The 144,179-nt window shown below is 43.8% G+C and overlaps 1 protein-coding gene and 1 long non-coding RNA gene across 4 annotated transcripts; one reads left to right on the plus strand and one right to left on the minus strand.

The window, feature by feature from the left end:
* Nucleotides 1-8,061: 8,061 nt before the first annotated feature.
* Nucleotides 8,062-102,318, minus strand: MKLN1 (muskelin 1). Of its 3 annotated transcripts, none has more exons than XM_085082032.1 (18): nucleotides 102,178-102,318; nucleotides 88,011-88,080; nucleotides 80,398-80,540; nucleotides 78,868-78,956; nucleotides 72,871-72,980; nucleotides 68,852-69,044; nucleotides 61,656-61,733; nucleotides 60,391-60,456; nucleotides 52,263-52,375; nucleotides 36,842-37,054; nucleotides 34,771-34,992; nucleotides 33,103-33,232; nucleotides 24,971-25,118; nucleotides 23,869-23,983; nucleotides 22,108-22,247; nucleotides 19,767-19,869; nucleotides 11,492-11,546; nucleotides 8,062-9,589 (listed from the first exon to the last, which is right to left on the minus strand). In XM_085082032.1, the coding sequence occupies exons 1-18, from the start codon at nucleotides 102,270-102,272 to the stop codon at nucleotides 9,468-9,470; spliced, it is 2,205 nt and encodes a 734-aa protein (XP_084938158.1). In that variant the 5' UTR covers nucleotides 102,273-102,318; the 3' UTR covers nucleotides 8,062-9,467. The 3 variants fall into 3 exon arrangements, with proteins under 3 accessions (XP_084938158.1, XP_084938177.1, XP_084938168.1); XM_085082051.1 differs by lacking the exon at nucleotides 102,178-102,318 and adding an exon at nucleotides 101,999-102,017; XM_085082042.1 differs by lacking the exon at nucleotides 102,178-102,318 and adding an exon at nucleotides 101,153-101,300.
* Nucleotides 59,567-60,397, plus strand: LOC146443067 (uncharacterized). Its single transcript, XR_014856448.1, has 3 exons — nucleotides 59,567-59,751; nucleotides 59,872-60,056; nucleotides 60,159-60,397. It is a non-coding gene; the product is annotated as an uncharacterized LOC146443067 (long non-coding RNA).
* Nucleotides 102,319-144,179: the final 41,861 nt, after the last annotated feature.

The raw sequence follows: 144,179 nt of genomic DNA on the forward strand, positions 1-144,179 counted from the left end.
CTCACCCTATTTCTGCATTTCACCCTGATTTCTGCATTCCACCCTGATTTCTGCATTTCACCCTAACTCACTTCTGGCCTGCAGTCCCTCCTCACACTCAGGTCAGGCTGTGGAGGAGGGAATCAAACCTCACACCCATAAAGCAGGAGAAGCATCACCCAAGGGCAGCAGAGGGTCAACAGCAGCGTGGGCAGTTCAGCAGCTCCGTTTGCCTTCAGAGTGCCCAAAATAAAACATTTTGTTCCAGGTTAAGTTTCTGCTTATGTAAAGAGAGAGAAAAAAAAAGGAATTTGGTTGAAGTGAAATATTAAAAAATCAGCAGTTTGCAGCAGCCTATGTTGTAACTCTGTGTTCCTCCCCAGTAGAAGTTCCTGTGAATGTTGGGAACATGCTGGATTTATGGGATACTGACTGAGCTCATCAGTGATGTCAGGAAACAGGGCCAGACATAATGCACCACTGGTTTCACAATTTCTCCGCCACTAAAAGACCTTCACAGGCATTTATCTACTCTCCGAAACAATGTGAGAACAAACAGACCTTAAATCAACACCCTTGCTAGCATATACATTTTTATTAAGAAAAAAATGAACAAAATACATTCTCTCCTTATGTACATTACATACAACATAACTACATTTGTAGATATTCCTCGTATCACTCATTCATTTATGTACAGCATGGGGCTCACACACCAACCCAGAAATCATCAAAGATGATTTATGCCAAGGAAGAAAATTAACACTCCAGGCTGAACAAAGATCATCCATAAAGAAAAGGGTGGGATGGGGAATCACCAGAGTCCAGGGAAGACGCCTGTAACCACCAAGGGATTAACACAGGAGCAGTCAATATTCAACTTGCCCATTAAAACACTTGAGCAGTTCACAGCTTTCATCACCCCACGGATGCTCCTCTGCAGCCCAGGGCTGTCCACACCCCTCAGCTCAGCTCTCCCATGCTCAGGTGTCCCAGACAACAACTGCAGGACAGACACCAAAGGGAACCCAGAGGGACACCAGAGCCTGCACGATTGCTGTGGAGATGCAAACACTTCAAGCTGGGTGCCAACACAGAACAAAGAGGCCAAATTGTGAACAGGGAGTTGACACTCACACTTCCAGCACTACGGAGGGAGAACCAGCTTTTGGGGGCCACACTGGGGTGCAGAGGACAAGATAATGAACACTGAAGGTCCAGACAAACAAACCATCACACACTACAGTGATACCATCAGAGCAGAGGCAACAGCTCAACAAACAGCTCAAAAACCCACCCCAAACAGGTGATGGCATCCACTGATGTTTGATCCCAACCTACCCAGGTCCTGTCTACGCCACCAACACCCTTAAGAGGGGCAACTGCAGCAATTTCAAAGGGCAAACATTTAACAAGGCTCAATACTCCCAAAATGAGACACACTGCATCTCAGCATCTGAATGCACAACATGTGCAACACCAGCAGCCCACAAGGACGGGAATGTCACCTCCAATTAACTGCAAATGAGCCCACAGACTTTAAATTTCTGTCCCTCAGCAAAGTGGTCTGCATGGTTCGGGGCCTCCAAGACTCAAGACTCCCATGAGCACATTTGTTTTTATAATTAAGGTCTTTTCTCTGGCTCACAGTCTCCCCAGCACCCCCTCATTTCCTGCTGTGGAGGAGGGAGTGCTGGAAGACACAGCAGAAAATACAGCTTTAGTAAGTGGTAACAGCTAATAACGAGGGGTTTGTTTTCCTTTCCACTACCCCACACAGCAGCTTCTGAAGTGAAAAGTGTTTTGCACATCAAAACATCAACAGGAGGGATAGGAATGGGGAGGGAGGGATGAAGGCAATATTCACCCTGCACTGCTAGTTGGAATTCCTGATGACCACAGCAGACAGGAGGGGAAAACAAGTCAGCAGCACAATAGTTCTCAATTTTCCCCATTTAAGGGCTGAGTTTTTGTGAAAACCTCAAAAAAAAAAAAATCACTTTATAGCCTTAATGTGGCTTTTTAATGAACAGACCCTGTTCACACACCGCAGCACTTCTCTATTTAGTGAAACACTGAGTACTTGATTGAATCCCTTGGTTACTAAGTCAGGATATTTAAAGCATATTTTCCCATCACTGGGGAGAAAAACCTCTCCATTGCTATTTGGGATGTGGAGATGACTGCAACCACTGGAGCCACGGCTGTGGTCTAGCTTCCCCACCATCATATTAATTAAAAAGCACCTAATCTCCTTTAATCAAAATGGCAGCTTTCATCAGGAAGCTCAAAACATTTTTAACAATCCCTTAAGGCAGCCAGACCTGATCCAAAAGCCAGTGGTGCTGCACCACCTCCAGTCTGTTTGAGAAGGGCTAAGCCCAAATGGCTTCCTTGACATTGCTATGGAGATACTGAAATTTGTATTATTCCCTCTGGTGTCTTTGGGGTGGAGAGGGGCCAAAGCTCGAGGTGAAGATCCAGGACTAGAAGACCCTGATATTGCCTAAGTTCTCTCTAAAAGAGCCAGAGAATCCAGCTCACACTGTAAAATCAGCTCTGAACAGCAAAACTACTTGTTAGAAGAGCTCTTCAAAGCCCTTCCACAAAGACAGACCACATCTTACACACCTACTCACATCAGCCATCCCTGTATTACCCCAAGACTATTTCTCTTCTAATTCCCTCTGCCCTGGTACACTGCAGAAACAAACACTCCAATACCAGTGAAAGTTTTGGGATGATGAAAGCAGGTGCAAGAAGCAACAACAACTTAAGGGTTGGTACCATCATCTTTTTCTTCTGTTGAGCAACTTCCACACTCTTGGGGCCACACAGAATAAACCCTGAGATGGGAGGGAAGGAGTATCACAGCGCTGAATGTGTGGCCATGGAAGAGCACAAGTAAATAAGTGTGTGCTGCAGTGGGAAATCATCTCCCACGCTTCCCTGTCCTTACCCGGGATGAGAAACAGCCCTGGAAAGAACAATTTAAATCAAAAGGATCCTTCCTGACGCTTTCAGAGGCAGCAGGAAGAGTTTTGCAAAGGAAGCAACTGGAGTATGATGTGGAGAAACTGATGCCTCAATAATCACTACGCAGCTCTACCCTTTAACTCTTCTGGAGGTATCCGTTTAACTCAGGGAAGTCCAAAGGCATTTTAATAGCAGTGAACAGCCACACAGGAAAAGAAAATCAGAATAAATGGGGGAATAAACAAGGGGTGCTTTGACCATCACACCTGCTAGTGGTAAGACTTTCCTTTCAAATTAGTAGCAAACCCAAAAATCTAACCTGATAGAGCCAGTTCTGAGCTGTTCACTCACATCCCTGCTCCCAGGAATGAACTGCGATGCCACGCTGGAGCTGAACAGTCGACTGAGCTCTGACAGTACTCACACTCTCCAGGTCATCAGTAAAAGCTGTGCTGACTTACAGCAAACAGCTGGAAGCCAAGGAACCGTGGAGCTGTGTCTGCACCAAGTATAAATTAAGATTTCAGGGTACCAAGGTGATGCACTGACAGCAGCTCTGTTGGAAGCAGAGCACTGAATTTGGGTCACAGCAATATCTGGAGTTCATCCCTATCAAACTGAGTCCACGAAAACAAAGCAGACAGCAGCACTGTGTTATCCATTAGGAGCTGTGTTTGGGGAAGATGCTGCCCTGCAGAGCTCCACACCTAAGCCCTACAGCTGGAATGATACACAACTCACGCAGTAATCAGCATCCTCCTCAGAGGTTTATGGGTATAACCAAAGCACACGTGGATAATCCCAAACTCCAGCCAGCTCTGTAACCTCTGCCAGGAATGCCAAAGGGATACCTGCTGGCATCCCCCGTGAGGCTCTCCTGTGGGACTCTCCAGCAGCAATAAGCAGGTCATTAACTGGATTCCTCTCCAAAACCACGTTTGGATCCATTGCCTACAGACAAAAGCATCTGGAGTCAATTTATCCAAGCGCTGAGCCATGGACTCTTATCCTGGTTCCAGTACAGTAAACCTACTTTTTCCACTCCAACTTTTCATTATAATAGAAGCTTTCAGTGGAAGAGGGATTTTGCCTATAAGCCATTACCACAACTTGAATAATCTCCAGTATAACCTTTTCCATTATAGGATATAAGGTCTCCCATTCCCACAGGCATTTAGATACACTAACAAGCTTCTGACAGCACATTTACATTTCAACAGTATTTACAGCTTATATACTACTAGCAATCTATATCAAGAACAAGTCATATAGTTGTTCTTAAACTCTCCTTTCACAAAATAAGACCCATCTCCAAATTAACACATGTACTTATTAAAATAGGCCAAGCTCAGCGTTTCTATAATCTTCCCCTAAATCAAAACACCAATAATTTTAATTTTTTAACTGGGTCCACCTCTGTTTCTGTAATAAGTACAGCTATAAAACAACACAAGCACTTCCAGAGACATACATGAACTGCTTTTACTGTCAGGACTTCACTTGACAATAGCCAAACATTCCTTAACTCTGAGCCAACTAATAAGCTAAAATTCAAAGCATACACGGGGACTCAAGGTTTCACAAGACATTTTTCCACTTTTAAAAACAAAGGGACCGAATGGAAACATTATCTAATAATTTTTGCCATGTTACCCAGAAGTGGCACAGCATTACATCAGCAGAATTACTGTCTGTACAGAGATGGAGGTTGTACAGAGGTTATTCAAACCAAAAGTTCACTCAACAATCTCTGCAAAAGTATTTATTTCTCGATTCTGAAATGCAGGAGGCAGCAAGAGAGCTAACAGTATTTGTGTTACAGGTACCTAGCACCCTCCTGCATTTGAAACAAGCAGCATTAATGTTCATCTTTCTCACAGTAAGAGCAGCAAACAAGTCTGAAGTGTTCCTCAGGACCCTGCTCTGAATCCATCCCTCACCAGGGCAGGCTGGCACAGCAGGGCCACATCAGCACACCACTTTGGGACAAAGAAAACTCCCTTCGAAAAATCTGCACACATCAGGAAAATGGCTCAGCAAACAGCTGTTCCACAAAGCCCTATGGAAAACACTCTTCCAGAGTCATTACTCAGCTTTGGAAGGAGTTTCTTCTGGAAGAAGAAATAGCTAATGGAGCCCTGGATACTCGTGGCTGCCAATTGAAGACACACATGGATGAGCTGTGGCAATCCCTGGCCGCCAGCCCCACACCTCTGCCACCCTCCTGCAAATAGGTGGGTCCAGTTCATTTGCTTACTGACCCCTCAATCTTTAAACTGTAATCACTCAATCATTAATTTTTCAGGCTGGGTAATTATAATCAATGACCAAAAAGTTTCAGCAATTTCATTTAACTGTATCGCTCCAGGACAATTCACAAAGGGAAGCTTTTCTTTGCTCTTTAGGAAAATTTCTAATTTCACTCTCATTGCCACTGCCCCAGGCAATGACTTAGAAAAGCTTTTCCAGTTGGGTGTTCCCAGACTGATTTTCCAAAATAAGAGTAAGATTTGGCTAACTGAAGTTCTGGTAGGAAGCTCCAGCTTGATCCCTGAGCCAGCCCTGTAGCTGTGTACACCCAGAGCTATCCCAGGCAAACCAAAACCAAATTCCAGAGGTTTATTTACACAACTGGGTATGACTACCTTAACTACCCATGCAAGATGCCATCCAGGGAAAGGGCAAATCCAACTTTTCCAAGACACAATTCTCCTTCCTCATTATACTCAAAGGAAGAGATTATAAGAATAAACACATCACAAATACCTTTAAAACAGCCAGAAGATAAAAACTGCAATTAATTTCAATGAACATTTTGTATCATCCTTCAGGCCTTCCCAGGATCAATACTAACTAATGGGATCTTCAAAATAAAAAGGCAGAAAGGTGGCTAAAGGTGGCTGTAATCTCATTTAACAACATGTAACAAAGTCCTTCTGCCACATGACAACATTTTGGGTCACACTGCAAGAGCAGAATGTGCTTGGAGAAGTCATTCTGGGAGAACTCTAAACAAGTTCTGTCTTGTGACTACTATGAAGGGTTGTGTAAGACAAACATTTAAAAACTCGCTTAATTCTACCTAATCCCAGTGACCAAAAAACCTAATTCTGAAGGGCTTTATTTCTCTAAGAGAATGTGTCACTTGACAGAAACAATATGAAGAATAATTTCTTTTTTTCCAAGGAGATGATCTACTGAAAGATATTGTAAGGGTCAGTGTCAATGAAGAACCAAACACAGAGATTTCAAGGGATATTTTTAAAAAAGCTAAACCAAGACTGAAGTCTGGATGTCTGTATCAAATCTACCCCACCCTGACCTTCTCTAGCTTTAAAAGACATACCAGAACCTTGTAACTTTGGCTTTGAAGACCCCAATCATGATGAATGAGTCCCTCTCTGACAAGGAACAATGCTTTCCTTCGCAATACCTTATTTACAAGTTAACACAGAATTTACAGATAAAACTACTCACTGTAGTGCAAAGATTATGTGGTGTCAAGTTCACACACAAAGTCACCTTATAATCTAAAGTAAAGGCAAATAGAGTAAGTTTGTCTTGTCTAAGCTAAAGAGCAGCCTCAGACACAGCCTGCAAGCAACAATGGTGAGGTTCAAAGACTTCTCACGCACAGCTTGGATATTTATAACCTCGCATGCACTGGGCTGTGAAACATTTTCAGGTGGCTGTTTTCAGATCCAGTGGGTTTCTTTTCTGTTTGTATTTCGGGCTTTCTGTAATGAGCACATTAATGCTTTCCTGGAATATCACCAGTGTCTTTAAAGATCAGCATGCAATGAAATTCAAACTGCCTGTGTCACTGCCTGACAACTGGCTGACTTTGAAAGGAAATTTATACTTCAGTGCTCCGAATTTTGGATTAGATTTTAAAGCAGGTAGCATAGCATACACCAATGCAAAGAAATCATTTGACTCCTAGCCTTAAGGACACAGATGAAGGAAAGACCCTTGGCAAAGCCACAAGAAACCTTCCCTTTGGATTAACCTCTCTGGCCACATGGTGCCTCTGCTGCTCAACAAATACTGCCGAGCTGAGCAAAGTTTCTGCTGGTTAATCAGCAGCTGTAATCCATGAACTGTGCTGGTGCGAGAGGCATCGATCTGCTCGGGACAAAGGCAGGTCAATATTTGATCATCCTCAAGTGCTCTCGTTAGCTGGGACTGTCAGTCCTGCAGAAGCAACGTTCCCCTCGCTCAGACAAATCATTGATTTGCACAATGCTACAAAACACAGAGCTGAGGTTGCCGGGCTCTGTGTGCACCCCCGGCGCAGAGGACAATGAGTTTGGATCGAATTCCTGTCAGACAAATCAGACCTGACATGATGCACTGCTCACCAGCAACACCACTCACAGCTCTGGGTGTTCCTAAACTTCTGTCTGGAAGCCAGGGCTCTTCCACCAAGGTGTATCTTTTGGGTTTTTTAGTTATCCAACGTGGACACACAACAGTTTATGAAGAGCTTAGTTAATAAGAGAACTGTCACAAAGAGCTTTTAATCATCTGACTGAAGCTGAGGATACACAAGCAACGAGATCAAGTGATAAAGGAGCACAGCAGCACTAAATTTAAGTACTAGATGGTTGCAGAATTTTGGCTGGTTGCATTAAAAGTGCTCAGTTCAATCTCAATGGAAGCAGTACCTGGAAAATTCCCCTTGTATCTATAATTGAACTGTATAAACTCAGTGTTAGTGAACAAAGCCTCAGCACAGGTAGCACACCACAAAGCCCAGCAGTGATATAAAACTTTCCATGTCAATGGGAAAAAACCTGCCATGTTCCAAAGAAACGATTTCATCAGATTTCATTTCCCACACCGAATGGATTCTTCCCCAGACAACTGATTTGCCATCCACTGAAGTGTACAATGTCTGAACAGTCTCAAGTGACAGGTTAAAAACACTTCATTTGTAGAGTCCTCCCCGAAGACAAGCCTGGCCTCTGACATACTGTTCCCTTTTAAGTGATTAAACACTAGTATGAGGGTATTTTAATTTATTTCTAATGTACCAGGACTACAAAAGTCGCACAAAGAACATGATAAAGAGGCAATACAATCAAAGCAAGCAGACACTCAAGCTCTGAAAAAGACACTTGACTAACTCTTTATTTCAAGAGTCCAAATCATCTTTGCACACACAGGACTTCCACCAAGTTCAACAGGAGCCACAGTGGGTGCAGCAACAATACCCAACTGGCATGAACACTGCTGGACAGAAAGTTTTGCAGTTTCATATAAATATTTACATCTGCCAGTGTGTACTGAATGCTCACGGACACCAAATGCAGAGTTTCTGATGTTGGGTATGCGTGTCCTTCATTCCACTTCACAGTGCAGCACCAAGCCCTTACGTTATTTATAAAGAAGGCTTTCAGCAAGAGGAAGAATGTATTTTCTATACATATGCATCAGCTCATTTTCAAAGAGATTGAAGCTAAGAAGGCCTCCCTCACATTCAGATCTAGGTCTAAAATGCATTGACAAGGGAGCTGCACTACACGGGAAGGAGACAAGCTGTTGGGAGCACTGCCCTGTATTCATACACACGGACAAACGCACATAGAAGCACATGGAAACGAAGACAATCTGCTTCAGAAATCCTACACCCAACCCAGGGTCAGGTTGCAGAGGTTGCGGGTGTGTGTGGTGGAAGACCCAGTTCTGCCTGGCTCGCCGAGGACCCGCAGGGTTTCTCAGTGGAAGAGCACAGCAGCAAAGAGATCAGTCCCTGAAAAGGGGTTTGTGCGGACAGCACGCTCCCGTTTTCCAGCAGTAACTCTGAGTTTCCCTCTTGCCTGCCAGCTTTAAGTGGAAAGCTCCAGAGAACAGGAGATAGGGATGTAGGCAGTCAGTTTAGATGGAGCCTCAGATGCAATTAGACATGACTGTCAGCACGAGTCTGGGACGAGGAGACAGACGGTTCGGAATGCGCGCTCGCCTTGCCGCGACACGCCGCGAGTACAGACTCAGGACACAAATTACATCACCTCAACACGTGCCAGTGTCCTGCCACCAAGCTACTCAGCTGCTGAGGACAGAGGTGTAGGATAAAGCTATACATCATGACTAGCTACAAATGAGGAAAGAAAAACCTCTTCCCCCTCTTCCTCAGGAAACCCAAAATAAAACCCATCACCTTTAATCCCAGACAACTCTCAAATTTTCCCCCATAGGCAAAAAGATCACTGTATGACTGGGTTTTATTTCTTTTTCTTTTCCCCCCACCTCTTCATCTTACATTTGCTAACTCAAAATCCAAAGTCAGAAAAAATATATATATTTAGTCAGAAGTATGTCAGTTACATTTTATTAACCTACTCCAAGGGAAAAGCTCCAGGGATTCACCATACAAGTATAAAACCCCTTTCAAACACCTAGGGGTTACTATATTAACTTCATCCCAGCAGTCAATCAATGCAGTAAAAAAATTAAAATACTGAAAATGGATGCTTTTCCCCTCTTCCATGTGTCCAGTGATTGCTCCATTACAGCGTGATGAGGTCCACCAGGTTGCCTTTGGGAGGGGTCATGTTGTCTGGGAAGAAGTTGACTAATGTGTCAAAGAGCTGAGTTCTCTGGGCATACGTGTGGTCAACGTCTGAAAATCCTGGGGGAGGAAGGAAAGGGGAAAGCAAGTCAGTCCTCACAATCCCAAACACTCAGTTTAGCTGTGGAATTGTCCATTTGGGATAAATGTTAACAGTTTGCCACTAACAAGGCTGCCAGCTTTCCGTCCCACTACTGTGAGCACATATACAGAGATCATGTCACCCCAAGTCAGCACTGCCATCAAAATGCCATAAAAAGTAATAAACAAACGCCTGTCAAGCTCATTGACAGCCCTGAAGAAACAGGGGAAGCAGGAGTTCTCAGGGGATGGGTCTGATGTCCCAGAAAACAAAATCCGTGTAGCTATTTTTATTTGGTGCCTCATTTCTTCTGTCCTCGGGCTTTCTTCGTTATCTTCACTGCCATAACTAGAACTGCTCCTTGGACTGCTTGGAGTTTTCCTTGAGACAAGCTCTGCTGATAGCAGGAGTGCCAACTCAGCGTTGGTATTTACTCACTGGACTTGCACCTGGCTGCATCTTGGCACAAGAGAGCTTTGCAGATCGCTTTCTGAAGTGCTGCCTCCCAACACAGCACAGTTTGGTTTGCATTGTTTATCCAAATCCTACACTAAAACCATCAGCAAGAACAATAGGGCAGGCACACGACGATTTCCTCCACTTTGGATTACTTTAATTGCTGCTATCTCAAAGGAATGCTTTTTAATTCCGTGAACTCACTCTTCAGTTAATCAAAGTCAACCAAGTTAATAAAATCAGGGAGGATTGGGGTTTTTGTTTTATTTTCAAAGCACCTCTATCCTCCTATCTGTAAGCCCAAAATCTGGATAAAGTACTGTACTGAGTCAAAAACTAATTCATCTTTTAAAATGCTTAAAACTAGGGAGAAGTTTTGAGGGCGGTGAAGCACTGGCACAGATTGCCCAGAGAAGTTGTAGATGTCCCATGCCTGAAAGTGTTCAAGTTCAGGTTGGATGGGGCTTGGAGCAACCTGGGATAGTGGAAGGTGTCCCTGGCCATGGCTGAGGGAGTGGGAATGAGATGATTTTTGAAGGTCCTTTCCAGTCCAAATCATTCTGTGAGTCTATGAAAAATCCAATTTTTTTGGAACTTGGGTTTTCTTTCTTAAAAAAAAAAAGAGATCTTATAGGGTCAACTAGATGTCTTCCAAACCACAGGAACTCAGCAGAGCTTCCTCATCCAGCAGGGCAGAAGTGCAGTGGGCTTTCTCTTTCCCTCAATTCCTTGGAATAAGAATTATAACTCCATCAAAAACTGAAGTCATCCATTCTCTTAACAAGATCTCAGTGACTTGAGGACACCCCAGCACTACAAGGATGTAATTTATGCCTGTAGCCCTCTTACAGCTCACCCAGGATGACTCTCTGAGATCTCTAAAAGGGATCTAAAAGAGTTAACTGGACAGAGCAGTGAAACAAATCATGGCTTTGGCTCAGCCCTCCTGTTTCCAGCCCTTCACGCCACTGTTTTCTTCGCTCTTGACACTCTGCCCAAAGAACTCTTTCTGCAGAGAACAGGGCGAACCAAACTACTCCAGGAATTGCAGTTATCACAGCAAACAGAGCCGTAGCCATGCTGTGAGATTCCAAAGTGACATGACAGGAGGTGCTTTATTCTGACCAAGGCTTCTGTTTACTTGGGTAACAGCGAATGATCAGATGTAATAAGAGACACAAAATGATCCCGGGAGGCATTGGTTTAAAACCACTGATGTTGACAGATGTTTTACATATGGGCTTGAGGCATTGGACACTGGTCATTATAAATAACTTCTCAAATGTCTGGGTAGTGGCACTTTGCATATTGAAAAGAGCCTGCAATGTTGATAGGAACTATAACATTTGATATAAAAACCAGTAGAAACTAAGAGTAATTATCAGAGGGAACATCATGTAATTCCTCTGACACACAATACTCACCAAGAGTCGTGAAATCCGAGCCAGACTTAAATAATGCTGAGGCAAGAAGCTGAAACTGCAGCAGAGGAGGTAAAGGGACAAAGAAAGAAAAAAAGTGTTATTAACCACACAGGCAAAACCCCCAAAGGATTCATAGAAGTCCAAGTAGCTTTAGAGTTGCTGTGTTGTCTCTACACAATCCTCAGAACTCCCGTGCCATACACATGAATAACAGCAGCAGGCACTTTTACATGAGCACTACAATTTGTCACCTTGGCACAAGTTGGATGGTTTTTCCTAGAATTAGAGCAGTGTTGATGCAATGAAAGGTAACCATCTGAGAGCTCTAAAAATCTCATTTTTTAACATATAATTTTTTGCCTCTTTGGCAGAAGGTAGAGTGCCTTCCACACAATAACATTCCCAAGGATTAACATGGTACAGCTCAGCAGCCAGGGATTAGATGGCACAAAAACAGGGGAACTGCTGGAAAGAGCATGAACTTCTTCAACACAGAGAAAGCTCTGCTCAGAGAAGCTGTGTCTGCCCCATTCCTGGAGGTGTTCAAGGCCAGGTTGGATGGGGCCCTGAGAAACCTGATCTAGTTGGTCAATCCCTGCCCATGGCAGGGGGTTTGGAACTCAACAATCCTTAAGGTCCCTTCCAACCCAAACCATTCTGTGATTCTAAGGGCAACAACCTTTCTGAGCTGCCAGAGATCTCATATCACAAACACAAGGCAATATCTTTTAAACTAAAAATAAAAATTCTTTGTTTGGGAACATCAAGACCATGAATAAAAATGTTTTAATTAACACATTCATGGTTTTATTCTCCCTTAATGTCTCAGTGACAGACAGTGACCACAGTGTCTTCCTCTGCCCCTGGCTACTGTTTTCAGTCACCCAAGGAGCACCAAAGCTTAGTGCTTTGTCATGTTCCTGTAAAGAAAGAGCTGATTCCTTAAAGCCTTGGAAACTTGTCTCCTGCCTGTGTGTCTTTTCAGCACACAGCCTGAAGGGAAGAAGGGAGGAAAAAAACAGAAGAGAAGCAAATATGTTCAGGGAAGGAGTGGGAAGAACAGCCAGGCATTACATATCCATCCATTTAATTTCAATTTCAAGAGAAAATGGGAACACAGACAATTTGTAGGCATGTAGGAGTGGAGAAGGTGATGAGTAGCAGCCAACGTGAATTTGGCAACAACAAGTTGTAGCACATCAATCTGATTTTTCCAATGAGGCAGAAGGATGGGACTTGGCAATAGACCTTGTCCATTCTGACTTTCATAGGAATTCTAACACTTTTATATGATATTTAAGGCACATTGTCAAGGCATCACTTAGATTAAGCCAACAGGGAAAGGCAAACAGGTCAAATAACTTTTCTGTGGGTGGCCATCAATGGTTTGACATCAAAATGGAGCCTTGAATCAGGAGTGATTCATCTGTGCCCCAGGGTCAGCATCACTCTGGGCTTTCAGTGATAACCTGCTTGGCAGAACAGGGCAGGATCACCAGACCTTACACCACACTCAGACTGACTGCCAGCATGGAACAGACAGCCTTCCAACTGTTTTTCCACTTAATCCAAATTATAATGATGGATTGAGGTGCTTTCACCAGGGCCAAGTGCAAATCAACACAAACAGGAAAAATCAGCAATACAAAACAGGTGCAGAGGCTCTGTGGAAATGCACTTAGGAGCTACAATAGATCAGTATCACCCTTTTATAAAACTGACAAATGCATGAAAAAGAGCAGAATCTTCAAATAAAATACTCTTGCTGTTATCAAGGTTCTAAAGTCTGCTCTACAATAAGGCACCCATTTTGGGATGTGCTGTATCGATTAGCAACATATGAGGAAAGCACTAGAAAAAAAAATTAAGTGGTCTGAAAACCAAGTTCTATGAAGAAAGCTCAAAGGAGTCAGGGCTGCAGAGCCTACACAGAACAATGGCCAAGGACAAAATTGCCAGAAGTCACAGATGAAGAAGGCTGTGACAAAAAGTAGATCTACAACTAAGAGCAAGAAGCTCGAGAAACACTTCAGCAAGATGAGTTTCAATGTGACATCAAGGGAGAAAACAGTTTAAAATAAGGACTGAAGTGTGCTGGGGTAAGCTTGCATCTTTTGGAGAGGATATGGTGGGAAGATTTAGGAATAAGTTAGACAGATACAGGATTGAGAAACTGCAGAAAAGAGGGAATGGGGTGTGAAGTGCCCCCCTGAGTGTGAGGCCTGGCTACATGAAATCACCGCAATGCCACACGTGGATTCCACCCTGAGCTTCGTTTGTGAGAGCAGCTTGGCTTCCCCTCAGCACCGTACTTAAACAGCTGCCCAGCAGAAATAGCTCCAAAAGTTCCAATAAAACCCTTGGCTAAATCCGTGAAGCTTCTGAGAGCAAATGCCACGGCCTGGCCATCCTTGCCTCCCACACAATTGCCCTGTGGCCTCCTGCCAGCTGCCTGGTGGCACATGAAGCTGGGATAAAGCAGATGCCACGTGCTTGCAGGGCTTCCCATGCTCCAGCAGCAACACCCTGCCGCGAGCACAAAGCCACACTGGGGCTCAGGTGCACGACTAAGAGGCCACATGAGCAGGGTTCAGCCAGTAACTCGCTGAACTGAGACCAAAAACCTGCTGAAAACAGCCTCTGCCAAGTGTTGCAGCCTCATCTGCACCAGGCATGATGGATTTTCACGGCTATGAGTTTCTTTGCAGCTTTGTGGGGAAGGAGGATCTTGTTTCCCTCTCCACTGATGGCACCACACTTGAGTTAACCTTGAGGGCTGTTGTTTGTTTGGTTTGAAATTAAATTTGTGTATCAGCTCGCACTTGAAAAGCACTTTCTGATGGAAAAGTCAAGCATGTGAGTTAAGAACATCAGTTAAGGACAGTGCTGAGCCTAAGCTGGTTCACTCTGCATTTGTATTACAATCCCAAACCCTACAATATTCTCCCAAAAGATCTCTACTTTTTTCCCAGAGAACAGGACAGTTATTGCTCACTCAACACTAGGTCTCCCACATACCATTCCCAGCAGATACCCAATGTACTATTTTCTTCACAAAGTTCAAGCTCTACTCTAAAGAAGGAATTAATTTCTTCATCGATTTTCTTATCATATTAATTGTTATTGTAACAGATGGCACTTCAAATTCTGATTAATTTTGGGTCTATCTGAAACTAACAGAATCTGATTTTTCAAAATATGCAGTGTTATGCAACAGCTTCTGAATTCACAGAAAAGCAAAGTCCTCAAGCAAATCACACCTCAGATCTCTCCCATCAGGCACCAGAATGAAACACCCAATTAATGACCATCTAGGAAAAACAATTTGCTTAATATCACACAGCAACTCTGTTATGGAGGCAAGACCAGAATTCAATTATCCAGCAGAAGCATCCAACTGCTTTAATCACAACACCACCCATTTTCTTCTGGCAATCCCTCTGGCTCACTGGCTTCATCCATTCCAAATTAAGCCTCCACTCAAAAGACAGCAGTTCCCTTTGTTATACAATTAACTTCTCTCTCAGAGATCCAACCAACCTTCTGAACAGAGGCAGGGGTTCCTTGGAGACAAACAGATCTGGTTAACTAATAAAAGGTTATATTATGTCTATTTTTATATATTTGCTGCACACCTCTGCCTTTGCACAAATGAAATGGTTAAGGAGGAATGAGTAACTCCTGTTTGGGATACCTGGCAGGGTGTATGAATCAGACAATTCCTCCTCCTCCTCTGTAACGTCTGCCTGTGAGTGCTCAGATCACAGCATAAACCAGTTCCTCAGCTTTGACCAGTTCTCTGGGGCTGGTGACTCCCAGCACAGGCTCAAAGAAGCAAAGAGAGGCTCAAACCCTTTGAGGACAGAGCCGTGGCTCAAATTGGGAAGGCTGAATGCTGTTTTTGTAAAGGTTCCTTGGCTCCAAAGCCTCTGCTCCTGCGGCACTCAGGCTCTGAGGCTTTACAAAGAATCACAGCAGGACACGAAGAAGAGAAACAGGCTTTTCTTAGCTCCTTCCTAGAACTATTTTTCCCATTTGAGCTTAAATTTTCCCAGAAATATCAGTCTAATGCAGATTCAAACAATACTTTCGGGCCCTGCTGGCTTTATCTGTTAAATTTATTAAAGACAAGGTCTTAAGAATGGAAAGTATGAAGCAGCCTTGAACAGGGGCCTCCAGCCTCGGTCTACAAGCAAGTCAGGGCTCAGATTGGCCTCCAGGTCCTTGCTCTTTCTCCTACTACACTCCAAGAAAAACACACTGCGAGTTTTCCTTGCGCTTTTGTATCTGTTTTACAACAATCATGGGATTGAGCTTCATCAGTTGTTGAATCTCCATGTAAAAAAAATCATCCCACTCTCCCATACTTGGAAAGCACTGGACATTTTTTTGTGTCATCTTGATTTCTACTGCAGCCCATTTAACAGCAGCAAAGTTCTCGGCGTGATTACTGCAGTGTTCATGGAGCATCTTTAGCTTTGTACATGAACTACTGATGTTTCTTTAACAGCACCCGTTTTCCTGTAAGTACAAAATGTGGAATTCAATTTGATATTTATTTTGACCATACTTTTATCTTTAGAAGCCTAAAGTTGTAAGCTACCACCAAATTCACATCTGTGTGTGAAAGACAAGAACAGCCATGCCAGCAGAAAATTTTACACCAACAAATGACACTTTTATGCATCTTTAATCTGTTAAATCACGGGCAAAATTCCCAATTCTCTAGGGATCTACCCTCCTTTTCATACAGTGTCAGGGTTATTAACCCACAGCCAGTAAGAAAGATCCATTGCTTGGAAAACATTGAACTGACTGAGGAGGTTTAAGTGATTTCAAGCAGAATCACAGTTAAAGAGAACTGGCTCTGCATTTGTGGGTAGAGAAATTGCTGGCACACAGCCTGTGGCTACTAAACCAAGCACCCATGCAATACCTGTTATTTGCAGGCATTTACTTCATTTTACAGTAATAAAAAAAGGAAATAAAAATATAGTCCTCTTATCATCCCTAAAATTCACAGCAACAGAATGAAAATCGTGGGGTATGTTCCTACTATCAATCATTCATGCTACTTTAAACAAAATTGGTTACTAACGCCAAAGTAAGTTTCAAGAACAGTCTGTTTGTTTTCCTTGGCATCCAACTCCAAACAGCTGAACAGACTTGCCTAACTAAGTTAGAAGGAATTACTTCTATTACAAAGCAAGCAAGCCTCACCACAAGGGGAAATTCTGCTTGTAATGGTATATAACACCACCCAGATCTCAATCCATAAAACATGAAGCCATACAGGCCGATCTCCAGAACTATTGCATGAAGTTGGGGATAAAACTATTCAGCTTGGTCCTTCCAAAATTTAAAAGCTGCCCTGGAAAGAGGGAGAACAGGCAGGAACTGATTCCCTAAAGTTCTGCCACACTAAGAAGCCTTACAGCATTCGATGGCTGCAGCCAATCGCATCTATTGCCTTTGATATTAATCAGGATACAAATCAAATAAAGGCAGGGTATGGAGGTGTCTGGGCTGAGAGACACAATCAAAGTGGTGCTTGAAATTCGATATGGAATCCAAACCGCCTGCGTCAGTCCTTTGGAAAGCACAGGAGCTATTTGAAGATGCAATGCCAGAGCAAAAAGCCAACTCGATGTGATAACCGGAAGGTAAATTGACGTCAACTGGAAATACACCCAGTCAGTACCAGCCCAGCAGCTGGCTCTGTGCCACAGCCCTGCCAGATCTGGCCCTGTGTAAAAAGCTGTGGAAGTTAAAGCTTTATGACCAGCACAATGAATAATAATGAAAAAAACCCAAAACAACAAAACCCAAACAAAAAAAGCATCCCAGAAACTGTTAAATGATTTTTGGAGATGGCTGGAATGGAAGCTTTAATTTTGCTGAGTGGTGTGTGTTGATCTGATGGCCCAGCACGACAGACAGAAGCTATTGGATTTTGTTTGGATCAGACATTAGGCCTGCAGAGGAAGAATCCACAATATATTCACTCAGCTAGATTGAGCTGTCTAAGCTCATTCGCTGGATCATTAATGTTCACAACATCAGTGTGCTCTTTGAAAAGGGGTAATTTTTTTTTCAAACATTTTATTCTATTTCTGTGTGGTATAATAAAGCTACTACATTCTCCCCAAAATCTCAGAGGAGCTCATGCACTCATGTAAATTCTTCACTCCTACAAGGTGGACAAGTTGAACACTACACACTGAACTGGAAAAAGAAAATGCAGGATATTAAAGGCTTTCCTGTGCCAGATGTGCCCAACGTGCAGCTTCTGCAGCAGTTCCTTCAGTCTGTGGGCAACAGGAGGCAGCAGGAGCTAGGAGAAGAGCTTGCTCATCACACCACAGATGTTTTCTGCCCAGGGAATAATAAAAATGCCCAGCCAGCCATGAGATGCAAGATCTCTTCAGGAGTAACTGGCTGAGGAGAGACAGGCTACCAGCACACAGGTGTGACATGAAGAAAAAAGGAGATTGGAGAACACAGGACACATCTGACAGGAGTGGGAGGGAGCAGAAGGGGAAAAGAGAGCATCAGAATTGGGGTTGTATGGTGTGGGTTAGTAGAGGCTCAGACAGGAAGAAGAAACCTTGGATTCTGTTTTCAGTTTTGGGCCACTCACAAGAAAGATATTGAGGCGATGGAGTGTGTCCAGAGAATGGAGCTGGGGAAGGGGCTGGAGCACCAGGAGCAGCTGAGGGAGCTGGAGGGGCTCAGCCTGGAGAAAAGGGGGATCAGGGGGAACCTTGTGGCTCTGCACAACTCGTGACAGGAGGGGACAGCCAGGTGGGCATCATTCCCAAGTAATAAAACATAGGACAAGAGGAAATGGCCTCAATTTAAGACTGGATATCAGGAAAAAATTCACCAGAAGGCTTGTCCAGCTCTGGCACAGGTTGCCTGAAGTAGTGTAGTCTTCATCCCTGTGGGTATTTAAAGGACATGGTTTACTGGTGGCCTTGGCAGTGCTGGGGGAATAGTTGGACTCCACGATCTGAAAAGTCTTTTCCAACCTAAATGACTCTATGGAAGTGTTACCACACTGGGAAGATGGCTCATATTGGATAAAAAATTAAAAATCTCCTTTCCTATCTTAAGGAAAGCAGAATCATCTGTTGTCTTTCCTATGCTAGAAATTACTAGGAAGGATGAGAAACTACTTGAGATGGGACAACTTGAAACCATTTACAGAGAACATAGAGACACAGCACTTGAATGTTTTGTTGAATCAGATGTTTATAAAGGCTGACCAGAATTCATGACAAATGTGATCAGTTCCAAGATCTTGAGTGAATTTTTTTCACAGTTCTAATCCTACAATTCTATCCTGTGCACACGCAAGAAGCATATTCTCCACCAAGACCTTTCAGTGTCTGTATAATCTTTTCTTTAGCTAAAGTAGCAAGTTAAAGCCACCAGATTAAATGATTTAAGCCAGGAACTCAGCATGGAATAGAACTGCCCCTCCTCCTATCATGATTTTATAAAAGGAGCTGTGGAATCACTTCCCAAATCATTAAGGAAAGAAGACAGCAAGAATCACAGATTTTTCCTTATCTACCCATCAGGAGCCAAACCCTGGCACATCTCAGCTGGCTGCCCCAAATTCCATGTGGAAATTAATGCCAGAGTCAAATCAACCACCTTATCTGACACTTCTCACTATTTCTTAAATCCGTTTTGTAAAGTGACACGCACTGCCATACTGGAATCAAAACAGGAAATGGGAACAAATTCCTGGAATAAATAAAGAACATGCCTACTGGATAATATTCAAAAGGCAGAGGAAATAAGATTTTAAGGGTAACATGCAATGTATATATATAAACTACTTCCAGAAATACTGATCATCTTTGGAAAAACTTTCCCTCCCCAGGGAGATGTTGAATATTGAGAAGCCAGAAGGCAGCATGAGTAAGTTTCTACTCCCTTTCTACTGCACAACCAACTACAGACTGGTGACATTTCAGAGAGTTTACATTTCAATTAAAGCTCCCAAAATATACACCAGCACACTGGAATTAAAACAAAGGCTTAGTCTTCACTCCTAGGAGCACAAAAGCTATTTTATCTGGACCTGTTAAATGACTGTTTCCAAAACAGTGTGAACTTAAGTGCAGAGAAATACATGATACAGTGAAGTGTCTAGCACCTGCAGAGCTTTTACAAACTGAATAAAACCCAGGTTTAAGAAGCTCAAAACCTTCAATGAGAACACAGTTTAAATTTCTTTAGAACAAGGATCATTGATCCTCACCTCCTTTGTCTCCTCAGGGTCCGAGTGATCCACAGTTACATACAAATCATTCTGCAGGTACTTCAGTGCACTAAGAGGGTCAGTCTGAGCTTTCTCTTCAAACCTGCAGAGAAGAGACAGAAAACTTAAGCACAGCTACTTCCTTCAGGACTAAGTACTACTAGTTCAACAAAGAAAAAAAAACCCATCTCACAAAACCAGAATTTCCAAAGAAAATCACCTTAATAGCAGCTGAGCCTCAGATTTGCTGGAGTTTCAAGCCAGATTGAAACATTCAGGAGGGATTTTTGGGGTGTAAAGTAGTTAAAATGGCAAAGTATTACATTCTTACAAGAAGTATTCAACAGCATATGCACAGAAACTTAATATATAAATATATATATTGAGTACAGTTTGTTTTCCACAAACGAAGTAAGGCGTGAGTAGCACAGCTCAGACACAGGCAAGCCTTGAGCCCTTCAGTCTCTGGGAAATTAATATCCTACCTATGGAGAGAGCACAGCTCCATAAAAATCCTGTGCTCCAACACCATTATTTCCTGATTTTCTTTTAATGAACAGGAACTGTAACTTCTGTGAATTTCCTCAAGAAGTGAATAGAGCCCTCAGGAAACGATTCTGGGCTCAGCATCCTCAGTGAGCAGAGCTACTTCTCTGCAGCACTGAGCTGGTTTTGTAAGCCTAGAAAGGATGAGGTTTAAAATCATCTTTTTCCTCCTCTCACATATCCACCAAGTGCAGCATCACAGTTTGTCATGTTCTCATATTATTTTTTATTTGGGTCATCTACCTGGCTATTTATACCACAGTGGACATGTGTAGCCTGAATTTTGCAACTGCCTAAAGATGTCAGTGACTGAGCAGTGCAGGGAGCACAAAGACTTCATCTGTCACCTGGTGGACCTGACAGTTTGGTAACTAAGTAAGTTTCAGACCCTGACAGAGATTTTCTTAGATGACATCATCATGGTCCAGAGAGCTGAAGTGCTTTAATTAAGTGCAACCACTGCCACCTTGCTCTTTTCCACCTGCCCAGCTTGGCTGACTGGTACTGAACAAGTTCATAGGGAAAACAGGATCTCAGCTGATGCTGTGGGTTTGCAGAGGATGCAGGGCCAGTACCTGTTCTGGTACCCAGAGCTTGGGTGAGTGCAGATAAAGGGCAGCCAGTGACTCCACAGCAGCTCAGATCCAGCCAGGCATCCATCCCACCATCCCTGCCTGCTCAGGCTTGGCTCCCCCACATGGACCCCAAAAATGGGAGCACGGTGCATAAACCCCAAATTCTGCCTGATAACACACAGCAATATTTCCTCCAAGTCCAATTTAAGCAAGCAGAAACAAACAATCCAGAGCTGCCTCTGGAGGCTGCACAGCTGCATTTCCATACCACCACATCTGGGTTTAATAAGCCTCCCAGATAACTGGGCAAGGCCTTTATACATTCTTGTAGGTATTCACATCTACTGTGTGGCTAATCTTAGTCTCACCCCGCCACAGTGGCTGTGAATTGAGTACAGCAATTTGCTTGCTGCCTCAGAAGTAAAACACCATCAGGAAAACCTGACCTTCCAACTCTTGGCACAGCCTGATAACAAAGTATTCTCCCCCAGAATGCAGGGAGAGCTATTTACTGCCTTCAAATGATTTGCTGGGTCCTGAAAGGCTCTCTCACTACTGCAATTTCTTGACTAAGGCAACACCATAAGCTTGATTTTGAAAAGCTGCTGCCCTAAATAGCAAATATAAGGCAGCTCTGAAGCATCCGGAGTGCAAGAAGCACTGCAGTGTAGCTGAATTCTGCCTAAGTGAGCTCTTTCAGGAGTTTCTGAATGAGAAACTCTGATGACCTCACCACGGTTGAGTCTCAGATGTGCAAAGGCATCCAGCCCCCAGACTTCATTAGCATCCTTGCAGGCTGTTACTATCTCCAAGCACAGTGTTTCCAAAACATACTCCATTTCCTTGGGAGGTGACAGCACCAAAACACATGTTGATGAGCAGCAGAGTGAAAAGAGAATCTAAAAATTCCCCATGACTCCCCACACAATAACCAGATTTTGCTAGTTTTAGAGTAACACAGTCAAAATGAATCAAGTTAATTTTGTAGTTTAGTCCTGGCCCACTGCTTTTTATTAAAATAACATAAAAAAAAAAAATAAATCAAGAAACCTGCAGACCATCGTATAATAGAATGGTTTAGTCAAGAAGGGACCTTGAAGATCATCTAGTTCCAACAGAATGACATTTCACAAAATGGTTTATGAGATATTTGAGTCTGAGCAACTTAAAAAAAAAAGACACTTGGAAAAGAAAATTGCAAACCACCTTAGTTTCTATACCTGTGCTTTCTGATGAGGTATTTGCAGTGTCTTAGCAGGTATTCCTTTGAAGGTCGACAGAGCTTCAGAGACCAGAAATCATCTAATCTCATCTTTGGAGAGCAGGATTTACCAGGATTCCCTCCAAATAAGTAATGAACCTAAGGAAATGAGAGGCAGATCAAAAAATTGATTGTTTGTGTAAATCCATTGAACATAGACAATTTACTATGTCAGCAGCTTTGCAGAGGTTTATTCTGGTGAGAGAAACTCTGCCTTTTAGACAAGTTGCTCCATCTTATTATTAGCCTCACTCAGTCCCCTTGGAGATCAAGAAAGTTCTCTTAAACCATTTACATTTTAAGATAATAAAAGAGTTGTGCTGTTAGAACCTCTCTCTAGCAGATACCTGAGATACTTATAAATAAACCCCCAAAATTCATGCAAACTCTTTCTTTAGAAAAAAAACCTGTGAGCATGATAAATCCTTAAGCACTGAGAAAGTGAGTGGGAAGTCCTAAAGATGCTCAAAGTAAAGTCTAGATTATGCCAGTCCATTACAGAGAGAGGCAAATTTCCAGAAGAGTGGAAGTTTCACAAAAGGACTGTTTATTTCTTCACTATATTTTTCCTCCCATCATGTGGTAATTTCAGACTCTGAACTGTTGATATTAAACATGCTACAAAGGACCTTCAAATACTGAAGTTTAACAAGTCCAACAGGCTACCTTTCCCCACGGCTTTAAAAATAATCACTCAAAACAATGTCTTCTGCATCCCACTGCTGTAGGCTCTCCTTATTTATATCAGAAGAGTTTAGAAAGGTCATTGGAACAGAGGTTTCTAAAAATAAGACTCTTCAAAACAAGCACATCAAACAGCTCTTCAGATAAAGCTGGGCAACTGCGATGATTTAGCAACCTTCAGAGTAACTCATAAAATACTACTCTCAGTCTCATGGTACCTTACACTTAGAATTCTGTAAAGGCAGAACAATATTTACTGTATCATTACAGTGAAAGACAACAAGCAATGCAAATTCTCCTAACAGAATCTGCACTCATTCCTCCTTAAAATCCCCCTTATTGTCAAAGTTTTGGGCTAGGTGGGTTTCCTAAATTTGATTAACATCCCACAGAATGCAAGACTAAAATATGTTTTTCTTTAACTCAGACTGTTTCAGACTAGGGAGAATTTTTAGAAAAATCCAATAAGGGTTCACTAAGCGTGTCACAGTCATTTAAATTCATGAGTTAATGAATTTATGAACCTAATCTGTGGGTTTGTGCTTTACTGGTTAATATGCACAAAGCCCTAAGTTTACTGAGCTGTCACATACACTAAACCCAATTTTAAGTCTATTTAAGTCTGAATGTGTCCACTGGAGTCTGACAGTGCTAAAGAATGACAGTTGCTTCTGACATGTAGGGAAAATTCAGGCACCTCTGGTTCAGAGGATTCTTAACTGTGATTAGTTAATTCAAATACACTTTTTCCTAGAAATGCTGTAACTATCTGTTCTCATTTAGTCACCAACAGGTGAGATTAAATCCCTGAGGATAATGAATGAGGCTCCGTGTGTTCTGAAGTGTGAGAAAAGCTCTCGTGTTTACTTCATATTCACATAAAAAGCAATTTAGCACCTTATTCCAAAATATGGTCAGTTAAGTGAGTTACTCACCATATTAATCCAAACATCAACACTAAACTAAAAGCTATATTTATTGTACCATCTTTGGGGAAACAACTACATCTTAACAGCAAAAAACAATCACCTCTTACCTTGTGCAACTCATCGTACACCAGCTGATGGGCAAACCTTGGGCAAGGTTCCTCTTCCTGAAGGCTTTTACCTGGATTCTCTTTTGCTGCTTGGTCATTCTTATAGACACAAGACCTGAAATTCAAAGCAGTTAAGTAATTATCAATTGTACCTACAGGAAGTAGGAAAAGTTGTTGAAAGGCTGTAAGGTACAAATGATGTGAAACACCAAAGATTTTCTTACTTCTCTCTATGTTGTCTTATCCCATCCCATTCTTAGCTCTACAAAGAACCCAGACAGCAATCAGAGGTCACCTTGGCTGAAAAAAGTCCTCAAGAACAAGTCAAACAGGAAAAAATTCCAGAAAATTACTTGTCCTGAGCTTTGGGGGTGTCTTTAGGTATTACACTATCTGCCTACAGAACTGTCAGCATCAAGGTATTTTTTTATTATAGAAAAATCCATCTTGGACCCAGCAGAGCTTTAGGCCATGGATTACAGCAAAGGTGGTATTTCAGTCACTGATTTCCAAGCAGATTTCAGTTGTAACTGAGAAATCACTTCTAAAAAACAACATTCACACCTTCTGAAGTGATTAGCCCCACTTTAGAAGAGGCCTTGAACACAAAAATTCTGCCAGCTCTGGAAAGGCACATTCCCAACGAGCTACCAAGTACAACTCACTGAACAAAGCAGGAGATATTTTCTCAGAATATCAGATCTAGCACAGAGACTTCTCCATCACCATTCCTATGCACCAGTTTCCTCAGTTTCTAAGAACTAGAACCATGTACACTGCTATGAACAACTCACACTGGACTGAATTTGCTGCACTGGTGCTGAATCCTGGCCTTGAGCCCTTCCTACAGGAAAAGCATTTTATAACTGCTCATTTCCCCTCCACCTGGCTCCAATAAAGATGTTCACATGATTTCTCTCCCTTGTTTGGATTATTGCCACGGTACCTCCAAAGACAATGGGAAAAAGAGGTGTTTCAAGGGAACTCAACTGTCTTCAACAACTTTCAACAATTCCATGGTTAATAGAGGTTACAGAGCTCCCTGGCAGACAGGATTGCTTTCTAAAGAAAGTCAGTGTGGAAGTTAGAATGTAGGACTTACCAGCTGTTCCTCACAATGTCATAAATCCAGAAGGAATTCCTTACATTCTCTTCCCGCTTCTCCTTGTCTTTACTGAGCCCTGACAAGACATGGATTTCATTCAGCTCGGGATCAATGGTGGCCCTTTGAGTGAAACCTGTCATTGGAACTGAGAAAAGAAAATAAAGTTACATGCTGGAAACAACAGAGGATGCAGAAAGGGATCCAAACATCAGGCAAATGAGTCTCTTTCCCCTGCAATTCAGCAGATCATTATTCAGAGGCCAACTTATTCCCTGCTTAAAGCCAAGTCCAGTGCAAATTCTCTTCTTATCTTCCTATCTGTGACTCTTGGAAGCAAACAAAAAAAAAAAAAAAACCCACAAAAAACCCCAACATTCTGAGAGCTGCTGTTTCCAAGGGAAAGATATGGACAGAGCTATTTGGGAAACTACCAGCTCAGAAATGAGGATTAAGCTGCCTAACATAGAGCTAAATGACCAGATGACCCATACAAATATGAATGGAGTGATTTTGTTATTATCTCATCTGTAAAAGGCAGCATTGATTCCAAAAAGCTTAATTGCAAAAGCTGGGAAACTCCAAAAAATTCAAGATGACCTCACAATTATATAGCTCACAATCCTGCAGGACAAAGATGTCAAAGAAGCTTTTTGTATCTTCTGAATAGTCATGGTATAATTACCAAACTATTCTTTCATCCCACCTTCAGATTTAGAAATATGGTGCAATCCTGCAGATTCCAACAGTTTTCATCATAATTCCCCGAAAAAAAGGTCAGCAAATTTGTTTGGCAGTCCTTTTTTGTTTGTTGTATAATTCCCCATTTCCTGTTCCCCTAGGCAACCATCCTTCCAAAATGTATTTGTGAAGGGCACGTGATCTTTGTTTACAGATGCTGTTTGTCTCCTTTCTCTTTCTGGGTCAGTTTACAAAGGCTGGTAAAGGTTCCTGGCCTTCGGTCAAGATTTTGGCATGAAAAATTCTCAGAACTCTTGTATTTTGCAAATTCTTCCTCGCGATTAACTGAACTGCACCCATGGCCTAGAAAACGAGCTCTACGTTAATAAACCATTTAATACTGCTGTTGGGGAATACACAAAATGGTATTTTGGAAGCCCATTCTGTGACTTGTTTCACTCTCATACTTCACTCCTTTCATTAGTTAGGCCAGGAAAGCAATAAACGAATGAAAAAAATCTGAGTAGAACTTGGTTTTCCTACAACTTTAGCCCCTGATGAAGAATTTAGCAACACTACAAAACCTAAGCATTTCTTGAAAAAAAATTAAAAATGCTTTATTCTCATGTAAATTTAAATAGAAACTGGGATATATTTGGATAATTCATTCTCCGAGTCCATTTGACAAAATCCTTCCTTACGGTTTTAGAGGAGGAAGATGCTTTGGAGCCCTCATCAGCATAAACCTGTCTAGTTTGACCTCCAATTTTGCCACAAAGTTTTAAAAGAAAATTCATCTAGTTTATAAGCAAAAGGGTGGTGGAAAAGAGAAAAAACATCAGGCAATAACACTGGCACAACAATGACAATACACCTAGTTTTACCTGCAAACCACAAAGAACTTGATTTTTAAACGAGACAAATGAGGACTGTGAAAGTCATCCCATAAGGAAATTGAGAACAAAAACACAATTACAGATTAAAAACTGCTAATTTTTGAAAAGCATCATGTAATTTGTTTGCTTGTATAGTCAGGGACTAAGTTGCTGACCCAAAAGGATTAAATTCAAGGCCTGTTCGAGACATTTCTGGCAGGAGAGCCATCTAAATTTGATCAGCAATGTTAATGCACATGGAAAATGTCTTTGCAACCCTATCTGCTGCTTTGAACACTTGAGATCATGCTGGGAATATTACAGGAAAAAAAAAAAGCAAAAAAAAAAGCCCCGTGCAAATCTTCAGAGCACTAATACCTCATTGAAATGAAAATTATTATAATCATGAGGAAGATGGTTGCTCTATTACCACTGATACCCAAAGCATCTGAAACTTGTCTGTTGGAAGTCCCATCCTTCCTCCTGAAATGTTGTTAAATAAATGAATTTTGTATCTCGTTTATGCTCGATTTCCTGAAGCTGAAATTATTATTTAAATAATGAAGGAGGGAAAAGCTGCCAAAGTTCAGTGCTGGTGGTTTTTTCCTCTTGATATTAAGAATAGAATTCATCTGCAGCAAACTGCAATCAAACCCAGATTCAAGTCAAGTAATTTCAGGCTTCCCTCGGTTGTAAATCAATCTCTTCTTGAGACTGTTTGAAATGCAGAATGTCTAGAAAAGTATCAGAAATATAAATCCCTACATTTACTAAGGGCCTAAGACGAGGAGCAACTTACATAAACTCTGTGACCTATCTAAGCAACTGTGTAGAAACTGTATCTAAGTAGTGCCTCAGGCTAGAAAAAGTTGACATCTGGTCTTTTACAGAGGACGACAAAATGGGAAAGTTGGATGTAGTATCAATAAAAAACCCCGTAACACAAATTTGATAAACAAGTCCTTGAAAATAAATAGGCAGTAAGACAAGATACTACACAGAGAGCAGGAAAATCTGTGATGTTTTAAACCCAACAGAAACATCAAAAACATGTTTTCCAAAGAAGTCTGATCCTTGACAGAGCAAAAGGGCTCCATAAAAACCTCAGGACTGAAATACTTCCACTAGGGGGTAAGAGAGGTCCATCATCTGCAAGTGCAGCAGACTGGCAGGAAATGCTGGACAGAATTCAAACGAGAATGGTCTGAGTATTAGAGAGGGACATGGGCTGGAAACGTTGGAAAAATACTTGTGATGTTTAGGTAACAAAATGTACGCTGGGAAGGAAATTTAATTCTGCATGGGCAACAAAACTGAACCTATAAAAATGGGTCTATAGCAGTGACAGTAATTGATTGCTTAGGACGTATCTTTTTTAATTTTAGGACTTAGGAGGAAAAAGTCAAATAACAAGGGGTGAGAACCAGAGCACTTCCAGATCTGTTATTTGCAATGTACTAGATCCAAGGGGTGAATGAAGTGGTAAGAAGAGCTCCACAGAAGTTCCCTCACTCCTGCTTCTTCACAGAGGGATACAAGATCAGCTTTGGAGCAAATCTCCACCAATTCCACACCTTTCAGGGCACCTCTTGGGTCAGCTGTGGGCAGCCTGCTCCAAGGACAAAGCAGGCATTGAGGACTTAGCCCTGGGTGATTTGAACACTGGCCCATGGCTACGTGCTGTTAACTTGCTCCTATGACAATACATCACTTATTGAAGTTGTGGAGAGAAATCGCTAAACACAACACAACCCCAAAAAGTCTAGAAGATGGAAAATGCTCTTCCTGTGTCACTGCATGGTTTTTGCCCCTTAGTCTCATTAAGCAGCTCAGGGTAGAAGGGCAGTAACTAACTGAAAAGAAGAGGTCTGAATCCTTGCTCAGAAACTTACTATTTTCATTCATTTTTATATGGCAAAAATTAAAAGCTCACGGCCTCAATATTTGAAAACAATATTCAGCCACACAAGCCTGGAGTTTGCAGCCAGTTCTATAAACAAGCAGTAATTCCCAAGCAAGCTCTGAGGAGATGCTGCAGAGCTCTGTACAGTGTAATTTCCATTTAAATACAACACAGAGGAAAAGCTGAGCTCCAAAAGTGACACCTAATCATGAAACAGCCACATTCCCACTACCACAGTCCCTGCTTACAGGAGTTTATGGGATCACAGAGATCATTTCAGCCAGCTGAATATTTTCTGGCTCCCGTGTGCAAACAGCTACAGTCATTTCAAGCACAACCTTGGCTGCTGCCAGTATCAAAGCAAGAAATAGCTTTTACATAGATACAGAGCTTGCAAAGCAGGAAATTGAAGTTCAGAGAATCCTAGGATGGTTTGAGTAGGAAGGGACCTTAAAGACCATCTCATTAAAATCCTCTGCCATGGGCAGAGACACCTTCCATTATCCCAGGTTGCTCCAAGCCCTGTCCAACCTGGCCTTGGACACTTCCAGGGGTCCAGGGGCATCCATAGCTTCTCTGGGCAACCTAAAGTTACATTTATGGTTTCACAGATGTGGTTCCCACAGTACTAGACAGAATTTTGGAAATTAAATTTCATGTCTCACATTTGAGGGGATACCATAGCAAATTTTTTAACATGCTTTGAAGCGCAACAATGGCAAAACAACTACATAAATTTATAGTCTACAAACCACATCTGAAGGATTCATGAAGGATAATTAAGGGAAGCAAGCTCACTGACAGGGTTTTAGTGCCACCTGAGTTATGAAATCCTCAGAACATGTGACTGCCAATCCCACTGCAAGCGATTTGCAAGTTATCCTCCCTCCTTGTGATGTCTCGCCTTTACAAAATTGGGAGAAAACTGCATCACATGGATAGTGCTGCTCACCAGAACCTGGCACCTCCCAGTGGATTAATTTTTAAAAAGCAGTAGGTCTGCAAATTATTCCATGCCACTCCTTGTAGCTCCTATAAAGCGGAAGCAGCACCTCCCCCAGACTTTAATGGAGCAAGTCGTGGTGAGTGATAGCACCAGGCCAGCTGTTGACACAGCAAGATAATGATTATCCTCTTGGATTTTTCCTGATGAGACTGCATCTGGCAGTCTGCCAAGGAGCAGCTAAGGAGACCATCTGAACAGTTTGGTTGTCATGTTGACAAAGCAACAATCCAATGTCCAACGCTCAGCTCTCTCTGGGATATTGGAAAAAAATAGATCAGTCAGTAAATCTGAATGGAATTTTGGGCTGTGGCAGCTCTGCAAGGCATCTCTAGGATCAGGTGACTGCCTGCCCCCCTCCTTACCTTCACAGGTAGAGGAAAGGATTTTGGGATAGGTTCAGAGAAGCACCTCACATGATGAAAAGCACATAAGGTCCCTCACAAAACAAAATGCTTCCATGGCAAGGGACATGCTGGCCACTGGCAAGACTTAACCTGAGCACAGGCAAAACATGTCAGGTGTCACAAAGTGATGTTGAAAATGGGATATTCAGGCTGCCTGCCTGAGCTGGATCCCAGCCATGCTGAGCTAGCTGTACTGTATTTTGATTCATGTTTTTCTGCCTTTGCCTGGTTTCCTGGGCTGGGCTGTGTCGCCTCTGTCCGTGGTACTTATCCATGAAATTCTCCATCCATCAGGTGCACAGTTCTGTATGGGAAATGAGCACCTGCCCAACAAGAGACCTGGGATCTTCACTGGTAGCTTAAAATCTGTAAAAACGCCTTAAGAACCACTTCACCTTTACAAGGAGCCACAAAAATGTGTAAGGCTTACTCACATTTGGCTTTGGAAGTTACTCGGTGCCAAAGGATATAAGATGACCTGCATCCTCCTGCAGAAGGAAACTCTCTCACCAAGAGCTCTGACACACCACCCAAGTCAGGGCCAGAGGGGTTCATCACAGAAACCTTGACCACAAGTGTTCCCATGAGCTTCCCCAGCCCTGAAATGACTGCCTGTGATTAGTTATGGATTGTGCATTAAGAGAGTCAGGAAAGTTCCCAGTTCACCCCTTGGGGACACCAGGGACTGGTGGCATCTCTAGACCACCTGTATGCTTCAGATACATACTCTGGCATTTTTGTTGGGGTTTTTTGTTGCTTGTGTGTTGTTTATATGGTTTGTAAAGTAATTAAAAGTATAAAACTGCTCTAAAAGTGTGTCCATCAACATAAACATTTTTGCCTCTCCTCCAACCACAGACTCTATTCAACGTTTCTAAAATTCCTCCAATGTGCACCTCTGTTGTCTTCCTTCACATCCAAAACACCATCACAGTTGCATGTCTAAATTTGCTAGAACTATGTCCTTTACATAAAATTAAGAAAATATAAGTGATACTTATCACCCATTATTCTCAAACACACCAGCCATCCAACGAGCTGGTGACAGGATCAACATCAGAGACACAAACAAAAGCAAAGAAACACTGAACAGCACAAATATCTCATCCAGAAGATGAGAGCAGCAAAATCAACATATCATTACCATGGTTTTATAGCATTGCAACAACTCTGTGTTACTGATAATCCTTATTATCCATTTCACTACTTTTTAAAAAATCGCCCCATTCCACAAGATATTTAAGCAAATGCACAATTAAGTTCTTTTAGAAAGGGTAAAAATCAAAATAGCTCAACTAAGAATAGAACTGAATGCCACATGCGAGCCAGGAACAAAATGTAATCATGGGACTTTATAGGAACATTTAGGTCAGGCATCCTCAACTTGACTCATCACACTGAGCAGCTTAAAACTTCACAGTGATCAGGCAGGCAATCACTTTGTTCAGACAGATCAAAATGGTTTATCACTACCTAACAAGAGCACAATAAAGACTTGCTATTTTTTGGGTGAAAATAGTGCTGTCAACATTTGCTGTCTGAATGTAATAAGCATTTTGTTCTCTTCCTGTTAAAATGCAAATTATCCCAGTATTTTGTTTCAAAAGCAATGGAAACGTTCAAATCTGTTTGTTTACTTTCCACACACAGGAGAACAGTAAACCAAAGAATCTACTCGTGAATTATTTCCAGTGAGTCATTTTCTTATTAAAAAAAAATTCTTCTATTCACCACTTCAGGGCCTGTGGGAATGGGGAGAAGAGCTAAAAATTATAGTCTCATTTACTTCACTGAACCTTGCAGTTCATGTATGAAAAGCAGAGCTGTGTCTTCTCCAGCTGGAAGACAAACTCAGTATCTTTAAATCTGAAGTAGACAAAGGTGTCATCTTAAAACCACATGTTTTCAAGCTTCTGGCTATAAAGACATGTAGGTTGAAAAGATCAAAATGGCAGAATGTTACCAATTTCCTGGGAAAAAAATAAATCAATTCTTTAAAAGCTCTAAGGACAACAAAAGGAGTGTGGGTGTGTGCAGAGCAGAATCAGGCAATGTGCACCTGAATAAAGGAGACTCTCAACAATATGATCTGGTTCTTTCTTGGAAGCACTTGAGTAAATAAGTGACTCCAGAGAATTTGAGCTTGGGTACTTTTCTCCTTTATTGGCATAACTAAATTAATGAGCAAACAATAACTCGTCACCATCAATAATTCACTTGAAAAGTTCAGCAAAATTACTTGCTAAAAGTTAAGGCTGATCAAAAGGAGGAGGGCAGCCTAAATTCAAGATTAATTACTGTCCTGGGATTTTTAGTAACTGAAAGAAGAGAAAACAAAATCAGGACTGAATATACATAGTATGAGAAATACTTGTAACATCTGTCCCATAATGGTACACAGTGCAACTCAAATTTCAAATTCTGACATGTAGGATGAAAATCAGGGTATTTGTAACAGAGAAATGATGTGCTTGTACATGCAGAAATGCTCTTCGGGAAGAAAGGAACATTTTTCTCTGTCGTTTGAGGAGAAAAGGCATGAAATCAGTTCTCTATGGTAATGTTACAGGCCTTCTGGGTGTTTTTAAACAATCCTGTCACACAGAACTACACATGGGATATGTAGCTCTAGTGCTATGAACCACACAGAACTGAAGCCTTGCTCTCTCTTCCTTTTTTTTTTTTTTTTTTTAGCCCCTTTCTGCTATTTATTACAAATGTAACAGGGCAACTGACTGGTCTTATCTTTCTGGTCAAAATAACTTCTGTCCCTCTACTCCAATTCTGGTTCTCTGAGCACCCTACCTGCCTTTCTGTAGATTACCTTCATTTTATGGTATTTTTTACTTAGTGAAAACCAGAAAAATAAAATTTGCTTTCCCCTTTCCAAGTTTAAAGACATTTTTTTCCAAACTTTTTTTTTTGTCTTTGCTAGAATTTCAGAAGAGGTTATTTTTAGTTCTTATTTTCTTGGATTTTTTTTTCCTTTGAGGTGCTATGTGGTTTCATGCATCAATTATTTGTATTGTGCTCAAGAAGGGGAGTGTCAAATGACAGAAAGGACAGAAGAGCTGGCATAAGTTTAACCTATATAGTGTGGAGTTGACTTGGGTATGGAGGGTTAGTTAAGGATGCCAACCTGATCCCACAGGTTGAACCTGGCCTTTCACCTACATATTTCTCTTTTTACAGTATTTCATCTTTCACAGTATGTTTTTCGTTTGTACAAAGAGAAAGAAATGATTAAGCAGTTATCCTCTTACCCATCCCTGAATCCTTCTTCGTGCCATCTGAGATAATGTCCACGTGGTCACTGTCCACATCATAACTGAAGAAGTCATTCAAATACGTCTTCGATCTCTGGCCACCAAATACATATAAACAGCGATTTTTCTGGAATGGAGGGAGGAAAAGAAGTCTTTACAAAGCTCAAGGCAGTATGTTGGTCAACTGTGATCATTAACGGAAATATTGATCATAGAATCATAAATGGTTTGGGTTGGAAGGGACATTAAAGCCCATCCAGTTCCAATTCCTTTCTCCTATCCCAGGTTGCTCCAAGTCCGATCCAACCTGGCCTGGAACACTTCCAGGGATGGGACAGCCATTAATGAATCAAAGAGGAACAGAGATGTCTCTTCTAAGATTAAAGTTATTGTACACAGGTAACTGCTGCAGCCCTGCCTCACTCAGCTTTAACTTCAGAACGTTAAAGCAGCAGCTCATCTTTCAAGTTTATTATTAAGGAATTAACAGGCCCCAGCTCTAAAACCCATCATAAATTCACTGTTAAAAATACAACAGGAACAAAAGACAGACTGTAGGTGAAACCATCCAGGTACCAGCACATTACTAAATTCAGTACAGGCAAATGGCAAGGAGCAAGCCAAGAATAACAGGTTTATTACTTCTTTCAAGTCTGCCAAGTGGAAAGACTGTAAGAGGCAGATTATTTTTCTTTCGAATGGTTGAGAAAACAGAAAAGGACTTAAACTTCCATGACCTGTGCTTACAGAAACCAGTATTCCTACATTTACCACAGACACCTACTTGAAAGATCCTCAAGTCTCTGTGCAGAATATTTTGTGGCAGTATGTTTTTCCACCAATTTTTAAAGAACCATTCAAAACAGAAATAAAATTGAAAGCTCTGAAAGCCCAGTGTTCACTATAAAAATTCTGATCTTTCCCTTGAAAGGGCAAGAGAAATAAAATCAGAAATTTCTTCAAATTGGTGAATTTTGAGTTGGTGGTATTAGTATATACTTGAATGTCACAACATTCATTTTAATTCTCTTTAATTCTCTGCTCATAAATAGACATATGGTTAGTGAACACAATGGAAATGCAATGGAAGGTGCTTTTAATACCCAATGCTAAGTAAAATGCTATAGACACAGCCCTCTTTTCCTCCATGAGGCTCTGGATGAAGTGTCCCCAGTGCCATCTCTGCCCAGCTGTTTGCAGCTCCTCAGGACAACAAAAAGCAGCTGAATGCTCAGTACCAAGGGCTCTGAGGCCTGTGCCACTCAATGCACACCCAGAAAGTCCCATTCTAGTAACTGCACAGAGTAGCTACCAGATCAGAAGCTTCTAAATTGCTCTACTAACTTGAAAAGAACACATTTTTAGGTCACACTGAACTATGGCCTTTGGGTCTATTTACTATTGTTCCTCTAAAATCAACTCTTTTAAATTCATCTTGATTTTTACTTGAAATTTTATTCAGTTGGAGTCATGAAAGCTCCAAAAACTTGAATTAGCACCTCCTGCACTTACCAAGGCAGCATCAGAATGACAGCAAACATCGAATTAACCAAGACAACACATCACTCAAGAGATTAAAGAGCTCAAAATTTGCAAGGAAAACCAAAACCAGATGTTCTCCTTCAAGTCAGACATCATAAATCAAAGCAGGGTGTGGATACTTACAGAATGGAACAACATGCAGTGTCCTATCCGGGACTGGATATCCTCGGGTCCAGCATTGCAGGAATCCTCCCTCAGAAGTTTCCACGTCTGGCACTGGCAGTCGAAAGCAAACAAACCACTGAACTGGGGCTCACTGGCTCTGCTGTCGTCCACACTGCCATTGCAAGTCAGAATTCTGCCTCCAAAGGTGTAGATCATGTGTTTTTCAGAATCCATACACATCTGCAAGAACCAGGGAAGCAGTTTTAAGGTGGTACAGTCAGACTTGAAGACTCTGATATTTAAGATTAAACACCTCTCTCCTGCAAGCAATGCCTGCTAAGCTAAGACAGTGCTCTGCACATCTCCTGAGGCTCCAATAAACAGAAAAGGACACATATCTTCACGGTTGTCAGGTGTTAATCCCCTAAAAGAAATCTAAAGCACAAGTCTAATTTCTATATGCCATTTAATATGCAACAGAAAGGACTAAATGTACCCTTCATCACCTAAAAAGCCTGCTGATTTCAGGGAAAAGTACTTGAGAGTTTTTCACAAGGACTCATAGGGTTCTTTTCCATAGATCCATGGGGATCTTCTCAAGCTATGTCTTTACAGCCAGAGAGTTAACAAAATACCACCTTTGACAATGGTTATGCAAGAGAAGAATTCACAATCACTGCTAATTCACTGCCCACCACTCAGCTGATGCAAAAATCAGCCTGTGATTTGTTACTGAAATTTCATCCCCAGCACACATTTACTGTTATCCCATTACAGCAACACAAAGTAGGGGCACAATTTGGGCAAAGATTCCTCGTGGGAGTACAGCAGAAACGTTTAATCCCCAGACTGAGGTTATGGCACTCAAGAGAAGCACTGCAGCACAAATTAAACCAAACCAAACCAAACCAAACTCCCTGACTCCAGGTGATGTTTTCAGACAAAGCACAAAGCAGAGGGTTACAAAACACCAGAAAAGGGAAAAAAAAGCAAACCAACAAACAGACAAGATTACAGTAAGACAGAGAAGCTACTCAGCAAAGCCTACACAAAACACTTCTAGTGCAGCACATTTTTGAAGGTTAAATAAAAACTGCTATCGCAGTAGGTGCTGAGGGAGACAAGAGGAAGAGCTGCAGATTGACAGAATTCAGTAATGCCCTTCTTTCCTAAGACATAACACATGGAAAAAAGGAATAATTTCAAGAGGCAAACAAGATACCCAGAGTAGCCTTGCCAGCTGACAATTTCCTTGTGCCTCTTCCCCAACACCTGGGAGACTGGCATTGGTTATTAATAGAACAGAAAGACTGATTGGCTTTTGTTCTGCAGACATGGCGTATCTTTAATTTTCGGTGTCAGCAGAAAGGCACATTGTGCTGGCAAACAACAGCTTTGGTTACAAAACAGCCAGTACCAATAAAAACAGATCTTGAGCTGCTTTAAAAATGAGTCCTGATGTGCTGTTTCTTGGCGATGCTTCATAAAAAAGAAATCAATTGAGAACAAAATACCTTTTTCAAGTAGACAAAAGACATCAAACACAACGTAAGTAAAGAAGTTTTCAATTTGAACACGTGGACAGATGTGACTTTTTAAAGGATTAGCAGCCATTCCTCTAAGGAGTTTCAAGCTCTACAAAGCAAGCACATTCTACACTTCTTAAAGGTAACCAATTTGGAAAGAATCCTGCTCCTGTGTTGGCCTTATTCCAGCAGCTCTGCTTGGAGTATTCTTCCAAAGGTACCATATACAGCTTTGCAAGTTGCTCCCCAAGGCCCTCTGGGCAGGCAGATCTGCAAACCCAGCTCAAGGAAACTGATTAAAACCAGATGAACTGTGCTTTGAGCTTTAATAAAACGTGTCTTAATAAAATGCATTTGTTTGCAAAGGTTTTTACGATTCTTCTGACTCGGTTTGATTAGAACATCAGCAGCCAGTGGCGTTGAGCAGCAATGCCATTAGGATTTAATTGAGTGCTCACACCCTGCTCTGTTAGCTGCTACAACACCTCCAAATCACAGACACTACCATCAAAACTGACTTTTAAACACTGAAAACTTGTAGTAGGAAGATGAGTGTGGCTGACCTGATGATCAAACACCAGCTTGGGGCCTCCATCTGCTGCAGTGTCCTCGCTGAGCAACATCCAGGTGTTGGTGTCGATGTCGTAGCGATAGAAGTCACTTTTCAGGGATTTGCTGTTCCTCACGGAGGAATCCAGGTACCTCCCCAGGGTGTAGATCTGCCGTCGCTGGATGTCAATGCACATCTTGTGACAGGACCTGGCACTGGGACCACTCTGAGAAAGGGAAGAACAACAAAAATAACGAGAATTATGGATTTAATATTGCTCCAGGTAGGTCAATAACGGAAAATAAGTGTTAGCAGCAATTAGAAATCCATGGGGAATTCAGGAAAATCTGCTTGTAATCAGATACAGGATTAATATATAAGTAACTAGAAGAGCACATCCCATAACTTCTGTCCTTTAGAAAGACAGCAGCCAAAACCTTAATGCATTTGTCACAACAAACTTATGATTTGAACCCTTTTTGTCAGATTCCTTAGAAAACAGACAGTTTCTCCCAGAAGTGATTCTCAGAGGCGTGTGAAAACTACTTGATCTTTTAAAATAACAGAAGTCGATGCACATGAGAGGCAAATTAAGATGTCACAGCCTATAAATAACTACACAGGAAGAAGATTAAGAAGTGCTCTATTACAAGAGCCTCTGTTTTATTAATAGGCTGTTTTCTAACAGACCATAAGCAGACACTCCCCCAAGCAATCATATCCCGTAATGGCTCTGGGAAGGTAACAAAAGCACTCCCTGTCCTTCACAAATAGATATGGTCCTCCCAGCCTCCATCTAAAAGAAATTTTCCCACGGTAATCAAAACTGCCCTGAGTTATGATCTTCAAGAGAAACACACAGAGTGCCCCATGTCAAACTATTATGGGCTTAATCCATCCAGGAGTGCTCAAGTTAAATCATGGAGTAATTTATTCAATGACATTATGATATGATGATATCCAGCCCTGGGCAGTTTCCTTTCTGCTTCCCAAATCTCATTTTAAGGCCTCTCATACTCTTTTTCTTGAAGCATGAGAGTGATGTTCTGGTACTCCAAAACACCAGAAATCTAAGGTTTGCAAAGCCTTATGTGCCAAATATCAGACAAAAGGAAAACATGGCCCTGTGAGTGTAGTTCAGTTCTGTGGTTTGGTTTGACTCAGCTGGATGACAGGATACAGGGAGTGGCTTCCCACTGCCAGAGGGCAGGTTTAAATTAGATATTCTTCCCTTTGAGGGTGGGGAGGCCCTGGCAAATGTGCCCAGAGAAGCTGTGGCTGCCCCTGGATCCCTGGGAGTGTCCAAGGTCAGGCTGGACAGGGTTTGGAGCAACCTGGGAAGGTGTCCCTGCCATGGCAGAGGGCGGAACTGGATGATCTCTAAGGTCCCTCTGAACCCAAATCATTCTGGGATTCTATACCAAAAAATCTGTTAAACACTATTGAAAAATAAAGATTAAGCAAGTAGGCAAAGATGCAGCAAATCATTAAAATCATTATTGAAGACTGAAAGAGTAGCTATACCACACCAAATAATCAGCACAGTATTTGCTCCATGTGCTCCCAAGTACTGCCTTATGAAAACATTTTTATAATTGCACCATTTCACTTAAATTCTACTGAAATTTAAAATACACTAATGGAATGCACATCACTAAATTGGATAAAAGAAGAAAGGAAGCATTATATCTTTGTTGTCAGAAGCCTTTACTATTCACGTTACAGAATTCAATTTCTTGATTAAGCAATGGTTCCAGGAAACTGTTTACAGTAACTCAAAAGACCATGTGAAGAGGTGAACTGAATTGTTCATATTTTGTAAATATGAAGCATTATGTCGGCAATGATTATAGCTTTGAGGATTAGTTACTTCATGGTAATTAAGATAATTTTCTTTTCTGAAAAAAAAGAAAAAAGTACTGATAGCAGTGTAGTATTAGCATAAAATCCTGAAATGCAGCAAAAGCTCATTGATTGCCTTTGGTCACAGGGAAGAAGAGGACACAGAAAGCAACAACATAATTTAATTTGTTCCTAGAAAATACAAAAACAGTATCTTGCAGAGGACCCTATTCCAAACACACGGGAGAGTTCCTTTGCACGAGAAACACCACTCTGAGCATTCATAAAGACACACAAATAAATCACCCCCGTGTGCAAAGTCCATCCCAAGCCACAAAGCTGGGACACCTAAGGATATGGCACTTGTCCCCTGCCAATGAGCACATGTTTGCCTTGGCACAGCTGCCCTGTAGGTGAGATGTGAGGACCAACCTGTGCCTTCTGAGCCTCCACTCCGGCAGGTAACTGCAGTTTTTTAATTGGACTGGACAATTTAAGGATCATCCCCCACTTCCTCACCTCTATGTCGAATGAAGGAAATCCTCCCACACTTGTTCAAATAACATCTTTGGCACTTTCAAGATTCAAATCTCCAATTTGGCAATTTCCAGACCTGCCCTGCCATGAACTACATCATCAACCAAAATTTGTCTGAGCACAGACACAAGGCTGAAACACTTCACAATTCAATACCCATTTCAAGCCACTGGCATCAACAACACAGCTGCTACACTAAATATACAACATACAAATTTTCTAAAATTATTTTAAAATGAGGAAAAATTCAGGAAAAATATATTTTTTCCTTTAATTACATCCTGGCCACACCTTCTTTTTCAAAAAGCTCTTAAGGTATTAACATTTTATCTCTACAGACACAGAATCTTCATCACCTCAAGTTCACTCAAGAACTTCAGCTCCACCAAGTTGCACAGCCTGCCATAGCATGAACAATTTCTTGTAGTACAGGAAACTTCATCCAATTCGAAATCTGTTCTCAAAGAAAACTGGAGTTCTGCCTGCACACCACTCACAAGATCACATGGAACCTGCCAAAAGTTTCCTCCTTAGCAGATATGTTTACCAAGATGAGTAAATAACTCCATTAACAGTGATACATGCTGGTTTGACATTTGAGGCAGAAAAGAAGAAAGGTCTAAATCTGTGCTCACTTCTGAGTTCAGCTTGACCATGGCTGCTCTTGCAGTTCATATGTACTTCAAAGGGGGACACAAAGTCTGTTTACAAAGACACTACAAATGAGTAAAACGCTTCAAGGCACATGTGATGAATCAAGTGCCCGTGGGTGGCTGAGAATGTTCATCCAAAGCCGTGTGCTCCACGTGGCTACAACAGCAGCCTGTTGTTCACACAAAGAATACACTGCCACACGTGTCATGGGCACAGCAATCCAGTGAATTCAAACAGGAAAGTTTGTTGATTCCACAAGTGTTCAAAGAATTTGACCCTTTAAAAGCAACAAGTGAGAAAAACCAACCGTGATAGAGATGACTCTAACCCAAGGTTGAAGAGATCAAGCGTGGCTAGAGGGCAAAAGAACAACATTTTGTCCTCCTGCCAGGATGTGGGCTGGTCATGATCCATGAGTTACATCCTAAGCTGAGTGGATCTTACTAGAGATCTCTATATCCTTCTTCTGATTCAGGCCTTCTCACCAAGTCACAGTCTTGACCAGTTGCTTCTGTGGTCATCTGAACTCATAACAAACCTGTGCGAGACCCCTCAACCCTGGAAGCATTCAAGACCAGGTTGGATGGGGCCTTCAACAACCTAGCCTAGTGGAAAAAGTGTCCTTGTCCATGGCAGGGGGGTGAAACTAAAGCAGGGTCTTAAAAGTCTGTCCCAGCCCAATGACTCTATGATGAATTAAGAACTTTACAAGTGATTTCTTCTAAGTTGTTACAAATAGAATCCGCATTTTTGCAGAAGCAGCTTCATGATCTGAGTGACTGAAGCAGCAGAGGTGTTACTTCCCAGAGCACATCTTCCATAAAACAGACACTAAAAGTCACCTCCAGCAACAGCACCCAAACGACTCGAACAAACACCGACTCTGGGGACTCCTTCCAATTCTCATCAGGAGGCTCCTGGCACACACACTGCACAAACCACACGTGAAAGGGGCTCGTGACTGGGCTAAGTCCTTATTCAGATGGCAAGCAGTGTGTCAGGCTGCTTTGGCCAGCGCCTCAGCTGCTGCCAAGGCTGTGATGGCAAGAGGAAAGCATTAGCATATCACATTTCTAACCTACAGGACAGCAAACAATACCAAAAATTACTAAGCACGGGCACTGCTGGGTTTGTGTGGAACTCAGTAAGTTCCTGCACAGAGCCAGGATTGACCTGAACAAAGTGGCTCTGTGCCACCCAGCACCACCATAGAATCAGCACTGCACAATAACAGCTAAAACAGATTAAACAGCATGTGCAAGGTCTGTTTGGAAGTACTACAAAATACCAAGCTTTATGCCCAGCTCTATGACTCTTCCTCAAACAGGTTGGTGTTGATGCAACTCCTCCAGTCTCTACAACACAGATAAATGCCCTGGTGAGGGTGGGATGGTGGGGAAAGGAAGAGAGTCTGTATGGCCAGGAGCACTTAAGACAGGCTTTCAATCCTTTAAGCACCTAGGGCCAAATAGGATTTTTAAGTTTCGTCAGCGCTACACGAAATTCAATTGTGCAACGCCAAGTGAATACACAGTATACTTTATGAAAAGCCTTCTCAACATGCTAAGCCACTTTATAAAATCTAATTAGAGCTTTCTTCATTTAACTTGCAAATGCTGAAAGCAATTATCCCACTTAAGGACTAACTTACAAAACGTTTTCAAAAAGCAACACAACAGCACTGAGAGACAACACCGCCTCCTGAGAATAATTGATTTGTTCCTATACAGGGGAGAAAGGATTGGGACTCAACTCCCTAGGGTAGGGTCTGCTCAAATGACTATTTATGCCAGAATCAGCATGCATCATCTTAGCAACAGCATCCTGGCATGCTCCACTAAGGCACAAACATGATAGCTTTCATTTTTTGTTTTTAAATAAATGTCCTATGAACCTCCTTTAACGTGAACATGACCACAGGAAGCCGGCTCCACTGCCCATCCCAAACAAAAACTGGGGGGCTTGGCTTCTTATGGTTATCATAACCTTTTGCAAATAAAGGGGTTTCAGTTGCAAGAAAAATCTGTTTTATTGAGACCAATCCAGATGAAAAACCTCAGGAGCAAGCCTGGATCCTGTTCAAGAGTCAGGGAAATAAAAACAAAGAACAGCTGACTAATTCTCCGTTCCTGGTCCTGTAAAAGACTGAGTGGAATGTGAACACTGCCTCCAGTATGAAGTTCAAAAATAAGCGTCATGAGGTAAATGCTCTTGTCCTAAAGCAAACTAGGACGAGGACATAAAAAGACACAAACAACCTACTTTGTTTCCAGTCCTGAGAGCAGCCTGTCAGGCAACAAATAGACCCTCATGCCTACACACAACTGCAGAGATTAATTGCTCTCATTTCCCAGTTTCAGAGTATAATTCATTTTTTCCTCACCCCCACCCCCCAAAAAAGGGAAAGTTCTCCATAAACTTGAAAGGAAATTCGTATTATTCTTGGAATTAATTCAAGCCCATGTGTTGTAAGATTAGAGCTTGTTAGTGCTTTATCAATGCCAGTCTACAGCTAATGCGCTCCCAAAATGTTTCAACTGAGCTGTAGCACAGATTTGCTTTCCTCTACATGAGCACTAAATTCAGCAAGAGAAACAACTGCAGCCATACAACTAAATAAAACACTTTCATCCCATACAAGTTACTCACAGAAGGCATTTTAAGTTTCTCATAACCTAAAGGTGCCAGAAACATAAGAAAATAATTTAATCTATTGTTTTTTTTTTACAGTGGCATGGAGGATTTGTATGGCCCATCAGGCCAAGACACAAAACAGAAGGAGCTGGGAGTTGATGTATTGTTTCTATCACCCGTGAAATCACAGATCACATGCCAGGAGCACCAAATCACCTGAGGGAGGAGTGTCCTGCACATTTTGTCACACAACAGGAGCATCATAACTGTGTCCGTGGCCAGAGCAGCCCAGCACAGGCACATGGCAGGGCTCAGAGCCATCTGTAAGGGTTTCTTCAGAGTGAAAGACCCTCCCTTAAACAGGATGCCCCAATTTTCTACTCTGTATGCTGGCAGAAATCAGTGTCACCCATGTCATTTCACGTCCAAGATGTGACAGCTCCAGCATTAGATAAAAACCTTTGGATACCACATGGGGTAGATGCAGCAAAGGACTGAATATTTGTAGGAGCGTAAAATTGGAGTTTAACTCCAAAAAACATATTTTGGATGCTCAATATGCACTCCATTCATTAAATTAGTCTGCAAATAATCCCTGGAAGTGTTCAAGGCCGGGCTGGACAGGGCTTGGAAGAACCTGGGATACTGGAAGATGTGCCTACCCATGGCAGGGGTTTGGGATGGGACTGGATGATCTCTAAGGTCCCATCCAACCTTTAACATTCCATGATTCTTGCCACTAGTTATAAAAATAACTGATATTCCAACTTAATTTTAAGGCTTTTCTACCACTTATAAAGAATATTTTTTGAGAACATGCAAATTCATCAAACACAGAATGGTTTGGGTAGGAAGGGATCTTAAAGCTCATTCAGTCTCACCCCCTGCCGTGGGCAGGGACACCTTCTACTGTCCCAGGTTGCTCCAAGTCCTGTCCAGCCTGGCCTTGGACATTTCCAGGGATCCAGGAGCAGCCACTGCTTCTCTAGAAAACTGTTACATATAAATTAAATATGTTCTGCTAATAAATATTTTGGGAATCCTAATACGTAGACCAGAATCTGTCTAAGAGTCATAACGCTGAAAACTCCTCAGGACCAGCACTGGAAATCCATGAATTTACACAATTTTTCACACAAGAGAGATAAATATCTTATGACAAATATTAAGTTTGGATATTAAAAAGTTATAATTAACTATTAATAAGTCCAGGCACAGCCAAGACAGGGAAGGCACCCTCGGTCAGGCAGTTGACACAGAATTTGAGCTATGGCTAATCTGCTTAGTGGTGCCCTCCTGCAGCGATGCCACGGGATAGATTTACCAGCAAAGTCCTTTCTGGGCATCTGACTCAGACACGATGGAGCAGATTAAAGTCAGAGGCAGCTTTTAGCACACAGTTTTGTGTGCACATCTCTTCCACGTGGGAAAACAATAAAATTATTAAACGGGATGCTTTTTTTTTTGTTTTCCCTTTCCTAAAAGCACATTCACATTTGGGACAGTCCTAATTTCTCACTGTTGATGCTGCACAGCCCTGAGTTGAGCTTTCCACAGAGAGACTTTCCCTGCTTAAACTAGAATTAAAAAAATAAATGGCCTGATGTTCTATTTTTGAAAGACACTTCAATGAGCTTATAAGTCAAATGATCAGGCTCAGAGATCATACGACACTATCCTTATGACAGCAGTGGGTTGGATTTGATGACCCTTGACAGCCCAACCCTTCCAGTCTGACATGAACTTGACTCCAAGTGTTTGCTCCATCCTTCAGGATCAGCACAGGTTTACCACAGCACAGGCTCAGTGCAGCACACAAACACTGCTATGAAAACAAATAGATAATGTTCTATTCCCAAGAAATTATTATTTACTAGCCTCCCTGCCAGCCTGCTTGCAGGAATAATGAGAGTATTCCTATAAAGGAATGAATTAGTACTTGATCTTCTGGCTCCTGATGTGCCCTGATCAAGGCACCTTTAAAGACCCAGTGTGTCCTCCCAGATGAACTTTCCAAAGCACCAACACTTTGCTTTGACAGCTGTGCTGCCTGAGTTTACCTACAGTGCAGAAACAGCTTTGGCAGCCAATGCCAGAGGAACTGCCAATGCAGGAGCCACATTCCTGGCTCTTCTGAGCTCTCTGCTCTCACACCAAGGCATCATCAAGGCCTTTCAGCAATGCATAACAACATGGATCTCATGTTGCAGTAAACCAAGACATCTTACTAGCCAGCAGAGAGTGAGTGGAAAGGGGAAAAAGCTACCACATCTTCAAGCATGCAAACAGTGGGAAATACTTGGTGGCTGCTCAGTACTTAAAAAGAGGTCATAAAAAAGATGGAGGGGGGCTTTTCACACAGGCAGGTAGTGATAGGACAAGGTGGAACAGTTTTAAAATAAAATACATGGCATTAAGATTAGCTGTTAGGAGGAAATTCTCTACTTAGGAGGGTGGGGAGGCCCTGACACAAAGTGCCCAGAGAAGCTGTGGCTGCCCCTGGATCCCTGGAAGTGTCCAAAGCCAGGCTGGACAGGGCTTGGAGCAACTTGGGATGGTGGAAGGTGCACCCACCTGTGGCAAGGGCTGGAATGAGTTGATCTCTAAGGTCCCTTCCAACCCAAACCATTCTGTAATTCTTTTATTTATGTGAAGGAAGTTGCAGGAATGTGTATGAAGGTCTTGTGTAGGCTTTAGTTTACAGTCAAAAATAAAAGTCATCCAACCTTTGTGATTCAGCTTACAAATGCAAACAAGAGAAGCACTGAAGGAATATCCCAGCTCAAGGCGACCTTGCAACAAAAGGACATCAATTCTGTGCTATTTCTAACAAAAGGCACAATTCACCTGCAAACAAAGCGCTGCTCACATCGGTGAAATGTGAAAAAAATTATAACTTCTTAAATTTTACCAAGTAAATTATCAGTTTGTTCCACATGCACTGCTCAGCTTTGCTTTCAGCAACACTGATGAAATGTAACAGACAACCCAGCAGAGAACCAGAGCTTTCACCAGCTCCAAGATGGGCCCTCAGGACAACATCCCTCGTGTGCCGAATTTAACTAACCCCATTAACAATTGCAGGATGTTGAATGAGGTCATTTTTGCATGCATCACAAGTTCATGCTGTCCTCTCATTACTAGTAACAATGGCCAGCGAAGGTCCAGCCAAGAGAGATTTTTCCATAGACACAAACTACTCAGCTGAGCTACAGCCCCACTTGAAGACCAGAAGGCTGAAAAAATTCAACTGGTTGCTTATAAACTGTTTAGCCACAAAGGTGAGGATGCAGCAAGGTTAGACTTTTGGAAGTTGATTTTTTTTTTTTTTTTTTTTTTAGTTATTTGATCTTGAATGCTGGTAATAGACAAACATGAAGTTCTAAGTCTAAACCCCTTTGACAGCCGCAGGTTCTCAGATGTTTCTGAGAAAGTGAAGACAGTTTTGTTTAGGTGACAAAAGAGTTGTTTGCACCCAAAGGTATTATCAAGTTGTAAAAACGGCTGTTTAATTTCCTAAAGTCCAGTATCAGTAACATCTCCATCACCTGCATGCCCTGGAAAATTCATGGATTAAGTCCTATTAAACACACTAAGCTCTTTCAGGTAGGTCTGAACTCAACACATCGATGCACCACCCATTCTGCCAATAAACACTCTTGAGACAATTCAGAAAGCTCAATTCCTAATTACTTCCAAAACCTAGTGGCTGAAAAACCTTAGCAGCAAGGTCCACAAACACTTACTACATTTTCAAGCATGTAATTATCCAGACAATTTAGCTACAGATTTGTCTCTGATACTACTTGAGACTGCTTTCCCTAAGTTACCACCTTGGGATAACTGATATTTCTTTAGGGATTTCTGTATTTGTACAGATTGAGAAATGTTAATGTAACAAAAGTCTCTCAGTGTAGCTGAAATAAGACATTACTCTACTCCCAAGGCAAAGCTGACTGCTGTGTGAAGCTACTTTCACTCACTGACAAAAGAGTAAGTTTTCCTCCTGCCTTCTACCTGTACATATTCTCCTATTTCTTTAAAATCCTTTTTTAAAAATCCTTTCAGTGTGAAATGCTGGGGTCCTGGCATTGCAGCTGGCTCATCTCACAGATGCATATTTCTGTGTCTTTAAAAGCCAAAAGGATATAAATCACAATTCTTTGTACCAATATCAACCTCTTCACTAAACCTTTACCTGAAAATCCTGTAATGTCATTTTCCCTCAAGATGCATCCACAGCCACCCAAGAATGACTGGACACTGCCTCATCTACAATTTACAGGGAATTGCAAAATGCATTAGGATGATGCAATAATGTCCTAATAAAGCCATGTAAGTAAAATAAAGTTCCATTCCAAACCAGAGATCAGAGCATTAAACTCATCATAAGCTGCAGTTGAAGTGGTGATTTTTATTGGAACATAAATGCCACAAATCAACTCTGCCTGATGCATTACTTCAAGGACTAAAAGTAGTTTTGCTTTGCAACTGAGAGCTTTATGATGACTTGGAAATTCAGTATAACCTGAAGACTGGCACGCACAAGCTCCAGGACTGCCAGGGTTGTGCAGCCTCCAGAACACCAGGCACAAGGCATTTATTTAATGCTCCTTTCTCCACGAGACTGACTTGAACAGCAGCGTGTGGAGGAAAGGGACCTCCAAATATTCAAACATCTGCTGTGAGGAATAACTGAAGTTTGGCTGGTTTTCTGGGCTCTTTTTTTGATGCTCGAAGCAAGAAATACAGGCACCAAGTGAGGGAACTGAATAACTTAAGACCCGGAGCTGTTTTCAAATATGGATGATCTTTTCCTTAAATAAAATGTCAAAGTTAAAAAAAAAAAGACAAATAAACCAGGGTTAAGAGGACAGAACTCTTGAGGCATACAAGGTAGCATAAGCACATAAGTTAGCTTTAAAAGCTGAAAACCTTTTCCAAAAAGTTTATTTAAAAATAAATTATTTTTAAAAGCTGAGGTGCTACTCCCTCAACAGGGTCCTTTTGCTTTAGGCTGCCTAAGTGGAAATCACTGGGGATGTCAGTCAGGCATATGTGAAAGTCTCTCTCTAACATTCTGGTGAAAGAATACTGGCTTAGAACATTTTAAGCCATTATGCTACTGAACAGGGAGGGAAAATAAACCATTAGCCTGTGATATTTGGGATCAGCCTAGGATACTTTTCATGTGGTTCACTCCAGCATCTGCCGTCTTTGTCCCTACTTTTGTAGGCATTTGCACCATTTAGGAAGTTGGCTCCGAGGTACGTCTGCAGTATCCAAGTTTCTTTCAGGGACAGCTGCCTTCTCCCTATGTGCTTTTGTGGCACCAGGCATCTCGTACAACTGAGCATCTGTACAACTGGAACTGCTCAGCAGTAGGACATGGCACACTCAGTGTATTAGATCTCAAGTCCGTAAACATCACAATATTTGAAACAAAAAGCCCCTCAAGTTACTTGAAGTGTCTTCCAAACTGTATCACCATCTGTGGGGAGAAGTCAATATTTGAGACTAGTTCAATTCCTACACTTACAGCAGCACAGGGTAAAAGCTTTACATTGATAAGCTCATGTACTGCTGCATCACACCCCAAAAATCAGTCAGAGGTGTCACGAATGCTTACAAAAATGCTTCTGTGGCAATATGACACTGAAAACTTGGGGTAAATTCATCCATGTCAACAAAAGTAAAGAAATGCATGCAGAGACTGCAGAAAATTTAACTGGAAATACAATAGCAGCTGAAATCCCCCCTGGCTCTCACCATTAGGAGATCTTTCTACACTTGTCAGTTTTTACTTTCAGCATCCTGGAAAAGCACTTGGTGCTCACAGCAAACTGTCACCTCACAATACACCCATTTTCTACATCATTTTGAACCTACTGAACAGGAGGCACTTGTTGACCTACACTTTACTTCATTGTGAGGAAAGATTTATCCTCTCAAGCAGTTAAACCATGACAAGACCTTCACTTCTACCTTTGGCAAGAAAACACTTCAGAAATTTTTGAGAGAAACACAGTGTCACCTAAACCTAACCCATTTACACAATTTCTACGTCCTTCACAGAGCTGGTTTGTGAGCAGGGCTTCCCTCTGAAGATGCCAGAATGAGGATGAGTCAATTTGTTTTACAAGAAGCACCACAGAAGGTACCATCAGTGCAGTGACACTGTTTGAAGGGAGAATCCCCCCATCTCTTGTCTCTAGGAAATGCTAAAACAAGGTACAGGAATATCAGTGACACACAAAATATGCCAACTATCACACTACTTTAGTCTCATTTATCTCATCTCCAGAAGAATCAACATACCTCAGCATTTTGATCCTATCTCAAAATCCCCATGACTATCAATTTATATCGAAGTCTTTTCTACACTTAAAACTGTCCTCCTGCACTGAATTTCACTAAATTACCCTTCAAAAGAGAAAGCAGCTGCTTAGAAACTAGAAATATTAGACATCAAACACATTAAGTTTTTCTACTAACTGACATTGGCCTAGAATATAAATGTCCAAGGAATGACAAGGTTTGTTTTTTTAAAGCTATTTATTTCTAATGCCAAAGAGGTCTGTTGATCTACAGCCACTAACAAAGTCTGAAGACAACAACATTTGTCAGAACATTCCACTTGATTCAGGCTAAAAACTCTTAAAAGGCTTTTAAATGAAATATATTTTGGCTGTGCCTTGTGTCAGCTGATTCACAGAGCTGTAGCACACTGCAGAGACAGAAGCTGTGGGTAAGCTGAGAGGCGCTGAGCTGCTCCGTGGAGCATCTCCCTGGAAGGACAGAGGATCCAGGAAGAGGATATGACAAGGACAACAGGAACCCTGCTGGATCTATACTCTGAAAGGATGGTGGGGTCTGTTTGTCCATCAGCAGTGGGGGTGTGCTCACCAGCAGGGTCTCCAGACCCTCTTTTTCTGGCTGCAAGAATCAGCTACTCCAGCAGTGCCCTGAGCATTTTGTCCACACATACAAGATAGGCTTGAGGAGCTGGAGCACATCCCGGAAGAGAATGGAGCTGGGGAAGGGGCTGGAGCACCAGGAGCAGCTGAGGGAGCTGGGAAAGGAGCTCAGCCAGGAGAAAAGGGGATCAGGGGGACCTTGGGGCTGTGCACAACCCCTGACCGGAGGGGACAGCCAGGGGGTCAGGAGGGGACAGCCAGGGGGTCAGGCTGTGCTCCAGGGAACAGGGACAGGAGGAGAGGAACAGCCTCAGGCTGGGAAGGGGAGGGGCAGGGTGGATACTTGGAAAAATTTCTTCACTGAAAGTGTTGGCTATGTCTGGAACAGGCTGCCCAGGGCAAGGGTGCAGTCCTCATCCCTGGAGGGTTTAAAAGCCATGAAGATGTGACACTTAGGGACATGGGTCAGTTGTGGTTTGGCAGTGCTGGGGGAACGGCTGGAGTTGATGATCTTGAAGGGCTTTTCCAACCTGAACTATTCAATGACTCTATGAAGAAGGGCTATGGAAAATCAGCTTTGGTGGATTTATTATTAAAAAAGACAAATGAAACTTCAGTTGACAAAGAGACACCTCACTGGAAAACTCTGAAAAACAGCAGCAGAGAGTTCACTGAAAAGGTCTCACAACCTTTTCCTAAATCACTGCAACAGAAGCTCCCAGTACCTTCATCCCAAAAGCATTACTGTGCATTATCACTACAATAACACTGGACAGGATGCAACTTTCACCATATTTCACTCTTGTCTAAGTTTAATTATTGAGTGGCTAATTTAACCACTGTCACTGATTAATTAGAATAAAAAAGCCAGAAGCAGAACCAGCACAATACAACAAAACAAGATTAAGCTCTACTGGAATCTACTCTGAATATTTTTTAAAATTCCATGTCAACAGACATTTCCTTTTTGCGAATTGTTTGTGAACAGTTGATGTCCCTATTAGAGAAACATCTGGAGTCTTTGTTTTTTAATTTACTTCTCAACATTTGAGATTGACCTTTTCATTTCTAAATCAGGTTTCATCCAGATCTCTTTGGAAAAAAAAAAAAACAACAAACAACGCAATCTACTTCTGGTTTCCAAGTACAGCAGCTGCCAGTTCACTGTACCTCTAAAAGTCACCAAAACCTTGGACTACACTTCAGGAGACCTCCTGAACACTGCTGAATGTATCACAGAATCATGGAATGATTTGGGTTGGAAGGGACCTTAAAGATCTTCCTTCCTCTCCCCCTTGACCCTTCCCATATTCCATTCGAATTTCCTAAACTTCCATTACACTCTTTTACCTTTTTTCCCCTCCAAAATCCCTTTATAATCGTTGAATCACATCAACTCACAACTCTTCTACTGTGTTTCCTGCACAGCCCTCCTTTTGTGCATCCCTCCTTCCTCCCATCCCACTCTCACCCTGCTGGAGTCAGGCATGAGGAACCTGAAGAGAAAACATCCCAGTCAGGCCTCCTAAGCTTTACAGACACTGAACTGGATGTGGGGTGACCTCAGCAAGAAAGGAAATTAATCCCTTGAACACCAGACTGACACTGGTTTGTGCAGGAAGAAAACACAGTAGCCCCTTTTTGACTAAACGGTACATAAATGTAACAATTTTACCTCTCCACAGCTCTGTTATGACAGAAACCAGAGTATCACATTCAGTTTTGTTATTGCCCATTTTATAAAGGATGTTACAATCAGTAAGTCCATGACACAGAGATTTGAAGGCTACAGGAAATGCCTGTGAGATTTTTTTTTTTTTTTTTCACTCAGGCTATTTGTCCTACTTGATTACAACCTCTAAAAACCTTTGCCATAAAAAAAATGAGAATATTAAAGTGTTATTTAATCTGGTAGGGAAGCTCACAAAATTAGCCATGACAAGAAAATGAGAAAATACAAACGATAAACTATACATTTTTATACTGTTTTCAAATAGCTGAGAAAATCAACTCCTGAATTTGTCAAAAAGTGGTGGGATCTCAAACTTTTCATACCTTCAAGAAGAGGTTGCATGAATTTTCCTCTGACAAACAAGTAATGAACTCAATACCCAAGAACCACACGGAACTTGAAGATTTCACAGTGAAATGAATAACACAAGGCAAAGGTCTTGGACTTTTTTGTTTCCTCCTATAACCCAAGCTACATTAATTTCAGGTTTCATACGTCAAATTCTGAGCAAAACAGGCCAAGGAAAATGGTTGAGATGAATTCCACGAAAGCTCTCGGGGTTGTGTAGCCTTTGGCAGTAACCCCCTGTCCTCTCCATTTCCATCTGGTAGTTGTCCATTTCTACTCATTTTTGACAGAAGCTAAAACAATAAACAATTTGTTTCTGAAGCTCAAACACCAGGATCGAGTCTGAAATGTTCATTAGCAAATATCTTGGAACCTTCCAGTGGGAGGTGTCCCTGCCCATGGCAGCAGGGCTGGAACTGGATGATCTTTAAGGTCCCTTCCAACCCAAAACATTCTGTGATTCTGTGATAAGTCTGGTTGTTCAGTCACACAAAGTTATTTAACTCGTGCTCTACTCACTGAGCTGATTTTTGTTCCATCATTTCTGCTTTTGAGAAATAAACCTTCCCCCTCCAGGAATCTTAACATTTCAAAGCCACCTCCAGCTCACATTTTCCTCACGTAAGCATTACAAAAATCTTCAGAACTTGAAGGTCTGAACTCTGTGGCTCTCACCTCATGCTGCACTTCAACACAAGTACTTTAGAAGGGGCATTTTTGTGGGCAACAACTGATGTATATTTAAAAATATGGATGTTTGCAGAATTTACCTCTTTCTCGGTGTCCCTGGATATACAGGTCCACTGGTTTTCCTTCACACTGTATGCCCAGAAGTCAGCCAGATCCTGAGTTCCATCCCAGCCACCAAACAAATAAACAGTTTCTATTAAACAGAAAAAAAAAAAAAGGAAAAAGTTAATTTTATTTTTAAAAAGTATGTGTTTAAACAGGCTAATACCTCCAAAACATCTGTGACAAGCAAACTATCAGAAGAGAAATTCAAACTCTTTTTTACTTAAGACACCACTCCTGTTTGAATGGAACGAGTCATCAAGACAAAAATGTGGTTTGGTTTAGTAATGGAAGATTTTAGGATTGATAGACAGCCAATTCTCAAAGAGTCATTTTCTATTTCTACATTTACATAAGAGGCAATCAAACCCACAGCCTTCTGATTAAAATTCCAGACAGACAAATGAACAATATTTAACATTTTGGATCCTGTGCATGCAGTCTATCAATGACATCTCAGCCTGTGCCCTGTTTGGTGCAAGATTTATACATCAATGAGATTTCTAAGATAGGAGCAGCAAAGTTGTTTTGTTTAGTTCATCCTTTAGATAGAAAAAACTACTTCAACTACAAAATCCTCTTCAAGGGAAATGTCTTGCATAAAGTAACTTACCTGATGCCACAAAAGCCAGTGAGTAGAAGAGTTACAAATTTAAGTCAGTGTTTCAGGGCTGTCACCTCAAACCCACAGCTGCTCTGTGTACAGCAAGTTCTAAGGCTTCCCAGACTCACTGATAAAACCAGACGAAGCCTTTGAAGAGGGGAAGCATTTAAGAAAGGAGTTTCTGTTCTGCCATGGAGAGATAACCAAACTGCTCCCATTATAGAAACAGCACTATCTAGTCTCAAATGCTAAAAATACTTCATTTTTAGACTGCATTAAAACACAACACAAAGCCATGTCCAACAAGAACAAGCTCCTCAAGACTTGCAGAGCTTTGAAAAACTCCTTTAAAATCCACAAACCAATTCTATTATGGAGGTAATGGCCAATTTTTAATCCAACACCAATTAAAGAACGGAGTTAGAGCACGACTATAAAATGGGACTAGTTCCTGACCCTTACCTACCATCAGGATAGTGGTCATCACCATGGAAAGGTTACCCTGGTTCATTAACTTTAATTACCCTTCCTCCTGGACTCAGGGCTCCCAGTGTTCCCTGCAAAGAGCAGGTCCCTTTGTGCACATAAATTCTCACAGCTCACAAAACCCACATTACCACAACAGCTTCATTGATAGCCGAGAAAAATAAAAGATTTGGCACCAGCTAAAAATCCTACTGGGGCCTTGCCAAAATGTCAGGCCTGCCTGGAAAGGCTTTGTTGGCTCACATGAAATTTAATAGCAAACCTGAATGACTCCGATGAAAACTCAGATTTTGGAAGTTACCTAACCCAGGCTGACAGAATTAAATGGGAGCACTGAGAGGGGAGCATGAGCACCCAGCTGGTGCTGAGCATCCCCAGAGAGACAACAGGAACACAAGTGGACGTGGACTCTGTGCCAGACCCATTTTTCATCATGAAGTAAACTGTAGCTCACATGAAAATAACGCTCCATCACTATCTAGACCCAATGACTACCATTTTTCAGTTTCATGCCTTATTGCAGAACTATGTGCATGCTTTAGAGGAAGATTACGTGTTTTAAAGGGAGTATTTTGTAATGCATCTGTTGCTGGTAATGTCAAGTAAATAATTTTTTATAGTTCTCCTAAAATTTGTAATTGTTTTCCCATGGTATAAAGAAAAAAAAAGTTGTTTGGTGGTTTGGGGGATTGTTGTTTGGTTGGGTTTGAGTTTGATTATTTTTGTTTGGTTGGGTTTGAGTGTTTTTGGGATTTTTAAGGTTTTTTGATTCCAGCTTCACTCAATTTCCCAACCAGTATCCCTGCTTGTATTCTAGCTGTTAATTCAGATTTTATGGAAGAGTTATTTTTTTCACTCTGCATGCAGAGATCCAACCAGGACAGTTATCAAAGGACAATATTCCAAGAAGAGGACAGAGGCCACAAACCCCAGGCAGCAGAAGTGGGGCAGCTCAAGGGGGGCCCAGCAGTCTCACACCAATATAATTCTAGTAGCACTGGGGAACTCAAGGAAGAAAGGATCCTCCCCCTGCATCCAAGCAATACAGAACACAGCAAAATTGATGCTGCTTTATTAAAGCAAGTCTCTATTCTGCTTTAGGGACAGAGCAGGAGAATTTTCAAACCTACCTGCAAGGCACCAAGAAAAAAAACATGAAAGCAATTATATTTACCCAAAGCTTTTACCAGCTACGTTTAGGAAGTCAAATTTCTCCTCCAGCATCCTCAGCTTATTTCCTCTACATTTATTTCTGAATACAAATTCAACACTTTGAATTAAATATGTTCTGTGAGTATTTCTAAACTGCTTGCTCAGTCAAAAATTTTTCTGTAGTGTCTGAGTTCTTTTATTCCCTTACTCTCTGGCTGATTAAAAGGTGCCAGAGAAGTCCTCAAATTAGAGAATGTATGTTCCCAACAATCAACATATTTCCTGTCAAACTCTCCTTAATTTCTGTTTTTCAGAAAAGCAGCAAAGCAACCTTCTCCAAGCCATTAAATATCCGAATTCCTGGGGCGGTTTCAGTCCAGGTTCACACACATTCTCAAGGACAGTCTTCTAACTGCTGTTAACTCCATCTTCTCCACGTAGTGAAATCCTTGGTGGGTTTCCTCAATAAATACATTCCAATCCTGGTGACATATTGAACTACATTCTTTGGTCAAGTGGTATTTCCATGTCTCTGCTAGAACAGTCCTCATGGAATATAAAAGAATTATGGATTTACAGCACCTCTGCAAAGTCATCTGGTCCATCAATCATTCCACAAGCCCCTCACAGGAGGGCTGACTTCAGCCCAGGGAATCAGGGAATTAGTCAGTTACATTTTCAGTATCTCCAAGGATGGACATTTCAGACTGAATCCCTGCTGATTACCTTCGATACAATTTTTCCCCCCCAATATCTAACAGGATTTTCTCTTCCTGTCCTTAAATCCTCTGCTCCCCCAAAATGAGCCTGGCCATCTCCTTGCTCTCACCAGTAGCTGAAGACAACTCTAGGATCCTCCCATGAACCTTTTTCCTACCAGATGAACAGAAACAGCTCCCTAAGCATCTCCTCACACATCACATGCTCCAGCCCTGACCACCTTGGTCAGTTCAGTCTGACAATCCTTATTGTCCCAGAGAGCCCAAATAGGGCACAACACTCCAGATGTGGCCCCAAGAAGCAAAGAGAGGAAGACCACACCTCACCCTGCTGGCCATGCTTGTGCTCCAGCCCAGCAGGAGAGGTTGCCCTTCAATGCCACAACACGTTGCTGATGCACATTCTGCTTCCAGCACCTTGCAAATCCTTCCGTGCAGCCAGTCCCCAGCCTGTCCTCCTGCACAGCTGTCACATGCCAGGGTCAGGATCAGAACCTCTCAATGCTCTCCTGCAGCCCCTCGGGGTCCCCTGGACTCACAGCCTCATTCCCCAGTTCATCACCACTGCACTCCCAGCCAGCTGCCAGCCCAAACTTGCTGAGGCTGTACTGGAGCATCATTCTCCCAGAATTATGAAGGATCCCTCTCAGAAATAAAAAGCCAATCAAGGTGTAAGATCTCTCAAAAGCCTTCTATGAAAGGATTCACTTCCTCATGCAGCAGCCATACCTTTAGTTATGTGCCAGCAGCATTGTCCACTTTGTAAGGAGCATTTAAAAACACAAATATAAAACCAGCCTTGGTTTTATATAAAAATATAAAACAAATATAAATATAAAAATATTAATATATAAAATAAATATAAAACACCCCTTGGTTTCTGAGCCACAGTTCAGCTGGATAGAAGCTGGCTGGATACAAGAGTTTTTTTTCAGGATAGGCATACAGTCCTCCTCTCAAATGTGAAAGCACCATGAAGTTGAGTAACCTCCAGGATTCAGCAGCTGTTTGTGTTTCAGAGCTTAGAAGCCATCTGTGTTTTGTTTCTGAGATCCCTTCATCCTGTACACAAGTCCTGTCTTTAAATATCTTATGGATAGCAGTGTTTTCCTCAGGCAAAGCAGCATCCTTCATGTCTGCTGCTCTCTCTTCATCTTTTTCATCTTTCCATGCTGCTTTTGAACCTGCCTTGTCATTTCTGCTGTGCTGCCCACGTATACGATGGGCACGCTGGGCCCACTGCTCTGGATCTCCCTCTGTTCCCAACCTACAGATTCGTCCTCATTTATCTAATGGAAGGAAGCAAACAGAATTCCTTCTGACGAAAGGAAAAGCAAAATGATGTACAACCAAAATTACAGCGCAGTTGCACTTCAGTGAGAGAACAGAGGTACCACATCAATAAGGACCATTTCACTAATGCTTTCCCTAAAAAAAAACTGTTTCGCTTGCCAAAAAGAGGGGAAATGGAGACAGATAAAAAAATCATCCTGATTGCTTTGCTGTTATTGTTAAAACAGGCACACTGGAAAACTTCATAAGGTTTCAGCTTAATGAACTAAAAGATAAACATTTAAGAAAGCCTGATATAACATAAAATATCCTTTTTTTTAGTAGAATGATTTTTACTATGGTCTATATTTCTATTGTTACCAAAATTAATTACATGGCTTTATGCACTGCACTGTCATTCACTACGTCTGCCCTATAAGAGCAGAAGAGATCAATTCCACCTTTCCTATGGAATTATAAACCAAATCTCCAAAACACAACACGTCTTGTTCTTAAACACCAACATAACTCCTTAAAACTTGCTTTCCCAATTCACTTACCCATTCCCTCTTTCTTCCAGAACAAGCACTGAGATTTTGAAACATGTGCCATATCTGACCCATAAGGAGGCTTGGGATGGCAGACTCAAAGTGCCATTAATAAGGAAGCAGTGCCAGCTGCTGACATCCTCATCCCAAACTGCATGAGGGCTCAATTCCCTGGGAACACAGCTCTGCACATGAGCCTGTGTGTTAGTGCTCCAGTATTTCCCCAGGGCCTACATAAACAGCTTCTCATGTCTGACATTCAGCACACAACTCTGTGTTCTTGTGGAGTTTTGGGGTTGTTTGGGGGGTAATTTTGTTTTAATCTATGTACCTAGGTTGCAACTACTCAAACACTTCCCCTTCCTTGTATAAAAGCTGAGAGAACTCTCCAGCCTCCCACGTGGAGAGCTGCATGAGAAATGCATTTTTGCAGGGAAAAGCAGGAATAAGAGGAGCTTTCTGTTTTCATTTGCAGCCTAAAGCATTAAAGTACCTAACAGTGGTTTCAGCTCTAATTGTGAATTTCTCTTGGTTTATGTTTCTGCATATGTATTCCAAATCCAACTCCCCAGTTCTGCCATCCAGAGTCATTCCAGTCTGAGTGCTAACATAATTAAAAGCATGGAGGACATTGTGAGAACCACTCATTTTTAATTATTTAATTAACGCCCCATTTTAAATTTTTTTTCTTTTTTAATATAGGAAGACACCAGGCTGCATTCTCAGTTCTGCATCCCACAATGCCTACAATTCCATTTCAAACTGCCTCAAGAGTTTTTCAAAGCCCCAAGAACTCTCAGTCAGCTGTTGAAGGTATTAAGAACAGGAGTATCAGATGGAAATGAGCTCCAGCACAAGCTACTGGCTGCCAGGAGAGATGCCAGAATTGCTCTTTCAGCTACTTTCAGCCTACTCTAAGTGAAAGATAAACCATGCTAAAAGGCAGTTTAGAACAAGTTAATCCATGTTCTACCTGAAACTGATAAACAGTCTCAGTGACTCCATGCATTATCAGCAACTTAAGATCTAGCTACTTACCAACCCATATCCTCTATCCTAACACCAGCACGTGCATCCAGCAGGCTCAGTAATATTAAACTATAATTATTTTTCTAGTCAATAATAAGTGGTTAAAATTTCCTTGAGGTTAATCAAAACACGGACCTATTAACTTACAGCAGGTCTGGCAATCAGAGATGAAAATTTGCTTCCAACATTTATTCTACATGATATGAAACTTCAGCATGTCCCTGTAAGTATGATCTTCGTGTTTCAGTTCATTTCCAACAGACTAAAGTTGAAGAAAATACTCAGTTTTGAGAAGGATCTCACTCCTCTAACAAGGAGTGCAAAGTGAGACGATTTTCCTTCTGAAGAAAACCCACTCAGCAAGTGTGAGAGTAAGGAGGGAGGATGTCTTTGAAGGGAGGAGTTCACCACTGCTCCCTTTTCCATTAAAACTGCACCTGCCCAAGGTTAGCCAGAGAGCTTTCCAGCTCCAGTCTGTAAAATGCATCCTGACATAGCTGGATAAATTCCCACCAGCTCATTAAACTCTACTTATATTCAAAAGGAAAACTCTAGCAACCAGCAATGAGTAACAGCTCCAAGAACCTCCCCTGGCCTGTCACAAGCCAAGTTTAATGGCAAAACTGATCATCGTAAAAACATTTCAGCTTTTACAAGCTTCAGTGCACCTGGATGCAACTAAGAACAACTTCCCAAATAGGGAATCTTTGGGAAGGTATCCCAGCCCCACTGAACAGAGCTGCAGCAAGAAAGGACCAGCAGGAGAGAGGGAGGGACATCCAGTCCTCCCACACCAGGACTCCACTTCTGTGGGTGCTTTCCAGACACTTTTGTACAAGTAAAAAAAAAAAAGTAGAGAAAAAAGTTATATATATTTTATATATTTGTAAAATATATAAATATCTGTAATATATAGTACATACAAATATATAATATATATAAAATACATAAATATATCAAGTGTATATATAATATATACAAAATATATTAAAATACTTTAAGAAATAAAAAAAAAAATATAGGTGGGTTTTACTGCCTTCTTAAAGCAGAGTCCAAGGCAGAGCTAACAACCTCACTGGGACTAAAGAAAGCCAAGAGGAATGGAAAGGAAGGCTCACACTACCATGGATATTTTATTTTCAGGAGGTCTGCAGTACTATCATTTCCAAGTTGACAAGGATCATGTTTCTTCCATGCTCTTGTGAGACACTCACTACTAATTCCTGAGGCCACTAGGGAGCGTTCCCAGCCTCTCCACAGACAAACACCAGCAAATCCTCCAGCAGCGTTTTGTTCTAATCAATCTCAAACCTCTGCCACCAAATAGAAAAAGTTTACTCTCATACACAGAATAACTCAAGTGCTTCCTCCAGAGCAGTAACTACTCTGAGCAAAAGCCAGAGGCTGCAGCTACTGCTGGGATTTTTGCTTGTTCACTATGACTTAGCAAATTACTCTGGAAGGTCCTATCCTGTCACATGCTCTGTCCCCGTCCTGTGACCACAACAGATATGGCCATGGGCATTTTTTTGCCAACTCCCTCAATGCCACCCTATATTCCAGTCCAATACCCACACCCTGATCTTGTTTCTCCCTTCCTAAGAACAATCCTTTCACTCACACAGCAAAGACTCAGGCAGATGCTTTCCTTATTTTAGTAAGCACTGACGTACCACAGAAATCTGATTAAATAACAGACAAAGATATACAAAATTACGCACGACAACAATCACTGTAACTGCTCCTGATACACCACCCCACTTTCTTTTCTCTGCAGGTTCCCTGAAACAGAGACTGAACCATTCTTTAAAGTGCTACAGGAAACATTTTTGCAAAAGATGTCTAAAGAATTATATTTAACAGGAGTTCCTTGCACACTGTAGAAATTAGAAACCAGTCCAACCAAAATACAGGGAATGTTTCAACACATCAGATCTATAGCTTGAGCACAGCCTGCAGCAGGTAAGGAAATTATTCTCCCTAATTTCTCTTCTCTTGTTTGAACTCCTGCTCTAAGATGGTAGGAGGAACAAAAAATTAAAACCAATTTTCTTCATTTCTTAGTTAAGTCAAGACAATGGCTAAGGCATAACACAGAATTAATAAGGAAGAAGGGGAAAGGCAGCTGGAATATGGCTCCAGAGAGGAAGCAGAGCTTTTAATCCAACTATTGGAAAGTACAAATTTGTTTCCTCAAAACCTGAAGCTAACAGTCTCTGAAGAAAAATACATCTGTATATTAAGCTGGAAAGTAGCTGATTAAATAATTTAGTTAAGAAATGTAACAACTACTCACCTGTCTGCACATCGATGACCATCTGATGGCCACCTCTCATTCCTGGCCGACTGTCTTCCCCGTCACCTTCAAAAGAAGAGGGAAGGGAGAGTTTTTCCATTGTAAGATTTTTAAACCAAAGTAAGATACAACCTCAACATGGAAGCAGAGGAATTTAGTAACTCATCTGTGTTTAAAAATTAACACACCACCTTTTCCAGGTAATATTCTTTTGTGCATTATAAAATTGTACAAAAGTTTTATACTCAATTATCTGGTGACTGACAGTCCAGGGAGTAAAATAACTACTGCAACTTCCAGTGCCTTGGGAAGGAGCTCCAGCATTCCTGACGCACTCAGTGCACACAAAAGAGCTCTGAGCTGTCCTTGCAGCTCTCCAGCAGGGAGGACACAGCCAGCCTTTGGCTCCCCTTCCATCTCTCCCCACCTGAGAGCTGAGTGTGAGAGCAGATACTCAAATGACAGGGAAATGAAGCCCTGGGATGGGAGTAGGAGGTGATGCAGATAGACCACAGCCAGCTTCACACTGGTTATTCTCATATGTAAAACAATTCCAACTGCCCAATTAAAGCATCTTTCCAACCACTTTATGTATCTTAAGCATTCAGGACAGGTGCCATCCATGGCAATCAGCATTAGCAAGAAAACCAGGATTCTGCTGGGTGAGAGATCTGTTCTATCCACAGATAACCCTTCCCAAGGGGCTTGTGGACAGTGCTCCACATCTGGCAATTGTCACCTTGGATCCTACATCTGCTCCATGACAGTGATTTTTGTACTCAGGAGTCAGGGATGCTGCTACAAATCTCCTCGCAAGGCAGAGAGGAATGGAAAAGATTCTGCAGTTTGGATTTATTGTGTAATAGATCAAGATTTCAAAAGATTCATCTCATTTTAAATATTCCCTGTTAAGATAATGCATTTATTTGCCAACTCTTCACTTGAAGTTGAAGTTACATCAATTCCATGTGCTAAATCCAGTAACACAGATAACTGTTCTCACGTTCAACCAGTATTCTGGGATTTGTTACTAAACTGATCATCTATCCCTGAAGTTACAACTAGTATTCCTGCAGTGTTCCTTACTCAACCAGACTGAATTTCACTCATTTTTGCAGACAAATGCAACTTTTTCAGAGAAGAAACCATTCCCTAGAAGAACTCTCTTAGAGGAGACTTTCTTGCATCATTTTCTTGCTCAATATTCTCAAAGGAACAAAACAGAACTGGCAGTACATGAGTTCTATCTTAAGAAATGTCCTTACCTTTGGTGCTTTTGGGGATAATCTGCCCCCAGCGAGGTTTGTATTCTTGCTGACTGATATACTGATTGAATAAACCATCTGCAAAACAAAAATTTTACTGGATAAAACATTTAGCCTTCCATTATCGCAAAATCACTTATTGTGGGTAACTTCAGACTAACTGAATCCAGTATGCTACTCCAAAGCCTTCATTTTCAGTGAATTCTCCATTATATGTCAGTTAGTTTGTAAAACTTTTGTTAGTTTGTTAAACTTTTGTTAGTTTGTTAATGAACTAAATGTGCAAGCACTAAAATAAAAAGAATACTTGCTACTAGATCAATCAGGAATTATCCAGTTTGCCTGCCAGGTCGTGCCAAGTGTCTATAAATCCCCAGTGTGGTGCATTTAATTAAGAATAGAATCCCTCCCCCTTATTTAAGCAAAAGGAAAGTTGCCAGTGCATATAAAATTCAACCATTTTAGCACACGTTAAGTTAAAACTAGGTCAGACAGCATCTCTGGAGCTTCATCTGAGAAGAAAAGGGAAGCAGAGCAGATTGTTTAAATGCTGTGATATGGGACAACCAAATGCTGGATGAAAAACAAAATAATAGTTTACATTCTCTTCAGAGAGTTAAGCAAGAAGAGCAAGAGAACAGGCATTAGATCCTGGGCCAGATGTGCCAAGTGCAGCATTTCTGTGAGCAGCACTTTATCCACACTCCCCTTGTGCCTTCCACCTCTTCAGCGCCCAGAGGCCAGCTCCTAATCCTGTTTAGATGTTATCAGTCTATCACATAAACACCAATTTTCTGTAAACGAGACTAACACCCACACCCTCTGGGACTGTTCTCCAGTCTGGGAAGTGCTTGGCAGGTGGGGAACTTGGTGCTGTTGTTCTTCAAATGTCTCCTCTGAACACCTACCTCACCTTCTGTAGCACAACAAACTAGGAGACCACCTGAGCACTGTTTGCCTAGCTACATCCCACCCATCACCCACCATCTCAACACACAAGCTCCTCCTGACAAGTGTTTCTGCTGTATTAATGCTTTACCTGGAAAAAAAAAAATAGGAATTTATGAGATGATAAACGCCTCCACTCATTTATACAAAAGCCCTTTGTAGGTACAGAGGCAAAAAAAGAATGATCCTTACTGAACACATCCCTATTTATTTAGAAAAAGGTAAAAATCTTTGTTAAGCATGACACAAGGTTCAGAAAAAAATTTAAAGTGTTTCCTGGCATCCTGTAGTTTGTCGTGACTGAAATCCAGGTTTTAATTAAAACCCAAGCCAGCAAGTATTTCCTGGGAGAAGATGAATGCTCTATTTAGAGACCATCTAGCAGGAAAACAAGGGCACTGAAGAGCTCCTGAAAGGTAATGAGTTTGGTCTGAAAATATGAAACTTCCATAAACTCAGCTGTGCAAGTTTTTCCAAATAAATATTCTGAAAACAGGGCAGATTTTACTTTCACCTCAGAGCCAAAACCATCAGCTCTCTCCACACATTAGGTAATCGAGGAAAGCCCGAAGTTTGCTCAACGTATGTAGAAAGAAAAGTGGTTTATTTTGGGTTTAATAGCAGGGTTCTTAACTCCCACTTCTTCAGCATTTATGAAGTTGGGACAACACACGAGAGGCTGGAAGCTCGAGTTCTCATGAATTCTGATTCAGAAAAACCAGCCCTAATAGAACAAATGCATGTGCTGTAAGAAATCCCACAGTGACTCAGCCACAAACCCAGACAGAAATGCAGCGTTTTGGTTATCGTTACAGCCTTAGGTCTGCAAGACAGAAACCAAAACCGTATTTATCCCGATGGCAGCCAATAGATAATTGGACATAAATAGCTCTAAAGGATGAATTACACCACATAGGATCTGAAAGGGTGATTTAACCTCTCTCCCATGCTCTACACCCACAGGCTGCACTTGTCAAGATATGACACTTCTCCCCTACTGTGCCTTCAGCCTCTTTTAATAATGCTTCTTGTCTTCCATGGGACATTGGTTTGGAAATACTCCAGCTTGCTTCCCAGAAATGTTTCCTTCTGCTGGAAGCAGTTCCACATTCACTCTACTTGCATTGCAAACCAGCAGCAGCTTGTTTTGGAAGCTGAATCACCACCTGTCTGACACCACCAGGGAAAAAAAAGGAGGATTTCTAGGTGGATTCTGTACCCGACACCAGACCTCCGCCAGCGCACTCCTTATGTTCCTTGTCAGGAGAGCACTGCTGACCAAAAGGTCTCCAAAGCTCCTGTGTGAGGCACTGAGGATCAGATCTAGGCCTGCTCAGGTCTGTCAGCTGTTCCCTATGAATCAGGAGTTTAAAATAAATTTCAAGACTCCTGTAAAAAAAAAAAGTGTCGAGTGGAAGTTTTTAAATGAAGTGTTTTCCTTCGCTCCGGAGACCTCTCACTTCAATGTCCATGTTTACTAAAATTACAGCCAAAAAACTGACTTTGTACTATTTTCAAGCCCTTTGCAGCAAGTCGTGACGCATTTTGGATGTAACAACACTGAGTTCATGGTGGTTAAAGCTTGGTAAATTCTGCCTCCCTGATAACCCAGGTCTTTATTTTGCCAGCCAATTGCAGGTTACCCAGAAAGGATTAGAACAAACATTGAGGACAAAAATATTTAACCTGCTGAAACCAATGAGGAGCATGCTGCATAAAGTTGGGATATTTTAGACAACACAGATCTCCAGACAGGAGTTTTTGAAATCTATTCACTTCACTGCTAATGGCTGAAAAACCTTCAGAATTATATTTAGCCAAAAATTTCTGGGAGTTGGGGTTTGAGATTTTAAGATTTTTCTCAAACCAAAGAAAAATAGCCAAAACATCTAAATACAGTTTGAGGCTTTTTGAGTCACAAAACACCTTCTAAAGAAAAACTGAAGGAGAAAAACGTGCTGCCAGGTAAAAATCCAGCCATTAGTTGACAATTTCCTCAAGACTTGGGAGAAAAAAGGAAACACACCTTTTTTTCCAGCCGCAGAGCTGTAATATTTTCTTGCACTTTGTTCTTCATAAAAATGAAAAAAGGTTTTTTGCTCTCAAATCCATGTAAGTTATCCCTCTTCTACACAAACCCTACATTTACTTCCCAGAGGCTTTGGATCCTTAGCCAGTCTCTCCCCTCCACACATCCCAATATACAGAACAGCTTTCTCAGAAGCAAATCCAAGCAATATTAGATGGTAAAATTCAGGTATACGTGTCTGTCTAGAGCTTCCAGGGGAATACAATTGTTCCTGTGCATCCTGTTCCTGTGAATCATGAGTTCTGGGAGACACTGGAGCCTGCAGGCTGTGCATCACAACTTCTCGTTTGTCGCGCAGGGCTGACTTGTCACCAGATAAACACATGTCACACACTGACACGAGCAGAGCCAGAAGGAACACCTCAGTCCCTGGAATACTAATACGAAACAAGCAGTTCTTCCACCCATTCCAAGCAGCTTTCCATGTCTACAGGAGTTGCGAGCAGCTCAACCAAGCAATTTGCACTCCACATACTCTCCGTAGGAATATTAAGCAGATTTTTCCCTTCAATAATATAGGCCCGAAAGCTATAGGAATGGATCCAAATGTGAAGCATTTGAACCGAGTCTGTGAACCAGCTGAGATTTAGGGAACCTTTTCTTTTTGAGAGGAAGTCAGGCAGCTGCCAGAGTTTCCATTTGCCCATTTTCTAAGTGTAACGCACAAGTCAAAAGAATCTGCGGGAAAAGTGTGGCTGCCTGCCACCGAGCTCTCAAAAGAAATCATCTGGTGATGTGAGGTGGAAGACAGCGTTCATCATTAGCAATGCAAAAGAACAAGAGTTAGCTCTGCCAGCACTAATTCTTGACCACCTACTCTTTTTCTACATGACTAAGCCTATGGAAATAGCCCGCCAGAGATGCAGAGCGTTGCACTTTGTCAATACCCACCACTGCAAATATCAGCCTCTCCAGAAGACATTTTAGGCTGAACTGAGTGTGCAGTATCTCTGTCAACCTCACTGCACTTCTGTTTGTGCCTTTAAGGCAATGAACTCCCAGATCAGCAAGCGGTCAGGAGTTCACATATTCATGCCCAGTCTGCAACAGAACAGTCGCTCTTTGAACGATTTCAGGGATAATTTAAGGATCTGTATGTCTCAATTAACTCTACACTTCAGCTACACTACACAGACACAGGACTAAAGTTAATCCTCTTTTATTTGGAAAAACAACACATCAGACAAGAGCTCAGTGGTAAGAACACCCACACCTTAGAGACTAAGCAGTGAGATACTGAGACTTCACAACAGAGCTGCCAGGAAAGTAAAATGGTAAAATCATCATAGAATGGCCTGGGCTGGAAGGGACCTTAAAGATCATCTAGTTCCAACCCCCCTGCCATAGACAGGGACACCTCTCACCAGATCAGGCTGCTCAGAAAATGCTGGGGAGCTCAAGAGAAGCAGAACAGAGCAAGGACAGGTAACTGTGGAAAACCACAGGGAGTAGGATTGTGTAGGAGAATATGCTGAAGGCTGAAAACCTCTATTCTCATCCTACCAAGAAGAATCCAGCTGTTAAGCACCAGTAACACTCAGCACCTTGACTGCCACAACTTCAGATAAATTATTCCAGCCGTAGTTTTGGGGGTTTTTGTGGTTATCAGAAGAGGTTTGTCCTGTCCTCTCCCCCATCCCAGCCTGATCAGCTCCCTGTCTGGGTTTGCCATGTGGCAGCACGAGCACCAGTGCCAGGGACACACTGTCCTGAGCAAGGGCAGGATTGACCCAGTTAGTGAAAACCCGCAGTCCTGTCAGCTTAAAGCAAATATGGGATGCAGCCTCGGTGTCTGGGGATGGATAGCACTTCTCTCCAAAAGGTGCTGGGAGGCGACAGAGCTTCAAACGGGTACATTTAAAGCTGAAGACAGCATAAAGAATGGCAGGAGGATGGGGGAAGGAAGGTTAATGTATTCCAAGACAAGCAAAATCATTAAGAATGACCAACAGAGCGATGGGAGATGTGTATGCTGGCATTTAACTTCAGCTACCCAGGTGCCAGATTAAAATGAAGCTAAATAAACATCCCCATGCATATTTTCCTGTCCCTCAGAAGCAGTGACAAAACCTAATGATGCTCTTGGAGACTCTCTTGCTAAATTATCCACCGTCTGTTACTACCAAGACTTGGTTCTTATACTTGCTGGAACAAAAAATGGGCTGATAAAACAAGCTACAGAATATTCCTCCAGCTCACTGAAGTGATGCCGAGTTCCTCAGCCTCCACAAAGGGACATGATTACAAAAATCAGGGAAGGAGGATTATCCACATCAAATCTGACAAGAAACAAGTGTCTGTCAGACAGAACAATACAAGACCTACAGTTTTCTACCAGGCCAGTACTTCCACACCTGGAAAAGCAGAGCACTGCTGACAGCAGCCCCACTTTCAGCATACATTAAGTAGTAAAGGAAATTAAGATATAACAGCTCAAAAAATGAGGCTACAAACACTCACTTCATTAGCGCCCAAGAAAAAATTTCATTTTTGAGGGAACTTTTTCAGCACAGTCTAAGACTTTGAGTGAAATTCCATTCAAGAAATCATTTCCACTCCAGCTTGCAATGAAGTGGAAAGAGGACAGACCCCAGGCACCGAGATTAAGCCATGGCCAAGGCAGCAGAGCGAGGAAATGATAAAATCATCACCATCAGCACACAGCACTCCTCTGGCTGCTGCAGCATCGTGGTGGGCTCATCAGCTCCCTCCAGGCACTCGTGTCTTTGAGACACAGACAGCAACAGCTCCCTGCTGCTTTTCCAGCCTGCATCCTCCCTTGCCCTGAAGATTCAGGAGGAAGCTGCCAGCTGCAAAATGCCCCTGCATTGCAGGAAGCTGTTCACGCTCCCATCCCAGCCAACACTCTGCTGTCTCAGGAGGGTGAGGATGAACATGGCAATTCTCAGTCTCTACACTTGTAGCTGCTCCTGGAGTTTAGCACAGGGCAGGTCTCAGCTGTTCTGTCTGAAGATAAACCTTGAGCCAAACCCATAGAAAACTATTTACTGCAGTTTCGGAGGACCTGTTGCAATAAGCTCCTTAAAACTGCTCAGCTGAACAGCTTAGTCACAAAAAGATGGTGGGTTTTCATGGAAGACAACCCTTGATTTTAAAGCTATCGTTTCTATCACATTCTGAGAACCACTTCCAGCTTCAGTGGAACAAACCACACTGATGGGAGTCAAGCAGGTACACCGGCATCTATCCAAAGGTATTACAAAATGACTGATTAGCCCAGAATTACAGAACAACATCTCTGGTGCCAGCTATCCATGAAATTGGTTCACTAAGTCCCTAACTCTACTGGCATCAGACACAAAGTTTTCCTCTTATGCCAGTACAAGTTTCCCATAACGAGTGACTGCACAGTGTCAAAAAGCTCTACATCCAAAGCCAATAGCACCTCTCTTTTATCAGGCTGCAATCCAAAACTGCTGCACAGGTCTCAAGAGTCACTTCAGTGCAACAGCCCCACTCCTTCTGTATCCCATTCGATCAACAGAGAGTGCATCTCCCTCCTTTTAGGAGCTGAGAGCTGTTTATACACCGTGTTTTTAAGTAGAAAGCTTCCAAGTAAAAAATTAATAGTGGTTCCAATGAAACTGACTGCCCTGCCAAGGTCCCACTCTGCAAAGGAAAACAGGCTGCCTCCAGTCGCTGACTTCCACACCATTCTCCAACCATTATTTCCCCCATAAGCAGAGAGCATCCTCATCCAAATACAGCTGAAAACTTCTGCCTGAACACCAACTCAGTGGTGAGCTCCAACCAGAAACCATGATCCAGATCACCACTGAGCACTCCAGTCTTTTGCTTCCCTGCTCACCATTCCAGTGACTTTCCTGACAGTTAAGCCCACCCTCAGCTTGCCAACACGTACATTAAGAACTTGTCTTTACCCACTCAAGTGCACCTCGTTGTCATCGCTGGGGGAAAGAGACTCCAGAAGTAGCAGTGATAAGAGATTTCATGAATTTTTATCCTTCATCACACAAACACTCACAAGTCCAAAAGCTGACAGCACACCACACCAGATATGAAACAACACATGGACCTGCCAATTCTACTACTAAGCACATTAACATTCAAAAAAAGGTAATATTTCAATACGCTTTTTTTTTTTAATTAATGAATCAGATTCCTCTGATTCTCTTACCATTCACAGCTTTTTCTATCAGTTCTTCACAGGCATCGAAATCCCCCTTCAACACCAGTTTGTCGTGCAGGTCTGTCAGCATGGGGTGCTCCAGAGCAATCTTGGTTTTCTTCTGCAGCGACTCGAAAGCTTCGGTGTAGTTGTGCTGCCGAAAATGCTTTAGGCAAAGGCGAATGGCTTCCTGTTCACGGTACTACTGGAACACAAGAAAACCTCTGAGACATGGAGATTTTTCCTTTGACCAGCACTACCTGTGAACCTGCCCACAGACAGGATCTCTTATCCACACCGCACAAATGGCTCGTGAGCTCACATAGGAACGTTGTGAGAGAGACATTACAAGCTGTGCAGGCATTTACTTTCCAACAGTATAGAAATTATACAACTTGGTATCACCCAATTTAATAAGCATACAAGAAGAGAGTGCACAGTGTCCCAGATCTCTGGGGTGACCATTATTTCCCCCCCCATCTGCTTGGCCCTGCTGTTCGAGGCCTACACGAAGCACGGAGCAGGAAAAAGCCTTCGCTATCAGCGTTACATAATTTGATTGTATGACTCTTACATAACAAAATAATTTAGAAGAGTAAGTAGGTCACAGCTTTTCTAGAAGCAGAAGGAAAAAAAAAAAAGCTGCGAGAATGGGAATACTTGCAATGACCAGCACTCCTGCCACGGAAAGACAGAAGGTTGACCCCAAATCCTGTGGGTTCGTGAGGCTTGGGGATCAAAACCGAGGATTTCTGTGCACGCCAAAGTTTTAACTTTTAAATATTTCCCTGCCTCCTGAAGCAGAACCTCTGCTTTCACACCACGGATGAGCCACAGCTGCCCATCTCCCACTCGGCTGTGGGAAGGGGTGAGAAAGGTGAGAGAAAACCCACGCGGGGTCAAACATCCTGGCACAGACACACGAGGGAGTAGTAAACTCTGAGTAAGAGCTACAATTTTCAAAGCTGCTAACAAGATGCATAAGAAACACAGATTTTAGAGTTGATAAGTAGCAGAATGACTTTTTTAAATAGACTTTTCAAGCCTAAATTCTAAGGCTTTAAAGCAAAAAAAAAAAAAATTGCAATTTCTATCTTTAACACACAACTACTGTGGTAAAAAGCAAATGCAGCTTCAAGAACCTATAAGACTGATCAAAGTACAGACAAAAGATTTTACTCCTAAATGGACACTACTGCTAAAAGTGAAGTTTATGGTATTTAAATGAATAAATCTTTCTGAAAACCTGGAACTAACACTGACATTCAACAAAAATTAGTGATCTGAAAATAATGGCTCGATAGCAAGAATCTCATAAACTGAAGCGGCTAAAAAGAAACACGGCCATGCGCTGTATTTTTAGTTCTTAATCCATCAGTATTTCACAGCTGCAAATAGCCAGAACTATGCATTTTTAGAAAACCAGTTCCCAGCCCACATAAAGGCCAAGGACACGTACCGATAAGAATGCAAGGCTGCAGCAAAGCAATATTAAAGCTAAAATAGTTTTACAGCACAACTGGCAAAAAACAACTCCTTTTTTTTTCTTTCCAAGAGATACCTAAGACACTCTTTTTAAGCAAATTTTCACTTGCACGAGTCAAGGCCAAAAGCAAATTAGATTTTTTGTTCAAAGGGATAGCAAGCAAATAGAGAGCTGCACACCAGGAACAACCCGCTTTTGCATTTTCAGATCCTCCAGTTTAGAAATCAGACAAAATGCAGACTTGGGAGGGAACCTCTTCCCTTCCATTGAGCCTCTCATGACTGATGGACTTGGCTTAGATAACACAGAATGACTTGGATGGAGTTTAGCCATTCAATGCAATATAAAAGTTTATATTCAAGTGACACCATAGTAGTACTTCAGAAGTCAAATGTAAAAACTTGCTTTAAGCAAAAAAGTGTATAAAAAGTATATAAAAGGCTCCTTTTAAATGCTGCCATCCAGGTTTAAAGAGACAACAACCCAAATAATGTCTTTGATCTCAAGCTGTAAATAATTCCTATGGTTAAAAACGTAACAAGAGCATGAGACTAAGCCATCAACACTGTGAAATACACTCATAGAATTAAAAATACTTATGTGCTCATTATCAGAAGTGGCACCCAGTGATAAAATGCCCCTTCTCAGGTGCTGAAGTACGTCCACTGTTCAGCAAAAAGAGGTGAGGCTTTTTGGAGGCAGTAGGCTGAGCTGGACAACAAGGAGAAAGCACTGAGGAATGTTTCAGTCCTTATCCATTATGGCCCACTCCACTCCCCAAAGGAGAGGGAGATTTTGTTGGTACACAACTAAAAAGATGGGCAACGTGGTGTAGAACCTTCCTCTCATCTGATGTCACAGGCAGTAAAGAATTATTACGCTTCAAAGCCTCTGAGATTTCCAAAAACACACATGAAAATATTCCCACCATCTCAAAGAACTGAAATAAACAGGTCAACCCTTTCTGCCCTTCCCTAAATATGGGTCAGCACATCCTCCTCTGCAGATCCAGCAACAGTGGCCTCTCCTCTGTGAGAGAGGAGAACATCAGTGACAGATGCACTCATCACCAGAAACTTGGCAAGGGATCCTAGAAGAGCCCAAACCATCGTGACTAAGTCTCTGCATTGCTGCTTTGGGGCTCCAAGCTTTAGGAGAACAATGCTGGCACCCCTTGAAGAAGCTGTCACTACACACAATGCTGACCAGGAAAAGTGCCGATTCCATGGGATAAGATGGAACAAAACAGATGCAGACATCATCACTATATGGCTCCTGACCAAAAAAAAATAAATAAAAATCAGAGCTTCCTGCTTGCAGCAACTGGTCCAAACTGCCAGACACACCACCATGTGCAGAGCCAGCAGATGGAAAACCATCAGCAGCTTCTGTCAACTGGACTTTTCAGAACTGGACATCCATCATCAGCTGAGTCATGACCACAACACCGCTTGGATCATAAAGAAGCTCCAGACAACTTCCACACTGTGCTGGTTATTTAAATCCTCCACAAAGCAGCTCATGGTATTGGTGTAAATGGGCATGAGCCAGACACCACAGTCACATGGCTTCTTCACCATTCTGGCAGCACCATAAACTGGTGTGGGAGTCTCAGTGCTAACCACACACCATCTCTATCCCCTTTTCAGTTTTTCCTTCTGGAAGCAGAGATACACTGCTCCAGTACTCAGTCCTACTCAGCTGGGAGGGATGTCTTTTCTGCAACACCATATGAATTTCCTCAATTTTTCCAGAAGATCCAATGCACAAAATGCAGCAACAAAATGAGTTCTGGTTGTCAGTGTGCACTTCCCTCCCACAGGAAAGTCATCTCTCATACTCAATTGAATACAGGTTATAAAAATAAAGTTTGGAACCCTTTGAACTTTCTATCTGTCGAAATTACAAATGCCATAAATCAACTCATCTCACAGTCCAGTGACATCAACTCCACTCTGTTTCAAGGTTTTCAGCAAAAAGACAGTAAGAGGGAAACAGTTAAAGTACAAGGAACTGTAACAGGAAAGACACCAACATGGATTCTCTTTAAAAAAGATCATTTTTATACCCTGTAACAAAAGCTGCATCTGTAACCCAAAAGGCTCTGGACTTCAGGGACTGGCATGTTAAAAGAATGACTAATCAGAAGGCAAGAAGAGGGAGAAACGGAATCTGGTTTTGTTAAGATTCATTTCCCTTCCAATACAAATACTACTTTACTAGTATTATCCCCTTTGACTCAGTGTTCCTTTCTTTTATGTTCTTCTTGTGATGTCTACTGGGCAGATCTTTTGGGTGATGCTGATGGTTTTGGGGTTTCTCAGGGCTGTTTTGTCAGTTTTCCAAAGAGAACAAACAGATAAAATCCAAAAAGTTTCCCTTAGAGTCAAAGTCAGCCACATGGTTTCAACTATGCGTGTTTGCTGTTTTAATAGCTGATATTCAAGGAATGAAAAGGTCACATCACTCCAGTAAGAGAAGTTTCACAAGACTCAGAGACTAGGAATCTTCAAACAAACAGGCATCTAAAATGCAGGCCTACCTTGCTGTACCAGTTGAGGCATGGCTGGACCACATCTGGATCATCAATGCCATTTAGTTCAACATACCAGATACTAAAATTGAAGCTAGGTCCCCAGGATAAGAGTGGAACTGGAGAAGAAAGGAAAAGGAGAAAAAGGATGCGTAAACATCAAACAACCACTGCATTACAGAGTACTATTGCAACAGAATGCTTTTAAAGTTTACACAAAATTCAGAATTTCTGACTTATGTTCTAGCTCATTTAACTTAGCTTAGGAAAATTACCAAATACATCATGTTCAAGTTGTCATTTAAAGCAACCTGTGCTGAGCAACATTAACACAGCAGATCATTACAAAGCAGAAGCTTGCTTTAAGCAATAGAGCAAAAACACTATCATTTAAAACAGCTCCAAGAGGCAACAAGCTTTGACAAGGATGGGAATCACGAGCATACTAGCGACAGTATTTGCTCCTCATAGTACATTTATTTCCCCATTTGTCAGCAACAATTATTTTCCCTAATGGTGAAGACAAGAAGCTTGGGTATTTTAAATTTTACAAAATTAGTAACATCTGCAAGTTGTGGAGGAAGAAGGGAGGGATAACTGTCAGTTTCTAATTTAAAAACTCTAATTTTTTTTAAAAGCTTTAATCTGTGCAGTTTTTTTGCTAATACTATTTTATCTGAGTATTGGAACAAATGGACTTGAATTACTAAAAACCCATGAAACACACTATAGCCTCTCACCTACAGCTTCTCTACTGCTCTGGGTTAACATCTGTAGCCTTACACTGATTTTGTGATTAATCTGCAGGTTAAGACTTTGTTCTGCGTTTTGAAACAACTCCAACTCCCAGAAAACTTGTGTGTGAACTCTGACTCCTTAAAACTGCAGTGAAATCAAGTGGTTTCATTTCAAATACTTTTGTTTCCTTTTTGTTTGACTGTAACTGATAAACAGGAAAAGGCAGCATTAAAGTTGAATGAGCAGTTACCAGCAACAGCAAGGAGTCCACTACCTCCTCCCTTCCACTATTTTTGCCACAGAGAAATTGCTTGTCTTTCAAATCACCATAAAATACCACTGAGATTAACCTGTTGAACTCGTGTTTTTCTGACCTACTCCTTGAGGAAATAAAAACCCCCAACTCATCATAAAGTTGTTCCTGAGCTCTTACAGGTTCTTAAGCATTTATACTTCAAACAAACTACATCTATGATTGTCTGCAATGTGTTTGGGCATAAGGCACATGTTCAAACACATGATTTTCTAAGTTTTAGAGGGTGTACTTACAAATCTATTGCTAAAGGCTCATGATAACTTCTGGGAACAGTCAAGATCCGAAGAGACTTTGTATATGAAACTCTTAACTGATTTTAATATCCCTAAGTAGGTACTTTCTGTGTTACAGCTCTCAAATCATCTTTTCAAACTTTTTTTTTCAACTTGATTATTCAGCACACAGTGCGATGCTTTCAGAGCAGTTCCTGGTAGGTGCATGTTTGTGGACAGAAGAGAGAAGTGAAGTGGTCAGAAAAACCAAGAGTCACCCGTCTCCCATCCACATTCCACACTCTCTGCCCAGGAAATTTCCCTCTTACTTACTCTCATCCCCTGCACAAGCTGGGTGCTGCCAATATGGTACCTAAATACCATAAAACACAACTACTTTTAAATCCAAGTTTGTTCCCGGATATCCTACCCATTACTGCAGCAGACTGACAAAATACCACATCTAAGGGTACCACCTTTGGTCTGTCCTCAGACCTGAACACACAGACCAGACCAAACTGAGGTTAAATTTGGTATTTGGTCAGCTATAAAGATCAAAGTCTGTCTATCAGCTCAGTGAACTGAAACACTCAACTAAACCACAGACCACCTCAAATGGGCCAAGACCATAAATTTCCTGATGGTCAACGTGTGGCCAATTTCCAACCAAAGTATTACCACCTTCTCACCTCCTTCCAGAAAAAAAAATACAGAGGTATCATCCACCTCTATTTCTTTTCAGCAATTCTCCTCAGAATTTATATAAACTTCTCCCAGAAAAAAATTAACAATTCACCCTCTTATCTTTGAAGCCAGCTACAACACCTAAGAAGTTATTGGGATGTACATAAGAATCCAGGGCAGCTCTCACAAGAAAAAGCAAAGTCACCAACTTACTGACATTTGTCCTCCCCACAGTTAACTCAAAGCTTCCAATAGTCTTTTTTACAAAAAGGGAAAAACAAAACACCAGAAATGGTGATTTATAACAGCAAGATTTTGATGGTGCAACCATCTTTTTTTCAAAAAAGCACAGACAATAAGCTGTACAGGGAAGGGAAGGCAAACACTTCCCCAGCATAGACAGAGAAAACTGAACCTGATCTTTGTAAACCACTCCACAGGAGCAGGAAAAGAAACAAAGCTGAAGGTTGAGACTAAAATGTGATTTCTATCCCGCTTAGGCAAGTTGAAGTGTTCTGCTGGATCATCTGCCATTTCTGAACTTCCTTCCTGACTCCCCAGAGTCCCTCTCACCCTTTTTTCTGCCCACTCTTTTTTGAGGCCTCCATAGGTGTGTTCAGATCTTCAAAAATAATCTCCTTTTAGAGCACCCACAACCGGACTTCTACCTGGAAAGAGGAGGCACTAAGTGCAGCATGGAATCACTTTTTTCTGCACACCTTTGAGATGGAAATACACCACAATCAAAGGTGTTGAAAGCCTAAAGCTACATAATTCCTCCCGTTTTTTTGTCATAAAGCCACCTCATCATGTTTTTTTCCTGCAGGTACCAGACCAATTCATCTTAAAACATGTAACTGTTCAGAACAGTTGAACTGTCACTCCACAGTTAGAGGAGTGCAGCAGAGGAAAAATAATTTTTAAAAAAATCAATATTTTTCTGAGAAGCAGAAGGTATTTGAGTCACTTAAACACTTCTTAATCCATACAAGGATGATTTTAGGGGATACTTCTCAATAATAGCTATGCCTGGACAAGGATTGCAAGTCTATAGTAGAGAAGGTAATAGCAAAGGCATTAAACACAGTAGTTTTAAATACCTCTCTCAAGCTAATTTCTGTGTCACTCATCTATAGGCAGACATACAAACAGGTGCACTTGCAAAAATGAAGAAAATATCCATTAAAAAAAGTATTTCTCATTTTTGTTCCATCAAAGCCTGAAAATTTTGAAGCCTAGTTACCAAATCCCATGCTAGTAACCAACTGCAATGAGAATTACACCTGGCATTTTTAAGCTCTTTCATGGCAATCAGTCTTTTACACCTTCTGCTTTCAAGGACACAGCACAGAAAAATCTCTGCTTGGAGGAATCACGAGAACAGAGCCAGAAACAAAGCTCACAGACATGAAAAAGAATCTTCTTCAATATTTTGTCTGGATAAATATCTTCTTCCCTCTCTCCAGTCCTTTAATGAGGTGCTACATGAAATGTAAAAATTACCTGTCAAGTAGGTCAAAAGCCTGCACAACTGGGCATTTCAGTGCTCAAGAACTGAAGTTGAAGTAATTAACAGAAGTGCAAAGCTTTTCTTGACAGAAGGAGAGAGGTTATTCTTTCTGCATTTTATGAGCCTGAAAATTCCTCTGCTACATGAGCAAAGGAAGCTGGAGCAGGAACTTTCCCCTCTCCCGTATCTACCCATGGCTCCTCCTGCCCCATGCTTCCATAAAAATCCTACTGCTGTCTTATTGACAGTGCTGTTGAGGGACCCTGTGCTGATCTGTGGAATCATAAAGTCAATTCCTGACGCAAGTGCTGCTGAACCCCCAAAGCCAAACCTCACGGAGAGCGGGATTTCACCGTGTTAGTCCCCCAGAGTCCAAAAGGGCAGATTTTGGCCTCATTTCCTGGCACTGTTACAAGGAACACAGCACGGTGCTTGAAATTTTGAGTTACTTTGGCTAGCAGCTTGGAAATTTTAACAAACTCAAAACATTTTCAAGCTGTGAATCTGAAAAATAACAGAATTTCGTAACAGTGTTTTGCAGTTGTTTCGCGGCAAACAATAAAAAAGCTCTCACAACTTCATCAACAAAATGACACCAGCCATCAACCAAGAGGCTTTCATAGGTTTGGGTGAAAAGATCATTTTCAGTTCTGTCCTGGCACAGGAATTTCTTCATGGAAGACAGCTTTAAGAAATGATAGGATATAGACAATTAAAGGAAAACTCATCTCAAACCATCACTTATCAGGAAGTGACAGCTCAATACAAAACTAATATTAATGTATATGATAAAGAATGCTTATTCATGGAATGGTTTGGGTTGGAAGGGACTTGAAAGAGCATACAACTTCCCCCCCTGACATGAGCAGGGACACCTTCCATTATCCCAGGGTGCTCCAAGCCCTGTCCAACCTGGCCTTGGACACTTCCAGGGATCCAAGGGCAGCCACAGCTTCTCTGGGTAACCTGTGCCAGGGACTCACCACCCTCACCATCAGGAGTTTTCTCTTAGTATCTAATCTAAATCTACCCTCCTTCAGATAAGGCCATTTCCTCTTGTCCTATCACTACATGCCCTTTTGAAAGTACCACATGAAGATCCCATTCCAAGAAAACTCATATAATTTCAGAGGAAAACATACTGGTAGTAGAAATTAATCAGCATTTTATTTTCATAGTAAATTTCAACTCACTGCAACACTTCATTCCATCAGAACACATTTCTCTGGAATACAATTTACACATCCAGAGAAGCAGCCAGTAATCTTTACAATGGCCCCTTTAGCCCTCCGGGAATTACTTGATGGTTTTTAGCCACTGAAAAATAGTATTTTCCAAAAACCTCAAGTTGGAAGCTTCAGAATTTTAAAAAAAAAAAAAAAAAAAAAAATTCATTTAACTTCCCTGATGTAGTCAACCTCTAACTCTATTCCTCTGCTACTCTTGAGGTTTCCTAAAGCCAAGCAAAACAGTTGCTTCCAAAAGTAGCAGCCAGAAACCAGCCCAGTGAACAACCAAATCCTCTACTTCTCTAAGAACAGGAAACCCCACAAATGATTACTGGATTCCCAGCCTGAAGCCTTCAGTTGCTGACAAACATGAGGAGATTCAGAAAGAACACATCAGAGCAAAAGCTCCAAGGAGAGCCCCTACACAACAACTATCATCAGAGTCTTGGCAAAGGAATTACCCAACACATCAAAACACTCCTAAATTCACCTAAATTAGCCAACAGGATCTTATCTCATTTTTCAGCAACTACCTCCTTGCTCTATTTTTAACCTTAAACAGCTAGTTTAAACCCAGTCATTCTTGTACTATCTCAGTAGGTAGGAAGGGAAAGATAAATTTACTGAGCAAGCTGAAAGGCTCCAAATTCCTGGATTAAATCCAACAACTCTAAGACTCTTGTTCTCTCCAGCCTGCAAAAAGCAAGGAGGGGATATTCTCAGCTGCTCCCATCACATGTCCCAGCACCCGGCCTTTGGGAGCACCCCTCAGCCCCTGCCCCAGCCAAACCAGACATCAGGGGGGACAATCCTTCCCTGCCCCTGGATGTCATCTTTAGCCAGAGGTGAGCGAGACATGGTGATTAGAGCAGCAGGAAAAGAACAAGGGAGGCTTCTGCTGTTGCTTTATGTGTTGTGAGCGTGTTTGAGAACAAAACTTTTCAAGCTTTTTCAGTCTCTAGGGCTGTCAGTGCTGAAACTTTTACTGGTATTTAGCTTAGTAATTTATTTAAAGCTCTATATAGCAATTCATAGGAGGACAGTAAGCAGCTTCTCCCGCAATTAGTTGACTCAACAGCTGTATTTCTGAAAATTGCTCTATTTTGCTTTCACTCCCCAGGATTTAAATTATGAAGCTACTATTTCTTATTAACAGGACTTCACTGTGTTCCAATCTAACCAGCCTAAAAGAGATGATGAAATGGAACAGCTATTGTGGATATTTTGCCTGAGCACAATGAAGTCACAAGTGCCGAGACTGGCACAAGTATCAGAAGAGATTATTTTCTACTCAGAATGCTGAAAAAATGCATTTACCTATCTTAATGAATCGACAGGGGAACATCTGTTCATCAATTTTATGCTTCAAGGTGAATGTTTCTTTGTTATAATCATTCTTTAAGCCACTGTGGGAAAAAATAAATAAGGTTACTAAATCTTACCTTGTATGTTAGGACTAGCTAATAAATGCAATCTAGGTCACGCCTGAAACCCGAATCTTGTTTCATACCACCCTGAATCACAAGTACACGTGCTGGACCAAGGCCTGGGCTGCTCTCCACCAACCTCTGCCTCCCTGGGAGGCATCAATGGGATTTTGGGTGGGAATTGGCTTTGGATCAATGCTGCTCCTCTGCACCTGGAACCCTGAGACTTCAGCTCCCGATGTGCTGAACTGCACTCTTCCATTCTCAAGAAGGAGATGGATCAGATCTCAAAATTATCGCCCTGACAAAGTGCTTTGTGATTCATTTATGGGCATTACTTTCTAAAAATATCAAATATTTGGTATAATTTATCAAAAATCTTAAGTCCATTTTTACTGAAAATACAAGTACAGGTGCCAAAAGGAGGATTTTTATTAAACTTCATCACAAGTTTAAATATCATCACAAGTGAAACGATATCAAATGTCAATAATTACTGTGATACTAAAATGCCTCTTCCCCCACAATTTTAACAGTAATAATGGCAAATTTCAAGATTGGTCTACCCAAAGAGGGAAAAAGTGTGGGAAGGGTTGTGGATAGATTCTATAAGGTCCTTGAACGATACCTGTGACATAGAATTTCCCATGTTTCTCTTTGGCTATTCTGCTTGACTACAGACAATGTAAACCCCATAAATTCCTAGGAGATGGACTTCTCTTCTGTAGGCCTCCCAAAATACACCGGTTCTTGCTACTCTTTTCTCTTGTATTCCTGGATATTTAACTCCCCTTTCCCTTTCTGAAACAGCAGACTCCTTAAAAGGTCCTTGCAAATTTACATTAGCAACTACTCAGTAGTTCTGCATAACCTGAACAGCCAAAAGGCTCCTTCTTTAGTCCCTATCAGTATAATTCCACCAAATCCAACTAAACAAAGGAAAATGCAGGTTTTCCATTTTGCCTGTTTGATTTATTTACCCATCTGAAGAAAGGCAGAGCAGCTGATTAGCTCAGATATTTATGGCTGCAACAAGGTTTTTGGCATGGGGAGGTAGCTTGGGCTTTTAAAAGCTATTTTTAAGTTCCCAACACCTGGGGAATCATTTCTCTTGTGCCTCAAGCACATGGAAGGAAGGAATCTCAATCCAGCAATGCTGCACCCTGAACTCAGCTCTTCCAAATCGCCAAGAGCTTGCTCTCCACAAATCCTCTGTGGTTAGAGCAGGATAAGGAAGGCTTCCTGGAGAGAGCATTGGGATTGCTGCTCTCTGACCTGACCATAAACACGAGGGCAGCCAATGGCAGGGTCACAACCACAGCTCTGCTCCACTGCCGGCTGTGTGGCTGCTGGGGAACCAAGGGAAGAGCATTTTGGTCCAGCCTTTACAGTTCCCAGAGCTGATGGAATCACATCTTACCTGGATAAGAGATCTGTCATATTCTCCTCATTCATCCCACCAAAGACTTTAAACTTCTTTAGATTGCAGACATGCGTTTTCTCATATTTGCCAAATGTAATGCTCTGGACTATGGCAGGTCTTTCAAGCTTCAGAATTAAATACTGTGGAAGAGAGAACAGTGAATTTTAATATTAAAGCCAAGGCTGCAAAACACACTAAGGGAGAAGCATTACAGCCTCCAAATACTCAGTTTACAAAGCCAGAGAATGAAAGTGAAGATGAAGCCTCCCCATTATGGTATTTTGTCATTTGTTCCTGGAATGAAGGAAAGGTTTTTTAAGAATATTACTTTAAAAGCAGTTTATCTAAGAAAAAGATTTGGTTGAACTACTTATTCCTAGCAATTCTATTCAGGGCTTACATATATTCCTTTAAGTTGGACACAAGACTTCCTGAAATCTGGCAAATAGGATCAAACTACAGAGAGTGAAGATTCAAACGCCCACTACAGCCTGAAATGAAACCTAAACTGAATACACAATTAGATAAATACAGTATGTTCCACATGCTAAGAGAACATCAAATTACTTTTCTTCTCTGGGCTGATGCTGTTTAACCACTGAACACAAAGTTTGGCACGTGGCAAACACAAGAACCAACTGCTTATTAACCATCCCAAATAAAACTGAGCCACTTAATGACAGTAAAGGAGCTTTACATGGAAAATGATGAAAATGTTCTCCCTTGCTGAACACTTGCTACCCTCTTACACTGGGTGGACACAATCTGTGTATGAACAGTCAGATTATCTATACTCAAGCCACAGCTACCAGCTTCACCAGCACTGCTGGAGGAAAAGGTCTGTTCCCATGGAAAACCAGGCGCACCATTTCATAGCATTTTCCCCTACCAAACAGGTCTTGGGGGAAGTCTGGGGACACCTTGTTCTGCAGAATACATTGAGTTTTACATCTGAAAGCAGTGCGTTTCATTTTCTTCCCCAATTTCTCAGAAATAAGCAGTGCACCACAGAGCACCGAGGCACAGCACAGAATGACAATTATTCATCGTGCTGGATTTTGTTACAAAACCCTGTCATCAGGACTCCAGCACAAGCAGATCAGCACGTTGTAGGACACCTCCCACCACAGCCTCTGCTGGTGGCCCTGTCCTCCAAGCAGCAGCACTGCCAAGCCAGACAGGACGCCTGATTTTTGGTCTTTCATCGACATCAAGTAGAGTTTTTTGCATGTGTGTGACTGTTTTCTGTGGATCCTGAGTAGAGACTGAGTAGCACCTCCTATGCTAAACAACTCCATCAGTAGCACAGTCTTACCCTAGAAAGGTAATTTTTGGGAAAGCAGCAGAAAAGACTCACCCATCCATTTACTTCTCAGTCTTTTATTTTTGTCCCAGCCCTATAAAGCAACTAATTCTCAAGCTAGGAGCAGTACTGATATTGTTCAGGAGAGCACCAGGATAGTGTTGTGTAACCTCAATGGCTGGTTCCCATTACATTTACAAAAAGCTTAGATTAAAAGAAATACTTATTCATAAAGCAGTTACATACGAAGATGTAGACAGGATAGGTACTAATAGCAGATTTACTGTCAAAGATGTTTCCAGCATCTCAAATTTTTTCAGAATGAAGAAAATAAGCCAGTATCAGCACTGTGAGGGTAAAACAGAAGAATGCTTTGGTGCTTTTCCGAATACTTTTAATAAAAAATTTCTAGTTTTGTGAAGAACACCATCCACCTAAACATCAGAACCCACTGTTAATTTAAGTAGCAGCAAGCCATGCTGCTGTCTCAAAGTAATTCCCAAACTTCAGAAAAAAACCCACTAAAATTCTATGCAGAAAACTGATTTTATAAAGCACAAGAAAGGAAAGGATGAGCAAAAGGACGGTCCTTTAATGAGCAAGGCAGCACTTGATACATGGCACAGCCTGCTGCCAAAATTCCCATACAGAACAGACAGTACACAATGTCTAAGAACTCCTCCTACACCATCATATCTTCCCTGCAGATTTCTCCCAAAGCTGGAAAAGTGAAGCCAGCACTACCAGCAATTGCAATTCTTAATCCTGCTGGAATCTCAAACCTAATGCCTGGGCCATGAACACATACTTTCTCAAGTACCACACAAGATTTGCAAAAACTTGGCACAAACGTCATCCTGCATTATTCAATTCTTACCCTAAATTAAGAGAGAGAAAACCAGGACTGCAGTAAAATCCTTCATGCCTGGAAGGGAGCAAAGCACAGCAATTACTCCACATGGGCAGCAGTGATTTCTTAACCCTACAGACAGAGAGGGAACTCTGCCGCCCTCCTTGCCACTTCCACACATCCCACCACCTGCTGAGTCATGCAGACCTTACAGAAAATAGAAACACAAAAGCTAAACTCAACCCTTTTTTGTGAATTGTCTGCTGATTGATATGGAAACAAAGAACAGATTTGCTATAAAACCCTGTGCCTACATACGTATTTTTCTGGTTTTCAACGCATACACACACATATCAAACTGAAAGACTTCCAAACTAAAAGGGAAATTTAGATTAGCTATTAGGAATAAATTCTTTACTGTGAGGGTGGTGAGACCCTGGCAGGGTTGCCCAGAGAGGCTGGAGATTCCCTACCCCTGGAAGAGTTCAAGGCCAGGTTGGGTGCCTTGGAGCAACCTGGTTTAGTGGAAGTGTGGTGGAATGTGATGATCTCTAAGGTCCCTTCTAAACCAATCCATTCTATGTAATTCTGTGATACATATAGAAATATAAAGATGCACTTTTGGGTTTCTATACAAACACACACCACTGCCACTTTGTGGGTACCAGCTACGAATCTCACTGATGCTGGAAAAACACACTGCCTCAGCTAACAGCTGGCTGCATGGATATTTTTGGACTGCTACCAGGATTTTAGCTGTGACAGACTATTCTCTGTAGCTCTGAAAGATGTGACAGAAGTGTCTGTAAGATCAAGTGATTTATTCAACCTGGAGAGAACATTCTATGAGATTTCAGGCAAATACATACACCAAGATATTCGACACTTTTCCATTTTATTGCTATGAGCAACATTAGCACATTTAATGTCCACGTATTCATGCAGCATGCCAAAAATCCAAATTATAACTGAAGTGTTTGTCCATTAGAACATGGCACAAAGATACTAACTGGCACGACTGAGCAAAAACCTCAGCCCAGTTGTTAGGCCTCAAATCACAGCACTAACAAAAATGATGCTACAAAATACTCAAAGAGCAAAACTTCTGGTTTCTGATTCAACGTATTTGTAAGTAAATACAGCACCTCAATATCTCCTTACAGTGCACCCCGAAAAAAAGAAGCAAGTCCAGCCTTCTCACACTGGGAGCTGCAACAAATTCCAAACTTTTCTGAAGCTCTGGTCTGTGCTACCATTTGATGACAACCATATGCAGGCTGCTGCATCACACAACTGGGTGTCAGTTTTATTAATGTACTTCAAATTAATTCCTGATACAATCTACACAGCAGGATGGAAATCAGAGGAAAACTGCTCTTCAGATGCAAAACTGAAACCAATTGTTTGGACAACACTACTAACTTTATACATATGCTCTTAAACTGCTCAAAATTCACATCTCAACCACACTGGAATGGGCTGCCCAGGGAGCAGGTGGCAGAGTCACCAACCCTGGAGATGTCCAAAAAACAAGTGGATGTGGCATTTAACTAGACCCTGGCACTGAGAAGGTGGTGATTGGTCAAAGGTTGGACTCATATGATCTCAGAGGTCTTTTCCAATCTAATTGATTCTGTGATTAAACATGCTGAACCAGATTCCAAACTGCACTACACAAGCTGCCTGTACAACTAAAGTCACACTGTATTTTATCAATTTCTTTCTCTTTAACCAGTTCTGCTCAAGCATTTTTTTAATTACGGAACAGTGACGCTTATATTGCATGTAAAAATAAAACCCACAAAATAACAAGGGCTGCCCTTGTCCAAGACACAAACATCTCGATTGCTCTTGCAATTAAGTTGGTAGCTAAATAAAAATCTATGCTTTTGTTCTACACATTATTAATCAAGCCACTCAGGGGAATTAAATGCTGTTCTACACAGTCTTCCACATCAGATCATCACTGCAATCATCAGGATGAGCCTTTCTGACAGTGCTGTGGTCTTCAGCATCACCAGCCTCATTGCTTCACACTTCCTATGTAAGCCGAGAACAACATTAAAAATAGAACCATCAGCCCTCTCCTGCCTGAATAGGTTACTACATAACAGGTTTGTTATTAAATATATAATTTCTGGGTCATCTATTTCAAGACTGAAGAAAGATATCTAGTTTAATAAACAGAAAAACAGCTGTCAGATGTATTTCCTTTCACTGGCACTCATTCATAACCAACTGGTGGCATCCATGGCCACGAAAATTATTTAACTCTACCATACCCATGAAGCCAGAAAAAACCCTTACTAAATACAGTCACGTGGCAGCATTTCAAGTGACTACACTTCCACTTTCATTTTCCTTCCCTTTTCAAAAATGTTTGGTATGGACTTTGGTCCATTTACTGCATTGTCATTGAGCTAATGAACACATTTTGATGTTTTTACCTATGTAAAAACATTCTGATTCGTGCTCTGAAAAAAAAAGGTGCCTGGAAAGGTCTTGTTTCACTCAACAAGGGAAGGGGATAAACCAATGTTTAGGGACTCACTCATATTTTTACCTCTAAGCCAGCACAGCACCATCACCTTGACAGGGAATTGCTAAACCCTGGCACCAAGGTGAGGCACTGAGGAGACAAACACACGCGATCAGGACTGCAGAGCTTATTAAAATATCTCACATTGAGCACAATGGCCATCAGTCCTTGTCTTGTGCCATAGCCCTGGGTTCAGCTAATAAAGTTGGGAACAAGGAGAGCTTTATTTCCCTGAGTTTTAGCTCGCTTCCTGTCCGGCCCGTTATGGCCACCCACACACTCGAGCAAGTGCGTCACTGCACAAGTGACCAGTTTTTAACTGAAGTGCTGCCAATACACCACCCCTAAAATGCTTTGCAACTTCATTTGCTATAGGATCCATGATGTTTATTCTGGGGATTAAAAATTCTATGTATATATCAGCAATTTTTGGAATATGAACTACTCGGCTTTTAACAAAGTAACTGGGATTCCCTCAAATTCTCTCCTCACCACACTTATAATTCAATCCTCCACTGTTTCAACTGAAGTCTTCCAAGCTAAAATTCTGCTGTAAGGACCTCAGCCACCAGGAAAAACAAGGAAGCAGAACACCTATATATAAGTTCTTCCTGCACTTAAATGTGGCGGTCTTTCAATGGACAAGGTACAGTAACTGTTTTGATCAAAATGCAACCAAATCTGGAGATCTTTTGTCAGGTATGAGACAACACAAATGTGAACTGCTTCTATATACATAGAAATAACAAAAACTGCACTCTTTGCACACAGGACTCTTCTGCAGATTTTTGTTTCCCATTTCCTCTTTCCAGCTAATTTTTCAACACAGAAATTAAACTGCAAAAACATGCTTTGCATGAATAATTAAACACTCAGATTAGAAACATGAGAATTATCTGAAGTATAGAGTACTTTACATAGTATAAAGGCACTGAAAATACATCATCTCTCTTACTCAGTGCTCAGGATTGGGCTTGCTGAACACACAAGCAGCTACACAGGATTTTATGTTCTCACTATTAGATGCATAGATTCATGCAAGAGGATACAGCAGTATTGTCTTTTCAAGTTTTTTCTGTTAGTTTTGTCTTTAAGTAATAGAATAAAACTCAAATACTGTCTTGCCAATCTCAGTTTCCCCTACAAGGACTAATTTTTTCGAGTCAGAACTTAACTCTGGATACCTAATATATGTCTCAGTATGGGACATACAGGTAGATAATTATAGTGTTAATTCATCCCTCTCCTACCAAAAAGTTTGGTTTAAATGCCTTGCTTAGCATGCAGAGCAGTGCCCAACTCTCCAGGGCAGGAGTCGAGTCATTCTGCAACAACATCTCCATTCAGATCACAACTCATTCACATAAATTTTTTGGAAGACATCTCTTTAACAAGCTCATGTGGTTTCTACAGAAGTCTGACACTCTAATTAATCCCTGCCTAATCTACATGTCTGAGTATAACCTGCATCACTGCTTGTCTGCCTTAAGTGTAAGCTGGGAATATTCTAAAGCATCACTTACAGGAGGTGTGTTCCCATTCCAGAATCAGATTTTTAAAAGCACAAAATGTTCATGATGGCCCAGAAATTAAAACGCAAATTTGAGCAACAACTAAGAGCACATCTCAGATAAAAAACCCAGTCCAAAGACACACCATGAGCCAACTCTGCCTTGGGAACAAAAACATCCCAAGAAAAATAATGTGCTTCCTGCATGAAAGAAACTAAAGGATGGCACAGACTGGGACACAATCCATGCTCAATACCCATTACTCTGCAATCCATAGTTCCTGGACAGACTAAAACTGCTTCAGGCTATGGATTAAAATCGTATGCTGTTTATCAAAATATAAATATGTAAAATAATCAAATTAAAAGAGCAGTAGATGCACAGAGGAATCAATAGGATCAGTATCAGTCTTCACAATCAGGTTTAAGGAACATCTTAATGAAATACAAAGGACAGCTTTCCTTCTCCTCTAAAAAACCCCAAAACCCTAACTTTATAGACACAATGACACAGAAGGATTGATCAGAAAATTCAAGTGAAAGCTCTTCAGCTGGAGCAGATGACCTGCTGCTCTAGGCAGACACCACTGCAGACTATGGATTTTTAACACAACTCCAAGGCAAAGCAGCAAGGTTTACCTGGAGATAAGTCCTGTGAGATTTCACTCAAGAGGAATACTTGGATTAAATAAGTAGATAAGCAGAACTTTGCATGAGAGAGACACTGAGCACAACACTCTGCTGTGTATCAGTGCTTTAAACAAAGAACTGAAAACAAGCAGCATAAGAGACACAGAAGCTGATTAAACCATATCAGAGTAATAAGGTACAGATCTAACACAGAGAGAAGGACAACATTCACTGGAGGAAAAAAAGTGGAAAAGCATTTTCTGGATAATCTAACAGGCTTGATACTAGTGAGAAAGCAAATTAGATGCTAAAATCAATACAAATCTTATTTTAATAAGGTGCTTAATCAGCAGAAGAGATGATATTCGTGTCTCTAACCAGAGGTCACATTTCTAAACGTGCTGTTAGGAGAAACAAACACAAACTCCTTAGATCTGGGATTCGAGGCCAAGAACCTCCAACAGCCTCCAGTAGTGCTGACAAAGGGGGAGCTGCATGCCTCATTAGCAGCTTAATCTCACCATAAGGTTTGATTATTTCCAGCATGACCACGATTGTCAAGGTCCTGAAACATCCCCCGCAATGAAGTGCTTCTAGAAAGATAAAAAATTGCTAGAAATATAAATATCTAATGTACTAACAACCTCAATTTTTCTCAGAGAAGGAAGCCTATAAATATGTCAATCTCAACAGCAGCAGCTGACATTTAAAATAAAAACCCCAACATACATTAAGGTGTACAACACAGCTACAGAGTAACAGAGATTCAGGAGCTTACCTGGGGAGGATAATTGCTTTCTGAAGACCATCTTGAGGATTGATCATTGGGCCTATCCACCAAGATATTCCTAAAAAACAAGAAGCCAGAAGTAATTTAAATAAGAGCTGCGTATTTTAGATCTTCAATAAATGTGCTGCACATTCAGATCAATAACATTCTCATGCAACTACCTAAATCATTAGGTACAGACTCAGGTTCTCTCCTCCTCCTTTATTAAAGATTTTCTACATTGCTATTTTACAGGACCCATCAAAATACGCCTTCAAGCTTTGTGGTTGTGAAACAGAGCTCCAAGTTGCAAAATTTAAAAAATCCAAATTGTGAAATAAATGTAAAACAGATGAATTGACATAAGCCTAAGTCTGTAATGGAGTGGAAAAAATGGGCTTATTCACCTCAGTGGATAAGAACTTTCCAATAAAGTCAAAATGATGAGCAGTTGGAGGGTTAGTAAGCCTAAAACTCTCCTTTAGTAGATAGGCAATACCAAAATGAAGAGAGAAGACTGGTAACCTACTTAAGCTTTCCTGGAGCATGGAAGGTGACCACCTAAGTCATGCCAAATTTTAACAAGTATTTTTCATGAGTTACAAGCCCAGAACAACACACAAGAAAGCAGAAGTTCAACTCCTCAACTTGCAAAATTCAGTTGCTTTCTTCAGCTGGAAATAGTACAATACTTAGGTATTTAACAAATTCAAAATAGTTGGGTTTTGGCTAAAATTAAACAGACTCATCATGACAGTTACACGACACATCTGCTTTCTCTCCTATAACCATGCAGAAGAGCTTGCGTCCCAGATTAAACTAAAAAAAACCAAACTAAAAATCCCTATAAAATATATAATTATTGGCAAGGTGACAATGCACCACCTGCTGGACAGGGCTTGTGAGCTCTACGACATCCAACTAATGAACTCGTCAGCTCAAAAAACTTATGTAAAAAGAAGGAAACAGTCATCAAAAGGCTTATGCCATCTCCATCTGCTGTGTAGGAGGAAAAGAACACGAGCATCTGGATTACTACAAAGGGCTGGAGGAAAAAGCGCTCCAATGAAAGCTCCGAAGGGAAAAAGGTTAAGTCAGAGGTTGAGCATTAACAGACAGAGAAATTAGCTGGTTCTTTCCACACGGCACAGCCCGAAATCACCGCAGTAGCAACAGTATCCAGGCAGTCCCACGATGAGACAAGGGACGCGGCCAGGAGCCAGAGCAGGGTGGCCTCTTAAATCTGAACACTTTCCAGAGCTGGCCAAGTGTCTATCCATAGAGAACACCTTAGGATTTTCACACAGCGAAGGAATAAAACTGAGGTTCCCCTCCCTTTAGCTACTTCCCACCATAGCACAGCATTTATTAACACAGCGATGCCAGAACCAAGCCAGGTCTGTGGCTGCTTTATTCACCCAACCCCACTCGGGATAATGCAATAGAGCAGCACTGCCCTCTGCTCCAGCCCCAAATAAAAGAACATGGCTCTGCATAATCAAACATCCAGCTGAAAACATCATTTGGAGTGCAAAGAGACTCAACTCCAAGAGAAAACCTGACCCTGTCTTTAATTACAACTGGGACAAAACAAACCAACCTAAGCAATGGGAAGAATTTGGGAACTGAGACACGCATTTCCCATAAAAGCTGCCAGTCTGAAAGCTAAGTCACCATTAGAAACCACAAGACTTGCTTTGGAGAAGAATCACACCTGCATTCTCCTGTACCATGCCTCAGGCAAGACATGGTATTTAATAAATTCTTAATACCTCTTACTATCTAGAGAGAATAAAAAAAAAGCTAAACTTAAAGATATGTATCTTATATTAAATACTTTAGGGATACAAAGGCAGGTAAAACTGTATGGCTTTTCTCCTTTACGGAACTTTATCCTAATCCTGGAATGCAAGAAGACAAGTTACCCTACGGAATAAATTTTATTTATGATTCCATTACATTTGTTTAAACATTAGACAATAAACTCTCCATGCATTGAGCAACATTTGCAGGAATTGGCACTGCTACATGGTCAGATAATGCCCAGCTGGAAAGAGGCATTTTATACCTGGGACAGATCCCAAATAACATATTTTTAGAAGCAGATTTGTTTGCTTCTCCAGGTCAAAGATCAGGCTGCCACAACCAAGGAAGATCTCAATCAGGACAGCTAGACAAGATAAAAATTCTTCAGCACAAAGAGAGAGAGAAGGGACAGGCAGCTCACACAAAATTAAGGCTAAAAAGAAATGTGAAAGATAAAGATAGCAGCGCCAATGGAATTAGAAATATCTAAAAATACATGAGTTATTAATTTATTAAGATTAAACAAACATTGAAGACAGAAGTCCATGTGTACAAAGCCAATTTACCATAACAGTTTAGGAAAATTTATGAGCTTGAAAGAATTCATGCACTCCAGCAGCCATGAGACAGTAAGAAACAAACAAATGCAAATCTTTATGGCAGACGCCTCTTTCCATGTAAAGCCCTTTTTCTGGACATCACAAAACTCCTACACAGTACCCGGAGGGAGGCTTTGCAGATATGACACCTAGATTAAAATCTGAGAAACTTTAGAACTGAAAATTCCATTAACACAACGACTTTCCATGTAATTTTCGCAAGACATTAAAAAAAAACCAAAAAAAGAGGTATTTGTAAGCCCTCGAGCTACCACAAGTACCAGTGGTTTTACGCAAGCTTTTCCTGAGAAAAAAACAACCCGTTAAACGTGGTTTGAGATAACTTCTAATCATCAGCTGTGGATACAAGATCGAGTCTAGCATGAATCTACAACATTGCCAAGAGGGACCACCCCACCCACACGCAAAGGATCCTCCCCCTCCCTACACCAGCAGCTATAATAATGATTTGCATAAATAACTTCTTTAGTCAGATCAGTTCTCCAGTTCAGCTCATCCCAGCGGCAGCACAAACTGAGACTAAAAGATGAGCAGCTGGATCCCGACAAGGGGTTCACAATGGAGTGAATTCCCAATCCCCCCTACTAAAGCAACTACTTTAGTAAAGCAACTACTAAAATAATGAGATGACCTGGTACCTCTGCTATGAAAAGCAAAGCAGGAGGAGCCATTTTATTAACACCACAAGCAATTCCAGAGGTGGCACTGGTGTGCCTCATTTCCTAACCTGGCTGCCTGCACAGCTCTCAGCACTAATCCTTACTGTAAGCATTCCCATCGCTAAAAAGTGGATGGTTCCATGCAAAAAGCTCTTGGCAGAAAAGCACAGTGCAAGTTTCTTTTTATTACCCAGGCAGACACTGGTCTTGAAACTGCTGGAAGGAGATAATTTTTCCTTTTACCAACCCAGAAATCATCATATCCTTTGTGCCAGCTGCTGGCTGATCTCTGCTGGAATGACAGAGATGTCCCCATGTCTGGGGACTTCTCTGTGCAAAGAGCTCTGTGGGCTCAAGCATGACTATCACTAAGGGAGAGTTTTTCTTTGCTCCAGGGGGGAAGGGAGAAATAAGATGACTTTGCAGAATGTGCAGCAAATTAGGTTTAAGGCTGCTATAATTTGCATCTAACCTAAATATTTTCATGGAGCTGCTATTAGAGAAATTCATGACTTTAGGAATGAGTCTTTAAGAATAAACAAATCCCAAACACTCGCTTCGCTTGGCACATTCACATGGCTCTTCAGAGAGCAGCTGTGCAGGAAAGGGCACAGGCATCACTAACAGCACTTGGAACTCAGACTCTCTTCTAGAAAATCGTAGAGGTACTGTGGCATTACACTGCAAAAAGCACTTGGAGGGTTAGGAAAACACAGACTGGCTGGAAATGGACTAAACTCTTGCTCCAGGGGTGTCCACGTGATGATTCTTTCAGTTTTTCCTACAACCATCCCAAAAGAAAGAATACAGCAACTGGAATACACGGACTAGAATTTCCACTAAGTCCACTGTAAGAATAGGTGGACCAAATTATTCCAAACATGTGGAACCATCTCAGCAGCCAGCAGAAAGCATCCACGGAGATAATCCTGCCTAGCCTAGACACTGGAATGTACACATAGTCTTAACCAAGAAAAATGGGGGGAAAAAACTCCTCACCACCAAAAAAACCCAACGGATCTGGAAAGAACTACAGAATCTCTTTCTCCTGCAACTCCCAAATACTCACTACAATTTATAGTGGTTTCAAATCACCTGGCTGCAATGTTTGAAAACCTGCATGTACCTATGGCTGTCCCCTAAAGCAGGTCAAAAAACGCTTTCTGGATTCTGCTGTAGTTTCTTTCCTTCCCACTGGAAAAGTTCTCTACTTTAAGCAGCAGAAGGATGTAAAGATACGAAAATGTGTTGATTGAAACACAGTGAAAATGCAAAGTTATTAAGTAGTATGTAGATCCATTCAGGAAAAAAAGTTTTTTAGGACTGGGCGTTGTTTTTTTGGTTACAACACAGGATTTCTTAACTTCTTGCATAACAAAACAAAGTTTGAGTAAAACATGTGCAAGAGTGCATAGTTTTAAATATAATGTCATGGAATTTGCCAACTTTCTGCTCAATTTTGCTTCATCTCCTCAGCCATCTCACACCCTCATCCTGTACGTTATAAACCTACTTCTATCAAAAATAAAATAGCTTAGTAAGAACAGGATAACAAAAATAAACTGAAGGATTTAGAAATCACCTTACAGAAATACACTTATCAGATCACAGCTGACTACACTGGACAACAAACCTGGCATTACTTAGCTCTGGCCTAGAAACAGCTCAATTAAAATCATGTTCTTGATCTTTTCAATGAAAAGTTTGCTTTTTGTTTTCTAAGTTGCCTATAATCACTGCCAGACCAACCAGACTGCTTCTTAAATGCAAAATGACCCTGTTGCAGACATTTCCAGTAAGGCAAGTTAGGAAATACTTTTTTTTTGCTCCCCCCATCTCGTTAAGACTTTTTTAAACAAGATGTTTTTGACTCATCAGTTCTTCCTCCAGACATGCTAGGAATTAAATACTACCAATAGTGACTAGAACTGCAGCAGTGTAGTGAATTCCCAAGAAGTTACAGAATCATTGGGGTTGGGAAAGCCTTAAGATGACCAAGTCCAACCATTAACCCAGCACTGCCAAGGCCACCACTAAACCATGCCCCCAAGTACCACATCTATGTGTCTTTAAAATTACCCAGGGATGGTGATTCCACAACTGCTCCAGACAGCTGTGCCAGGGCTGGACAACCCTTTTGGTGAAGAATCTCTTCCTGATATCCAATCTAACCCTCCCCTGGCACAACTTGAGGTCATTTACAAGTTATAAGAGCCTGGTAAATAACTTCTATTCCAGTGACACTCACCAACCCTAAATCACGGATTAAACTTTTGACTGTGTCACTGAGAGATTCAAATCCTTGGTGGCAAGAGCTCCCAGCTCCAGGCTGGGAATATCAATATTAGCACAGAGGAAAAACAAACAGGAGAAAAAATGAAGTCAGGCTTATTCACTTATATTGTACCCACAGTAACCACGCATCACAGATGATTACCAGGCTAACTGTCCCAACATTTAGGGATTATAGTTTAGATGCAATTTCACTGCTAAGTGATGCTGAGAATCTTCTAAGCTTGAAAAATCACCAAGGTTTGTTCTCTTCGTGCACCAGCTTTGGGTTTAAATTTAAGAATTGTTAGATCACTGAAATAGATCTTTTCTATATACTTTAATTAATGTATATCTGCTTTTTTATAAGAAAATAACTTTAAATGCTGGTGATATTAGTGAACTCAGTGATTGTAAGATCATCTGAAACAGTTTCTTTTACTCCTTTCTTACTCTCTGTTCATTTGTACATGTCCAAGACACAAGGATATTTGAGGACACAAGGATATTTGAAATCCAACCTTTTAACCAAGATAAAATACCAGAAGTATCTTTATTTCCCTGAGTAGAAATAAATCCCTGGCTTAACAAAAAGACCGAGAATAGCATGAATTTTGCTCTTCAAAATTTAAGGAAAGAGATGAAGAGATTAAACTCTTCAGTTGACTGAATTTGTAGCAAATAGGTAAAACACTGGAGTAAAATTTTCTGGAGTTTAAAACATCATCAGCCACTGGATAACAAAGTTCAGTTTTCATTTTGAGAAAATTTCACATCTAGCTGCAAAGTAGTTTAGGTCGTGTGTGAACATGGGGATTTCTACTGTCAGCAATCACCAGAAAAGTCACTAAACTTCAGCTTTCCAAATCCTCCAGAGCTCTGGTGGAGCAGCACACTTCAGTACTGCATGGTGCTCACTCCTTTCCAAAAGCATTTCCTTGGGACAGGACAGATCCTTTTAAGTAGATTAAAAGAAAGCAATGTCTAGCGCACATCTGTGTAAATCCCCTGTGCTGTATTTTGGAAGCATCACAACCTCAGTAGAGTATTTTTGTTTGACTAATGCACATATGGAATAGTTTAACGAAGGCCAGGAAGTAGATTTAAGCCTTCCACGATTTCCCAACACTGCAAGGATGCTCTTACATTCCACAGTATCTGTAATAGTTCCACTCAGGGGAAGCCACAAAACCAGACAGAGTGATTACATGTAAAGATATATATTGCTAATGTAAGCCATAAACACATCTTTAGTACTCATCAGCACCGTAACCTCACACCCAGTTAAAGTTCACCCAAAAAAGTGATGCCTGTAAAAGAACTTAAAGCAGACTATGTTCAACAAAACAGACTGAAGTGTCCTCATGCCCAAGACTGCTCCACCAAAACTCTATGGAAAACGCCTCCTGGTTCCAGGTGGGACAACTTTCACAGCTTTCCTTTCAAAATTAAGCTTCTCTCACTAACAGTGGGACTCAGGGAATGAAAAAGACAAAAAACTGATCTGGGAAAATAAGGACGTATCAGCCTGTTAAATGCTGGTTATTTGGAGAAACACAGTACAGGTCAAACATTTGACCCTGGAGTTACATTATGGAATAATTCCTTATTTTGGATCAATACACATAATTCATGCTAAAGGATACAGCAGTTCCCAAGCCAACATTACTTTCGTATTTGGCAACTTCCAAACCCTGTACCAGAAAGCAGGATTTTGAGGAGACAAAGTTAAAAGTTAACAATTGTACCCTGTCACATAAGAGCAGAGTGGGAACTCATTCATCAATTCCTTATTCACAGGTCAATTTACCTAATCCAAATTTTTTCCTCCAAGAGTAAAGAGCATCTCTTTACTAATAAAACTTTCAAGTGCAGAACAGGCTAGGAAATTGCTATTTAAATATAATTACCCTAAGAGCCAAATGCTGTTTAAACTATGTACCGACTGAAAAGGATTCCAGAAAAATACAGGTCATGTCCTAAACAGAGTTTCAATGTTTTTTCAGGCACCTTCCCAGAGCTTGAGCATGACATTACGAACCCAGCAGCCAGTCTCAAGAGGAAAGGCAGGGAAGACCAAGGAAAACACCACCAAATTCAAACTGACCAGAGCACAATTTTTCTCCATGATGGAGATCCTGTCCTCTTCCAAGAACAGCAGTAGGTGCCAGCAGAGGAAGAGCAAGCTCTATCAGCCAGTCTGCTCCTGCAGTTTAAATTCAGACACGCAGGCTGCTGTCCTCAACTCAAATAAATGGTTGTGCTCCTTGATTTAAATTGATCCAGGAAATAATTTCTCAAGGATTATGCACACTGAGTTGCAAGTGATGACTGAAATAGCAACTACCTAAAGCAACAAACCACTCTAAATCTCAGCTGTCCCTCCTCCCCTTCCAGTAACTGGTGTATTATGGAATTCAGACCCAGTGAACTTCCAGCTCACTCTTCCCATAAAATTCAACAGGCAAAAAAGAAGGAAAACTACATTTGGGTTCACAAATTTATATTAACATGCAATAAAGTCAAGCACTGGCACATTATGGAACACATCACCCTCTGTGTAAGTGATGGAATCAGTGCTGCCCACACCACTTAACCCCAACAAAAAAATCAGAATCAGATCATCAAATCAACGGTGGTGAGAAATCTGACCATTCTTTCAGCAATCTGCTAAAAACACAATGAATGTGCAGAATTAAAAACTACATCCTTTGCCATGACAAAAAAATAAACAAGCAGACTGTATGTGATGCCTGAGTAACAACAGTTGTCCCAAGGAAAACTCTGTTTCAAAAACTGGTTTAGTCTTTAAACCAGTAATTAGTAATTAATAGCTGGAAAACTTTTATTAGCCTCACAGGCTATGCAGCCACGTACACAGCAAATGATCCACAATCTGGTGATGTTAACACCTCCCATAAAAATTTTACATTCTTAATGTTCCTGTAAAATGCCATCCCAGAATAGGCTGAACATCACAGCAATACAGGTTCTGCCAGGTTGGGCACACCAGGGAACCTGAGCAATTAGCATTTCACCTTCATCCTTCTGCCAGTGAATAAACCTGTCTAATCTCTTAAATAATGTCTATATTTTAACTGGAGCCTAAAGAGATTTCGCTTGATACTACAGTGCTTGTGCTTTTCCCTAGGAAGCATGAGGTATCATAACTCATAATTCCTCATAACTTCATATTTTTGTGATTTTTTTCACTTCTTCCACCTCTGACATTTTTCTTTCTCACTAATTCACTGTATCAGACACCAAAGAAGCACCTTACAGTTATGTGTTCAATCTGTTGGCAAATTTATTTACTACAGAAATACTTTGCTCTGTAAGTACTGAATTTCAGCTTTCACAGAAAAATCCTAGGCTAGAGAAGTGATGTAAACAAGGCATAAAATGCCTGTCAGAACATGAGGTTCTCTAGAAACATCCAGAAAATCCACACAAACAAGCAGAAGGGGAAAAAATACTTTCCACTGGCCACTGGAAAGGACGAAAAGCAGAACAGAAAACATTTTTACACACAGGGTTCAGCTGAGAGGAAAGGAGTGGTCAGCTCGCTGGTTAGCCAGGGTTTGCATTCCCTGCTCATTTGAATAACTGTTGGAAGTATTGATCAATATTTGATCAATAATTACATGAAGTAATCAGCATTTACAGAGACACCCCTGTGCCTGCTCACCTTCCCACATCTAAAGGCAAAGCAATTACAAGGAAAGTGAATTGGCTACATCAAAATACTGAAGTAAAGCAAGAAAAGCTGACAACTTAAGCTGGAAAAAAAATCCATTAATGCTTATTATTAGTGAAAAATACCTCCAAAATCACAGTTCTGCAACTAGTCCACCACTGGGTCTGGTTTAGATGGCTTTAAACTGCTGAGGCCTCAGCAGAAGGTATCCTCACCTCGTAAAGGGAACAGAGCTTGGGCTCAGGGAACATAATATTAAAAATAAACCCTTTCATTAGTCATGACTGATCTCAGCTTGAACATGAGATTCTTCAAGACCTGGATGCATCTATAAGGAGATTTATGAACCTCTAAAGTACAGATCTGAGTCATCAGTTTCATGTGGTTGGAGGAGAAACTGCGAATCACATTTCACTGGCCACAAACCCATGTTTTTTCCCGCTACAGAAATCTCTGTGAGCATAGGAGCTGGAATTCAGGTTATTTTCCACCTGGGGTGATTTTTGTTTGTTTTTATTTGTTTTGGTCTGGTTTTTTTAATCCTTATGGACTTTACCCCAAGAAGTTTGTTACACGTGTTCTCTGCACCTTCTCACTAAGATTTTGCAAGATTTGAAAACATAGAAGAGAGCATTTTTTTCAGAGTAGACACACTACAGCAGTACATTTTAGCCTGGCCAGGAACTTGTTGTTACATCCTCATAAGCAGAAAGCAAAAAAAAAAAAAGCATTCACACTTTAAAAGTTTATGAGTCACTCATTTTACTATCAAAGTATCTTTCACTAAGTTTATTTCCCATGGCTTGATGGAAATACAGAAAACCAACGAAAATATGGAATTATTTTAAGTGTATTTTAACAAATCAGCTGGATCTTTCCCTGCTCCACTACACTTCCTAGGAAAGGGAAAACAGAGTTATTCAGCCTTCAGCATGAGACACCCCTCAAGGTGAGAAATCAGAGAAGACTGGAATTCTCTGAACAACTGAAGTTGACTGTGAAATAGATAGAAGTTGGTTGCAGTGAAAAAGTGACATCAACTAAGAGGTTGTTAATGGTATTTCATTAACAGCCAAGAAACCAATCTTAATTTATATTGTTAATAACAACCTTAGCAAAAGAAATAAACAAAATACTAATGAAAAACCCTGAAGTCAAACACAGGAAGTATACTGATCTTCCTCTGCAGAGATGCCATACAGGAAGACTTTAATGACTGAAAATTTGAGCAACAGAAATGGGATGAACCTTCCTCACAAAGGTATGTGAATAGAATAACACAGCAAAAAACTCTTGTTCATCTCTGAAGTGGGATTTCAGCCATATAAAACAGTGACAGAAGGACCTGAGTGCATTACCAAACACAAAATATCCTCGGTCATGAGGCTGATGCAGCCACTAGAACCCACAGCCCCCAGGACACAGTAATCTGGCAATAAAAAAGGGTACACAGCTGCCATTGCACAGAGCACAGAACTTCACCTCTCATTCAACTCAGGAGGAAGTTCAAACTGGAGCAGATACAAACACAGGCCACTAAAAAAAAAATCGGGATATGAAGTGCTTCTCTCAGTTTAGAGCAACAGACTGCTGGTTCTATTCCTTACCAAAAAAAACCCCACGTTGGAACAAGCCTACATTATTGTCTATAAACTGTTTATTCCCTCCTTGTCCAAAGAAGAAACGAAGGGATTGAGCTCATCACCTCCTGCACGAGAAAAGAGGGAGGGGAATCAAGTCCATCTCCCTCTCTCTGTGCATGACAAAAGACTCCAGCACTGGTTTGTGTCACTGGTGTAAAGGGACTGCCGCTGGTGGGGCAATCCCTGGGCCAGAGCCTTGTGAGGCATCAGGGAACAGCCTACCATTCCTTCAGGAGGAACCTTGGAGAGGCAAGGAATGGATCTGACAGAGCAGTCTCAGGCAATGGGCTGAGTGGAACATTTCCATCCAAGTTGGACGCACTCATCAATGCACTGCTGCCTCTGCACAGGCAGAGCACCTCTGCAAACATCAAATGTTTCAGCACCAGATTTCCTCCTCGATCAATTCTCTTCCCAAAGGCACAACCTGCCCTACAACACAGACTCAGCTAGCCCCTATCACCAGGACAATTATTTCACTTCCACCCAAAAAGTTTCTAAAGTAAATATCCAAGTCAGTCTTCTTGCTGGCAGATACAAACCAACAGACAACTCCAGCAGTTTGAAAAACAGGAAAATTATTCCTTGGCAGACACAAGAAAGATAATCCTCACTTAATGTTTGGAAAGGTCTTTGCAAACGTGCAGGTAGCTGCAGCACTGGTAAAACAGCCAGAAACTGGGTCCAGCACTGATTAATCCTCCAGTACCACCACCAAATGTAAGAGGAAAGACACTGGCATTCAACAAAGGAAGCTTCTCTGTCACTGAAAGAAAAAAGGGTGTTTTTCAATAGATTACTGATCCTCAACTAGAGCATGACCAGAAAGGCCTTTGAAAAACACTTTTTGTTTTGTTTGTTTTGTTTTATAATTAAAAGAGAAATTATCAGGTGATTGATTTCAGTGTTCTGAAAAGTTTCAATGTCAGTTCAGCATCACATAAGCAGATGAGATGTCACTCAACATTTCATTTCCTCCCTGGTCAGCAGTGATGAAAGTTTTATATTCCATAACCTCGTTTTACATTTAAAACCATACAAGTACTTAAGACATGTATTTAAATCATGCTTGGCTGACAAGCTACTCTGCTGCTCCTCCCCAAGCACTTTGCCTGCAATACCACAACTCCAAACAACAAGAAATAATATTTAATCAGTTGTATAGTCATTCCTAAATACATAAGGGCAGAGCACCTTTTCTCCTGCAAGGTTGAAGTGGTTTCTTTCTAATTATGCCAGCAAACTTATTTAAATTACATTGTAACCAGAATTCCCAATATCACAGAATCATGTAGGGTGGAAAACATCCTCTTAAGATCGAGTCCTTCCAGACAAACAATTTTGTTCTACATATTAAATACTGAGACAACTTTTAGCTCTATCTGCATGTCCTATCCCAGCAATTTTCAAGATTTCCATCTTCAGTCCATCCCCAAAAACCCAACCTCCCATACATTCCTTATTAAACTTTCTGGTTTTGAGAGGCTGATCTTAAATCACAGGTCAAAGCCTTTCCTTTCCAATTCAGTCTGCATTCCAGCTCTCTCCCAAACCATGGGAATCAAAAGTTAGCAGAAGAAAACCAAAACTTCCATAGCAGACAGCACGTTAGGATCAGCATCCCTCAGACCAAGGTCATACCAGAGAACAACCCCACTGCTGGGATCACAGTGCTTAAAAGCAGATAAAACAGTTTTCACTGATGACAAGCCTTTTAAACAACATCTTAAAAACAGCTGAATGCAAGGTCATGCGTTTGTTAAATACCAGCCCAGCTACAGGAATGGGAATTGTATCAGGGAAGGCATTAAGGACTTTGGGCAGCACTGCAGATGCCACGTGAACATTAATTCCTGACACCAGTTTATAGCAAAAGGGACTAATGGGAGCCTTGGAAAGGAATATCAAGGAGAAAGACAATACTCTCTGCTTATATCGCATCAGTGAGATCAATAATGGACTGTCATCCCTCTGCTCAGGGACCAACACTGTAATGCGATTTTAAAAGCCAGAAATGCCAGTAGAAATAACTCCAAGACCATCAGAGACCTGAAAGAGGCACCCTAAAGTCAAGCTGTTTTAAGAAGAAAAGTAAAGGGATCACTTTATCACCAAAGATTACCAGTTAGAAAAGAAACCAGTTGTTTTTCACATGTAACACAGAAAAACAAAACAACTCGGAGTTCAGTTAAAAAACGTTTTTAGACATTTGCTTCATTTTGGAAAGTGGAGATAATTGAGGATATTAATAATTAACAACTAAGGCAACTCTATCTCTTGTTGATAGCAGATGAGTTCAGGATACATCAATCAAAGGTCAGTGAATACAGCACAATCGATGATCAGATGAGGCTCTACAGCCCACGATGACCTAATTGGGCTGTGACCCCAGCAGTCCTCCCAGATTCCAGCACCAATGATGACTTATCCGAAAGGTGTACCAAAACCATCACACCTAAACCACATTGTGGTCACTCCAAACTTGACTGTCAGCAACTAGAGGAATTCCACAGGCTGCAGCTGGATGCCATATGGTGAACTCTTCCACTGAAGGATGGGATCCGTTGGTGCAGCAGCACAAACCGATGGCTGTAACAGCTCCAGCCGCCTCCCGCCAACTGCCGAATTCCTAAAGGCAGGCGATTAGGGCAGCAGGTGACCCCTTTCCCCTAAAACCACGCACAGCAGGCGACACAGCCCCAGCATTCCAGAGGTCAGGGGCAGGAGAGGACGCCAAGCTGCCAAAAAACACACAGCCCACAGGCACCTGACAGAGGCAGGGCAGGGAAGGAGGGGCACTGACCCTTCTCCTCGTTTCACCCAGCGACTGACCAGCCTCTCCCACACCAGCACCTGTTCTTCTCCCAAATGTGGGGGCAGCTTATCCTCCTTGGGTGCAACTTTCCCTTGCCCATACCTCGTGCTAAAGCACCCCCAAACCTGATCCTCTAGGCCCTCCCTACTTCACTTACCACCCCAAACCTGCAAGCCCAGACCCTCTCCCCAGCTCAACTCCCCCCAAATGTCTTCATCAAGCACTTCCCCAAACACACCCCCAAGTGATGGGGCCCTGTCGCTGAACCTCCAGTTCTGCTGAGCATCTCCTGCCCCACAAAGACCCGAAAATCCCGCTGCACAGACCTCCGTCACACATAGCCCCGCAAACCCTGCTGTAGAAACCCCTCTAACACAAACAGAACCCCCAAACCCTGCAGCAGAAACCCCTCCCAAACATAGCCGCTCCAAACTCTCCTCTAGAGATCCTCCTCACACACAGCCCCACAAGATCGGCAGCACAGACCCTTCTCACGCACAGAACGCCGCTCACACACAGCTCCGCTCCCGCTCCCCCCGCCGCGGCCTCCCCGCGCAGGCCCCAGCGCGGAGCCCGCGCAGGCCCCACACAGGCCCGGCCGCCCGGCCACCCCCAGACCCGAGCCCGGAGCGCGTTCCGGGCGCGGTGCCGAGCCCGGCACTCACTCGGGCAGGTAGGTGGAGGAGAAGCTGCTCCAGCGGTGCAGGCTGTAGCCCAACACGCGGCTCTCGGCGCCCGCCGGACCCGCCGCCGCCGCCATCTTGTTGTCAGCAGCGGCCCCGGCAGCGACCGCGGGGGGCGGGGCCAAGCTCTTAAAGGGGTCGCGCTCTTAAAGGGGCCGCGCCGGCGGGGGTGGGGACGGCCTGAGGGGCTCAGGGGCGTCTGAGGGGATGCGCCGTGGGGCTGAGGGGTTCAGATGGTATCCCTGAGGGCTGAGGTGCCCTGAGGGGTTCAGACGGTGTTCCTTGGGGCTGAGGTGCCCTAAGGGGTTCAGGGGGTGTCCCGTGGGGCTCAGATGGGTCTGAAGGGATGCTCTGAGGATGCCCCGTGGAGCTGAGGTGGCCTGAGGGGCTCAGAGGCTCTGTGGGTCTGAGGGGATTCCCTGAGAGCCTCAAGGGATGCCTTTGGGACTGAGGTGAACTGAGAGGCTTGGGGAATGCACTGTGGGGATGAGGGGCCCAAGGGGCTCAGGGGGTGCCCAGTGGGGCTTGTGGAGTGTTGGTTACCCAAAGAAATGGCTCCTTTACTCGCCCAGCGCAGGTGGGTGGATGGGAAAGGGATCTAGGAAACCCCACTGAGGTTTGATCCCACACCGGCTCCTGGAATTATAAAATCATTAAGGTTGGAAAAGACCTTTAACATCAAGTCTAACCATCAACCCAGCACCAACAGGACCAGCGCATAAGCTGGGGATTTTTTGAGTTTCTCTGTCTAAGGTTGTTGTAGGGTTTTTCCTGGAGAAGGGAGATGTTTTCACCCAGAGCTCCCTCCAAAGCAAGGGGAAAACTTGGGACACCCCTGGGGGAGCTCTGGGCTACTTGAGACAGCAGGGGAGATATTTGAAGACCTGGGGGAGAAAAAAAAAAAAAAAGAAAGAAAAAAGAAAAAAAATCCAAAGCAATAAACCGCTGTCTGTTGGAAATGACAGATTGGAGAGATATTATGAGGCAGGACAGCAGGATGCCTGGCTAGATTAAATTAGCACAAGGATTCTTTTTTTTTTTTTCCCCTTTATTTTAGGAAAGCGAGTGAGAATGTGGCAGCAAAATCTGCCTGCGGATGAAAAACTCGCTCAGCAGCCTTGAAGGCTGAACATCAACTGGCTGTTTCAAAAGTGAGGGGGAGCAGAATGCACTTCATCTCAAGACCCCTTCCCAGAGGGTGTTCACAGTGTTTTCACTGGTATCAAAGCCACACGGCTCGGCAACAACACAACAAAATCCATGGATGAGGCACAAACATCCACATCTCCCTCTGCTGCTGCACTAACGAGGCCTTTTGAAGTTTGTGGCCTTCCCATGGCATTTCAGACTTCGCTTGTCCCAGCTCCTGACTGCAGCCATCCCCCTCCCACAACTACCACAGGAGTAATAAAACAAATACGTCACTAATAATACATTCCCAGCCCCAGAGGAAGAGACGCCACCTCAGTGTTTGGAGCCTCACTAACAACTACTGGCTGGCAAGAGGAGCGATGGCATGTCAAACCTGTGACCTCTGAATATGAAATTTAGGGGACTGAGAGTGGGGGGAACAGCCCTGCAGTAGCCAGGATGAGAAGGAGGAGGAAGAAGAGGAGGAAGAGCCAGCAGCTCACTGCTGCACAGTGAAACCACCCCAGGATTTCTCTGCCCAGTATCCTGTTACCACTTGAATCAAGACCTGGATGCCAAGCCAGCGTATTTTTAGCACATTTTGGACTTAAAGTGAAGGGAATGCTGGTGAAATACGCAGTACTGACAGCCTTGGAAAATCTTTATTCATCTGCAGCACAGGCGGCAGGGAAGGCTGTGAGGAAGCAGAGCAATCCAAAGCTGCAAACCAAGCCCCCTGGTCCCTCTGGCTCAGCCTGCCCAGTCCTGTGCAGTTACCAGTGGCTATTACAGAAGAGGGTTTTTCCACACTCTGAGTGGACAGAGCACGGTGGGGAGGAGCATGATGTGCAAGGGCAGAGTTGTGCTGCAGATTTGGACAGTGTGGAGCCTCCAGATGAGCTCTCTGTATCCCAACCAGAGCAGCTGCTGGAGCTCAACTGGTCATGGGGCCATATAAGAGGGGGAGAATCAGAAATCACGAGTGTCTGAATCCCACTGTGCTGGGCCAGGCCTGTGCTGTGCTTGCTGCACTAGTGCAACACTGAATCTGTGCAATCTGGGAAACCCAATGGCACCAGTGTGCCCCATCCCGCCTCCACCAGTGACTGAGACCCATTGCTCTGGGGAAGGACCCCAAAGAGGGCACTTATACATAGAGTCATGGAATCATTAAGGTTGGAAAAGACCTCTAAGATCATCAAGTCCAACTGTTAACCCAGCGCTAAACCCACCACTAAACCGCATCCCCAAGTGCCCCATCTACATGTTTTTTGAACACTGATAGGGAATGGTGATTCTACCACTACCCCAAGCAGCCTGTTCCAGTGCTTGACAACATTTTCGGTGCAGAAGTTTTCCCTGATGTCCGATCTAAAGTTCTCCTGGGGCAACTTGAGGCCGTTTCCTCTCATCCTATTGCTGGGAGCAGTTACTGACCCTCACCTAGCTGCACACTCCTGTCAGGGAGTTGTAGAGAGTGAGAAGTTCCTCCCTGAGCCTCCTTTTCTCCAGGCTGAGGCCTCCCAGCTCCCTTAGCTGCTCCTCATCTGACTTGTGCTCCAGGCCCTTCACAAGCTTCCTTGTCTCTATGAAGCAAGCCCTGTGCAGAGTTTTCCTACTTCTGCCCCCCTCACTTGGGACCTCACTGAAACCTTCCAGCACATTTTGGTGCCTCTCGGCCCAGAGCTGGCTGGGTGGATCTGTGCTGCCTGTGGCTGGCTGCTCTCTGAAGATGGGGCCGTGGAGGGGAAGCAAGAGCTTTCCTAGCAGCAGAAGGTCCCTTTGGCGTTCAAGGACCGACCTGCCAGAGAGCTCAGAGGTCCCTGGACATGTGCCTTGGACAGTAGCTGGAGTTGCTTGGAGAGGTCAGGGTGACCACAAGAGATGTTCCCCACATCTCTTTGCCAGGAAGATGCACACACAGCGTTCACGTGCTTGTCATCAGCGAGCTGGAAACCCAACCACAGGAAACTCAGGGATTTGACAATTGTTTGTGTCAGCCTCAAGACAAATAGCTCATCCCTCTCCCCCCCCCACCATCAGAAACTCACTCCTCTACTGCGCGTGTGTTTCGAGTTTCCTCATGCAAAACCTCGCGTGGGCGTTTGGATATGTAATGAGCACATAGTTCAGGATGAAAACAAGTTGCGTGGAGGAGCCAAGTAACGCCAGAAAAATGAATGCAATACAAACAACAACATGGCACACAGCCATACCAGCCAGCCCGTGGGCCAGCCGGATCTCACGTCCTCCCCGGAGCTGCGGAGCCGATCAGCTGTTGGAAAAAGAGACCTTTAAAGACAAGCGAGAGAGGAAATAGCATTGGCAGCACAGGCCGCTGCATGTTTCCTTCCAAAGCAGGACAGAGCCAAGGACATTAGGCAGAGCTGTAACATTTGGGGTCTCGTTGCTCAGCCATGAAGCAAGGCAGAAACCTCAAGTGGGCTGCAGTTGTGTAAACTCCTATTGTTTAGGGAGCGGAAGCAGAGCGCTGGCCCAGCGGGGTATTGTCCTACCAGATTTTGGCGGTTCTCACCTAACCGAGCTCCTCCTGCAAGGCCAGGGCCTCATTTAACTCAGACATGGTGCAAAGGGAATAAAATCTCCTGTCTGCACTGGGCCCAGACTCAGAACTTCCTCCCAAGCCAAACGCCTGCTGCCTCATGTAGCACCTTTGAAGAAAAATGCCTCTAACCTGTGGGCAGAGCTGGAGCATGATCAGGAGGAATTCCAAAATCTCCTCAAACTGGCCTCACTCATCTTCATCGCTCATTTTAATGACATAATGGAAAAAATGGCAAAACTCATTGAGACCCGTTTCCTGTGGGGCTGCCATGCACATCCACTCTGAAAAGGGATGAGAACGAGCCTCAAAACCAAATGATTTTTTATTTCTCCCTTTAGAGAGAGAGATCATCTGTGCCTCCTTACAATGCAGTAAAACAATACGTCCTTCAGCGTAATAAAATACCTCTTCTGATCTAGGCCTGGATCCAAGCATCTGCTCCTGGGCTAAACACTCCAATACCTGCTTGAGTCCTCTTCACTGCCTCTTGCAGCATCTGTCCTTTGGTTGAAGGCTTAAATCAGTGAAAGACCTCGCTGACAATCCAGAAGATTGAAAGAGGCCCGAAATGCCAGAGCCTCCATGCACACATTGGCATAATTCTCTGCATAAAAGCCAGCTTTAAAAGGCCTGTTTTGCAAAGCACAAGTGCGCATTTTTTTTGAATCAAGGTCAGTAACTCAGCTTCATTCACGCGTCTCCAGCTGCAAAACAACATACCCCAGACAATGGAGGAGAGTGTATCTGAGTCAGAAGATGCCTTTTAAGGGATGCAAGTGGCTCCAAGCCACGCTGGGGAAAGAAGATCTCCTTGGTACCCTTGTGTGCTCAGCCCTGTCTGAACTGAAATAGGACACCCGAGGGCAGGGAGAGATGGTGGGATGGGAATAGTGGCACAAATCTCAGTCACACTCTCCATCCTTTGGTAAAATCATAGAATGGTTTGGGTTGGAAGGGACCGTAAAGATCATCTAGTCCCAACCTCACCTGCCATGAGCAGGGATACTTTCCACTAGATCATGTTGCTCGAGGCCTTGTCCAACCTAGCCTTGGACACTGCCAGGGTTGGGTCATCCCCATCCTCCCTGGGCAATCCGTTCCAGCATCTCACTACCCTCACAGTATAGAATTTCTTGCTAATATCTGGGCTAAATATCTCCTCTTTCACTTTGTACCCATTACTCCTTGTCCTACCACTACAGTTCTTGAAGAAGAGTCCCTCTCCAGCTGCTCTGTAGGCCTATTTCTGCTCCTCATCCAGGATACTGGATGAGGTCTCCACACAACTTTTTCTTCTCCAGGCTGAACAGCCTCAACTTCCTCAGCCTGTCTTCAAGAAAGAGATGTTCCAGTCCTCTTATCAACTTTCTGGCCCTCCTCTGAACTTTGCTCCAACAATACCATGTCCTTTTTTTTTTTGGAAAATGCAGTCTGATGTCACCCCTATACCACCCTCTCCATGCCCACCAGTGTGACACACCACCATGCTTGGCTACGCTCCACAATTCAGCACTCGTAGGAAGCAGACGAGACGCTCCCAGCTGTGCCTCAGGCTAAAAATATTTACTCATCTCTTCCCCCCCAGGCAGGTGTGTTCATCCCAGGCAGGGCTGCTCCCACAGGGATGTGCTTGCACACCAGGCTCATGCTGCTCATCGTACACTGCCGAGCACCGGAGTGTTGTGATGATTCCTCTGAATCACCCAAAGAGAGCTCTGTCCTGTGTTTCAGATGCAAAATGTGCCTTGGAATTCAATAGTTGCTATAGTGCCTAATTACACATTTTATGGCATACTTAGTCACAATGGCTAGAGCTCTTGTTATTAGACTTGGACTCCTTCTGTTGCTTTATTTTATAGACCTTTTTGCTAAACGTTTTCTCTCTGCATTAAAAATAGTGTATTGCAGCATTTTCTCCCTCCAAAGATATCCCCAATCCATGGAACACTGGTCAGTAAATTGATAGTAGCAAGCTTGCAGCCCTCTCTCTGTTGCAGTGTTCCACAATGCACATCAAATTCAGCTCTAGGGACAGCAGCAAAACATTCCCCAGGGTTCAGGAGCTCTTGAGCACTGATCCTGGCAACACTGCTGTCTGTGGTTTGGAGACAACTCACACTGTCTGCTTGGGGCATCCACACCTTCCCCTGGGCAGTATGGAGAAGGTGGACTCCTTGTGTGCTCTTCCCAGAGGATGATTCAGCCCACCACAGTCGGACACGTCTTGCGTGAAGCTGAATCACTCTCCTGAGGTGCTGCTCTGTTCATGCACATTCTAGAAGGGCTCAGCTTTAGTGCAGATGGCTGAGATGGGTAAGACAAGCCCCCTGTTCTGCATTGCTCCTCCAAATTGGAGCAATTAGAATTCAACTGGAATTGACTAGATGGTCACACCCCACCTCTAGTGCTGTTTTCAGCTCTGGGGCGCCCAACATGAGGAGGATATGGAGCTGTTGGAACAAGTCCAGAGGAGGCCACAAAGATGCTCCAAAAGCTGAAGACCCTCTGCTCTGGAGACGGACTGAGAGAGCTGGGGGTATTCACCTAGAGAAGAGAAAGCTCCAGGGAGACTTTGGAGCTCCTTCCAGTGCCTAAAGGGACTCCAAGAGAGCTGGAGAGGGACTTGGGCAATGGCATGGAGTGACAGGACAAGGGGGAATGGATTAAAACTGACAGGGAATAGGTTGATTGGATATTAGGAAGGAATTCTTCCTTGTGAGGGTGGTGAGGCCCTAGCACAGGTTGCTCAGGGAAGCTGTGGATGCTCCATCTCTGGAAGTGCTCAAGAACAGTCTGGATGGGGCTTGGAGCAGTCCAGTGGAAGGTGTCCCGGCCCATGGCAGGGGAGCTGGAACGAGATGATCTTCAGGTCTCTTCCAACCCAAACTGTTCTCTGATTCAGGTGCAGGAATGTTCTCCACCCTACACAGTAGGATTGGTCTTTCCCCTGTTAACCTCTTTTTGTGCCTGAGTATCTTCACCAGGAAAACTGGGAGTTAAGTACTTAATTGCCTACTTTCTAAGGAGTCAGGCAGGATAATTAACTAATGTTTGGGTAATGTGTCATAGGCTAGGAGTGCTAAGTAGTGTTCTGTCAGCAGCACAGTGGGAAGTGAAGGACTCAATCTTGTTTTTCAGCTGGGAATGTCACAGTCTCCCCTAAATCCTTTGTTCCTCTTGACTGGTTTGCTGAAGGCAGTGAACTTGGGCAAAGTGTTTAAAGGAAGAGGATGCCAGGGACAGCAGAGAGGTGTCTGTGGTCCAGAAGAACTGTCAGAATAACTGGCTGAATTTTGGAAAGAGAAAACTGCCAATGAAGACAAAAGCAGGAAATATACCTGGGACTTCACTGAAAATCCTTATGTTTGTGAGTGTGGCATAAATATTCAACAGCAACATACTCTGAGTACCAAAAGTGCATCAGAGAAACTTTTCTTGCACTGCACTTATTGCACACAGGCAACACAGCAGGAATCATGGTAGAGGGACCCATCTAATTCACCCTGGAGACTGAAGCAGACTCAGCCCAACAGAGATTTCACATCTTTAATTTTTATTACTCTGCAAATTATATTATGGATGAACTTCAAGCCCTTTGCATGTCCGCTGATGGTAATCGATGAGATTTCAATCGCACCTCCTTGAAGTTAAACATCTGAGAGACACTTTGGTTAATAGTTTGCCTTTCAGAGCAGTGCATTAGTTCTCTTGTGTTCCTGTCTGCTTAATTTACAGCGAGGGGCCAAGAGTGGTGCAATTAAGGAAGGAGGCATCTTGGGCTGAAGCTCTCGATGCTTTCAAATGACCAGCAGACTCTTCAGTGCCAGCTTGTTTTTTACAGTAGCTGGAACAACACTTTCCATGACTCACTACTAATTATGCTCTGGATTTGCAAACAAAGGTTTTTAACATATTCTTATTTTATATGGAAACTATAAAATTCAGTGCTCTCCCAGTGCCCTCCTAGGATGTTCTGTCCCACCTCTGCAAGACTGACTCTTGCCAGGCCAATCCAGGGAGGCACATTCTCCCTCTGCCTCTCTTCTAAACTGCCCAAGGTTTCTCACTCTCTTTATTTATTTTCTCATCCTGAGGACAGTCTCATGCTTTGATCGGTGCAGAAGATGACTTTTCCAGCGAGGCTGTTGGGCTCTCCCAGTTTCCTGTGGAGTGCCCAGCCACAGGCCACATGGAGATGATGCCAGCTCCCATTGCTTTTCCCTGGAGCTGCTTAGCCAGCTGCAGACCATCTCAGCAGCTTCTGCCAACTGCTTGGCATCCTGTACAGATATCTCACTTGGGATCTCCATAGGCAGGAATAGGGAGAGGAAAAACCACAGATAACCTGGAACTGATCCTCCACCACAGGCATTCTCTGATTTTTTGCAGTGAGATCCATAAGGAGGAGTAATGCCTGACCTCTGGAAAAGGAAAGCATCCTTTCACTTCCCAGGCCTGATGAAATGCAATTATATGGCCATGCACATAAAACATCCATGTGCCAAACCCACCAACCCATCCCAGCACTCCCTGTGGAGAGGTTGTGCCCAGTCTCTAAAGTCTCTGAAAAGCTGCTTTATTCCAGAGCATTGCTTCCTGTTGTGTCTGTTCCTCGTTTTATAGGTGGAAATATTGGCTGCAGTTCTGGGAAGGGCAGGGCTTGGAGAAGGATATGCCTGTTCACCAAGGTCACCCTCCATGGCTGTAGATGCTCCACTTAAGACCTTCTTTGGCACTCAGGCACAAGTGGAAAATAAGGGGAACCCACTGTTCCCATGGAGAGAGATGAATTTTTCTTCCACTTGAGAGAAATATTCTGTGGAGGAATAAGCATTTTCACTCAGTGCAAGTCATTAGGGAGCTCAAGTTGCATTTTTTTGTTGTCCCAGCAGTAAATGCACTGAAATGCACTCTGTTCTGTCCAGAGCCCAACCCTACCCCCACCAAAAGGCTTTAGTGGGAAGGGCTGGGGTGACACATGGGTCTGGGGCTGTTTTTATCTATAGATCCAGAAGTTCCCAGTCAATGGAAGACTTTTGCAGGACTTTTGACAATTGCAGGACAGTGCTGCTTTTTTTTTTTTTTTGTTTTTGTTTCTTTTTTGAGGGAGAGAGGAGAGCCACATACCCAGCAGGAGGCTTCTTTCTTTCCAGGCTCGTTTTCTCCCGCCCCATCGGCAGCAATTTCCCAGGAGCCGCAGACGGGTGTGGCCTGATGCCTGAGCCCATCCTCTGCTGGTCCCTGCGGTTACGTAGGTTTGCAATCTGCTTCTGGGGAAGAGGAAGGAGGCAACAGTCCTGTGACTGCTGGAGGCTTGGGATGGACTCGTGCTTACAGGCAGTCGCCTGTGTGGGCTTGGCAGGCGGAGCTCAGGGGTTTGTGGGACGTGGGAGTGCCATCCCTGCTACTTTCCTGACCTGTTCCTACATCCATGGATTGACTGTGGGGCTCAGGGGCCTCCCCACGTTGCTGAGAATCCAGAGATGCCAGAAGAGAAGGATACACAACCCAAAGTCAGAGAAGAGAGACAGGAGTATGACCCAAAGCACCATATCCTTCGACTTGAGCGCCTGGAAAAGCACAGTCCAGAGACTATTAGTGCATCACATTCTGGAATAAAACAAGCTCCCTCCTAACCCCATCCAGCACAGGTTTTCCTGTGCTAGTTTAGTCTGGGATGCAGAACAACATTCAAGTCATGTCCTAAAGTGGTGCTGCACTCTGCAAGCCTAGCAGATCCCAGTTTCTCTGGTTCTAGTGTAACAGGAGGGACACCAAAAGGCAGCTTTCCCTTCTCCAGTCTTGGCACTTAGCAAGGGACTCCACTTCCTGCTCAGGTCATCCCACATTACCTGCTGGTGTATTCCTGTTTGCCCAGAGTTACCGTGTGGAAATTCAAGCTCCTTGGTCACAGCAGGGGGTGAAGGAATTTGCTCTGCATAAGCCCCACGTTAAGAGCCTCTGTGCAGACACTTTGTTCTTGGGATTTGTCTCAATGGGGCGTAAGTCTGGGTGTGCCCTTCTGCAAGGTGAGGCAGATTCCATGGGAGTACTCCAGTTCACCCTCTTTATCTTCCCTGAGACCCTTATTTCTACCCTTTGCCTTGAATCAAGTAATCTTTGTCAAGGATGGGGAATTTGGCTCCATGCAAAACTGGAAGATGCTCAAGAGTGTGTTGTAACCTCATGGTTATGTCCTGACACATACCCCAAAGCTACAGATTTGCTCGTGATTCCAAGCTCCCTGTTTGTCCTGGATGTCTGGGGAACTGCTAGCACCCATGGGTGCTGCAGAGCCCTAAAAATGAGCCCTGGGGAGGCAGAACAGCTCTGCCTCCTCCAGCAGGACAGCAGCAGCAGACATGGCTGCCCTTAGAAATACACATCTCTGAGGGTAAAAATAACTTGGTCTGGAAATGGAAAAGAGCAAAGCAAGCAGGTTTGCATGAGAAAAAGGAAGGTGGGGGGATGAACAACAACACCCTACTGAGCCAGGGCGTTGGTTCTACAGGACCGCTAGTGGGCATTGAGGCTCAAGAAGTAGCAGAGACAAAGGTCTGTCTCTGGAGGACGAGAGCTGGCAGATGTGTCCCTGCTCTGTCCCATCGCCTGAGCCATGCTGGAGGGGATGACCACAGAAACCACATTCCCAGGCTTGCTCTAAGCCCTGTTCAAGGCTTTCTCCTCACAGCACCAGCCCCACCAAGCTCCTTCCCAGCTCCCACATGTGTCCTTCACTGCTGACCCCATCCCATGAAATTATGGAGATCCACACTGGGCAGAATGGAGGTGCCAAATCTGCCCACGGTGGGTGCTGAAATGCCTCATGTCAAGAGTCATTCAAGCCACCCACTGCTGCTGCCCGCTTAGACTGCGGCTTCCCCTGCTGCCAGCGAGCAGCAGTCACTGCTGTGTGGGCATCCAGAGTGTGTGGCTGAATGCGGAAGCAGGGAGAGCTTAAAAAGAAGGTAATTCCAAGAAAAGACTTGTGTGTGGTAAGCAAGGACAGTGTGTACTCCAGACTGCTGAGAGAGGAAAAGAAACAACAGCAGTGACCTTTTACAAATGATGGAAAACCAGGCAGATAGCTGGGGACTTGGAAAAGGAAATGGAAAGAAGAGCAATCTTGGAAATTTTTACCTGGCAATTCTGACTTTGGTCCTGAACACAGCAAGGGGGAAGGCAGGGAGGGACATCAATCTCTGACCGGCAAAAGGATGATGGAATAACCAAAGTTAAGGCATGGGGTTATCAAGTACGCAGAGATAGTGAGATTTCTTATCATTGTGTAAAATTAGTGGATGTGGGAACACCATAAGGCAATATATCAACTCATCAGTGAAGAGTTTGATGTAGTATCTAACAAAGCCTTTTTCTTTTTTAATTAATTTCTCTTGACTTGCATCTGAACTTTGTTACACAGGCTGAACATTGCAATCTAAAGGTCCTCTCAGATGACCACACGGCATCTTGATTCCTCCCAGATCAAGTCTGAGTATTTCTGTCAATGACCCCACCCCTCCGCTGAAGCCGGCGCTCTGCAGACATGAAACCACTGCATTCATCTGCTTCCTCCAACCTCAGTGCAGATAAGACTCGACAAAACACCGCATCCTGCAGGATGGAGGCGGGAAGCGAGAAAGCCAGCGAGTGACTCATCGCAGCCTTACGGGCAGGAGTTGCCTGGGATCTGCACCGTGCAGGAGGCGAAGAGCTGTGCTAGGGGCTTGCAGGAAGCTGGTGCTGGTCCTGCAGGAATCCTGGACTCTTTCCAAGGATCACCCTGTGCTAGCATCATCATCATCATCAAAACCTTAATCATAAAATCATACAATGACCTGGGTTGGAAGGGACCTTAAAGATCATCCTGTTCTGACCCTGCTGCTGAGGACAGGGACATCTTCCACTATCCCAGGTTGTTCAGAGGTCCATCCAACCTGGCCTTGGACACTTCAGGGATGGGGCAGCCACAGCTTTGCTGGGCAACCTGTTCCAGTGCCTCACCACTCTCACAGGGAAGAATTTCTTCCTAATATCCAATCTAAACCTACTCCCTGCCGGTTTGAATCCGTTCCCCCTTGTCCTGTCACTCCAGGCCATTGTAAATAGTCTCTCCATCTTTCTCATCAGCTCCTTCAGGTACTGGAAGGACACAATTAGGTCACCCCAAAGCCTTCTCTTTTCCAGGCTGAACAACCCAAGCCCCCTCAGCCTTTCCTGACAGGAGAAGGTCTTCATCCCTTTAATCAGCTTGGTGTAACTCCTCTGGACTTGCTCCAATAAGACCACGTCCTTCCTGTGCTGCGTGCAGAACTCAGCAAAAACATGTGCCAGTCACCAACACATCCTTGTCTCCCTCTCTTCTCCTGCAGGACCAGAAGCCATCTCTGCTGGCTTTCCATCAGGGTAGAAGTGTCTTCTTAGAGGATGCAGCAGTGGTTTGTGGCCAAAATCCTAAGGGGTGTAAATATAGGCCACACTGCAAGAGAAAGTGGCTTTCCAGCTGTGTGGCAAGAATGGCCCCTCATTAAGGAACCGAAACACGATCCATCAAGGCTGTTTCTTGCAACATGCCCAAGTCCTGATTATGGTCATTTTCCTCCCTGCTTCCACTGCATGCCTGGGAAAGGGCCGCAGTAATTAAAGTCTGAATCTCATTAAAACCCAGAAAGTGCTTGGCTTTCTGAGAATCCAATTATCACAAACGCTACGTAACGCCAGTCAGGGCACGGCTTGTTTTTGGTGTTCAGAATTATTTTTGTTAAACATACAAATATGGTGTAAAATCAAATTTTCCAGAGGACATTGCAAATCCAAAGAGAGCACAGTTATAAAAGCAATTGAAGAAAAATGCTTTGGAGAGGGAGGGAGAGGCTGCAAGGAGGAGGAAGTGGGGGGAACATAGTGAGGCTGTTGAAGAAGACAGAGCAGAGGTGCCAGGCAGCAAGGATGATGCACATCCTGTCCAAAGCCCTCCAGGGACAATCTGTCTGCGTCTGCATCCCGTGGATGTGGCATGTCCCAGCTCCTGCCTGGTGACTTTAGGCACAGAGCAGTGGCTGGTGTGGCTCAACTATGTCCCAACTGTCCTGACTCACCACACGGCTGCTTGGGTTTCACAGGGAAAGTCCTTGAGGTCATGGGCAGCTGGGTTCAGTGTGTATCCATGGGATGGGCATGAGATGGGAAATCACATGAGCTGGGCAGCAGGAGATGAAGCTGCTCTTCCTTGCCCTCCTCAGTGTAGCAAGCCCTACAAAAATGCATTGTGGAAAGCAGAACCCTGCCACTTTCCAAGGAAATTGATCTCTCTCGGAAGAGCTTGACTGTGGAAAGGGAAGAGATTGGGTCTCCATCCCTCACTAGAATGGGAGCCTTTCTGAGGACACAAACCGTTTATGTCAGCACACCTACAGCCAGTTCCTTTTGCCCTGCACCAACTCCGTGGGCTTTTCCCCAAACTCCAGTTGGCTGCAGCATCTCCAGATCCCATCCAAAACATCCTCCTCCTCTGCTCCCAGCTGATCCCTGGGCTGTGACCCCAGGGTTTTGCTGACAGTGAGTATGGCAATATCTGTGCAGCCAGGGTTTTAGGAGTGTCCCCCCTAACCAGAGCAGGCAGTGGAATTTGGGATGCCTGGCTTTGCTTCTGAGCCTCCAGGGGAGTGGGGACAAGGCACTTTGCTGTTCTGTGCCTCAGTTTTCTCAGCTGTAAATGCGTATTAAAACAATTTCCTAATTTGTCAGGTGCTGACAACCTCCGGCAGCGACAGCGAGGAGCTCTGCCAGCCTGGGGGAAAGGTGCTGGTTCAGTGCAGAGCAGTGTCAGGGCTCTCATGGCACAGTGTGTCTGCCATACATTGCACTTATGTAACATTTCCTAGCACTCTGTCGGCACTTCACATCTTTAACTAATTACACACATTTGAACCATTTACCAGCGCGAACAGAAAAACATCCAGTAATAACTGATCTGGAAGTGTTGGACTGATTTCCACATTTCTTCAAGGGGGAGAACTGCAGAAGGTGGGAAATAAGGTTTTGAAAAAGAAAGGCCAAACAGACAGATGCATTAAAAGAGGGGAAAAAAAAGTATAAAAAGTGTGCCTGCATGGAAGGAATTGCAGGGTGAAACAGCTGACTGCAATTCTTCGTGGAAACACCCAGCCACAGCTCAAACTGCAGCATCTCCAAAGTGAATTTAAAATTCACCTCCTCCTTCTTTTTGCAATTAAACACATATTCTCATGCACCTCGACATTTAAAATAAATAATGACAATTTTTAGCGCTAGCAATTAAAAGCGACGCTGTTTACATTTTAATGAGCTCCTCGAATGTGACTAGCTCAGCTTCTTTCAATCAGAAATGGATGGATTTAGAAACAAGACATCTTAAAATGCGCTTCGGATTTCTGTAAACAGTAGCCCAGCTCTGCTTTCAGGTTCTCAGGGTGGAGGGAACAGAGAGGCAATCTGCTGGATAGAGAACTCTGCACAGCTTTTCTTCCCGGTGGCGATCCTCTGTGGGAGTGCAGAAAAGGAAGTTTATTTTGGAAGTGAGAAAAATAAAGCAAGGTTTTGTTCCAGGAGAACACAAAGATAAGTAGCATCTGTGCAGCTGGAAGTGCTGTATGTGGCTGTGAAGCCCATATTTACAGCTGCAAAATGCCAGGTACCTTTTCACATGCTGGTAAGACTTCAGAAGGCATCAAAGTGCTACCGAGCTGGTTTCCAAGATGTGTTTTCCACCCACCTTTGGCTTGTGCTTGGAAAGCCATTAATCATGTTTCGGCTCGGCGCCATCCAAGGGTCTCAATTCAGCGCAGTGAGAGTGGATGGAAACTTTACTGCTGATTTCAGTGCAAAGTTCTGTGTTCTTACAGCCTGGGTAATACAGGTGGGGTACACTGGGCCCTAGGGTTCTACAGATCTATGCTGCTCCATCTGAACCTCCTCCAGCAATTCCAGGGCAGCAGGCATCAGGTTGTTGCTGGCACATCTGCTGCATCTCAGATGGAAACCTCTTGGAGAAGAGGTGGATGTCAAAACACCACTAGGAAAGCCTTTGCTGCTAAATAATTCCAGCATAAACAGCAACTGTGAACAAGTTGACAAAGCGGGCAAAGGAGAAGCAGGTTCAGAAATCCAGGAATAATAGGAGCAGGGTTGGATTTAATGCTGCTAAGCAATATTCTCCTTCCTGCACCCTCACGCTGCTTGGTGACAAGATGTCAGCTCAGTGACTCACAAACTCAGGCTTGCACAGGGCAACAAGGAAACCCTTTGGAGGTAGGATGAGAATTTAATGCTTTTTGGGGGAAAGTTATCATAGAATGGCCTGGATTAGATAGGACCTTAAAGATCATTTGGTTTCAATCCCCCTGTCAAGGGCAGGGATACCTTCCACTAGACCAGGTTGCTCCAAGCCCTGTCCAACCTGGCTTTGAGCACTTCAGGGATGTGGCAGCCACAGCTTCTCTAGGCAATCTGTTCCTGTGCCTCACCACTCTTATAGTAAAGAATTTCTTCCTAATAACCAATCTGTACCTACCCTACTTCAGCTAAAGTTCTGCCAAAAAATCCCCGTTTTCCAGTGATTTCAGCCCTGGCAGGTCTGAGGGAGGTCAAGAGGCACCACAGCTCCTGAGAGCTCTAGCTCTGAAAAATGCATTTTCCTTGTCTCTGCTTTAGTTTTCTTCTACAAGCAGCACTCCTTGGGAAGTGCCCTGTAAAGACCAACCATTGCTATGGAGTTGGGAGAGAAAAGACAAATCACTGTGATTTAAAAGATAATAGAGCATCCCTGCCACGGCTGAGTGTGTAAGGAGAAGGGATGAGCTCTTTGGGGGCTATCTGGGGTACTCCCATGGGGAAAGGACTCCTTTGTTCAGGAGAAAAAGGCTGCAGAGATCCTTGTTTGTGGATTCCTGGTGATTCTCCACAAGGATAGCTTCTGGCGAAGGAACTTCCAGGCTGGTTCCTGCCAGCCCCAGGATCCCATAAACCTGAGACCTTCCCTTACTGCTCAGTCTCCTCCAGCCACACAATAAGCAGATAAAATAGGAAGACCTTCAAGGGCTTTGCATTAACTCGTGGACACCACGGGCTGGAATCCACTGGGTGCACACAGCCAGAATCACACCAGGTACTGAGTCACTTTCTGGGAAATCCATTAGCAGCCAGGCTCTGGGGAAAGAGCAAGACCTGGAGAGAGCCATTCCGTAGAGAAATGCAGTTTGCAGGCTGACATCACTGCTCCTGTTTGCCCAGCGAGGCAGTGACCACCAAGTCTGTGTGATTTAGCGATTATTCCCCATGGCAGAGCTGAAACCTGATACTGAATTCTCAGTTTAATCACAACAGTGATTCAAATGGGATTTTTTTTCCATTTTTGATGCTTTCTGTGTAGCAAAGGTGGTATTTCAGGCATTTCAGGTGGTATTTCAGGGCCCCCCAAAATGCTTCTGTATATTAAATACTCATCCTTTCCCCTTCCACAGAAGCCCCTCTGGGTGGTGAGTATAGAAACACAGCACTGAGCTTTTACATTTTTCCAGCCAATCCTCCACCCAGTCCCTGCTTTTCTCTAATTCAGCTGCCCACCCCAAAGCAAGGACCCAATGCAAGGGTCCAAAGCATGCACTGATGTGATAAGTTACACTTTAGAAAACTTTTCTAACCCTGCTTCTTCCAGACTGGGAATGGATGGGAAACCTTGGACATGCAGCTTGTGAAAGGAATTCAGCTGAGCCACAGTGAGGGTTGCATAGGGAAAGAAAAAAACCCAGGGATTTGGGGGGTTTTAAGTCTATGCTTGAAGGGACAGTAAAAGCCAGAAGTGGGGGAGATAGCTGGAAAATCCCAAGCAAGGCTCTACCTAGGGCTGAAGTCCAAGAGTTTGTCCAATGTAAAAGATGTCCAAGGCTGAGTCTCCAGAGACTCCGCAGGGATGGGGAGCCACAGACAGATGTGCACTCCTGGATCCAGCTGTGCCACTGGATGTGCTCCTCCTCCAGCCTCTCCTCCCCACCCACCAGCTGCTCCAGCCCTTTCAACACGGAGCAGCATCGCTCATTAGAGCAGATTCAGGGTCAGAACGATACTTCCATGGACACCGTGGTGCAGACTGTCCTGTCCTGCTGAGGATGGTAACAATTAGCTGGGGCACAGTGACATTTCCAGCTGGCACAGCCCTCTGCAGGGTGGACATCTGCCCGTGGATGGAAAATACAGGGAGGTAACCATGTGGGAGCCTTTTGAGAGAGCTAAGAATTGCTGGGAGTAGGACAGTGAGCCAGGCAGGAAAACAGGTTGGTCTTCACTGAAGGATTAAGAAGGGATTTACACCCAAAAAGGAAGCAGGGAGGTGAGGAGGAAAATGACACTACTGACAAGCCAAAAGGGCTAATACTCTGAGTGATCCTTAAAATCCTGTTCTCCAAGTGCAGGGACAAAGATGAAAAAGGCGTTCTTGAGAAACTTTATATTTAAGAAACAAATCTGTGTGGGTTGCAGACATCCAGTATTCATTCTCAGTCGCTAACAACGGGATTCTTTAATGAACATATTGATCCTTGGGTGGTTACATTTTAAAATCCTTGGACAATGTGATCCTGAGAGGCAGAGGAAAGGAAATGAGGTGGTGATTTAAAACAAAGAAGGGGAGAATATAATTCTGGCAATCACCAGCCTATAAAAGTAGCAGAACAAATATTTTCTAAAAAATCATGATGAAATATTTAGAGCTTGGTTCTGTCCACACAATAGTGTCAATGGGGAGAAAATTTGCAGAAGCCAGATGCTGAATAAAATTACCATGAGACAACAGTCAGACTCAAGGGATGATGGGCACAGAAAACTGCCAGTTTTCTTCTTTTCTAGCTTTTTTTGGTGCAAAGAGAAATGCTGTTAGAGAACGGCGCAGCCAGAGGATGAAAGCAGTGCAGCCTTTTATGAACATGTGTTTTTATTTTGACTAATGTATTTTGTTTCTTTGTCTTAGGAAATACAAAAATTAGAAGAAAAAAATCCCTTGGTCTGAAATGTGGTTTGTACAAACTGAAAACACATTGGGATGCAGTCAGTAATCCTGAACAGGAGTGGGCTACGCCGAGCAAGGCACCATTACCAGGGCAGAACAAGAGTCAGGGCTAAAGATGAAGTCTCATTAACATTTTTGCTAATGATCTGGAAGGGCGGTGTATAAAAGGAGATACACAGAGGATAGTAAATTCAAAGCAGTCTGGTAAATAATAAGGAGTTTTCTCTGGTTTTGTTGCAAACACCTGGAAATTTCCATCCAATATCAAGCGGTGTCGAATACACTGAAACGTCTCTCGCTGAGTGACGTCTCCATTACTCACCACTTAGCCCACTCAGTGTCTCTTTTTAACCCTCCCAATTTATTTACGGGTGTCTTTCCCAGGTCCTTTTGCAGACCCAGCCCTGGGCTGATATTTAGAGAGACATTTCTGGAGCAAATAGAGCAGCCCAGCCCAGCCCAGCCACCTTCTCCAGGTTCATTCTCCTTTGCCCACCTGTAATGAGCGCTGCTGGAAAGGATGATGATGATAATAAGCACTGTGCCTTCAAATGTGTGTCCCACCCTGCTTCACCTCCAGTGCTCCAACCTAACGTGTCTTAAACTGATCCCCTCACAGCCTCCAAGGGCTGTGCTGGCTTCACGCTCCTCTGGCTGCCTCCTCTTTGCGCTATTTGGGTGATTCACAGCTGTTGCTCAAGACCTTTCCATCCGTGAGGGCTTGAGCAACAGCTGTGAGTGGCTGGAGTGGCCTGATCCAGGTCTCTGGAGCACTGAGCTGACCTCTCCAGGCCATCAAGAGACAGGGAGTAGCGGAGGACAGGGACCTGGGAGCATCTGTGGCTCCTCTAAGTAGGCTATGAGGACATGGGATGTTTCTGGGGAGGATTTCATGGTTTTTTGTCTTTTCTCACAGAACAAGCTCAGTGATGGAAGGGAATGATGGAGAGCATTACCCTCAGTGAGGGAACCAGGAGTCACAGTGGGAAGGGGACACCTTTGTCTGTCAGTCTTCTCAGGACCTGCTGGGAGTGAAGAGAGAGGAGCGAGAGGTGAGGATTGCAGGAGAAGTGACTTTCACCTTGATTTTATGGCAGATCTGAAAACTTTCCTCTCTTCTGGCCCAGTCTGCCTGTGGCAGATGCCCTGGTCAGAGCATCACCAGTTGTCCTTGGGACTTGCAGTCTCAAACACCAGCACCACACCGGGAGCAGGAGGCCTGAAGAGGGGAGTGACCTACAACATTGACACCCTCAGGTCTGCAGGTGTGATGGGATCTGGTCCTCAGGAGGTGCATTTTGCAATTCCAGAGTTTTATAAAACTTTTAATGGGAGGTAGGGGTTGCAAACTCAATCATCACCCACTGGAAGTCTTGAGTACCCCTGAGATGGAGGAGGAAGCAACCTGGAGAGAGCAAAAATAATGGATACAGTGACTGATGAGGGGACCATGAGCAAAATTACCAGGGATGGGGTCTGGTTGGGTCAGCTGTGGATGTCGCATCCTGCACAGGGCAGGAGCAGGTGGCATGTGGTGAAACCTTCTGGAGAGACAATATTTATCCATTTTGGTTTCAGACTGCTTGAAGCTGCTGGAGAATTTGCTCCCAAACAACCAAACAAACAGAAGAAAAAGAAATGCATGTGAATGGATCCAAATGTCTCCTTATGGTGAGGTTGGCTTTTTTTTTTTTCCTCCCTTCTTTTTTCTTTTTTTTTTTTCTTAATTAAATACGTGGATTTTGCATTTGCAGCAGGTCAGGGCTAATTTTAGGAATATGCAATTATTTTCTTTAAAAAAAAAATAACACCCAGGGGGGTTGCAAAAACCCTGCAGAAGATAATACATGGTCTTCAGCCCCAAAGGCTGAACCTTTGGTTTTCCTGCCAGAGAAGCAGCAATCCCTGGGGTGGGAGGGCAGGCTGTTAGCAGGGCCTTCCAATCAAGCCGTGATCCTCGAGCAGGGCAGGAGACCAAAGAAAACTGCTGTCTGGGAAGCAGGGTGGCCTTCCCAGGGAAAGCAGCTCCAGGATCACTGGGAGCTGGTGGGAACTCCTGTCTGGTACCTCCTTGTCCTTCCCAGCCTCTAAGGGACCTCCTGGTTGAGCAGGGACAACACAAACCACAGCTGACCCTATCCCCTCCCTTCACGCTGCTCTCCTGGGCCGTGCTGGAATTGGCCGCGGGCGCCTCGTTCTCTGACTCAGCCGTTATATCTGGGGAATTTATGGCCTTTCCTTCCTGCCAGCCTTAGTAAATAACCCTGTCATCTGACTGGGTTTTGGGAACTGACCAGGAGCAGAAGCCTCGCAGGCAGGCTGAGAGGAGGACCTGCATCCAAGCAGGAAGCAGCACTGACAGGGGCAGGGGGTCCCCAGCGGGACCCTCACTCATGGCATCGCTGTCCCCAGTCAGATTCTCACCTGCAGCATCACCATCCCCAGTGAGACCCTTACCTATGGCACCCCCATTCCTGGTGGGGTCCATGGCATCACCATCCCCAGCAGAATGTCGAGCCAGGACCAGAGGGTTCCTGAGTGAGGAAATTCAGAGTGTTTCCTCACTCAGGAGAAGGAGCACAGGACAAGCTGTGCTCCCTCACCTGTGTTGCCTAGCTGGGATCTGGTTTTTATTTTCCTTTTTTTGGGAAGATCATCCATGAATCTGGGGGGAGGACAGGAGGAAGCAGGGTGATTGAAGCCACGATAAAAATAGGTCTCCATCAGCCACGTGCTTCAGCACTGCTGGTATCTCCTCTGCTTTCTTATTCACCCTGTGGAAGCTGCCCAGGTAGAGAGATTCTTTCAGCCAGGGCATCCCAAAGAGCCAGGAGCTCCAGTGGGCTGAGCAGAGCAAGGAGACCCAGGTTCTGCCAGGGGGACACCTCACTGGTCCAGGACAGACCAAAGTCACCTCCACACATTCCCTATAGCCAATTTGGGCATCCTGGCTTGCCCCCTGGAGGCAGCCCCAAGCACTTGGATGGAAGCAATGAAAACGATGCTGGCAGCAAGAAGTGTGAGGATGAGCTGACGGAGAAGTTCAAGCACCTCTGAAGGGTTGCTGGGAGAAATCTGCATTTTTGGCATGTGCAAGCAGCTCTTTTGGATAGATGGGACCATGCTGGACTGGAGATGGGATTACCCAGAACCTAAATCCAGTGTCTAAGCTGAGGCGTGTCCCAGGTCAGATGCTCATCCATCCCAGAACACTTTCTCCCATTAGACACCTCAAAGTTAATGGGAATTTTGAGCAGGAAGTTCAGAGAAGTATTTTAACTCCCTGTGGTGAGGGGGGTCAGGCTGAGCCTCGGGGACTGCTGTGGAAACTGCCACCTCTGTGCCAGGAATTATGTGCTGCATCCTCCTGGCATGGGTGCGGGGAAGTGCCTCTTCCGTCCTGGCTTTCCTCTTCCCTGTCATCACCTCGGCAGGCTTTGAGGACTGCTCCAACACAGGGGCTCTGCTCCCCGTGGCATTTCTGGAGCCTGGATGCCAATGAAATGCCATCAGGCAATGAGTGCCATCTCTCCACTCCTGCTCTTTCCAGGAGTTTGCACTTTGGAGGGTCTTCAAGCAGCCCCTCTTCACAAGAAGACCTTTCCCTGATGTCTCCTGCACCAGCCAGTTGCCCCCAGCACCATCCTCACACTGCGTGTCACTTAGGCTGCCCTTCCCTATTTAACATCCCCCAAATCCCTCTCCTCACTGCCACAGGGCTGCACAACAATCTGAGTTGGGTAGCTGACCCAGCATGGAATAATCTTGCAAATAAAACCCCTCCCCAGGCCCTGCTTGGACTGCACAGCTGCCAGAGAAATGATATATTAAGAGAGGAGCTGGTTTGATGATGAGGCACATTCCTGCATGCATGATTTGGGGTTGAAAGGACCTTAAAGATAATCTATGTCCAGCCCCTGTGCCATGTACAGGGACACCTTTCATGAGAAGGAACCCTGTGCCACTCCTAGAAGGCTTCAGCACATGGTGAATTGCAGGAAGAACATGGAACAAGAGCTGACCTCCAGGCCTTGGAGTACCTGTGTGTACTCTTGAGCTGCACAAGGTGTAAAGTATCCTCTGTCTCGTGACTGGGCATTATTTTACTTTCTCATGAATGTTGAGCAGCTGATAGCATATAATTAGTTTTCTGTCCAGTGTGCGCTTGTCGTATCTGTGTGTTCTGTGCATTGGGTGGAGAGTCCATAAATCAAAAGCTCTCAAGAACTCTTCTGTCCCAGAGTGTTTTCGTGGGCAAGCAATCCCCAAGAGGCCCCAGAGCAGTGATTAATAGCACCCATCTCTCTGTTTGGGCTGGTTTAGGGCAGCCTGAATTACTGTTCTCGCTGAGAAATTTGTAGGTTGGCACAACTTCTCATCCCCAGAAAGCGCAGGGCAGCAAATCCCTGTGAAACACCAGAGCCAAAAATAAGAGAGTAAGTAAAAAGTGCTGCTTGGAGCCTGGTGGAGACCCCGCAAGACAAAAATTGTAAAGACAATCAGCAAATTGCCACTCCGGACAAAGCTGCGGAGGCAGCCTCTAATCACCATCCTGATCTAGGGCTGCCTTAGTCATCCTTTATTGATTCCCTTTTCTGTGAATCATCAGCTCCTCGCGGGGAAGGGCTCTCCAGCTCCCTGGCTCGCAGAGACACAAATTACCAGGGAGCAACGCGTCAACAGGAGCAGGAGAGCGGAGATGCCGACGGAGATGCCCTCGGTCACGTGCCCGGCAATTTGGGAAGGCGATTAGAGCTGCTAACCAGGAAAAAGAAAAAAAATTGAATTTTCAGTGGGAAAATGAGCCGGGTGAAAGTTTGTAAGCACGCAGAGGAGGCTGCTGGTCTTCTCCACGAGAGAAAGTTCACCTTCCTGTTCACCTTCCAGGGAGCAAGAGGGAAGGGGTTTCTCCCTTTGATAAAGCACCCTCAGCTCTTATTTAATCAGCGAGATGCTCCTCAAGTCTGGAGCAGCAGGAGCACGTCGGGAGCAGTGATTTGAGGTCACCTACATCGCTCCAACCTGCTTCAAACCCTTTGAGTCACCCATGCCCTATCACACCTGACCCATCCCCTCCCCTGCTCTTCACAGGAGATTGTTCACTCGCAAGAGCCGAAATTTCCTCTGCTCGCCCCGCGGCCACCCTAACTCTGGCTGGGAGAGAGGGGAGCACGGAACAGCGGGGGACAATTAAGGAAGGATTTGGACCTTCTAGGGAGGACCACAAGGAGGGCATCCCTTGAAGCAGCTCTTGTCGGCTCTGCTGGCACTGGCGCTGAGCACAGCTGGCCTCGGGAGTGGCTGCAGAGCATCCCTGGCGCTCTGCAAACACAAACCGCAGCAACAACACGGCTGGAGGGGGAGGAAAGGGGGTGCCAGCCAAAAACCTGGGGGAGCTCCTAAACGCTCAGGGCTGTGTCCTTGCGATTAACCCCCGGGGCACGGCAAGGGCTGGAGTCCATCCCTGCTCCAGTCTGAGTTTATTCTCCTGTCTTGCCGGGGACACAGATGCCGCTGCAAGAGCGAGGCAGGCGGTTCCTCTGCAATCCAGAGCAGAGCGAAGGCGAGCAGGCGCTTCCGCTGCCAGGGAACGAGCTTGAAAGGGATCCAGCGGATAAAGAGATATTCAAAGTTCAGCTAATGAGTGAGATGAGTCACTGGCTCAACGAGACAAAGGTTAGGCTGGAAAATAAAAGCCCCCGCTGTAGGGAGAGGGGTTGGTGGGGATGCGAGAGGCAGAGGATGGGGCGTAGGCGAGAGCAGCAAGTGCTGACAGGGGCAGAGGAGCAAAGCAGTGGCTGTGGCTTGTTGTCACCCCGGGTTTGCCCCAGATTTGGCCCAGGATGGTTACAGGGAAGCTGCGACAGAGGCCGTGGATATTCAGGCACACAAAAACTCCTTCCAGCTGTCAGGCAGCTCTTCGGCAGCCCCACCAGCCCCTCTCTGGGGTGAACCACAGTTATTTGGGGGCCCAAGGAGATGCTGTTGGCAAGTGAAACACAACAGCTCTTCCTTCACCACTCAGCGCTGCTGAGAAGGGACTGAGGATTTCAGACCTCAGAAAACACTAATTAATCACTGGGAAGCATCAGCCTACTTCCAGTGCTCTTATTGCTACCGCTGTGCCCAAGGAAGAGAAATGCTGTGGTAAATGTGGGTCCTGCTCCAAACCATCCTGAAAAATGAGGGCTGGAAAACCATCACCTTCTTGCTCCTTGAGGATGCTGGCTTAGGGGTACCCAAAATCCGAGTCAGAGCACCCCTGTGTCAATGCTGAGCAGAATGGAGGAAAAGTTCTTCTCTCCCCATGGTCTTTTATACTCTAGAAAACAAAAAGCTGCAGCTTATAGACAGCACAAAATTGGTACATGTAGCATGGGGCAGGTGCAGTGCTGAGAGACTTTTCTAGAGATCTCAGGACTTCATATTTGGATGGGCTTTTATTTCCTTCACTACTGGGTTCAGCCCGGGCCAGCTGAGTTGCCACCTGAACTGCTACTCTGAAAAATCATTCCCTTCCTCCTCAGAAAGTGAGAAAAAGAGAGATGGGGAAGGATGGAGTGGCTTTTGGAGAAAGCAGTGCAGGAGGTCGGAAAGTGGGAATGGGTGGGGAAAGGAGGGATGAGGCAGTACAGGGCTAGAGGAGCTCAGAAATCCACATGCAGGTGCCAGACAGGTGTTGCTGCCCTTCTGGCCAAGGTGGGCACTACCAACCCCGAGGAGCCCCAGGGGAGCTGCCATGAGCAGTCCTCAAGGATGTCAGAGCAGAGCAGGTGATGTCTCATCACCTACACTCAGGGTTTTGGCATCTTTGCTCCATACGGAGTGGAGATGCTCTGCAGCACTGGATGCTTGTGGGTAATGGAGGGAGACAGCATGGAGACAAGGGAGAAGAGAGGCAGAAGTGGAGATGTGGAGCTGCAGGGCAGAAACCAACTCCCCTGGTTTTGGAGTCAGATTTTTCCCCACCTTCACAGCCTCCTCTGTGCACTTTTATAACTCTCCATGCTGTGAGACCTCCGGGGAGCTGCAGCTTTGCTTCTGAGCAAGATGCAGGCAAGGAGGCAGCTCGGACAAAGGGAGAAGCGGGCACGATGCTGATCCTCTCCCACAGCCCCCTTCTGCTTCTCTGGCTGCCTTAATTTCCATGTCTGAGGGTTGGATCCCCAGGCAAAGGCAGCACGATTGGCCAGAGATGCTGATGGAGACCCAAGAGATGTCTGTTTGCTCCTTTCCCAAATTCACCCTTGCAGCTCCAAGCAGGCTTGGTTATGGTCCCCAGAATCCTTGTGCTGCCTTTTAATGAATTTATCTGGAAGCTGTGAGCAGCACAGGAGGGAAGAGAGAGGCTCAGCAGATCCCAACCTGCTCCAGCTTCTCCCTGGGGATCCACAGCACAGCCCAGGCTTTCCTGAACTGGCAGCACCAAACCCCTGGAGTTCAGGAGCTCAGGTACAGAATCCATGAAATGCTTTTCCTGGAGTGGACAGATGCCCTGAGTGCCACACCTGGACCCTGTGTGCCTGTTCTGTATGTGGGTGCTGATGTCACTGTCCCCAAGAGGATGAGGCAACAAGCTGGTTCCAGAAAATGTGAGGTTGCTGGTAGTTTATTGCAATGTGGAACAGGGATTATTCCAAATGAAGCAGGATGTCATGCAAATATTAAATTGACTACACTTGAAGGCTTTTATGATCCTTAACATGCTTTGGAAGCCTTAATTAATCAAGTACCAGTTTTGCACACTCAAACTGGCTTTGCTTTGCCAGGCCACTGTCCCTCTGCCCACCAAGACCTGTGGGACAAGCTAAAAATGGTGGGATGCACATAAAAATCCCTGGCACAAGGGCTGATGGTTTCAAACTGAAGGAGGGTTGATTTGGATTAGTTATAAGGAAGAAGTTTCTTACCGTGAGGGTGGTGAAATACTGGCACAGGTTGCCAAGAGAGGTCGTGGATGTCCCTGGGAATATCCAAGGTCAGGTTGATTAAGCAGGGACATCTTCAACTAGATCAGAGCTCAGAGCCTCACCCAGCCTGGCATTGAGTATTTGCAGAGGTGAAGTCACCTCTCTGGGCAGCCTGTGCCAATGTTTCACCACCCTCTGATTTCAGAGGTAAATGTGCAACCTGGGAATGAATATCTGAGCTGGGCTGCCCCGAATTCATCACCTGCATTGGCAGTGTTAGAAAAGCCAACTCAAAGAGGTCCACAGCCTCCTGCAGCTCCAAATGCTGTCACTGCCAGGAGCTGGACCTGCTGTTGTCACCAGAGCTGATGGAAGTGCCTCACAAGATGTGAGGAATTGGGTGGGTTGAATAGAGACAAATGGATGGAGTCATCAGGGAGTTCAAAGAAAACGGTGACAAGTCAAATCGTTTTTAAAAATTATTTCCACTCTAGTGGTTGAAGGCTGCCACGGATTTCTCTCAAAAGCCCTACTGATGGAGAGTGACTCAAGATAATGCCTTCTGGTAATCAGAGCGTTGGCATTCCTAAGGCTGCACAAAGAGGGCATGAAAAGATTTCGATCAAAATAAAACAATCCCATGACTGATAGATGTTTACAAAATAGAAACGTGGCTAAAAGGCATCAGTCTGGGCAGAATAAGGCTCCTCACACCAAGAATCCTCAGAGCACATTCACCTCCTCGGCATCACCAGTGGCACACAGTGGAATCCACCCTACAGCCATATCCCACAGGCTGAAATCCTGTCCCTACCTCTGCTCCTGTGCCCCCGTGGCTGTGATCAAAGATCATCCAACAGCTGTAGACTTCAACGATTTGGTTTTTTTGGTGACAGTCCCATCCAGGGCTTAAATAACACAGTGACAGAGTAATTGCCCAGAGAAGCTGTGGCTGCCCCTGGATTCCTGGAAGTGCTCAAAGCCAAGTTGGACAGGGCTTGGAGCAACCTGGGATGATGGAAGATGTTGGAACCAACCTCAGCCATGGCAGAGGTTGGAACTGGAGGATCATTACGGCTCCTTCCAACCCAAACCATTCTGGGATTCCATGATTCTATGAACTCTCAGAAATACAGGAGCAGAGGGGGCTTCAAGAAAAGTTTCATTGCAACAAAAAGTTTTGCCTGTGCACATTTTCTTGTGCATCTTGAGCTAATCCTTTCCCAGGGTGGTGCTGAGGAGCTTATTAATTTTACAAGAGTGAAAATCGACCAAAATTTCCTATTTTTTTCCCAACCATTGGTTTGAAATGCCTGTAATTACAGTGGAAGTGAAGGATCTCCTGCAAAAAAGCGATGCAGCCAAGCCCTCAGCAGCTCTTGGTGCTGGAACAGCATCATCCCAGCTGCCCCCCAGGGACACCACGAACAAAAAACACCTTCTGAAAGCTTTGAATAAAACACCACTTGTAAGGATGTGAAATACAAATGGGTTTGTGTCTGTACAGCCAGAGTAAAAATGAGACAAGGAGGCAAATTAAAATAAACAGATCGGGTTTGAGAGCAGTTTATGCCCAAGGGAGGAGGTGAGGGCTGGACTTTGGGAAGTCAGCACCGTGTTTTTGCCGTGGGCTTCAGGGCAGTGAGTGTTTCAACAAACATTTACCCTTTGAATGCATTTATCACACTTTTTCCGCCTTCAAGCACAACCTGGAGGAGACTGGCCTTTCTCATGATGGATGAAAACCCTGCATTTGTGCCAGAGAGGCGTGAACAAGGAGGGGACCTGATACAGAGAATCCGTTCCGCATCATCTCAGGCACCTGGGAGCATTTAATTCACCCAGATGATGCTCCCAGGCCAAATAGACTCATCCCTTTAACGTGGCATTATCTCGTTGCTGCTGTGACTCCTGTTATTAGCTTGGAAACAAGCTTGACGATGGATTGCCAAAGGGATAAATGGGAATACAGGGGTGAAATGAAGAGAGGAAGTGTTTAGGTTAAACGCTGAATTTTCTCCTGGTGGAAATACGGGAAGTTGCCTCCAGCATGTACACTTGGACAAGGCTGATGATCAGAAAATAAATAGAACAACCCTGTACTGGCAGGGATGAGGGCTGGGTGACCTGATATATCTTTCCTATCTCTATTGTCAGAGCTCAGATTTTGCTTTAATTGGCTTTAAACCGTCTATCTAAGTCACTCCCAGTACTCCAGAACCTGAACAACAGCCAAGTTTTTAATATACTCATCCTCAAGCAGCTCTGCAGGGGTAGGAAAACACCCAGACCTGTTTTGTACATGGAACACTGAAGTAAAGAGAGACCAAGAGCTTTAACCACAGCTTGAAGGGTGGGATGGCTTCACCTTTGAGTGGGATACAGTGTTCTTTCCCGAGAAATAGCCAAAAGCATGGCACATCCCTTGGGATGCAGAGAATGACACTGACTGTGGCCAGCTTGAGAGAGATGCTGGACCACTGTGTAGATCACAGTGTCTGTCCTGGCCAGATTTCAGTGGAGAATTTTGAGGTGTTTTCTGCTGTGTGGGTTCATCCAAAGATGCCACATGAGCAAGAGTGTGAATCCTCCCTCCAGCACCTGCACAGCACTGCCATCTTCCAAATCCCAAAATGTGGTCCACTCCACACCATAAACCAACCACACTCCAGCACAGCAGAAAAATACTGCTGGCAACTTAGATTAAATACTTGGAGCTCCTGTGGGTCACTTGGGAAGCATCTCCCTCTCGGTGATATACAGTAGGTCTACAACTGCTGGATTTTATGCCAATTTACAGCTTGTATGACCCCATACCCTCCTCAGCAAGGCCATTGAGGGCATAGCTCTCCAGCATCTCCAGCAAACACCTGCCCAGAGATAAAGACATCCTTCCTCCTTCCCTCAGCAGAACAGCTCTTCACTCAGATGCTCTGCGTGACTTGACCCACTGCCAGGGTTTGAGCTTTGGTCTTCATCCAGGAGAAGCAGAGACCAAATTCATCAGCTTTTGCCTCGAAGCATCCAGGCGCAGATTCCAGGTGTGCTGACAAACCAGCAGGAGCCAAGGTTGGCCAAGGTCACTTTGTCACCAGCAGTGACTCCGGAGTGATGCGTCAGCTCCTCTGAGCGAGTGGCACAGCACAGGGGGATCCCAGTTTTCCTGCTGTCCTGCAGAGCCACTGCCCCTCATCCCTCGTGGCCTCTTCCCTCACTGTGGTGTGAAGGTGATTCCTTGGTGACATCCCAAGGCGATGGAGTCACGCTGAGCAGGGGAGGACTTTACTCCTGCCCTGTCTTTGCATCTAGTCTAGGACAAGGTTCAGTGTCTAGACGTGAGTGACTGGCAGCAAAACAGGATTGTTCTGGGCAGTGTCTGCAAGTCAGCAGTGGCTGAGTTTTGGCAGAGACAGTGAGGACCAAGCCTGGCGTGAGAGCAGGAGCTGACACGGTTGGGTGGCATCGGCTGCAGCCCGAGGGTTGGACCTTTTCCTTTGCGCAGTGAGGAAGGATTGTCCTTCCTCATCCCAGCAGAACTGGGCCAGACTCCAGGGAAAAGGACAGCACTCATCTCCCCTGACTTTGGGGGTAAACAGGAGCCTTCTGCTGCTCTCATCACCCTCGGCTCCCTTCAGTCACTCACTAACAGAGAGACACAGCTGCACCTGGAGGTTGGTCTGTCATTTTTGATGCCAACCTTAAAATGAAGCAAATCAACCCCTGCTGCTGCCATTGGCATTTATAATGTTATGATCTTTGTTTCTTGTGAATTATAAAGGTGCTTCAGTGAGACACCCCACAGCCCACCCACGGAACCTGACCTTTTGCATAAATGGTCCTGTTTGTCCTATAAACATATCCAAGTCTTTTAGCATGTCAAAGCCTGGCATCCATTTAAGGGGTACCACATGGCTGTTGAGTTCACAGGATAGAACCAAGTTAATCCCTGTAACAGCTTTTAATTTCTTGGGGAAGTATCTTCTCTCATTTATTATGACAGTGATCAGCTCAAAATCTGGATATGGAGCCCAACTCAGGAAGTCCATGAGCCAGTCCTGCCCTGGCTCACCAGTGAGCTCTGTGCAGCCAAATCTCAAGGTCTCATTCTCAGTATTTTGCTCCAGATACTTCTTATGGATCTTGAATATCCTTCAGGGCTTTGTTTTTTGCCTCTGGCACAGCAGACATGATGTTGTTCCCCTGGGCAGTGGGGGGTCAGCAAGAGGATGGTTTTGTTGGCAGATGTTCTGCTGCCATCTCTCAATTTGGCCAAGGTATCTTCTGCATCACAGTGATGTTGGTCCTGCATTTCCACATCACATGGGGAGGAAAGAGGCTGTGGATCTTGCAGGACTCTCATGGGTCACATCTGATGTGCTGGGAAGTGCACTAAGATGATGGTTTTATTATCAGGTTTTAGAGCTATGGTAGCATTTAAGGGCTTTATTCAGGCAATCTACAGCACATCAGGTGCCCTTTTCATTCAGTTTTCTTTTCCTTAGTTAATACATTTATGGAAGTTTCTCCCTCCAAACAGAGACCCTGCACTGGTGGGACTGTGTGGAAAGACACAAGTTGTTTTTTTCTGTGCTTATCATGGGTATTTCTACTTCAGTATTTCCTCATTGTCCTTCATCTCATCAGGTTGAGATTATAATTTATTGTTAGTTCTATAATTATTTTTTGTCTCCTGAACTCTTCAGACACCCTAAGGAGACTAAATGATTTTCTGGTATCTTTGATAGCTTGTTTGTTTAAAAGATTTTTTGGGGAAGAACTAGGGAAACATCCCTGAGTCTAATCTGGAAATTGGATCTTTTCAAGTGTTCCCCTTCTTTCTTGGCACTCAGCTGAGCTAAGCTGCTCTCTGAAGCAGTTAATTCCACTGAGTGATGGAGACATATGATTTTTAACTTCTAGGTAGCACTCCAGGATGGGTTAGTAAATCACCCAGAGCTTCCCACTAGAAGATGTATTACCTTGCTTTTAACACTGTGAACTCTGGGACATTTGGGCACAAGTTTTCTGTGCTGAGTGTTTTGTACTAATACTCAACCTTCAGCCAAAACCATCCAGCCATTTCTAAGAAGAGGGTTAAGGAAGTGTAAGATGTTTCTTCCTTTTAAGAAAATATCTGTGTATTTGAGCTGTAGAGTAGGATTGATCGTCCTTTGGATTCCTGGGAATGCCATCATCTTCAAAAATGGCCATTGGCCAGTGTTCAGATGAGACATCTTCAAAGACAGCAAACTGAAATCCCAGTGGACTTATTGCTCTTCCCTGCACCTGGAGAAGGAGCAGGACTTTCCCAGTTCCATCAGGGCTGCCAGGTCCATTGGCTCTGAGGGGTTCAGCCTCGAGCAGCCAAAGAACAACGCTGATTAGCTGCTCATTAACTGAGCACGGTACATCCTGAGCACTAAACGAGGCAGCAGCTCTGTGCAGAAAATAGCTCAATTAAGGGCCATCAGGACTCACCCACACGAGGGGATCATTGCAGGTTGCAGGGATATTTTTAAGCCAGGGTCTTCCCAACCTTGCGTTTGCTCATCTTTGCTTGGCGAGGGTGTCCCACCACCATCGTGCCTGGAGTATTTTCTGCTGCGATTTTCATCTAATTTGTGACAAAAAGTACTAAAATTAAGCAGCGATTTCTTCTTTCCCGTGCCCCAAAAGGACTTTGCATCCCCTGGTAGGGCAGACCCAAGAAGAGCCACTCTCCTTTCCCCGGAGGAGTGTCACCGAAACTGCGGGAAAAACAAAAGCCTTCCAACAACATTTTTAATGTTAGAGAGTCAAGGCATTACTTTATTATCTGGCCAAGGTGTTGTTCTGGCCATGATGTTCCACAGAAATCATCTCATCCACACACAGCCCGGCTGTGCAGGGAGAATCATTCCATGACACATCACATTTACCAGATTTTTCAGGTATTTTTTACAGTCAAAATACATAGAAATGTATTGGGTCAGTGTTCATTGGTCCTGAGTTGAGCAAACCCTCAGTATTCAGTTCCCCATTGGATCTGAATCTCCTTGCCTCTGATGTTAATTAGATTTTTCATTCTTCAATTTTCCTATCAGTCCTTTCCTGACCAGATGTCTTCACCCCTGCTGGAGGTGCTCTGGGGTAGCTGTTTGTAGATAGCCACTGATGTCTGCTGATGTTCTGCTGATAGCTCTTTATCTTTGGGTTCCTCTTAGTCTGTTGATATGTTGAGTTTATTAGTCCTCACCTGGTAGAACAATGCCCTGGAAAGAAACCTAAAACTCCTTTTCTTGGGGTAAAGACAAACAGAACCCTTTGACTAAAGTGATACAAAATTTTTAAACTGGTATATTTTCCAACAGGAGCAACCACTCTCCGTACTCCCAGTGGGCATCAAGACAGAGCAAATGTTCCAGAAGCACATCCCAAACACCTGCTCCATCCCACCAAATATTTGTCACAGGTCCATCCGTGGTGGCAGGAGTTAGGTCACCCTGCCCTCGCTCTGCGGGGCTCCATGTCACCTCCCCTGCTCCAGTTTCACGGTGGTCACACGGTGCTTACTCAGAGGGGATGAGGTAACACCCCTGTCAGCAGTGACGCCATCGCCTTCCCCGTAAAGCACCCTTCTTATCGCCTTCTCAGTCATGTTTTCCTGGCAGGCAGCCCAGCCAAGGGATATGGTAATCTCCAAACACTATCAGCCAGGGTGATCAGATGGGGCTGGGAGATCTCCCTGAAGGGTTTGTGGTGATAGCATCCATCTGCATGGAATCAAAGAGTCCTTTAGGCCAGAAAATATCCTTAAGATCATTGAATCTCATAATCATCCAGGTTGGAAAAGAACTCTTGGATAATCAAATCCAACCCAGCACTGCTATGTTTTATCACTAAACTATGTCTTTGAGTGCAGCAGTCTTTTGAACACTTCCAGGAATGGTGATTCCACCACTTCCCTGGACAACCTGCTCCAGGACTGGACAACTGTTTCAGTGAATAAATTTTTCAAAATATCCAACCTAAACCTCTCCTGGTGCCACTTGAGACTGTGTTCCTCTCATCCTGTCACTTGGTACCCAGGAGCAAAGACCCATCTGGCTGCACTCTCCTGCCAGGGAGTTGTGCAGAGCTAGAAGGTCCCCCTGAACCTCCTTTTCTCCAGGATGAGCCTCCCCAGCTCCCTCAGCCTCTCCTGGTGCTCCAGACCCTTTCCCAGCTCCGTTCTATTGTCTGGACATACTCCAGCCCTTCAATGTCTTTTCCCTCATTGGGGCCAGCAAAACAAAACAGAGATTCCTGGCTCCTTCACGCTCTTTCTGACACCTCTGGTCATTCCCTGCCTGCTCTCCCCACGTCCCTCTCCTTGGCCAGCAGGCTCTGTCCCCTTTTGGTGTCACCACTGCAAATGGGATCATCCTGGTGCTGTCTCCTGGCCCTTCCAGGGTGATACAGAGGGCTTCTCCATGGGCTCCTTCCTCTGGAAAGGAATCCTAGGTAGCAAGTGTGGATTGTCCTAGTGCACAGTCCAGCGTGGATTTTAGAAATTCACTTTTTTTCCCCTCTGGATGGCATTCCTCTTTCTCGTGGTAAGTTTCAGCATTGCTGACTCATGTAATTTTATTTTAAATCTTGTGATATTTCATGCCATCGGTGACGCAAGGGTGGCCAGAGTCACATGGCTCTGTGACAAGGAGCTTTTATGAGGGGCAAAAATAGTCTGGTGTATTTGTGGTCCTCACACTATGAGGGAAGCAGGAAAATATGCCCCCTAAAGGTTTGGAAAGTAGGCACAAAAAGGAAAGAAAAACTGAAACACAGCCTAAATCTGGATGATAACTTTAAAGAATCCCATGATTTTTAACCTGCAGTGATTTTTCCTGGTGCTGGTTCACAATTCCTGCTCTCCCGAGAGCAGCTGCTGTGCTGGCTTCCAAGCTGTTCCCTGAAATGTGGAAATCCCCCTTACACAAACAATGGCACTGTTAGTCTTGCTGATTTTCTGGAAGCACAAAAACATGTTTGTTTTCTGCCGTGATCCACTGAGGGAATTTCCTCCCTGATTTGGAGTTTGGGAATTTTTTTTTTTATTCCTCTGAAAGCCATTTTCCCAGTTTCCAAGATCCTTAATAAACTACAATTACCAAGATTAAGAGCATTATGTGGCTGGCATCTGACATAGAAACAGACCCTGAATTGTGATCGTTTGGTGGAATCTGGCTGGAATAACAGAGCGAAATGATCCCTTTTCCTGCGCAGAGGGTGAGAGTGTGGAACTGATGTGCTTGTATTTGGCATAACAGGTTGCCTGTGGCACGAATTTTTAGTCCATGGAAGCTCAGGCACCTGCCCCAAGTGCTGAACTGTGGAGACAAATCAGGAAGGACCTGCTGGCAACATCAAAAGGTGCTGCTGGGGGCTTTGCAGGTTCATGGGAAGGAGGTTCAAGAGCTTTTCCCAATAAAGGTTGAGCCTCCAAGGATCCAGAGTCTGATTTATCATGGGATTAAACATGCTGGAGTTCCTGTCTCCACTCAAAATGCCCCAGATGTTGCTGGTGGTCACCACAGCCTGTGTTTCCTCTCCTACGGCAACACCGCGTGGCTCTCAGCAGGAATTTGATGGAGGGATGGGTGAAGGGGAGGGCAAAGGACACAGGTCAGCACCTGGATAGGTGACAGGGAGGAATACAGTGTCCTCAGCAGGAGCATGGGAGTGTCACTCATGGAGCAGGTGCTGGGTTTGAGGGCATGGAGCTGTGACTCCTTTGAAATGACCTATCCAGGCGTGTGGAGGCAGGAGGAAGAGCTGCTCCACGGGAATACTATTTCCATTGAGATCACTGGCAAAGGAGCTTGTGGGTCCAGGAGCTTCCTGCTGCTCTCACTCCAGCTGCCTACATGTCCTTGTCAGCAGAAATATTGGCAACACCAAATCCCACCCAGACCTCGCAGGGATGGCCGAGTGCCACCAGCGGAGAACAAACACTGACCCATCCCAGGGCGGCTCTTTGGAGCCAGATGAGCTGCAGCACTTGGAGCTCCCAGTGCCGCCCTTCCTTCCTTTGTGTTTCACTGACTGTGGCCACCCTGTCCCTGTGCCCTGAGCCTGGGTGGCACTTTGAACCCTCTGATCCGTGTCACAAACTCGGGCAGTGCTGTGCGGACACCGAGCAACGCCCAGTCAGCTCTGGGAGAGCTCTGGGTGCCTCAGCTGAGGGACCTTTGGAAGATCTGACAGGAGGTCTGATGCTCCCGGGGGCTGCAGAGGTGGGGAGTGCCATGAAGTCTCCACGCACATCCCTCCCGTGGGAGGAAGAAGCTCCTCTGCCAGGTTCACATAAGATCTTCCCAGCAGGGAAGACGGCAGCTATTCAAGGAGGAAGTCTTTGAAACCATACTCTGCTGCAAGTAGCTCAGACATCCTCAGTGACCCCAGGATGAGTAAGAAAGGAACTTTATTTTCTGGAATAGGTTGAAGGATATGTGGCATTTCCTAAAATCCTCCTATTTGTGTGGCCATGTAGCTTTGATTCCAAGCTGCCAGGCACAGCTCAGCACATCCTTTGGAGGACAGAAACTGCTGTGGCATTTCCAACTCATGTACTCAGTGGAGACCCAGGAGGTGCCAAAAAATTTGCCAACATCCATTCTTAATCAGGCACCCACAACAGGTTTTACAACAACATCCGCATCTGCCCTAAAAATTGTTCCCAGGGAAGTCTTCTCCCATCACATCTGCAGGTTGATGGCAGGATTGCAGCCAGTGCAGGAGGATGAGGAGCGCTCACCCCTTTTCTGGCTGTCTGGGCTGACCCTGAGATATTCAGCACTGAACTAGATCCTGGTGGGCTCCAGAGAGCATCCCACAGATAGATGTGCAGCACCAGCTACACCCTGGTGGGCTCAGGAGAGCATCCTGCAGACAGACACGCTGCTTTTCCCACGGCGGCTTCCCTGCAACGCTCCACCAGCGTGAGAGCTGCGAGGGAGGCAGGACTTAATTAGAGGAATCTGGAGAAAGGCAGATTTTGTCATGTAAATGATTCCTGTCATAGGACACGTTCTAAATTTGGATTCTGAAGCTGGGGCTGAGCAGAACAATCTCTGCCGTAGCGTGGCAGCTGTCAAAGGTAGGGAGAAGCGTTGAATGCCTACAGGAGTGATGGCTGGTGCCTTTTATTTCACTGCGGGGTGCTTTCAACCTCTGAGCACATCAAGTGATTTCATATTGCTGGACAGGAACGATCCTGTGAGACAGCTTCGATCATCCCCACTCCTTTTAACTAAGGTAGCCAAACCCCCAAGTCCATGTGGGCAATAAAAGGAGTTGTTATCACAGACATGATTTGATCCTGGATTTCCAAACCCCTGGGCCTGTGCTGAGGCTGTCAGCCAATATCACAGCCTGTTTCTGTTTCATATTTTCTTTCTCCGTGGCTCAGCCCCGCACAGCATCACAACGGGAGGCAGCACTTTCTGCTCGGCTCCACCTGCTAATGGTGCCTCTCACTGTGTTTTTCTTCTCATGCTGCACCACGAGGTACTTATTCCTTTAAAATAACAACTTCTAAATAAATTCTAAAACCCCCTAAAGTGGGTATGGTGGCAACAAATAAGGTACCCAATAAGGAAGCATTTTAAGTGTGGATTCTCTTGTGCCTCATGGGGTTGAGGCTCACCTTGCTTGCAGGTGAAGGTCTTACAAGAGTTCATTTCTCTCTGCATTCCCAGGGGAGTTGCAGTTGAAATCTTTCTTTTCCATGCTGCTCCCCTTTGCTTGCTTTCATTAAACTTCGAAAAATATTTGCAGAATCACAGAATGGTTTGGGTGGGAAAGGACCTTAAAGACCATCCAGTTCCATCCCCTGCCATGGGCAGGGACACCTTCCACTATCCCAGGGTGCTCCAAGCCCCATCCAGCCTGGCTTTGGACACCTCCAGGGATGGGGTAGCCACAGCTTCTCAATTTTCACTTCTCCAACTATTAAATCCAGGTGAAGACACCCCCAAGTTCAACAGCTCTGAGAGGTGCTGGAGAGACAGGTATGGAAGTGTGGCTCTAAATGCATGGTGCTTGAGCGCATCAACCTCGCTTCTTTGGGAAGCCAAGCTAACAGGGAACAGTAAAAATTCACTTTGGAAAACGGCTGGAACAAATCCTGTTGAATGCATAATGTGGATAATGTTCCAGCGTCTGGGAGAAGTGCTAAGAGAACCAGAGCAGAGCGATAAGTGCATCATTCATAAGCACCAGCATCTTTAACAAATGTGGCTCCTTATTATGCTCATGAATTATCCATGGAGGAATCACAATTCCTGACGGTGTTCTGTGCTCGCAGTCACTGGGTTCAACCGTGTGACTGCACGGACTAGGCACTGGCACTGCTCTGGAGCTGATTCCATTCAGATGGGATCATTCTGGCTGGCCAGGAAGCATGGCTGCTCCTGACTGATTCCTTCAACAGCTTCAGCCTCGATGTAAATGTCTCACCTGTGAATATTCCCCTTGTAAATTTGATATAGGTTTCTGTAAGGCAGTAAAACTTGATCTAGACTGGCAAAACTGCAATTGAGCTAAAAGACCCCACCCACCCAAACACAAATCTAGTAGATCTCTTGGAATATGGAAGGGAATAGAGGCAAAACACTATTGACAGCATTTGCTGAAGGTTCTGAGAGGCAAAATATTATTGGCAGCATTTGCTGAAGGTTCTTCATCAGATTTCAGTTTTGTGACCCATAAAGCACATCCATACCGTATTAAATCAAACAGACCATCTTAATAAATCATTTTCAGGAGCAGAGACACTGAAGAAAAGGTCCAAAAGTCAGACTGCTTGCTATGCCATCACGGACAGCAGCAATCTGCCCTCCTCCTGCTCTCTCCATCTGCAGGGAGCAAGAAGCAGCAATTAGCCAGCCTGAGGGTGTGCTCTCTGCTTGGGCTGAATGATACTCTGAGCCCAAAAAGTTCAGGTGTGACCCTGTTCTGGTGGCAAATGTGGCTTGAGTTCAGGCAGCCAGCAGTTAATCAAACTCTAAGGTCAATCTGAGTTCACAAAGTGGAAAAACCCAGTGAGCAGCAGCCTGAAGTCATACCCCAAGTGCCCCGAGCCCAGAGTGGTGGCCCAGCCATGTGCCAGGCTCCAGGACACCAGGTCCTGTGCTCTGGCTCATCTCCCACTCAAAGACGTGGTCCTGATTTTGGAGACCTGATCCTGAGCTTGGCTCAGCTCCAGGAGGGAGGAAATGACTCAAGTGACTCTTTGGCAGCAGCGGTGAAGAGGAAATAATAAAGAAATCCTTGAAAATAAAAATATACCATCATTAGCAAAGGACAGTGAAGCCCCAGCAGAGCTTTTATGGGTTTTTTTCCAGGTGAACAACCAAACCCTGAGGGAAGCAGCACATTGTTCATATTGTTCCTGTACCTGAGCACTGTAGGTATGGACCAGGATGGAGCTGCGCAAGGAGTACAAACCCAGAGGAAAGGACTCACCTCACCCCAGTGATGGCTTCCACCTCCTGTGTTTGGCAGATTGAAGGACACATAAATGAATAGGAGATCTCAGTGACAAAGCCATCTGTCTAGCCAAAGTCACCCACTTTTGTAGTCTGTGAGGCTTAGATCCACCCACTTGTGTTGTGGAGCCAGACTCCAAGCTCAGTAATTTTGCTCATGGTTGAGTGTGGTGTCTGTTTTACGAGGAGATGGATTGTGCCCTCAGGGTTTGTACTTCTCTGAATTTACTGTGAACGCAGAGCAGGATTTAGTTCTTGTTTTGTCATCTATAGTCAACACATCCCAGGCAGACACTCAACAATTCAGCCCTTTCCCCGTTAGAGATAACTTGTTTTAGTGTCTTGCTCATTGGTATGTAGGGCTTAAGCGATGGGCAAGCAAAGAGGATTTTCAGGATACTCTGACTTGACCCAATGGCAAAAGGATTTGTGCTCAGAAGGACCAGTTCTACCTCTTCTCACTCACTGACACCTGACTGTGTCTTCTTCTTGACTAGGAAAAATTTCTTCACCAAAAGGGTTGTCAAGCACTGAAAAAGGCTGCCCAGGGCAGTGGTAGAGTCACCATCCCTGAAGAGATTTAAAAGATGTGTAGATGTGGCACTTGGGGACAAGAGTTAGTGGTGGCCTTGGCAGTGCTGGTTAATGGTTGGACTCGATGGTCTTAGAGGTCTTTTCTAACCTTAATGATTCTGTGATTCTGCACTCAAAGGGCCCTGTAGGAGCAAAGTTAAATAAAGACTTTGATACTTTGGTGCAATGATCCATTCCAGCTGGAAGAGAGGTGAAGTTCCCTGCTGTGCCACAAGTTTGCTTTTCGGTTTTGTGTGCTTGGACATGAAGAACTGACTGCTCACCCAGCCATTCATCTGAGTTCAGTGTTTCCTTTGAGATCCTGTGCACTGGGAACTGGCAGGAACATCCTGAATGCACTTGGGAGCACAAGACTGAAGGGAGTAAACACCTTTTGGGGCATTAGAAAGAAGCCAGCCAAGAACTCCCATTGTCTTTGGATTAGGCTGGCTTTATGCAGGTGTTTGTGTCTGCATTGGCCCCACAAGCCCCCTTGGACCAAACCCAAGCCCCTGGTGCAGGACAGGCTCCTTCCCTTCCTCCCCACTCCTGCTGCTCACAAGGACCTGCCTGACAAAATACCTCCATCTCCATGAATCCCTAATTTCTGCTTAATAAATAATCCAGTGGGAGACAAAACCAACCACTTCCACTGGTTTGTCCCACTGGATGGAGGGAGCTTAGCATGGCGAGTGATATTAGAGCTTGGTAGGATTTTGTTTTCACGTTGTTATTTTGAAATGTCAGGGCCACTTTGCATTTTGATGCAAGACCTCAGCAGGAGCAATCCCACCATCCATATGGGACAGGACAGGGAGCAGGAAGCTGGATCCAGCCCTGGCAGAGCCTCAGCCTGGGAGAGGTTTGTAGAAGCCAACCCGGAGCCTGTGCAGTCTCAGTGCTACAGTCAGGAAAGGCGGCAGCTCCGCTTCCAATGTGTTTCCTTTGCTGTCCTCCCACCCTCGCTCCTACGAGCTCCTCATCATCGTTTTTACAGCACAGCTGACAATTCCCTCCCATATTTTCTGTCCCTCAGAACTCTCTGTTCAAAGCGCTGGCAGGAACTGCCAGGTATTTAGACCGAGGGCTCACACAGGTTCCCCTTAAGGGCTGTTTGTCCACTATTCACCTGCTTTTTTTCTTGTGCAGTCTGCAAAGTATTCCAGGGGGCAAAAGCAGATTTGCCCTCTGGGCTCCTGGGCTTTTTATGGAAAGAGCATCAAAAGCTCCAAGCCTTTCCAAGCTGTGCTGCAGAGCTTCTTGCGGAGTCATCGCTGTCCTCTGGCAGCGACCGTCTCGTTAAAATACAAGTTTCCATTATCTCTGACTCGGCCAGGACTGTTACAGGTGCCTCGCTAGTCCTGCACGTGTTTCTCCTGCAAATGCATCACTTTTCCTCTGGTCAGGCTGATTTTTCCAACCCTTCCCACAGCCACTCATTGATTCTTTCAAGCAAATTGCAAAGCAAACAAAGAAAGAGAAACAAACCAAACCACAACCCCCAAATACAACACAAAACACAAAATAAACACCCCAAGCCTCATCAACCTGAGTAGTTTAAAGCTGGAGAATATATTAAAAATTTCCATCATGGAAATTTCCTAGCTCAGCATGGAGATTTCCCAGTATATTAGACTCTTCTGTTTTTCAGGGCTGCAAGCAAAGAATGGAAATTTCCAATTACTGCATCAAAGGCTGCTGCTCTCCTGACAGTCTGCTTAGCAGGGGTCATCTGCTCCTGTAGGACATTAAATAATTTAAGGGAGGGACAGGGAGGATTTGCTCAGCTGCACCATTTCCTGCACGAGGCATGAGCATTTCCTCTGGTGCTTGGTGGAAGGGAGGAAGGGAAGGAGATTGGTAGCTGAGAAGGACCTCGGGGTCAGGATTTTGGGAAATGCTTCTCCCTCATCCTGGCAGACATGGCGTGCAGGGCAGGACCAGGGCAGTCTGGTCACCTTTGCCTCGACTGGAGCTGTCCAGCCCTTAACCTGTTGAATTCCCACCACTGGGGATGCACAGGCAGAAAACTTCTTTCTACCAATGGATCATTGTTTTTCCTTCCTCTCAGGACACTGGACTGGGAGGAGAGGAGAGGAGAGGAGAGGAGAGGAGAGGAGAGGAGAGGAGAGGAGAGGAGAGGAGAGGAGAGGAGAGGAGAGGAGGGAATATGCCAAATCAAGAAGGAATCACACTACTCCCCCAATTTGCGGCTGTGCCTCACCAGCACGGGCTGCACAAAAAGCTTCAGTGGCCACTCCCAGCCAGGGTGGGGATGGAGGGAGTCAGAAAAAGGCAGGAAAATCTGCTTTCTTCTCCCACTCTCCCAAGGGGCCAGCAAAGCCCACCAAGCCTTGGTGTGGTGGCTAGCAAAGGGGGATGGTGGCACCTAGCAGGCAGTGCCTTGTGGGGTTTAATCAGTTTGTGCTCGTGGATGGGGTCGGAGTTCCCAGCTGCAGGGTCTCTACAAAAGGGCCAAGTAATGCCATTACACGGGGATTTTCCTTAACAAGTCTCGGTGCTGCAACACAAGAAACGCTCAGGATGATGCCATTAACAGTAACCAGCTCATCTCCTTTGGCAAAAGCAGCGGGGAAGGAGGAAAGGGAGGGAGGGAGGAGAAATGAATACATATGAGTCCTAGGAGAATTGAGATTTGAACTCGGAGTCTGATTTTTCACAGGCCGTGTCTTATCTGTCTTTGTAAATCTGGCTCTGGGGCATTTAAGGGAGCTCTTTTGTACTAATGCTTCTTCTGAACTCTGGTAGTTACAGCGTGTTTTTTGTAGGTCCCAGCTCATTACAGAGGTAATCATGTGAGCCGGTTCATTTAAAAGGGAAACTAGATCTGAATGTTCTCCAAACTGAGAACACCTTTTACGAGCATGAGTCTGCAGTAGTAACTGCCTGTACTTCTGCAACCAAGAAATTCAGGACCTTTTATAAAGCAGAGTTGATGTTGTTTCCCTTACAGGGACAGGGAGATGGAGAGAAAAAGGGGTTTGTCTCGATGTTTCTTTCTGGTTTATTGGTAAAACACGATTAGAAGTTTGGTCTTGTTGGCTCATATACCTTCTCTACCCTCTCAGTTTTAAACTCAAGTCAGGCTGATCACAGTCGAGCCCAAAAGCAGGTATTTGTAGCATCTGAGAATCAACATGGGTCACAGAGTTGAAGAACAAAGTCAAATGAACTTTTCTATGAGTTCATCTTCATAACACATTTCAGAAAATACAGCTGTTGTTAAGAGGAAC

Source organism: Lichenostomus cassidix, chromosome 1Aa (genome assembly GCF_008360975.1).
Source record: "Lichenostomus cassidix isolate B80296 chromosome 1Aa, HeHo_3.0, whole genome shotgun sequence".
In the NCBI taxonomy this organism is placed as follows: Eukaryota; Metazoa; Chordata; class Aves; order Passeriformes; family Meliphagidae; genus Lichenostomus; species Lichenostomus cassidix.

Bases quoted from the DNA above. Each gene is read 5' to 3' on its own strand.
- MKLN1 (XM_085082032.1), bottom strand. From the start codon at position 102,272: ATGGCGGCGGCGGCGGGTCCGGCGGGCGCCGAGAGCCGCGTGTTGGGC. The intron at 61,734-68,851 runs GTAAGAGAATCA...TTTGTTTTGCAG, and splicing joins GATAGAAAAAGCTGTGAATG to ATGGTTTATTCAATCAGTAT. The intron at 25,119-33,102 runs GTAAGAGGATAA...TTCTTTTCTCAG, and splicing joins GAAGAAGGATTCAGGGATGG to TTCCAATGACAGGTTTCACT.